This window comes from Mesocricetus auratus, unplaced genomic scaffold (assembly GCF_017639785.1).
Source record: "Mesocricetus auratus isolate SY011 unplaced genomic scaffold, BCM_Maur_2.0 Super-Scaffold_100038, whole genome shotgun sequence".
NCBI classification, from domain to species: Eukaryota; Metazoa; Chordata; class Mammalia; order Rodentia; family Cricetidae; genus Mesocricetus; species Mesocricetus auratus.
Genome location: NW_024429216.1, coordinates 11,411,759 through 11,547,747, shown reverse-complemented (window position 1 = coordinate 11,547,747; position 135,989 = coordinate 11,411,759). Strand labels below are relative to the sequence as shown.

Here is a 135,989-nt window from a genome sequence, read left to right as displayed (position 1 = left end):
GGGGGTGTGCCTCCTCTCTACTCCACAAACAGTCTGCTTGCTCCTGCCCTCCAACCTCACAGTCCCCGACCCCCCAGTCCCTGCCCAGTCCCCACAGCCACCAGCCACACAGAGGTGTCATGGACCTACCTCCCTTTGACATGTGGAAGGACTACTTTAACCTGAGCCGGGTGATACTGACAATAATCCAGGGCCGCAGCCACAGACTGGAGGATGGAGGCGCTGAGGCGTCTGCCCTCAGGAAGGAGAAGAGCGAGCTGGGGGTCTGCGGGAGCCTGGCCACCCTATGCAACTTCTGCAAACACAACGGAGAGTCTCGTCACGTCTATGCCTCGCACCAGCTGAAGACATCCGAAGGTGTGGTGGTGTGCCCCATCCTGAGGCACTACGTGTGTCCCCTGTGCGGGGCCACCGGGGACCAGGCTCACACGCTCAAGTACTGTCCACTAAACAGCAACCAGCAGTCTCTCTACCGTCGTGGTGGACGAAACTCCGCCGGACGCAAAGTCAAGCGTTAAGTAAGATCCATGAGGTCCCTGTCACCCACACTCCCAACCCCTCCTTACTTTGACCCTCCCCTCTGCTCACCCAGCCCTATGGGGGTTCCTAGATCCCACCGTTCTCTGAATCTTCAGGATCCTGAAACATTGGGGGTTGCTGGCAGCCCGGTCCACCTGTCTCAGAGATTCCTGACACTGAGAGCTGTTCTCCATGGACGGTGCATCTTGGTGGCTTCTTTTGGATTGTGACGTCCTGCTGATGGCACTAACCTAGCCTCGTTGACTTCTCAGATCCCCGGCAAAGATCCCTTGGGGGAACCCCCGGACTCTCCACCCTACAGAATCCCAGCGTGCCAGTCTTCAGAGTCCTGGGACAGTGCCAGAGACTGACCGGGACCATCACTACTAAGAACTTGACGTTCGTACCGACTGTGAGGTTGTCTGTCTTCATCTTCTTCAGCATCCACAGACTCGGCTTTCTCCATGGGACCATTCAAGCTCAGCGCTCAGTTCCTTGAACACGCCGGCCCAGCAGGAGCTGGAAGAGGGTCAGGACCCTCTTGGAAGGCGGCAGGGCCTTTGTGGCTTCAGGCTGCCTCGAGTGAGCTGAAGCCCACAGCTCCCCCTTCTTCACTACCATCCCAACTCACTTCCTCCCGCCCCAACCCCAATCATTGATGTATCCTCCCCCCAACGAGACATGTGTCTCTGCACCCCCAGTCCTGTTACTTGAGTGTTTTGCTAAATCAGTGTGAGTCCCACAGTCAAAAGAGTCTGATACCCAATAGGAACATGGTGACTGCTTAGATTTGAATTTTAGGGTCAAAGGACAACTCGCGGTAGGATTTTTAAGTTATTTAGGAGTTGGGTTTGGAGACGGGGTGCCGACGTACGGGTGGATGGGTGGAGCTCCCGTGAATAAAGAGTTTTAAGAGTTAGGTTTGAGATGCTGGCGTCTACAGTCTTTGTTGGTTGGCCCGCTTGGTGGGCTGTGCCTTTGGGTACGGGGGAGATAGGTGAAGGAAGACACTGCGCGCTGCATTCGCCTGAAACCTTGGGAACTCAGGAGGCACAGGAAAGGACCCAGAGCTGCCCCCTAGGTCCTCCAACACGGCTTGTCTGACTGGGACAGGTTCCCAAATACTTCTCAGCGTCCATCTAGACAGTGATTTCTTTTTCTTTGTTTTTAAAAACCTGTGGGGAGCTGGGTGGTGGTGGCACTCACAGACCTTGATCCCAGCACTCAGGAGGCAGAGGCAGGCGGATCTCTGTGAGTTTGAGGCCAGCCTGGTCTACAGAGCGAGTTCCAGGACAGCCAGGGCTACACAGAGAAACCCTGTCTCAAAAAAAGAAGCAAACTGGAAAGGCCAGGCAATAGTGATGCCTGCCTTTAATCCCAGCACTCAGGAGGCAGGAGCAGGTGGATCTCTGAGTTCCAGATCAGCCTGGTCTACAGAGCGAGTTCCAGGACAGCCAGGGCTATGTAGATAAGACCCTGTCTCAAACAAAACAAAAAAGAATCAGGGGGGCTGGAGAGATGGCTCAGAGGTTAAGAGCGCTGACTGCTCTTCCAGAGGTCCTGAGTTCAATTCCCAGCAACCTCGTGGTGGCTCACAACCATCTGTAATAATGCCCTCTTCTGGCCTGCATGGATACAGACAGAACACTGTATACATAACAAATAAATAAATCTTAAAAAAAAAGAATCTGCAGAGGGTGAGGACAGGGGTTACAACATCTAAGTGGTAGTAGTTAGATGATAATTCAAGGGAATTCACTCTCTCCTGCAGTGTGGGTCCTGGGGACTGAACTCAGGTCTCAAGCTTAGTGGCAAGTACCTTCTAACCACTGGGCAATCTCACCAGTCTGCTAACAGTTTTTCCTTCTGTTTTCTCTCTCCTGTTACCTGGAGATTGAATTTAGGAATCTACAGCTCTTGCCTTATTAGAACAGGGACCGCCAAGTCTGACTTTTGATAGATTTTAAACTTTGGGCTCCCGAATCCCATCACAAAACTTTTTTAAAAAGCATAAAGTAGGCCGGCGTTGGTGGCGCACGCCTTGAATCCCAGCACTCGGGAGGCAGAGGCAGGCGGATCTGTGTGAGTTCGAGACCAGCCTGGTCTACAGAGCGAGTTCCAGGACAGCCTCCAAAGCCACAGAGAAACCCTGTCTCGAAAAGCAACAACAACAACAAAAAGTATAAAGTAGCCACGTGGTCTTAACACAAGCCTTTAATTCCGGCCCTCGGAAGGCAAAGAGAGACGGATCTCACCTGTGAGTTCAAGGCCAGGCTGATGTAGTTAGCAAGTTTCAGGGCAGCCAGGGTTATTACACTGAGAAAACATGCCTCTAAAGACCAATACACGCGCACGCGCGCGCACACACACACACCAGAAGAGGGCATCAGATCCGTTGGTACCGGAGCTAAGGATGGTTATGACCCCCTCATTTGGGTACAGAAACCCAAACTCCAGTCCTCATGCGAGAGCTCTTAACTGCTAAGCTATCTCTGCAGCCCCTCCCCCGCCGCCTTTTCCTTAAGTGTGGTGGCGGCGCATACCTTGTCTTCCTAAGTATTCTAGAGGCTGCAGCGAGAGTATTACTGCAAGTTCAATGCCAGCCTGGGATACTTAGTGAGACGCCCTCAAAAACAGTTTTTGCAAGTGAACACCAAGAGGGAACAGAGTTCTGTCTTTCATACGGATAGCACCTTGAGCTATGTGGGCGCCCATAAATAACTGTCGGATAAATGAAGCACCGTTTACTCAATGACCTTGCAACTGCAGGCACTGAAAAAAAAAATCTTCACAAAGCTAAACTCTGTCATCCAGCCATTCAATTCATACAACTGGTGCTCTTGATTCATTCCTGCTCGGCGCTTTTGATTAAAATGGGCCATAGCCAGGATCGCCGTCCGCGCCCTCCAAGAAACTCCAGCCTTTCAACTCCCTTGCCGAGCGGTGACGTCAAAACGTGAACAGAGGGCCTCCCAGGCGTGATTGGGAGGTTGCTGGGTTGCTATAGTTACCACCTCCGCATGGGCGGGGAGTATCTCCAGGGTGCCCCGCCTCAATCCGTAGGCGGTAGTTCCCGAGCGAGCCAACGCTGGGGCGTGATTGGGCGTGGGCAAGGTTTCCTAACGCCCCCCATCGCCACCCACGCAGTTGTCATGGAAACTAAACTCTACTCCCTCCCCACCGCTCCCTCTTGTTTCTCTAACAAAAAAAAAGACTTTCTGCTTAACGGAAAGAGTAGGCTAGCGGACTCCCCCAAAAGAAAAACCTCTATTCTAGAGCTCTCTGCAGCATCTTTCCTTCCTCAGCTGCACCCGCACTTGGATTTAGTCCTGGGTACCCCCTCCGGGCAAGGTGCCAGCGACACGCATGCGGGCTATAGGTCTGCACATGCGCAATTGCGCAGGAGATGCCCAGGGAAACTGGCGCAATGCTAAGTGTGCGGCTGCGCAGCCGCGTCCTGCTGGAGAGGCAGAGCGATGAGCAGTTCTGCGCTTGCGCCATGCGGAGACGCTAGGCGCAGAGAACGCTGCCCTGGCTCTCGGGGCGTCTGGAGACAGCGTTCGCCCAGCGCGCATGCGCCACGGCTCTTGATGCTACTGGGGGCGGGGCCCAGAGGGGGAGGGAGAGGCGGGGGGGAGGGAAGAGGCTGCAGAAGCCGAAGCCCTGACCCACCGGCAGGCAGGGGCTGCGGCGGCGCGGGTGAGTGACCCACGGCCCAACTGGGTCCCCATCGCCTGCGCTCCATCGCTCTTCCTGGAGTCCCAGAGAGCTTCGGGGACTCCCTCCTCTTGTCTAGGACCCCCGTCACCCCCAGAGCTCCCCTTCCAGGCGTTCCCAGCACCCCCACAATCCCTGCAGACCCTCAGCCTTAATATTTCACCATTTTGCTTAGAGGCTCCCATCTCACCTCTATTCCTGAACGTTGCCTCTCAGGGACCCTAAAGCAGACCCCCCCCACACACACTGCCCTGGGAGCCCCCTAGCGCTCCCCTCCGACCTGGGTGCCCCCTTTCTGCTGCATTGCCCGGTTGGCATCACTTCAAAGTGTTCGACCCCCGGGGCATCCCTTTCCTGTTCCCTTGCGCCCCCGTTCTCCTCTGAGTCCTGCAGCGAACACCCTTCTCCCTTCCACTTTTGCTCATTTCCCTCCATCCTTCCAGACTGTCCGCCAGTACCCATCAACTCCTCCGTGAGGCTTTCGGCGGCCGTGAGAAACACAAGATGGGCACTGGGCGGGTGTCACCTACGAGCAAGCACCTGTGATTGCTCTCAGCAGCTCGCCGCTCCCACCGCGACTTTTTTTGCACAGGGGACCGGAGGAGCCCGTGTCGGGGCGACACGGGGACACCGAGCCCCCGCCAGCGCTGTTCACCCTTTGCCCGCAGAGCCGGCGCCCCCCATGCGCCAGGCAGCCGATCGGTGGCGTCTGGGGGCACCATGGCCTCGGCGACCGCGGCAGCGGCTCCGGGCGAAGCGGAGGAGACCACCCGGCTCCGCAAACCGCGGTTCTCCTTCGAGGAGAACCAGATCCTGATCCGAGAGGTGCGTGCCCACTACCCTCAGCTCTACGGCTCGCAGAACCGTCGGGTGAGCGTGGCCGAGCGGCGGCGAGTGTGGGACAGCATCGCCAGTAAGATCAATGGCATCACCAGCTGGAAGCGCACGGGCCAGGAGGTTCAAAAGCGTTGGAACGACTTCAAGCGCCGCACCAAGGAGAAGCTGGCCCGAGTGCCGCACTCCACGCAGGGCGCGGGGCCCGCCGCCGAGGACACCTTCTCCACGGAGGAGGAGACTATTTTCGCCATCCTGGGGCCGGGTGTGGCGGGGCCCGGAGCTGGCGCCGGGGCTGAGGAATGCCCGGCAGCCGCCTCTTCACAGCCGCAAGCTCCGTCCGCGGGGACACAACGGTGTGTTTTGTCGGAGGACCGAAGGCAGGATCGACGGGCAGGTGAGTCCCAAAGCCACTCCTTTAACAACTGCAAACTCTTCTAAAGCCCACTGTATGCAGTTCACGCCCAGATCCTTGGGGCGTGTTTATCACATTCTCTTAAAAACTGCGGGAGGTGGGTGTTGTCACCCGCGTTTTAGAGCTGGAGCGATAAGGTCAGAGAAAGGATATGATTTAGACTTGGTCCAGGCAGTGGGCCTGTAATTCTAGCACTCCGGAGGCAAGGTAAGAGAAAAAGGAATTCAAGGTTAGCCTGTGCCTCAGGAGACTCCGCTCAAAAGAAGGGTGAGGAGGGGCGGTCTGCGGGTGCCCAGTTGGTAGTGCCTTCCTAGCTTGCAGGGCTTCTGGGTCGGATCCCCCGGCACTGCATAGATCCGTGTGGTGGCTCCTGACTGTAATTCCAATACCTTGAAGTTGGTGACAGAAGACCAAGGTTGTCTTTGGGTGTGTAGGGAGTTAAAGGCAAATCTGAGCAGCGTGAGACCTCCCCCCCCCCCCCATCTCTCCAAAAATAATAATGATTTGAAAGACAGAGTAAAGAAAATGGCTTGTCTCGGATGTCTGGACAGCCACTCGGTAATTGTCAGAGGTAGGCATGGAAGCCACCCTAGGAGGTCTGTATCTGGGACTTGTCATCAGCCGCCAGGCAGGGTTTCAGTAGGTGGGGCCAGCCTCTCCTCCCAGTTCCCTTGGAGGCTGAGACAGGAGGATCCGGGGACCTCAGTGCCTGCAGCGTGAATTCATTAACAGTCTGGGAATCTTTCGGAGACCCTGCAGCAAAATCAAAAGCAGAAAGAGGGCAGGTTACTGCTGGAGTGCTTGGCCGGCATGCACGGGGCTCCAGAGTTCATTTCCAGCCGGGAGAATAAATGGAGGGAGAGATGGGGGTGGGGGGGGGGCGGTAAGTGGGAATCTGTCCTGGGTGCTGCCTAGAGGCAGAGTCCAGGCTGAGTGTTAATCACAGTGTTGTCACTTGAATGTGTCACTTCTGCCGGTGAAGAGTAAGTTCCCCCCTCTGAGGGTTTCTGTGAGAATTTAGTGTGGCAAAGCAGACGGATTGCTTGCTGTGGTGTCTCCGGGGGGCGTGGCCAGCTTGTGATGTAACGGTCAACAGTTGGAGGGGTCCGTACTGTAAGCCCAAGACTTGGAGAAGTGTGGTGACTTCCTCAAGGTCAAGTTGGAAGAGCTGTCCTGGGGACTGTCCCTGCTGCTGGAATCCTGTTCAGCCTTCACGCTGGACTATCTTTTTTCTCTCTCTTTCCACCTCGGGGTCGCAGGATTGAAGTCAAGCTGTCGGGTTTTGCACAGCAGGCGTCACCTCCCTGGCCCCCTCCGCTAGGTATTCATAGGATGAGTTCAGAGAGGTTCCTTTCTCTACCTGAAGTCACACAAGCAAGTAAAGACTGGGATGTGGCCGGGCGTTGGTGGCGCACGCCTTTAATCCCAGCACTCGGGAGGCAGAGGCAGGCGGATCTCTGTGAGTTCGAGACCAGCCTGGACTACCAAGTGAGTTCCAGGACAGGCTCCAAAGCCACAGAGAAACCCTGTCTTGAAAAAAAAACCAAAAAAAAAAAAAAAAGACTGGGATGTTTGACGGTATCTATGCCCGACTGCTTGTCGTGGGTAGCACAGGAGGCTTGTACGTCAAGGTCAGGACTTGTGACTCAGGTAGAGGGGACGTGGGAGCCGGGAAACCGCCAGCTCTTCCTGGGAAGTGGTCCCACCAGACCAGACGGTGACACCAAGTTTATGTGCGTTCGTGTGCTGTGTGCATGTGTGTAGGGATGCATGTATGCACGCGCATGGAGAAACCCAAAGTTGATGGCGGAGTTGTCACCCCTTTTCACTGTTGTCTGTGCGTCAGGGTCACTCAGTCAAGCCCAGAGCTCACTAATGGGGCTAGCCCAGCAGCCAGCTTGCCGTGGAGGTTTTCCCTCTGTCTGCCTTCCAACCCTGGAATTGCAGGCTTGTTACCGTGCCTGCCCTTCATGTGGACTCCAGGGCTCTGGGCTCTGGTCCTCACGTTTCCGAGGGATCACCTCATGAACTCCCCTAGTTTTTTAAAAAAGTTGTTGGAAGCCGGGCGTTGGTGGCGCACGCCTTTAATCCCAGCACTCGGGAGGCAGAGGCAGGCGGATCTCTGTGAGTTCGAGACCAGCCTGGTCTACAAAGTGAGTTCCAGGACAGCCTCCAAAGCCACAGAGAAACCCTGTCTCGAAAAACCAAAAAAAAAAAAAAAAAAAAAAAAAAAAAAGTTGTTGGAAGTCACTTCATTTGTTTTTAAATACCCGATAAATGTGCCTAAGCCTGCTTCTTGGGTCGATGCTGAGTGCATACATTAGAGGACAAGACAAATTCTTCTCCCTTCCGGAACTGGTGTAGTTGGGGGAAACGTGCCACAAACAGTCACTTAATGCCACCACATATTAATTATCCACTATCAACAAGAGAATGAAAGCAGACAGTGGTGGCGCACGCCTTTAATCCCAGCACACAGGAGGCAGAGACAGGCGGATCTCTGTGAGTTCAAAGCCAGACTGGTCTACAGAGTGAGTTCCAGGACAGCCTCCAAAGCTACAGAGAAACCCTGCCTCGAAAAACAAACAAACGAACACATAAGAGAAATGAAGTCTGTTGAGAGGATATCAAGCCAGGCAATGGCGGCTCACCCTGAAATCCCAGCACTTGGGAGTCTTTGTTTTGAGGCTAGCCTGGGCTGCATAGAGAGACTCTATGCCAAAATTACTTAGAGTGATAAAGTCAGGGAGGGCTTCCTGGAGGTGATGAGACCAACCAGAATTTTGAATTTACATATGTGTCTCCCAGTATTCAGTGGGTATCTGAGGGAAGAGGCTTTCTGCTTAACTAACTTTTTTTAAGTTTTAAAAAAATTTTTATTATGTATGCATATAGTGTTCTATGCTTGGACACCAGAAGAGGGCACTAGATGATCTCATTACAGATGGTTGTGAGCCATCATGTGGTTGCTGGGAATTGAACTCAGGTCCTCTGGAAGAGCAGCCAGTGCTCTTAACCTCTGAGCCATCTCTCAGCCCCTTAACTAACTTTTATTTGTTTGTTTTGCACAGATTCTTTCTGGGTAGCCTTGGCTGTCCTGGAACTTGCTTAGATCAGGCTGGCCCTGAACTCACAGAGATCGGAGTGCCTCTGTTCCCCAAGTGTTGGGATTAAAAGTGTGCGCCACAGCACCCAGCCTGACTAGCCTCTTCCTACTGTGTGAAAGCTACAGATCGGAAGTCTATAAAGAAGAGGGGGGTCGGACACTGAGCATCTGCATGTTTGCTGGCACTGGAAACTGAGCTGGGCAATCACACGTCTCTGACGTAGTATTTGAAGGAGAGCCTGGTGGTGGCCACACACACCCTTGTAAATCCCAGCACTCGGGAGGCAGAGGCAGGTGGATCTCTGTGAGTTCGAGGCCAGCCTGCTCTACAGAGCTAGTTCCAGGACAGCCAGGGCTACACAGACACACCCTGTTTTGGAAAACAACAACAAAAGACACCCCCCCCCAAAAAAAGAAAGGAGGGCCTGAGAAGTGGCTTAGTGGTTAAAGGTGCTTGCCACCAAGCCTGACAACCTGAGTTCAATCCCTGGGACTGACATGGTAGACAGAGAGACGCGTTGTCTTGTGACTTCTACATGCACAACATGGCATGTGTGCCTGAACCCCCATAAACACAAACAAATGGGTAAATATGCAATAATTTAAAAAAAACAACAACATGGAAAAGAGGGCTGGGCCAACAGCTCAGTGGTAAAGCCCTTGCCTAGAATTCCCCAGTGAGGGGCTGGGGTGTGGTTTAGTGGTAAAGTCCCTGCCTAGAATCCCCCAGTGAGGGGCTGGTGAGTGGTTCAGTGGTAGAGCCCCTGCCTAGAATTCCCCAGTGAGGGGCTGGGGTGTGGTTCAGTGGTAGAGCCCCTGCCTAGAATCCCCCAGTGAGGGGCTGGGGTTGTGGCTCAATGTTAGAGCCCCTGCCTAGAATCCCCCAGTGAGGGGCTGGGGGCCATGGCTCAGTGGTAGAGCCCCTGCCTAGTTGTGCAAGGCCTGGAATCCCATCCCTGGGCTGGAAAAACAGCAGCTAGCACAATGAAGCCCTTGGCTGGTGAAGCTCACCTAGAATGATTAGACAGACAACAAACATGGATTCCATGCCCAGGGGAAATGAGTGCTCAAAGAGATCACTTAGGGCTAAATGCAGAGCCAGGAAAGGACTAGCAGCCACTTTAGATAACAGCCTAGAGATGTCTCCTGGAGGAGATAACACTAGAGCCTGCAGGCCTGGAAGCCACCTCGATGGTTGCCCTAGGGCCCTAGGCAGCCGCTGATTCCCTGTCTGCATCTGTAGATGAGTACGTGGTAGACATTGCATGTACGCTGGGACACGGACGCCTTCCTGGAGCCCAGCTATGTTTGGTGGTACCCCACAAGGCTGATGGCAGAGAAGGGACTGGGGGGGTGTTGGATGAGGGCAGGGAGCCCAATAGGGAGACGATGCTGGCCGGGCGTTGGTGGCGCACGCCTTTAATCCCAGCACTTGGGAGACAGAGGCAGGCAGATCTCTGTGAGTTCGAGGCCAGCCTGGTCTACAAGAGCTAGTTCCAGGACAGCCTCCAAAGCCACAGAGAAACCCTGTCTCGAAAAACCACAAAAAAAAAAAAAAAAAAAAAAGGAGACGATGCTGGTCAGACAAGGCCACAGCTGTAGCCTCGGAAGAGTCTAGATTGGGCGTTGGGTTTAGTCAGGTTTACGTGGAATGGCGTCTGCACGGGGATAGTGTCTTGAGGAGAAAGAGCCAGGTGTGGAGGTGCGGCCTGCGATCTCAGCTGCTGAAGGAGGCTGATAGTTCGAGGCCAGCCTGGACGAGTCAGCAGAACCTTGTCTCATCGAGCAGAGGCGCTGGAGAGCGGGGCTAGGTAAGATGTCTGCCATTGACAGAGGTCACAAGCTCCGGGCCCAGCATCCATACCAGCAGGTCACAACCACGGGAACGTCAGCCTCAGGGCGTCTGCCCTCACCTGCACGCACCCACGCAGTCACACACGCATACACGGAATTACACGTCAAAAGCCTTGGCTGCAGGGAGGAGTGATGAGCAAAGGGGTCAAGACTGGGCTGGTGAAACCCACAGAAACAGCTGACCTGAACAAGGGGGAGCTCACAGACCCCAGACTGATGGCTGAGAGGCCAGCATGGGACTGATCCAGACCCCCTGAATGTGGGTGTCAGTGAGCAGGCCTAGGCAATCTATGGGGTTTTGGGTAGTAGATCGGTATTTATCCCTGGCACACAAGTGGGCTTTGGGAGCCCATCCCACATTGAGGGATGCTCTCTCAGCCTGGACTCTTGGGGGAGGGCCCGGGCCCTCCTCGGAACGAAATGACAGACTCTAGAGATCCCCAATGGAGGGCCTCACCCTACCTGGGGAATGGAGTGGGGATTGGGTGGGGGGCTGGGGGGAACGGGTGAGGAGGGGAGAGAGTGGGAGTGGGAGCTGGGACTAATTTAAATATATAATTAAAAAGTTAAAAAAAAACCTTAGCTGGGTGGTGGTGGCGCACGCCTTTATTCCCAGCACTCGGGAGGCAGTAGCAGGAGGATCTCTGTGAGTTCCAAGAGAGCATGGTCTACAGAGCGAGTTCAAGGAAAGCCAGGGCAGTTACATGGAGAAACCTTGTCTCAAAAAACCAAGAATACATAAAAAGTAAATTAAAAATCTTTTTTAAAAAATTGGGTTGAGCCAGGCAGTGGTGGGACACGCCTTTTTAAATCCCAGCACTCAGGAGGTAGAGGCAGGCAGATCTCTGAGTTTGAACTGCCAGCGTGATCTACAAAGCTACACAGAGAGACCCTGCGGGGGCGGGGGAGGGGAGGAGCAGTGCTGGAGAATGAACACAGGTGGTAATATGCTTGCTGCAGAAGTGTGAAGTTCTGAGTTCCGTCCCCAGAACCCAGGCTCATGTAAACAGATGTAGTTTACATTAGTGAAATCCCAGCACGGGAGAGGTGGAGTCAGGAGGACCCTGGGGGCCATGTTGGCCAGCCAGCCAAACCAAATCAGTGAACTCCTGGACCCGGAGAGGCTCGGTTTCAAAAACAGTTTGGATAGTCCATGTGCACATGCGCGCACCTACCTACCCCCTTACACATACATACACATGCGCACGTACACACAGAGACTATCGCTACTAAAAGGTGGCTGGTGTATGTAATTTAATGGTAGAGCACATACCTTACTTGCATGAAACTGTGGTCCAACTCCAGGAGAGGAAGAGCGGAATGGGGGAATGAAGGAGTGATTTTTGCCCCAGCCGCTGGAGAAACACGGAGCTCCTGTCTCTAACGAGACTTCGGTGAATGAGGAAGACATGTATATATAGGGTGGCGGGGATCGGGAGCTCGTGTCAGTAGCGAGTTTGGAATGTCATTAGACAGTGCACACACTGAGAGCATTGCCCCCTGGAGACACCAGAGAGGCCAAGGCTCCATCCAGCTCAGGGAAGAGGGGTTCAGGGCACCCAGGATCATAGTCCTCTTGGCAGACTGTTCAAGTCCAGGAGTGTGAATCAAGTCCCAGGTGAATATGTGTTGGGATGCCCAGGTGGGGACAGAAATCCTGTCCCTGCTGTGGTAGCTGGGGATTGTTTCCAGAAGCATGGGCGGTGTATCAGCCCTTATCTTTCCAGAGACTCCAGCTGAGAGGAGCAGGGGTGAATGTCCAGATGATTCTGAGCTTTGGGACAGCAAGACTTCTGTCCTCTGAAGCTGGTTGCCAGATTTAATGCATTGACCCCTCTGCATTCAGAGACTGGTGTCATGGGGCTCTGGCCTCTCACATGCTCTTACCTGGGTGGTCTTACTACCGTATTTCTGGGGCCTCCAGAATACAAATATTTCAAGCAAGAGCCTCAATAGCTGTCCAGCTTTTGGCATGTGTGCCTGTGTTCGTGTGTGTGTGTGTGTGTGTGTGTGTGTGTGTGTGTGTGTGTGTGTGTGTGTGTGTTTCTGAGGTGGGTGAGGTCTTGGGTGTTTTGTTGGTGATATTTATTTATTTTTATTTATGTTTTTTTTTTAAACAGGGTTTCTCTGTGTAGTGTTGGAGCCTGTCCTGGCACACACTCTGTAGACCAGGCTGGCCTGGAACTCACAGAGATCCACCTGCCTCAGCTTTCAGAGAGCTGGGATTTAAAAAGGCATGCACCACTGCCGCCAGGCTGTTGCTTTTTTTTTTTTTTTTTTTTTTTTTTTTTTTTTGTTTTTGTTTTCCGAGACAGGGTTTCTCAGTATTGTTTTGGAGGCTGTCCTGGAACTCGTTCTGTAGACCAAGCTGGCCTCGAACTCACAGAGATCCGCCTGCCTCTGCCTCCCGAGTGCTGGGATTAAAGGCATGCGCCACCAACCCCCGGCTGGGTTGTTGCTTTTTAAAGGGTGGATGTGGTCTACTATCATCCAAGCTGGGCTTAAACTGAGTCTGTAATGGATGCAGGCCTTCGAAGACCTTCTCAGTCCCCTCCCTGCTTTGGATTCCTAGTACTGGGATTTAGTCTAAAAGGCAAAGGCAAAACAGTTGTGTGTAATACCTGCACTTAGAAGTTGAAGCAAGAGGGTCGGGAGCACCGGACGCACGGAGAGCCCGTGTTTCATCGTAGGAGGAAGGGATTGAGAACCAGGAAGCTAAAACGGGAAATGAAGCCTCACAGGCTCATTATAACTTAACCCAAGGCCTCTCTCTTTACAGATACCCCAGCCCAGAGCAAAGGGGGCTCCAGCAGCCCGGAGTCCTGTTCCCGGCCCTCTTGCAATCCCCCGGAAGCCAAGGAGCGTGAGTCCCCATCCCCTGCAGCCATGCAGCCTGTCCAGCTGCCCCGCCTGGCCTTGACTCCACCGCTACCTGCCCCTCCACCTCCACCCACGCCGCTGGCGCAAGTGGCACCCTCACCCCCTAGCCCGCCTCCTCGGCCCGCCTTAGCCCCAGAACAATCCCTGGACTTTCTGCGGGCTCAGCAGGAGACTGCCAATGCCATCAGAGAGCTGGCTGGCACCCTTCGGCAGGGTCTGGCGAAACTGAGCGAGGCCCTCAGCGCCCTGTTACCCCTTCTGCCGGGAACCCCGGCTGACCTGCTGCCTCCGCCCCCACCGCCATCTCTGCCCCCACCTCCCAAGCCAGTCCTGCCCCCACCCGCCCCCAAGGTGGAGATGGCCCCAGAGCCTGTGTCCGTGGTAGCCGCTGTCGTGGATGGGGCGGTGGTGGCAGCCAGAGGGGTGATCATCTCCCCTAGGAGCGAGGAAGGGGTGCCCAAACCGCCCCCAGCCCCACCCCTTCCCCTCCACGACTCGCCACCACACAAAAGGAAGAAAGGCTTCCCCACACGGAAGAGGCGAGGCCGCTGGAAGTCTCCGTGAAATCTGCTCCCGTCCGCGCTCCTGCCTGCAAACCCCCTCCCTGCTTGGCGCAGTCGAGGAGGAAGATGCTGTTCGCCCACCCTCGCTGCGCCCTGGCTTCCTGCTCTAGGGAAGTGAGCACCCCACTTCCTGTGCTAGTTAGTGCCTGATTCTCTGGGTGGGACACCCTCAGCCCCGTTCTCTGGTACAGTGGTTGTCTGCCTGACTGCCTCCTGTAACCCCAACTTGTAAGCCATCAATTTTACGTTGTTATATTGCCCCTCGTGGGGTGGGACGGGGGACCTCCTGGCTCTGTGACTGCCCCTTTGCCTAACAGTTGCTGTCCTTGAAGAGAAGCAACGCGTGGGGGCTTCCCTACTCTACCCCAGCCCAGACTTCGGAAGGGTTGGGCGTTTGCTAGACAAATAAGAATGTAGAGGCAGAGGACTTTAGGGACAGGGAGGTGGGATTCGGACTGAGGAGGTTTAGGCGGGGTCCTCTGCCTCCGGTTGCTGCGTGGCATGTCTGACCTCCGGAGCTCGGCCCCCCCCTTCTCCTCAGTGCTGACAAGATGTCAATAAACTTATTTTCGTACAATTAACTTGAGGCTCTGAGACAGGCCTTGGAAGTACTGCATTTAGGGCTGCTCCACCCATCCCCTGGTAGGTCACACCCTCCCAGAGGCCACACCTCCTGAACTTGCCCCTCTAAGTCTGAGCTAACCCTGGTCTGGAAGCCCAGAGTGAAGGTTGTAATCCCAGCTACTCGGGTGGCTGAGAGCGAGAAATCTTGAGTTTGAGCCTGTATAAAAAAAAAAGTCTCCAACGAATATTACAAACTTCAGATGTAATTCGAGTTCACGCGGGACCGTGTTGAGAGCAGTTCAGTAAAGCAACTTGGGTGGTGACTGCGTCAAGACAGACAGACAGTTGCCTGAGGGTCAGAGTCCCAGAATTATACAGAATAAAAAACAGGCTTTTACAGGTTTTTTTTTCCCCGTGTTTTTTCCGAGACATGGTTTCTCTGTGTAACAGTCCTGACAGTCCTGGAACGCTCCTTGAAGACCAGGCTGGCCTCAAACTCACAGAGATCCTCCTGCCTCTGCTTCCCAAGTGCTGGGTTAAAATCGTGTGCCACCCGCGCACGGTGGCTTCTACACTTTAAGACCTTTTAGAAGGGGATCATGGCTCACACTTGCAATCCCAGTAATAGGGAGGCAGACATAGAAAATTGCCTTGAGTTCAGGGGCAAGCTTTGTTTTGTTTTTTTTGGCTGTCCTGGAACTCACTCTGTAGACCAGGCTAGCCTCGAACTCACAGAGATCCGCCTGCCTCAGCTTTTGGAGTACTGGGATTAAAAGCGTTCACCACCACCTCCAGGCCTTCGAAGCCTGTCTTTGAAAAAGAAAAAAAAAATTTTTGAAGCCAGGCACGGTTATGTAGTTTTGAAATATCAGCCCTCAGGAGGTTGAGGCAGAAGGATCTAAAGCTTGACAACCAGCCAGGGCTACCGTAGTAAGACCCGGCCTCAAGACGACAAAAAACACCGGCTGGTTGTGGGTCTCTGCTGCAGAACACTTAGCAGAAGGCCCTGGATCCCATCCCAGCACCAAGAAGAAGCAAGAGCATGTAAATAAACAGTAGTACACCGGACCAACGGTTGTGAACATAGTATCTCCCAGGAAACGACAAAAATAGGCGAGAGAAAAGTGTTAAACTAGGAGCGCAGGTGGTAGGTAAAATTGTGACTGAAATAAGCAGAAAGCCGGGGCTGCTGCGACGGGACCGGGGGTGAGAAAGCAGGCAGCCCCCGCTGCGTGCCAACCGGATGCTTGCAAACTGGCAAGATAACTCGGTATTCCTTGAGAGCATCGGCGGGGACCCGGGCCGAGTGAAGGAAAGAGGCTGATGTGAAATATACATCGCTTCTCCCCCATAGCCTGGGAGGTAAAAACTCGGGGTGCCCAGAGGCGGACTGGGCCCACCAGGTCATTAAAGGCACTTGAGGGGCTGGCACGGCCATCCCCCAGCAACCTCCTCTTGGCTCCCTCAATCCCGATCCCAGAACCACAAGAGTTCCCCCCCTGCCCCGCACCCCCGCCAAGAAAAGAAAAATGCCATCTAGCAAATTGGTGGGGGGGGGGGGCGTGCAACAATCGGGAAGGCCTCCCCCAACCTTCCAGGCAGAGGAAGTGCGTCACGTCGTCCGTCTCGCAGAGCATTTTGGGAAGTGTAGTGAGATTGGGGGGGCGCGGAGAAGCCGACCGAGTAACCCTTTGGAGACCAAAGCGCCCGCCGGCTGCAGCGGCATTGGAAGGCGCTCGGCGCCGCTCCCTCAACGGATGAGGGCCTGGCTCCGAAGCCTTCGGTCCTCTCTCTGCTCATCCTATGGCCTGCGAGCCTCCCTCGAGGCTGGTCCCCCGAGGAGTCTGGGGGAGGACAAGGTGGCAAGGCGACACCCCTCTCCGAGACAGTTTCCCGGCTTCCCGGTCCCTTGAAAGCATCCAATCAGAACCTCTCCGCCCCATCACAAAAGAAGGCTGCTGCCTCCCTAGCCCGTCATTGGCCCCTTCGTGGAGGGGCGGGATTCTCAGAGAGGGCAAGACTCTTCCCTGAAACGGCTCAGCAAGTCAGAGCAGAAAGGGCTTGCCGGGTTCTGGGCTGGGGGTGTCAGGACTGTAATCCCAGCACTGGGGATGCTGAAGCAGGAGGACCGCAGGGAGTCTGAAGCCAGCCTCGGTTGCAAAGGCCGGCCGTAGAAAAAGTAAAGAATAAAGCCAAAGTCTCAAAGAAGAAGCGGGGAGAGGGGGACAGAAAAAAAATGCATGCACCAGAACTTGTCCTCTTCCCCCCCAAGCATTCATGAGTGAGTCCACGACCGGTTCCCTGGACCCCTGTGTGCGAACCCCGGCTTCACGACGAAGACCTAAGGAAGGAAGCCACGCAGAGGACAGCCGGCCGCGGGCGCCTACTCTTCCCGCCGCCGCCTTCTGCCCAGTCCGTTCCCCTTTAAGAAGCATCCCCGACGGGACTACATTTCCCAGAAGGCTTTGCCCGCGCGTTATGTAACTTTCCCTGCGAAGCGGCCTCTGGGGCAGAAGAAGGAGGTGGAGGCGGCGGCGTCGGCGGCGGCGGCCGTTGCAGCGGCGTCGGCGGCGGTGCGAGCGGCGGGAGCCCGGGGCGGCGGCGCCCGAGGCCCCATCCAGAGAGCCGGAGCTGTGCATCGCGACTCACGGTGCGGACCGGACTGGGGCGCCGACGCGCGTGCTCGCGGCTTTGCCTTTTTCCACGGGAGGCGGGAGTGAGGAGTGAGGAGGAGGAAAGGAAAAAAAAAAGGCTCCGGGCCCAGGGGGCGGGGAAGGGGGGCCGGGCCTGAATCCGGCGGGGAGGCCGAGCCGAGGCCGGACTGAGCGGCTCGCGCGCCCGTCCCCGGGGCTCGGCGGAGCGGACGCGGGCGGCGGGGGCGCACCGGGCGGGGGGGGCGGCGGCGGCGCCATGGCTTCCGTGCAAGCGTCCCGCCGCCAGTGGTGCTACCTGTGCGACCTGCCCAAGATGCCGTGGGCCATGGTGTGGGACTTCAGCGAGGCCGTGTGCCGCGGGTGCGTGAATTTCGAGGGCGCCGACCGCATCGAGCTGCTCATCGACGCCGCCCGCCAGCTCAAGCGCAGCCACGTGCTCCCCGAGGGCCGCTCGCCGGGACCCCCGGCCCTCAAGCACCCGACCTCCAAGGACCTGGCCCCGGCGGGCTCCCAGGGCTCGCAGCTGCCACCCCCGCAGGCCCAGGCGCAGCCATCGGGCACGGGAGGCAGCGTCTCGGGCCCGGACCGCTATGACAGGGCCGCTTCGTCGTCGAGCCGCTTGGCGCTGCCCTCGCCGGCTTTGGAGTACACCCTGGGGTCCCGGCTGGCCAACGGGCTGGGCCGCGACGAGGCGGTGGCGGAAGGGGCGCGCAGGGCTCTGCTTGGCTCCATCCCCAGCCTGATGCCCCCCGGGCTGCTGGCAGCTGCCGTGTCCGGCCTGGGAGGCCGAGCCCTGACCCTGGCACCTGGCTTAAGCCCGGCTCGTCCACTTTTCGGCTCCGATTTCGAGAAGGAGAAGCAGCAGAGGAACGCGGACTGCTTGGCGGAACTGAACGAGGCCATGCGCGGCCGGGCGGAGGAGTGGCACGGGCGTCCCAAGGCCGTGCGGGAGCAGCTGCTGGCGCTGTCCGCCTGCGCCCCTTTCAACGTGCGCTTCAAGAAGGACCACGGGCTGGTGGGCAGGGTGTTCGCCTTCGACGCCACGGCCCGCCCCCCGGGCTACGAGTTCGAGCTGAAGCTCTTCACCGAGTACCCCTGCGGCTCCGGCAACGTGTACGCGGGGGTCCTCGCCGTGGCTCGCCAGATGTTTCACGATGCTCTTCGGGAGCCGGGCAAGGCGCTGGCCTCGTCGGGCTTCAAGTACCTGGAATACGAACGCCGCCACGGCTCAGGGGAGTGGCGCCAGTTGGGAGAGCTGCTTACGGACGGGGTCCGCAGCTTCCGAGAGCCTGCCCCCGCCGAGGCCCTGCCCCAGCAGTACCCGGAACCGACCCCAGCCGCTCTGTGTGGCCCACCGCCGCGAGCCCCATCCCGGAACCTGGCGCCCACGCCACGCCGGCGCAAGGCGTCCCCTGAGCCCGAGGGCGAGTCCGCCGGCAAGATGACCACGGAGGAGCAGCAGCAGCGGCACTGGGTGGCACCGGGTGGCCCGTACTCCGCAGACACACCTGGCGTGCCCTCACCCATTGCTGCCCTCAAGAATGTGGCCGAGGCCCTGGGCCACTCCCCCAAGGACCCGGGTGGGGGCGGAGGCCCTGTGCGCGCAGGGGGCGCCAGCCCCGCGGCTTCCTCCACGACCCAGCCGGCGACCCAGCATCGCCTGGTGGCTCGCAATGGAGAGGCGGAAGTCAGCCCCACGGCCGGGGCTGAGGCTGTCAGCGGGGGTGGCGGCGGCGGCGGCACGGGGGCGACCCCTGGAGCCCCCCTGTGCTGCACCCTGTGCCGAGAGAGGCTGGAAGACACCCACTTCGTGCAGTGTCCCTCGGTACCCGGACACAAGTTCTGCTTCCCTTGCTCCCGGGAGTTCATCAAAGCACAGGGCCCGGCTGGAGAGGTGTACTGCCCCAGCGGAGACAAGTGTCCGCTGGTGGGGTCCTCTGTCCCCTGGGCCTTCATGCAGGGCGAGATCGCTACCATCCTTGCCGGAGACATCAAGGTCAAGAAGGAAAGGGACCCCTAGGCCGCCAGCGCCACCGGGCTATTCCCCCCACCCCCCCCTTGGCCGCCCACCGCGGTGGCGGATAAATTATTCCCTGCCCCACCCAACCCAGTACCGCCCTAACCTGTGTATAGACCCTCCTCCCCTACCCGGATGGATCCCCTAGGGTAGATGCATTGTGGGTGGGGGGAGAGCTTGTGGCTCCTGTCAGAGCGGGTGTTTGGAGTTCCTGGGCCCCTCCGATTCCCTTCTCCTTTCTTGGCTTGGCTCTTCTGCTGTTGGTAGTTGGGGGACAGGTACCCCGCTTGTCCTTGAGAAGCAGCGATCTCCCGAGAACTCGCTCTTTATAAACGAAGCAAAAGCATTTTATTGCCCCCCCTCCCACCCTTTTCCTCCTTCAATAAACGGAAAGATGGGTTGGGTTTTTCCCCCCCTCCCCTTCACGGTCCCTTTAGTTGAGTGAGATGCTGCGCCCCCTTCGGGACTGGACGTGTCCTGCGAGAGAGAGGACTTCTGCTATGTGACCACGAGGTGGCGCCCTTTGCCCAGCGGGCGACTGTTTGTAGTGTACGTTTGCTGTGCTCATTAAAAGGTGTAGTCGAGGCTGGTGTTGCAGACGATGGAACTGAGGTTCTGGCAGGGCTTGGCTTCTGCTTGGCGGGGAACAGGTGTGCGCCGCAGCTGGCCGATACTCTGAATGTGGAAACCATCGGAGGAGGGAGAAGGGGTGGGAGACCTCCTAAGCCAGTTTATGTGAAGGTGTATTTCTAGGGGAACTGCCCACGGGAAAAGTTTACCTTCCCGGTAAAACGAATGCTGGAGGCAGGGTGATGGCGTCTTGCTTCAGACGGCGCCTGAGAGGGGAACACACCTGAGAAACCTATACTGGGCTCGTGTCTTTCATCTGGGGACATGGCGGCCACCCTGGACCAGCCAAGAGCTAAGTAAAAGGCTCTCAACCGCCGCGGCTGCTTCTGATGTGTGCGCGGCCTTGTCCAGCACCTGTCCTGGGTGACTGATCATTAACCAGGATTTCCTGCTCACTGACGTCATGGGGCGGGGTCAGGGGGCCCTAGGCAGGTCGTGGCAAAACAGGGGTTAAGAAGATGGGGCGGCCCCAGGAACCCTGACATGCAGACTACTGGAAGGGTTGCAGTGCCGAGCCAAAGGGACAGTAGATGCTCAGCGAGATTGTGTCCCGCCTCTGCGCGACGCTCAGCTCTGACACCCAAGGGTGCTCCTGATCTCCCTCCCCGGTGTTCCCTAACCCGAACATGAAAAACTGTCACATGCCCTTCGGTGTGCTACTTGGGTACCCCCCCCCATTCACCTGAAGACAAATGTCGCCTCCGGTATCTGCAGGATCCTGAGTTCCATTTACCCCATCCCAGTGGTGATCGCTCAAGTTCTCAGGCAACCCGGGCACTACCAGCCTGGGGCTCAGGGCAGGGCTGGGAAAACCACCCCTGATAAAATACATCAGGTGATAAGCCACGCCAGAGATGCTGCTGCTTGGTGGAGCACCCCTCTTTCGGGAGCCTTCCTGGTTGATCAGTAGTGGGGCACGCACGCTCCCCCTAAAAATCCCCAGGGATAGCGGCCCCCCCACACCTGGCCACTCCGCTCCAGGAAGGACTCACAGCTGTGGGGACACCTGGTCCTTTAAGAGCAGCTGGTAGGTGGGTGGGGGGCAGGGGAGTCACCCCCAGCCTGCCTGCTGTGTATTTTAGATAGGGGTTGGGTTAACTATTAACAGAACGGACAGGCTGACCTGTGTGGGTGTTGGGGGGGCTGGGTCAGTCCCCCTTCCCCCAGTGCCCAGGTGGGGTAAGGGTGGAGGGATTTGGGATTTGTTTTGGGGACCAGGGAGTAAGCAGAGAGAATGAGAAAAATGTTGCAGAAAGGGGGCCTGGAAAGATGTCTCAGTGGCTAAGAGCACCGGCTGTTCTCCCGGAGAACCGGAGTTCAATTCCCAGCACCCACAGGGCAGCTCACAGCTGTCTGTAACTCCAGTTCCAGGGGATCTGATACCTGCATGCACTTACAATAAAGTTAAATTATTTTTTTAAAATCCAGAAAAAAGCCGGGCGTTGGTGGCGCACGCCTTTAATCCCAGCACTCGGGAGGCAGAGGCAGGGGGATAACTGTGAGTTTGAGACCAGCCTGGACTACAGAGCGAGTTCCAGGACAGCCTCCAAAGACACAGAGAAACCCTGTCTCGAAAAACCAAAAAAAAAAAAAAAAAAAAAAAAAATCCAGAAAAAAAAATGTGGCAAACGGCAGAGGTGATGAAGAGAGGAGCAAGGGGCCGGTTAGTAAGGGCTGGGAGTGGGCCTCAAGTGGTGGGCTGCCCAGAGTCTGGCAGCGAGGGGCTGGGTGTGTGGCTCAGTGGCAGAGGGTTTGCCCGGGGTCTGTCAGTGAAGAGCTGGGCCGTGGTTCAGTGGCACCTGCCCAGAATCTCCCCGGGAGGGTCTCGGAAGCTTTTGCTCATAGATAGAGCGCGTTCCTAAGCATCTGGGAGGCCATGGCTTCCATCCCAACACCACAAAAAAAATAAGAAATTAATTCACCGAGTCAGATACATGGAGAAAAAGAATAAGAGAACCTGGAAAATGAGGCAAAAATGGAGGAAAGCATCCAGGTGGTGGTGGCGGTGGCGGCGCATGCCTTTAATTCCAATACTCGGGAGGCAGAGGCAGGCTCATCTCTGAGTTCAAGGCCAGCCTGGTCTACAGAATGAGTTCTAGGACAGCCTAGTCTATAGAGTGAGTTCCAGGACAGCTAGGGCTACACAGGAACCCTGTCTCTAAAAACCAAAAAGAAAAGAAAAAAATGAGGAAAACAAACGCTTAGAGAAATAGGTTTAATGGTGTGGGTGGGGGGGACACGAAAGTGCCAGTCACAGGTTTGGAGGCTGGGAGGATGGGTTGCAGAGGGATATCCCTAATCCCAGCAGGAGGCTGAGGCTGAAGGGTCAACACAAGTTGCAGGCCAGCCCGGGCTGCATGGGAACAGTCCACCTCAAAAAGCAAACAAAGGAGAAAAGGACAAAAAGATTTGAAACTTGTTCGAGCTAGGAAGTTTCCAGAAAGAGAAAGCGGAAGACCTCTGGGAAGAAGGACAAGGCCAGGCCTGTCCTGGGGGCTCGGTTGCCCTCCTCACACGTGGTGTAAACAGCCGGCCAGTGGCTAGTTGTTCCTTATCTGACCAGCGTACACCACTTGTCACCTCGTCCAAATGAGCCTCCCTGACTCCTAGGCTGCCTGGAAGGTCATTTCTGAGTTCACACAGTCCTCCGTACTCCCTGACCCCAGCCTTGCCCATGCTGGACCATGCTGGACTGTGAGCCCCATAAGGGGAGGCCAGGGCTGGTTACCACTATGTCCACAGCATCACCCAGGCCAGGGCTGATTTAAGGGACTCACAAATAAATGGGATCCTTGCCCTCTATAAAAATCCCAGCCACCATCGTGGGACCAGTCCCAGGTCAGACGCTGCAGCTTAGAATGGGGACTACTGTTCCCAAAATCTACCATTCACACGAGTCACAGACCCTTCAAACACGGCAGCCCTAGGAGCTCAAGTTACCAGAAAAAGACAGGCCAGGCAAAGGGATCGCAGGCTGATATTTTCAGAACAGGTTCGTTGAGAACTAAAGGAAAAGAAGGAGCGAGTCTAGAGAAATCCGCGTGCCTGACTCGTACAAAGATCCTGAGGTGGTAAGGTGCTGGGTTCCACACAGAAGCAGCCATGAGCCAGAGCAGCCACGGGCAGGCAGACTCACAGACACACGCCCCCAGTGGAGGAGGCCACCTAAGGACCTGAGTCCAGCGAGGGGCAACGGGTACAGACAGCAACGTGGAGAAGTCCTATTCTTTTCAGAGCTCTCCCTACGGGGAAAGCCTCCCAGGCCATGCAAGAAAATTCTGGGTCCCCCGACTGCCTCCCAGTGCCCTGCCCACTCACACCTCAGGCAGAGGAAGCTGGCAAGCCCCACAGGAACCTTTGTATGGGGGGTGGGAGCGGTGAAAGGGGCGGGGCAGGACCAAGGGAGAGGAGAGCCCGGCGAGCAGCGGGCAGCGGCTACACAAAGGCCCCAGTGTCTGCCCCTCCTGCCCCCATACAGATATAAATAAGATGTGCATATACCTTTTTATATATACCAGCAGGCTGGGGCAGAGGCTGGGGGCCAGGGCACAGCAGTGTCTGCCACCGTGGCCAAGACTTGAACTAAGAGAACGGGAGCGAGAAGCTTCCATGGTGAAAAGCAGCCTGAGAGCCCAGACTTGGAAAGTGACACAATAGCGGATTCTCAAGTTGGAGGCAAATCTGTGAAACAAACTCGCCTGGCAAGAAGAAAAAGGATGGAGAAAGACAGACAGAATGAAGGAAAGGGTTGTGGCAGGGAAAGTCAGAGCTGCCCGCCTCGGGAACACGGGCCAAAGGAAGTAGGTACAGAAAAAAAGCAAGAGATTAAAATACAGGAGCGCGGGTGTAGTGACCTGTAACCCCAGCCCCTGAGAGGTGAAGTTAAAAGACCTCCTGGCCTACAAACCGAGTTTGAGACCAGCCTGGACTATATATCTCAAATAAACAAAAGGACACCCCTCATACGCACACACACACTCCATTAAAAAAAGCTATGGGTTAACCCGGCGTTGGTGGCGCACGCCTTTAATCCCAGCACTCGGGAGGCAGAGGCAGGCGGATCTCTGTGAGTTTGAGGCCAGCCTGGTCTACAAAGTGAGTTCCAGGACAGCCTCCAAAGCCACAGAGAAACCCTGCCTCGAAAAACAAAATAAATAAATAAATAAATAAAATAAAAAAAGCTATGGCTTAACCGGGCATTGGTGGCACACACCTTTAATCCCAGCACTTGGGAGGCAGAGGCAGGCGGATCTCTGTGAGTTCGAGGCCAGCCTGGTCTACAGAGCAAGTTCCAGGACAGGCTCCAAAACAACACAGAGAAACCCTGTCTCGAAAAAAGCCAAAGGCTAGGGCTAGGCATGTAGGGCTTGGCAGAGTGTCTAGTGTGAGAGAAACTCTCCAACGAGATGGGCATGGTGGTTCATGCTCGGAATGTCAGCAGCAATCCCCAGCTACATGGTGAACTCCAGGCTAGCCTAAGCTACAAGCAACCCTGTGGGCGGTGACCGCTTCGGGATCAAACACCCATTTCACAGGGGTCACCCAGGAACATATGCACATCAGAATATTTACAGTTCATAACAGCAGCAACATCAGTTACGGAGTCGCAACAACAATTTTAGGATTGAGGTCACCACAACATTAGGAACTGTATTAAGGGGTCTCAGCATTAGGAAGGTTGAGAACCACACCCATCCAGAGAGAGAGAGCGACAGAGACCAGGCTGAGGCCGAAACCCGGACTGTGGTGCAGGGAGGCTGGGGGCATGTCAGTGGGCTGTGGTCCAGCTGGGCCTGGAGCAGCTCTCAGGGCAGGGAGCAGAGGCGAGGGAGGTGCCCTGGGCCTCCGGATCCTCATGTTTACCTGAGGCAGGCATGGCAAACAGGCGTCCAACCTGGACCACAGTAGCCCGGGTAGGCTGGGCCGGGCCGGGCCACAGTCCTGGCACCAATGGGCCCGGCACGCCCACCTGTGGCCTGAGTAACACACACACACTGGCACCAGGGTAGATGGTGACACATTCGTGGACAGACACGGTGACGCACAGTGACCAATATAGGCAGATCTGCAGCGACAGGTCTGGGGGACCAAGACGCAGTGTCACATATAGAGCATTTTTATGCATAGGCCCGGTGACAGACAGCAGAAGCACTCACCAATATGCTAAAAGCCACTCGACACACAACAATACAGAAGCAGCATCAAAATGACACTAAGAAATACAAAAAGGCATATGACAAACACAGCCGGAACACACACACACACACACACACACACACACACACACACACACACACACACACACACACGTGTCAAATGCCCAGACTGCTGGCTTCTGCCATACCAAGTTGCGGCTGGAAGTGGAAGGTCCCCTCTAGGACGGTGGAGGTCCAGGGCACTGAGTCCAGGCCTCATGGTCCACCTAGGACCCCAATAATTAGCTGGGTAACCTTGATCAAGAAAGACACCTATCTATCTCAGTTTTTATTTTTCCCAAAATAAGGGAGGGGGCTAGAAAAGGATTATTCAAATTACTCATTACTTGTCAAGTCGGTTTTTTGTTTTTTTTTTTTAAGAAACACAGACTCACATGCAGTCTAGGTTGGCCCCAAACCAGTAACCCTCCTGCCTCTACCTCCAGAGTACTGAGCCCACAGGCGTGAGAGCCCCTGGGCCCCGCAGCTGGGCCGTTTCTATGGTCACTGCGACATCTCAGAGTATCCCGAGTCTATAGAGCCCCGTGCCCGAGTAGGGACCGGCGCCCTAGCCTCAGTTTCCCACCCACGGGGCATTTTCTTAGACTATGTCACTTCGGCCCCACAAGGCAGCCCTCTCTAAGCCCCCACCCCCATTCCCGAGCCGTCTCGCGTCCCTGGCGTCCTCCTGTCTGTCCACGCATCCCACGTGTGGCAGCGGTACTTTTCCACGTTGGACACCAGCCGACTGTCCCCGGGGTGGGGGGTCACACCTGCCCACACCGGGCGAGGCCAGGCGAGCCGGTGGCCACCAGACACCCCGACGGACGGCCCCACCCTCCCCTAAGGACCCTACAACAACACCCCGCCTCTCGGGCCACCTGAGGTCCCCAGGGGGGCAGCCTGAGGCCCGAGCCTGGGGACAGGAAGCCCCAGGCCTGGCTGTCCTGAAAGCCTCTTTCAACCCGGGCCTCCTCCCGCCGCCACCGACTCCTCCTGCGGAATAATATTTGGGCTGTTGGCCGGGGGGCGGGGGCCAGATCCGGAGGCCGCCGGGGAGAAGCCAGAAACCGCAGGGCTTCCTGCCTCGGGCCGGAGACCCCCAGGCCCGGGGGGAGGGCCGGGGCCCGGGGAGACTGAGGGCCTTTCTCTCGGCCCCAGTTGTTTTTTCCAGGAACCGGGAGGAATTCCCCAGGACAGCCAGGCTGGTGGGACCGCTGACAGCCGGGAGCCAGCAAGGCAGGGGGCGGGGGTGACACGCAGTCCGGGCAAGGCGGGACTGCGACAGAAATAGAGGGACCCGCCTGCCTGCCAGGCGGCAGGTAGAGGCGGAAACTCTGAACCAGGAGAGGGAGGGAGGCCAGAGGAGGGTGTGTGTGTGGGGGGGGGACTCGGATGACAGGGCCAGAGTCACCCGGTGGACCTAGCTCAGGAGGCGAGTGCCTGCCCAGCCCGCTCCAGGCGCGAGGTTGTATCCCCAGCACCGAACACACCAGAATAAATCAGTATGAACCAGGTGTGCACTCCTGCGGTCCTGGCACGTGGAAGGCAGAGGCAAGATTGCCAATGAGTTTGAGCACCCAGACTACACCATGAGGTTTTTTCAAAAATAAGTTAAAAAAAATTGACACCACACCACACACATACACCAAGTCATCTTCTATCTTTTCCCTTTCTTCTTGCCCCAAATGGAATAATAGCCCATGGTTTCCATAGGTTCCGGAGCCTCAGAGCGCCAGGTAGGTGGGTAGCTAGGGGTGTGTGTGTGTGTGTGTGTGTGTGTGTGTGTGTGTGTATGTGTCTGCAAAATGGGGGTAGGGCAGTGGCCTTGGTCACTGGCAAAGCCACCTCCCCTCTGGCTCCCCGGCTGCTGCGGGGGCTGCTATCTATGAACAAACTGTCCTTGGGGTCAGGGACAACACAGAGCCAAAGGTCACATTGCTGTTTTCCCCCAGCCCTTCCCCCATAGAGGCCACCAGCTGTCTGGGATAGGAAGCCGGTCACAGGGACGCAGAATTTCGGTGTTTGAGACCCACGGGTTCCACCAAGGAAAAGAGACACTCAGAAACTGAAAAGGTGCCTTTTTAATGGTCAAACACAGCCCCTATCCCAAGTCCCAGGCAAGAACTTGACCTCAGTAAGAGCTCCCCACACCCATACCAGTCCTTTCTGACATCCAGGGGTGGCGGGATTGGGCTTCACAGAAAAAAAATCACAGGTCTCCTCATCTGCACCTCTCACCCAACCCCCACCGAGGAGATGGTGGCGACAGGCCTGTGGTGACCTTCACGGTGCATGACAGCATGCTGAGGTGTCGCCTGGCCAGTAAGATGGCCTTCCATGCATCCAGTGGGTCAAAAAAGACATCACGTGATAAGGTGGCCAACTTGGCATCTGTGGTACCGCATCTGTCGTACCAAGAAGCCAGCCAAAAAAAAAAAAAAAAAAGACTGATCCCAGGAGACCGTGGGCCAAAGAAAGAAGACATGGCTGGCACGACATGACCGTCACACACTCAAATCAATCAAGATGTCCAGCACAGCATCCGGAGGGCCAAGCAAGATGTCACCCAGCATGGGGACCCAATGGCTTCACTCAGTACGGCAGCTTTCACAGCACCCAGCATTGCTGCCTACGCGCTACCCCCACCCAAAGGCCCCCCAGGAGTCCGTGGCAGTTACCACAGCAGCCAACAGGTCACCACAGTAATAGACCAGATAAGACGCTAAGCAGAGGGACAAGCGTGACCGGAAGGACCAGAGCCCAGGGGCCTGGTGTCCGTCACAGCTCACCCCACTGCGACGTTTCCAGTTGCCCTGCTAGGACGCGTTAAGCAGAGAGCGGGAATAGAGGTTCTGGTAGTAGACCCCTGGCTCCCCACTCTCGGCCCCATAGCCCCCAAACCCCGCATCCAGTTTGGAAGGTGCGGGTGTCTGTTCTGACATCAGGTTGTTGATGGAGAAAGGATGGTTGAAGTTGTAGGGCGCATCCAACTTCAGTTCCCCGGGGAGCTCCAGGCCGGTGAAATAGGGTGCGGAGGAAGGAGGCGAGGCGCAGTCCAGACCCCCCACATCTTCCCCACCCTGGGCCTCAGGCTCAGAAGGCGTAGGCTGGGGCTGAGCCTGGGAGGTGACCGCTGTGGCGGCTGGGGTCGCGGCGGAGGTGGCAGACCCCACTGCACCGTTCCTGGTGGCAGACGCAGCGCCGTTTCCCTTCTTGGCTTTCTCCTCCAGCTTGAAGCGCTTCTGCCGGCGAAGGTAGCAGCCGTTCTCAAACATGTTCCCGGAGCTGGGATGTAGGGCCCAGTAGGAGCCTTTGCCGGGCTTGTCTGGGGAGCGTGCCACCTTGACAAAGCAGTCATTGAAGGACAGTGAGTGGCGGATGGAGTTCTGCCAACGCTGCTGGTTCTCCCGGTAGTACGGGAAGAGGTCCATGATCCATTGGTAGATCTCGCTCAGGGTCAGCATCTTGCCCGGCGCCTGCTGGATGGCCATGGTGATGAGAGAGATGTAGGAATAGGGCGGCTTGGCGTGGGCCAGTGGCCGCCGGTACCCCTTTGCCATCTCCTTTCCGTGGACCAGCCCGGGACCCGGGGTTCCGTATCCGGAAGCACCGCTTCCACCGTTGGCAGCAGCGCCCAGGCCTGGGAAGGAGGGCCCCAGGGGTGCGGTGGGGGCTGGGGGTGCCAAGGGTCCCGTAGGCAGTGGGGAGGCTTGAAGCCCTCCGGGAGGGTAGGGAGAGCTCAGAGGGTTCAAGTTCATGTAGGAGTTGAGAGGGGCCATGGTGGGCACGGGAGTCACTGGAGAGAACACCTGCAGCGAGAGAAACAGAGAAGCTACAGTGCTCTTCCCCTCTCGCTCTGCAAAGGAGCTCTGGAGTAAGGCCCCCCCTCAGGGTTTTTAGAGACAGCCTCACAGAGCCCCAACCAGCCTCGAACTCACCGCAACCAAGACTTCACTTCGAATCCCCGATGTCTCCACCTTGTAATTGCTGGGAAGCCAGCGTCATAATACCCAGCTCGCCTGCCTGTCTTGTCTCCTCCCACCCCCTTTTATTTATTTATTTGTTTTGTTTGTTTTGTTTTTCGAGACAGGATTTCTCTGTGTAACAGCCCTGGTCATCCTGGAACTGGCTCTGTAGACCAGGCTGGCCTCGAACTCACAGAGATCCGCCTGCCTCTGCCTCCCGAGTGCTGGGATTAAAGGCGAGCGCCACCACCGCCCGGCTCTGTTTTGCTTTTCTTACATTTTTGGTTGTGAGCCTAGCCTTTAACAGCTGAGCCATCTCTCCAGCCCTGTTTTGTCTCTTCCATCTTTACCTTTCTCTAGAGGTAGCTGCCTCCCCACATGCTACCCCCTTCCCTCATGGTCGTGTTTGAAGCACAGGGGGATCTGAAATACCCCCAGGGGAGTCTCTGAAACCATTTTCAGGTATCCACCAGGTCAAGGTCGTTTTCCTTTTTGTTGTTTAGAGAGAGGGTCTCAAAGTGTAGACCATGCTGGCTTTGAACTCAGAGACGTGCGCATTTTCAAAATCAGTTCTACCAAGCATGGTGGTACAGGCCTGTAATCCCAGCTGCCCGGGAGGTTAATAATCACAAATTCAGGGTCAGCCTGGGCTTCAGAGAGACTTCTAGGACAGCCTGGACAACTTACTAGGATATTTGTCTCAAACAATGAAAAGGGTAGATGTTGTGAGTCAGTGGCACAGTCCCTGCCTAGAATCCCCCAGTGAGGGGCTGGGGGCGTGGCTCAGTGGTAGACTGCTTACCTGGCATACAAGAGGGCCTAGATTCACTCTAGTAAAATCAAAAAAGAAAAATTTTGTCAACCGTTTGCACCTTCTTTCATACGAGTGCATAATGAGCTTCTCATTGATCTGTGACATCTGCCATTGCAATAGACCAAAGGTCTAGCATGTAATCTTACAACTTGCCAGCTGTGTGGTCAAAGTAGGAGATATCGTCTTCCCACTGAATTCACTTATTTGTCTTAGAAACAGGACCTTGCTGTGTGGCTAGTGCTTCTCTCAGCTCACTATCTTTTTAAACAGCATCTGAAACCCCTTAGTTATCCCTAATAATGACTGCTATTTTAAACTACATCTTTTTTTTTTTTTTTTGGTTTTTCGACACAGGGTTTCTCTGTATTGTTTTGGAGGTTAAACTAAATCTCTAAGGGCCAGTTGGTCTGGGTGGCACACAGCTTCAATTCCAGCACTCGGGAGGCAGAGGCAGGCGGATCTCTGTGAGTTCGAGACCAGCCTGGTCTACAGAGCGAGTTCCAGGACAGCCTCCAAAACCACAGAGGAACCCTGTCTCGAAAAACAAAAACAACAACAAACAAAAAACCAAATTTTTTTAATAGTGAAAGAGGTTTGAGGGCTGGCGAGATGGCTCAGTGGTTAAGAGCAGGAACTGCTCTTCCTAGGGGCAGGAACTCACTTCCCAGCACACAGACAACTGCCTGTGATTCCAGCCCCAGAGGATCTGACAGCTACCCTTCTGGAGCAGCGTTCCTCATAGGCACATAGAGAGACAGACAGACAGACAGACAGACAGACAGACAGACAGACAGACACACACACACACACACACGTTTAAAATAATCTAGCAACTTCCAGACTAGCCAAGGCTTCATACTGAGAGATCATCTTCAAATAAGAAACAAAAAAAGACGTTCCGATTACAGTAAAATTGAGACATCAATATTTGATTTGAAAATAATTGAGAAATCAATCGGAATTAGCCAAGTCAGCCGAAAAATTGATTTTTAAAACAAATCAGCAGTTTTCCATTTTCTCCATTTCTTGTTATTTTTTTAAATTTATTTTACGTATATGATTGTTTTGCCTGCCTGTATGGGTATATATCACGTGAGTGTCTTATAGCCAAGGAAGGAGTCGGATCTCTGTTTCCCGAAAGTAGTCTCTCTCCAACTGCATGTGTGCATGGGACACACAGAGACAGAGACGCGGATGCAGGCAGGCAGGAACACATGCACACATGAGCCAAGACACACATGTTCCAACACACACACTTGTACTCACATAAATAAATGAAATGAAATGTAAGGAACTTGAAAAAAGCCAGGCGGTGGTGGCGCACGCCTTTAATCCCAGCACTCAGGAGGCAGAGGCAGGTGGATCTCTGTGATTTTGAGGCCAGCCTGGTCTACAGAGCGAGTTCCAGGACAGCCTCCAAAAAACAATACAGAGAAACCCTGTCTTGAAAAAAAAAAAAAACCAGGATGGTCTGCAGATCAGGCAAACATTTTATCCACGCCCAGGTAGCTCTAAAAAAGGTTTTTTTCATTTTACGTAAGTATCTGTGTGGGGGTATGTACAAGTCACTGTGGGTGCTGGGGGAAGCCAGAAAAGGCTTTCAGATCCCCTGGATTTGGGGAGGGTTACAGGCAGGTGTGAGCTGCCTAACTTGGATGCTGGGAACCGAACTCGGGTCCCCTGCAAGAGCAGTATGGTGCTCTTAACTGAGCTCTCTCTCCAGCCCCCACAGGAGTCTCTTGCAAATAGGCAAGGATAGCCTCGGATTCCTGCCCCCACTTCCCAAATGCTGACTGCACAGGCTATTTCCAGGGCGCAGGGCTCTGCAGAGCTCTTTCTGTTGGATCTCAACCTGTTACTCCTTCTTTCCTTCCTTTCTCTCTGACGTAGGACCTTGCCACACGGCCCTGGCTGCCTCCCCCTCCCTCGTGCTGGGATTAAAGGTGTTTACCACCACCCCAGGCTCCTGCATCTGGTCATTCCTATCCCCCTGAGTGTCCTCCAGCCCCATCCCAGAACCTCTGCATCCCTCCCTCCCAGGGTCTACCCCTCCGTCCTTCTCCTCCCTCTCCCCTCCATGGCCCTCTCTCTCCCTTCCCCCACTCCCCTGGTGCGCAGCAGAGCTGGGTACCAGTGCCCTGCATATCCATCTCTCCAGGAGTCCGCTTCCTACCCTCCTCCACGCTCTGGTCCTCCCACCCAGCTAGGCTGCTTCTGCCCCTCCCCTGCAAAGGAAAAGTGATGGCCTCAGGGGGTTCCAGAGACTCCTAATCCCTTTGTACCTCACTCTGCTTCTCCAACCCTGGGTCACCAGGGCTTTCCTTTCCTGGCTCCCCACCCACCCGGAAGTCCTCCTTGAGGTCTGACCTCAAGCACTCCAGCTGCTCTAATCCACCCTAGGCTTTCCCACGCCCCACGGCTGGGATGAACCCCTGATGTCCGGGTCTGAACCGGATCTCCCCCACTCAGGGTGCGGCTGAGAGTCTGGGGAAGCCCTCAGGGGACCTGCAAACCCCACCTGGGAGGTTGCAGTCTCACCCTTTTCATTTCCTTATTGTTTCTGGAGAAGGGTGTGCTAGGCAGCCCGGGGAGAGGAAGCCCGGGGACGCTTCCAGTTCCAGACCCAAAGGGGGGACCCCAGCTCCCTGCACCGTGCCCTACTGCCCATCTCTCAAATGGGGGGAGGGGGAGCTGTTGGGACAGTTTACTCCAGGAGGGTCACTTTCCAAGAGCCAGCTAGCCGCAGAGTAGGACACACATATCAACCTTGCCCCTCCCAGCAGCAGAAGTCATTAGTGTGTGTGTGTTTGTGTGTGTGGGTCTTGTCTGTTCTTAGTCCCAGTGGAATGCAGCCCACCCACTGTTCTCAAAAGCAGAGAGATGGGCTGAGAAGCCGCCGCAGAAGGTGGGGGGACCTTCAACAGTAGCTCCCAACCATCCAAATCCCCTTATGCTGACTCTTCCAAAACTACATCTAGGCTGACCCTTACCTAAGCCCCCTGCACCCAAGGTCTCATTCCGTAGGTCAAGCTGGCCTGGAGCTTGCTGTGGGAGCTGACTTCAAACTTGTCATCCTCCTGCCTTAGCTTCCCAAGTGCTAGGTCTACAGGCACACTGGCCTGTCTCCATATACGCGGTGTCCTTAACTGGGAGGGGGGGCATTCACACACACACTACCCCCAAACTTAAGCCTCCCCAGTTCCCCCCCACCCCAGGCCACTTCTTCAGCTATGTCCCCAGAACGACCGATTTGGAGTTGACTCTTAAACCCAATGCTCCAAACTCCCAACTCCCTGAGAGCCTCCACGTACCTACCACCTTGGCCTCTGCCTTCCCCATAATCTCACCAACACCTCCAGACTCCTCCCGATCCCTTCCCTGTCAACTCTGCCCCCCCCCCACCTCCCCAGACCCAAGACAGGCCCCTCCCGGGCACCTAGCCAAATCCAAGCCCTGCAACCCCTAGGGATCCAAAAGTCCCATCCCCACAGTTTGGAAATACAGACCCTGGCCACCTCCCTCAGCTACTAAATCCCAATGCAGCCTCCTAGGTTAGGGATCTCCGGGTCCGGAGCCTCATGCCCTTTTTCTCACATCACAATATGGATCACAGGGTGCGTGAACAGAGCGCGAGCCCTTGCAGCAGGACAAACACGAGTTAGACGTGCCGAGGGACTTTCTGTTTGTCAGGGTGAAGGAATTAAGGTCAATCCAGCAGTGACTAGTTGGTGCACCGCCTGGAGGTGGGGGGGGGGGGGGGTCCCTGCTGAGGGTGGTAAGGATGTGGAAAACGACGACTCCTATCACACAGGTGTGGATGCCCATATGTCTTTGGATCGCCCAAGGCTGACGTCATCTGAGGGCTGGCTAGTCTAAGCCACCTGTTGCTTACAGTAGGTTCCCCAAAAGGACCCCCGCTTACTCCCAACCGTCCAGAGCCCCCACCCCCCGGCGCCGTTTAACCCTGAACTTTCTAGCACAGACTTTCTTACTGGGGGTTCCCGACCCGTCCTCTCTACTTCGAACCTCGTTTCTTGAGGTCCTCCAGCTCTAGTCCCTCATCCTAGACGCTCCGATGATTCCCACCTCCAATTTGTTCCTCTGAGTCAGGGTCTCCGCACCTTTCCCGTGGGACCTCCAGGCTTTCGTGCGAACTTGTTCTTCGTTGGAAAGCAAACCATCGCCCAGGACCTGCTTGTCTAACTCGCCCTCCTAAGCCTTGCCCCCCCCCGTCCCCGTCCCCGACTCTCACACCTGGAGTCTGAGCCCCCAGGTCTCTGGCTCTCACCTGGGCCCGCAGCACGGTCTCCCCCACCCGCCCCCCCGGCCCCCGGGTTTGCATTGAAGCCTGCAGCCTCACGCCCGCCCGCCGTTTCCCGCTCCGCCATCCCCGAGGACACACCTCGCCCGCCTCCGGGTAGTAGCTCCACTCGGCCAGGTCGTGGGCCTCCATCTTCACCGAGCCCAGCATCCCCCGGGCCTGCGCCCCCACACGCCCAGGCTGCGCCCCCCCCGCCCCCGCCGGGGGAACCGAGCTCCGGTCTCGCGGCAGGCACCGGCCCGAAGTGAGGCTCGCAGCCCGGGAGTCCCGCTGGCCCGGGCGCCTAGGGAGGCAGGCACTCTTTATAGCCGGGACACCCCCGCCCTGGCCCGCCCCGGGCTCCCCTCCCACCTCCCCTAGGGCGGCGCGCTCGGACTGGGGCGCCCCCTGCGGGATCGCGAGGAGACAGAGCCCTTAGGCCCCCGGGAGCCTCGGTCCTGGCTGGCACCCGGGAGCCAGCGATGGGTGAGGGGTGGAGGAGCTACCAGGCGTGGGGTGCAGGACCACACGCTGCTGATTCCAAGAGCCCTAGAGCCCCAACGCGAGGGCGGGGAAACCTTTGGGCCTGGAGGTGTTTCATCATCTCCACCTAAGAGGGAAACGCCAGAGCCCCCGCATGTCCTCCACGAAGTCAATGAGGCTGACAGGACTCCACCAGTCCCCGTACGACACGCTAAGCGGCCCGCAGAGGGTCTTGAAGCCACATTCCCATTGGATAGACGGGAAGACTGAGGCTTTCGACCACTGCAAACGCTGCAGGCTGTGTACGGGGTCAGGGCCAATGGCGGGAAGCCTCAGGGCTTCTGCTCAGACCCCCCCTCCTTCCCACCGAGGCACTAGATCTCCACCAGGACCCGGGAGCTCCGCTCACAGCACTCTGCAGCCTAACGTCGACTTGCCGTCTAAGGGAGGTGGGGGGGGGGGCCCTCCGGCCTCTGCGAACTCCATTTCCCAGAAGCCCCCGTTCCCATTTCCGTCCCGGCGCCTGCGCACCACGGACTACATTTCCCAAAAGGCATGGCGCTCGAAGGCCGGAAATGGCGGCCGCCCCGGTGGACCCCCCGGGGAGGGCGGGCGGCTGCCGACGCGGCACGCCGTAGGGGCGGGGACGGGCCGCGGTGCGGGACTCCATTTCCCGGCGGCCCTGCTAGTGCAGCGCCTGCGCTGTGTCACGGCGGCAGGCGGAAGATGGCGGCGGCGGCAGCGTCTGTGGAGAGGCGCTGCTGAGGGGGCGCGAGGGGGACGGAGGAGGCCGGAGCCGCGGTGAGCGGGCGGCGGCGTGAGGGGCCCGGGGCGAGGGGAGGAGGGGCGCCGGCGAGGCCGGGGCGCGAGCGGCGGGGGAGGGCCTCGGGCAGGGCCGGGAGCAGCGGGGGGCGCGGGCCCTCGCGTCTTCCCCGCCCCCGCTCCCGGCCCTGCCCCGGCTGCCGAGCGCGGCCCCCCGCGGAAGCCCGCCCTCGGCGTCCCCGCGCCGGCCATGTGCCTGCGGTTACCCGGCAGCCCGGCCCGCCCCGGTCAGCCTTGGGGCTGCGGGTCCGGCGCCCCGCGTCACTTCCCCCGCAGGTCCCCGTTTCCCGCCCTCCCCCCCATCCTCCCGCCCGAGGCGCCGCTCCCGTAGTCCCCGCGCCTGTCCCCGCGCGTCGCGGCGTGGGGGTCGGGCTTGTGGTTAGGGTTGCGTGTGTGCGCGTGTCTGTGTGTGTGTGTCTGTGTGTATCTGTGTGAGTGTGTGTCTGTGTGCGTGTGTCTGTCTTAGCCAGTGTGTGTGTCTGTCCCATCATGAGTCTGTGTGCGCGTGCGTGTGTCTGTGTGCGTGTGTCTCTGTCTTAGCCAGTGTGTGTGTCTGTCCCATCATGAGTCTGTGTGCGCGTGCGTGTGTCTGTGTGTCTGTCTCTGCCAGTGTGTCTGTGTATGCGTGTGTGTACGTATGCACGCGTGTGTCTGTGTGTGCGCACGTGTGTCTGTGTGTCTGTCTCAGCCAGTGTGTCTGTGTGTCTGTCTGTCTCTGCCAGTGTGTCTGTGTATGCGTGTGTGTACGTATGCACGCGTGTGTCTGTGTGTGCGCACGTGTGTCTGTGTGTCTGTCTCAGCCAGTGTGTCTGTGTGTCTGTCTCTGCCAGTGTGTCTGTGTATGCGTGTGTGTACGTATGCACACGCGTGTCTCTGTGCGCGCGCGTGCTTGTGTCTGTCTGTCTGTCTCTGCCAGTGCCGCCTTCCCAGCACAGCGCCCGTCACACGCTGGAGTTGCTCAGCTGGTGTTGGTTGAATGAATGGAAACAAAAAACCCAAACAAGCACCCACTCGGAGGACACCCACTTCTTTAGGGTAACCAGGGGAGTTGTGTGTGCTTCCTGCTGGAAGGAGTTCGCTCCTGAGGACACAGCGAGGTGGGGGACTCGGTGTTAATGTTGTTTCCGACAGCCGGACCGCAGACATCCCAGATACTCTCAGTAGGAAGCCCGCCTGAAATCAGTAATTACAACTATATAATAAAATGATTTGGCCGGGCGGTGGTGGCGCACGCCTTTAATCCCAGCACTCGGGAGGCAGAGGTAGGTGGATCTTTGTGTGTTTGAGGCCAGCCTGGTCTGCAGAGCGAGTGCCGGGACAGCCTCCAAAACAGTCCAGAGAAACCCTGTCTCAAACAAAAAATAATAATAAAAGTAAACTAAATAAAATGATTTGCAGCTGTAGAAAAAAAAGGAAGGAAAAAATAGACTGAGCTCCAGCATTTATTAAGAGAAAAACTGACATAGAAAATAACCCGAAAAGTATCCAGATAGAAAATAGAAAAGTATCCAGAAGTTCTCATGTGTGGATTCAGCCAACCATAGATTGAAATATTCAGGAAACTGCCGGGTGGTGGCGGTGCACGCCTTTAATCTTGGGAGGCACAGGCAGGCAGTCTACAGAGCGAGTTCCAGGACAGCCAGGGCTATGCAAAGAAGCCCTGTCTCCGAAAAAGAAAAATATTCAGGGAGACCGATTTTACACTGGGCATGTGCAGACTTTTTTTGTTTTTAAACTTTAGCCCCTAAACAATACAATGTAACAATCTGGAGATGATTTAAACCATGTTGACTGGCACAGCTTGGAATTCCAGCTTCTTGAGAGTTTGTGTAGTGATCACAAAGTTCTAGTCCTTGCCAGGACTACAGAATGAGTTTATTGGCAGACTGGGCAACTTGGTGAGACCCCGTCTCAAAGTTTTTAACAGTAAGAACTGGGGATGTCACTCAGTGGCAGAGCCTGGTGTGCAGGGACCCCTGGGTTCCATCTCTAGCCCACCTGGGGCAGGGGGAACGAGGAGAGAGAGAGAGAGAGAGAGAGAGAGAGAGAGAGAGAGAGAGAGAGAGAGGGTTTTAAAAGTGTGCCAGAGTGTGTGTGGATTTCATAGGAACACTGCTCTTTTGTTTGTGACAAGGTCTCCTGGTCCAGGTTGGCTTCCCAACTTAACTATGTATGGAGGTTGACCTTGAGTTTAACACCACAGGATTTATGTGGTGCCGGGGATGGAGCCTAGGGATTTGTGCATATTAAACAACAGTACCAACTGTGCTCTGTCCCCAGCCCAACAGTACACTTCCCTTTTTTTTTTTTTTTGGAGACAGAGTGACCCTAAGAAATCATCTTGCCTCTGCCCCTAGTGCTGGGACTGAAGGGGTATGTATGCCATCTTGTCTGGCCAAACAGTGCTATTTTAAATAAGGGTTTGAAAGAGAAATAGGACTATATACTCAAGACAAGACAAACCCCAGAAAATTAAAGAGTAAACCAAAGAGGAAGGAAAGTTTTGTTGGCTCTTGACGTGTCATCCAGAAAAGCGTGGGAAGTTTCTTACTTTCTGGTTCAAGGAGCGTTGTGGTGTGACATGTGTGTGCCCTTGGCTCAGCGAGCAGACATGAGGCATGGTGACGGCCAGAAGCGAGAGATGAACACATTGGGCACACACAGGGTGTGTGTGTGTGTGTGTGTGAGAGAGAGAGAGAGAGAGAGAGAGATTTGGCTGGGGGAGTCCTCACTATGGAAGAAAGGACTAGATCTCTGGGAGGCAAGAGAAGAAACACCATGCCAAAGGGGTGTGCAGGGTGGGACCAGCTGACAGAAAAATCGGTCTGCTGCTTGTCCATTTACCCGGTGTGCAGCCTGTCCTACAGAGGCGTTGCATGTGCTGTGTGAGTGCTGTCGGCCAGCTTGCAGAGCCTTCAGCATGTAGGTGTGTCTTTCGGCTGTCTCCCTGCTTCAGAACACGTGGTTGGCTTGTGCTGCTTGATGTTAAAAGTAACGCTGTGCACGGTGTCTTCTCCATGACTTTCCTGTAAGTTCCTCTCCCTCACTTTCACAGAAGGAACAGCGTGAGGATACTGTATTACATGCAATGAGTCCTCTTCTCTCTCTCTCTCTCTGCTTTTTGTTTTTTGTGTTTTTTTTTTTTTGAGACAGTATAAAGTAGCCCTGGCTGACATTTTCACCTACCTGCATCTTGAAAATGCTGAAATGAGAGAAATGCACCACCACACCTGGATATATAGATGGCCCTTCCCTCCCTCCTTCCCTCCTTCCTTTGTTCTTTTTTTTGAGATGGGTCTCACTATGCAGCCCAGGCTGACATGGAACCCTGTGGCTGTGCACACCTGTAATTCCAGCTCTTGGGAGGCACAAACAGAAGGGAGTAGGAGTTGATGGCCATCTTTGACTACCTAGTGAGTCTGAGAGCAGCCCAACCTTCACAGCACCCTGTGTTTAGAAAAGATAGCAGAAGTATTGCAGGGGAAGCGTTGTGCCTGTGACCGAGACGTCATTCTCCCCGGCATTGGATCCCTGCACGTGAACATACGCCCTGTAACCCCCCTGCAGGAGGAAGGAGACTCACTCTTTTCTCTTCCAGGGAGAACCTGACAGCAGTCATGGCAAGTGGCAGTGGGGACAGTGTCACCCGCCGGAGCGTGGCATCACAGTTTTTCACACAAGAGGAAGGGCCAGGCGTCGATGGCATGACCACTTCTGAGAGGGTGAGTATAACTGAGGGATTGGGAGTGACACAAAGTGACTCTTGCCTTGGCAGGACGCTGCCCAGACGGCAGAGCTCAAGAAGACCGTGGGGCTTGGCCTGGGCCAGTGAGACAGGCCGTGACACTTGCTTGTCCCTTCTTCCAGGTAGTAGATCTTCTGAACCAGGCAGCGCTGATCACCAATGACTCAAAGATCACAGTGCTCAAACAGGTGAGTTGGGGGGTGAGGGAGAGGGAGGGTAGGCCAGGGGCAGGAACACTCACTGAGAGAGCATCGCTGACACCTGAAGTCACAGGTGCCTGCTCTATATACACTCACACGCGCGCGCGTGCGCGCACATACACACACACACACACACGCCTGTGATACACTCACACGTGCTTGCTCTATATACTCACACATGCACGCACGCTCGCGCACACACACGCCTGTGATATACTCACACATGACTGCACATGTGCACTTGTACGTACCTGTGCCCCAGAGTGCAGTGCTTCCCCGACTCGGGGTGACGGGTGGAGGGGGCACCTGTAGTTTATGCACAGAGAAGCAGACTCTGCCAGTGGCTGGCCAAACTGGCCCTTAGATTCTGGGGTCGTCCTGGATCCTGTGCTTTCCTCTCCCGTGGTCCAGTAGGGTGAGCAGACAGTGATGACCAGAGTGGGTAGGGCTGCCAAGCAGAATCAGGAGGGGGCTCCTGGCTGGGCAGTGGTGGCGCTCACCTCTAATCCCAGCACTCTGGAGACAGAGGCAGGTGGATCTCTGTGAGTTCGAGGCCAGCCTGGTCTACAGAGTGAGTTCCAGGACAGCCTCCAAAAACAATACAGAGAAACCCTGTCTCAACACCCCCTTCACCCCCCTGCCCAAAAAAAAGCAGCCTGGCATGTAAGAGGTGTCAGGAATGGGCTCTCCTGGTCAGAATGCTTGTTGGATGCTGACATTGTGAGGCTGGAAAACTGGCAGCCAGGCAAAAGGAGGCTGAACCTCAGGAAGGCAGGAGCCCCAGGGTTTTCTTTTCCTCTCTCCTCTTCCTTGTCCTTGTGCTGGAGCCTAGAGCCTTGGCTGGCCAGGCAGCAGTCTCGTGGGGCTACATGCTTCATTCAGACTCATTCATTCTTTTATTTGGGTTTTTGTTTTATTTTATCTCATTCTGTTTTTGAGACACGGTCTCTCTATGTAGTCCTGATTGTTCTGGAACTCGCTCTGTAGACCACGCTGGTCTCGAACTCACAGAGATCCGCCTGCCTCTGCCTCCCGAGTGCTGGGATTAAAGATGTGCGCCACCACCGCCCGGCCATCCCATATTTTTATATTCTTTATTTCATGTATGCCTGCACAGTGTACGGGCGTCAGAGGGCAGCTTGCTAGAATTGGCTCTTTCTTTCTACCAAGAGGCTCCCAGAGAGTCTGTTCAGATCTCGAGGCATGGGTGGCTAGCACCTTACCCCCTAAGCCATCTTTGTGACCCTTAGTTTTAGCTTTTTAGATAGAGTTCATAGTATAGACTGCCTGGATAGCATGACAATCCTGCCTCCGCCTCCCAAGGATTATGAAGAAGAACCACTGTGCCCGGCTTTGGAGCCTGGTTCTAGGTCTGTTCCTCTTCCCCCAATCTCCTAGGTTCAGGAGCTGATCATCAACAAAGACCCCACCCTGCTCGACAACTTCTTGGATGTGAGTGGTCAGCCCGCGGGTGGGATGGAAGTGAGGTGGTGTCCCTTGGTGTGGCCTGATCGTGTCCCCTCCGACATTACAGGAGATCATCGCTTTCCAAGCAGACAAGTCCATCGAAGTGCGCAAGTTCGTCATCGGCTTCATCGAGGAAGCATGGTATGGGACCTCCTTGAGACTGCCTGGTGTCCTGGCTTGTGTTCCCTGGAGTCCCCAGCACACAGCCAATGAGTGCAGCCCTGGGCGTCACGGTCCCGGCCGGCCCTTGCACCATCGCTTCACGCTTGCTTTGCTGGCTGACGTGGCCTGTACCAGTGCTCTTTTGTTTTGTTTTGTTTTGTTTTGTTTTTGTTTTTCGAGACAGGGTTTCTCTGTGGCTTTGGAGGCTGTCCTGGAACTCGCTCTGTAGACCAGGCTGGCCTCGAACTCACAGAGATCCGCCTGCCTCTGCCTCCCGAGTGCTGGGATTAAAGGCGTGCGCCACCAACGCCCGGCTTAGCCAGTGCTCTTAAACTCGAAGCCAGCCATCTTTCCTGGTCTCCCCCCTCTCTCTCTCACACACACACACACACACACACACACACACACACTCTTTCTTTGAAGTTTCATATTTTTTGAACAATGCAGCTGGTGCTTAGAGTCAGAAAGGAACTTACGTTGTGAAAAAATCACATTACTGTGTTGTGCTCTGGGGCCTGGCCTTCTCAGATTGCTTTGTTCCTTGGCCAGGGTTACTGGAGGCCTTTGATTCTTTCTGGCAGCCAAACTGACCCTGCCAGTTCTTAGTCCTACCAAGGGTCCCTGATGTGGGAGCCTTCAGGCTTGAGTAAACAAAAGTAGGTGTTGTCCTGAGTCCTTTCATTGCGCGCTGGGTGGTTTTGGTGGCTGTTCGCACCTGTGCAGTGGGTGGTATTCAGATAGGATAAGGAACGGGCTAGGGATGTGACTCTGCAGTGCTTGCCTAGCATGCACGGAGCCTTGGGTTCCCCAGCACTTTAGGAATCTGTGTGGTACACACTTAAAAATCCTAGCACAGGCGATGTGGAGGCAGGAGGATCTGGAGCCCAAGGTCACCCTCAGCTGTTAGGTAGGTAGAGGCCAAGCTGGGGCCGAGACTCTGAAACCTCAAACACTTGTTGGCTGTCGCTTACTTAGACAGCCGGACCCTACAGAGTTGAAGGAGTGAAGGCCGCAGGGACAGCCGTGGTACAGCAGACCTGTCAGCATCCTCCTCCATACTGGGCGTGCTGACAGAGATTCTCACACCACCACCTCAGTTTCTGGATTCGTGGGCCTGAGTCCCCACCCCAAGGCCAACATTACCGGTCCCCTTTCTTCCCTCCCCAGCAAGCGGGACATTGAGCTGCTGCTAAAACTGATCGCCAACCTCAACATGCTCCTGCGGGACGAAAATGTGAACGTGGTGAAGAAGGCCATCCTCACCATGACCCAGCTCTACAAGGTGGCCCTGCAGGTGAGCAGCACAGCCGGCCTTCAGCGAGGACGGCCTTCCTTACAGCCACGCCAGGGGGTTGAGGTCACGACGCGGTCGCCCAGAGAAAGCTGCACATGCTTCCTCCCTTAGCTGGGCTATGGGCTATGTTGCCAGTCCTGGTGAGCATAAGCTTGTCATGAGTGAGAGTAGACAGCCAGGCATCTGATGTGTGGGCCCACTCATTATGCATTCCACAGACACTCCCCCAGAGTGTCCACTTTCAAGCTCTGACAGGTGGTGCCGGGACAGCCAGCACCAGACTCCAGATGCAGCCTTCACAGTGCTAGCTCAGAGGGACACAGTGCAGCCGGTGGGTTGCTCACCTGTCAGCCCAGCCTGTGGGAGGCTGGGCAGGAAGAGTTCAAGGCCACCTTGGACTGCAGAAATAATAGCAGTTTTTAAAAAGAATCACGAGTCTACAGAAATGGCCAAGCTGTTGGGAATACTTTTCTTCCAGAGGACGTCCCACCACCACATGGTCTCTCATAACCATCTGTAACTCCAATTGCTTTTCTTGTTTGTGTATTTGTTTTTGTTTTTTTGGAGACAGGGTTTCTCTGTGGCTTTGGAGGCTGTCCTGGAACTCGCTCTTGTAGATCAGGCTGGTCTCGAACTCACTCTGCCTCCCGAGTGCTGGGATTAAAAGTGTGTGCCACCACTGCCTGGCCTGTAACTCCAATTTCAGGACATCTGACACTCTCTTATGACTTCCTTGGGTACTGCATACAAGTGTTGCACAGACACACACAGACAAAACACCCATACACATACACATAAAAAGGAGGATCACAGGAGAGTTCTCAATTGTTATTTGATGACGCAGGAATGAGTTTATTGGTTAGGTCACTCATTGTTAGCAAAATGAAGCCAGTTACTCACTGCTGCCTTTTGGGTGGGAGTATTCGGGTGTTTTGCCTGCATATATGTCTGTGCAATGTGTGTGCAGTGCCTGTTGAGGCCAGAAGAGAGCATCAGGTCTTCTGGAACTGAGTAACAGACGGGGAGAGATGCCAGATGGGCTTGGGAATAAACCTGGGCCCTGTGGAAGAGCAGCCAGTGCTCTTTACCTGCCCACCTGTCTCTTCAGCCCTGCTGACCCCTCTGCGGTGACTGTTCCTGGGTTTTGAGGTCTGATGCTTCACCACGGGCTTAGCTGTGTCTTGGTCGCCCCCATCCTACCTGGCCCAGTACTGAGCGTAGCTGTTGGTTTAGGCAAGTGCTCACAGCATTCAGTCTGCAGGTGGGGCAGAGCCTGCTGGCAGTGATGTTGTCCTGGCTGTCTCTGACTTTCCTATGCCCGGCCCCTCGGCAGTGGATGGTGAAGTCTCGGGTCATCAACGACCTCCAGGAGGCCTGCTGGGACATGGTGTCCTCCATGGCTGGGGAGATCATCCTGCTGTTGGATTCCGACAATGATGGCATCCGTACACATGCAATCAAGTTTGTGGAGGGCCTCATTGTCACCCTGTCACCTCGCATGGCTGATTCAGAGGTCCCCCGACGCCAGGAGCATGACATCAGTCTGGACCGAATCCCTCGAGATCACCCCTACATCCAGTACAGTGAGTGCTGCCGAGCCCTGGGGCTGTTACACGGTGCTGTTACAGTGTGTTCTGTAGACTCACATGGAGCTTGCTTTACTCGTTTTCCTGTAGTATGAGCTCAGTGTGTTTACGTCAGAACGTAACTGTTGACTCTGGAGGACCAGACTGAGCATTGCTGCTCCAGGACTACTGGGCTGTGTGGGTGGATCGTCATCTAGTCAAGTTGATGGTGGGACCCCACTGACCGAGCCTCTCCTTCCCGTTAGATGTCCTGTGGGAGGAAGGCAAGGCAGCCTTGGAGCAGCTGCTGAAGTTCATGGTGCACCCTGCCATCTCCTCCATCAACCTGACCACAGCCCTGGGCTCCCTTGCCAACATCGCCCGCCAGAGACCCATGTTCATGTCCGAGGTGATCCAGGCCTATGAGACCCTGCATGGTAGGTTGAAGGTCCTCGCCCCGTGCCTGCTCCTGGCCAGGTTGCTGCTTCCCCGGGAGCTGTTGAGCTGTGCATACGCCACTGCTCCGTGTTAGATAGAAAGCTTTGGCTTGGGATGCTGGACCACAAGATTGTTTCTCACAACATCCCTCCATCCCTCAGAAGAGGAAGCTGGTGACATTCTCCCATGTTTGTGCCTGGGGTTGAGGCATGGTTGGATGCCTCTGAGCCGTTGCATTGGCTTTGTTTTCTAGCCGTTTCTTGAAGCACTAAAGATGGCCCTAGAGCTCTAGGCTCCCATCCTATCCACTTAGCAACAGAGGGAGAGAGCAACTCTTTCCCCATCATTCCAGCAAAAGTCAAGGCCGATGTTCATTGTTTATGATTGGCTGAGCAGAGACTGTGAGCCTACCACTGAGCCAATCACAGTGGCCAGGGAAACGCAGTGTTCTCATTGGCCCTAGTCTCCTGCACACTTGGGCAGAGGATGGAGACAGGGTGGTTCCCTCAGAAGGGAACGAGCGTGGCTCAGGCCGAGGGGCTGATGGTGGGCACTGCACAGGCCGAGTTAGAGGCTTCTTTCTCTGTGGAGCAGGGGCAGCTCGCTCCCCAAGGTGACTGAGACTGGCTGGTCATGCCTGTGGCAGGAGGACCGGCCTGAGCTGTGGCAGCTGTTGAGTCAGCAGCCTGTGGAGGAGGTGGCGGCTACAGCCGTCCGCAGGGTGGCAGTGGCTGCAGATCTGAGACCGGAACCTGAGGCCTGAGTGCAGAGAAGTAACGCGTAGGCTTCCTCACTTTAAAGGACTAATATCCTAGAGGTCTCTTGGGCTTTCGGTCTCCGCTTGAAAGGGGGAAGACTGCCAGTCCTTCTGTGAGCCCGGGAACTTCCCAGGGAATGGCAGCAAGAACTGAGAATTGAGCCTGGCAGGCCACACAGGGATCTGTTCCCAGCACCGAGCCCCCACCTCTGTCCTCACAGCCAACCTGCCCCCAACCCTGGCCAAGTCCCAGGTGAGCAGCGTGCGTAAGAACCTCAAGCTGCACTTGCTGAGCGTGCTCAAGCACCCGGCCTCCTTGGAGTTCCAGGCCCAGATCACCACCCTGCTGGTGGACCTGGGCACCCCCCAGGCAGAGATCGCCCGCAACATGCCCAGCAGCAAGGACTCCCGCAAACGGTCCCGGGATGACGCAGACTCCACGCTGAAGAAGATGAAGCTGGGTGAGTTGGGACGTAGGCCTGGCTTTGTTACACTGTGCTAAGTTGCATTAATACACAGGGTATTCCGTACCGTGATGTGGTAAATGTACCCAAGTAATTAGCTGTGGCATATAGTACATTTAGTGAGTGTGAGCTTGCGTTTCTGAGTAGGGACTTCTAGTCTAGGAGACGGGAACCTTGGTCTTTCTGCCTCCACCTCTGGACTGCTGGCATGGCGGATGTGTGGCCAGTGAGGGTTCATTTAGATGTTACGAAAAGGAAGCGAGTGCCGCGTTCTTCGTGTTTTCTTCTCCCGTTGTATATATGTGCAGAAGGCTCTTTTCCTTTACTTGATATATGTGTAATTGGATTTTTCTTGTTTTGTTTTGGTCTTTCAAGAAGGCTTTCTCCGTGTAGCCCTGGCTGTTCTGGAACTCGCTGTAGACCAGGCTGGCCTTGAACTCACAGAGACTCACCTGCCTCTGCCTCCCGAGTGCTGGAACTAAAGGCGTGCGCTGCCACCATCTGGCTCGGGGTTTTCTTTTTTAATTTTGAAAACTTTAACATTTTTGTTTTTTGTTGAGACACAGTCTTACTTCCTCTGCCTCCAGGTGTGAGGATTGTAGGTGAGGGTCACCACCCCAGCTCTGAAGTGATTTCTGGGGTACTCAACAATAGTGTTGACCATAGCAGCCTCTTAGTACCAACAGTTTTTAAAAATGTCGTGTGGGACTGGAGAGATGGCTCAGTGGTTAAGAGCACTGGCTGCTCTTCCAAAAGGACCCGGGTTCAATTCCCATTACCCATATGACAGCTAACAACTGTCTACAACTCCAAAATCCAACACCATTAAACAGGCAAAATCTCAAAATAAAAAGTGGTAACAATAAAAATGCCGTGTGTGTTTGTAGAACGTTTCTGAAATTATGTTGGGGTTTGTTTTGCTTTTGTGAAGATCTCACTGTGTAGTCCTGGCTGCCTTCAATCCACCTGCCTCTGCTTCTGAAGTGCTGGGATCACAGAGGGGGCCAGAGCACCCAGCTGGGAAGTTCTTTTTCGTATTCAAATGGAATTAATTTCATAAGGGCTGCTGTGGGGATCTAGCTACAGTTCTCCATTGCTCGGTGAGCGAGAGCAATGCTGTGCTCTCCTTTAAGCTTCTGTGGAGGAGATTCTTGGAGTCTGCTGCAATTTTTTTAAGTGGGGGAGGGGGCGCACATATGCCATGGTGCATGTATGGAGGCCAGGGTGCAACTTTGTGGGATCTGTCCTCTTCTTCTGGGTATCAAACTCAGATCTTCATTCAGGTTTGTGCGGGAAACACCTCACCCCACTGAGCCTGGCTGGCCCTTCATCTTTTCACTATTTTAACTTTTTCATTATATTAATTTTATTTCATGTGTGAGTGTCCCCCTTGTACACATATTTACCGCGTGCGTGCTTGGTGTCTCTGGAAGACTGAAGGCGGTATCACATTCCCTGGGACTGGCCTTGCAGGTGGTTGTGAGCCACGATTTGGACGTTCTTAAGTCTAAGCTGCCTCTGCCTCTGCCCTGCATCTTTTTAACGGTGGTCAAGTACTCCGTGATGTGCATGGAAACATCGACAGTTAATCTGTGGACTTTCTGTTTCTGCCCTGCTGTAGGACTGTCCTATACATCTAACCCTGAGCACTCCCAAAGGAAAATACTTAAAGGGGTCGTGCATTAAGTTTGTCTAAAATCAGTTTTATTTTCTTACTATTTTTAAAGATTTATTTGTTTTTTATTATTGTTTATTTATTTTTTAAAATAATTTGTTTAACTTTATTTTGAAGGTATCACGCCAATCACAAACTGGAGTCACAGACAGTTGTGCACTGCCATGTGGGGGCTCTGTAGACCAGGCTGGCCTTGAGCTTGAGATCTGCCTGTCTCTGCCTCCCGAGTGCTGGGATTAAATGTGGGAGCCACCACTGCCTACCCAGCTAATATTTATTTGTGTATTTTTAATGGTGTATACTCATATGGGTGTGTGTATGAGCATGAGTGCGGTTGCCCACAAAGGCGGGAAGAAGACATTGGACCCTTTGGAACTGGAGTTACAAGCATTTGTAAGCTGTGTGACGTGAGTGATGGACACCACATTTGGGTCCTCTGGATAAACAGCAGTGCTCTTGAGGTTTGAGCCATTTGTCCAGCTCCGTAGTTCTTTAAGCTTCTTTTTTTTTTTTTTTTTTTTTTTTTTTTTTGGTTTTTCAAGAAAGGGTTTCTCTGTGGCTTTGGAGTCTGGCCTGGAACTCGCTCTGCAGACCAGGCTGGCCTCGAACTCACAGAGATCCGCCTGCCTCTGCCTCCCGAGAGCTGGGATTAAAGGCGTGCGCCACCAACGCCCGGCTTTTGTTTTTTAAATATATATTTTATTTATTATGTATACAGTGTTCTGCCAGAAGAGAGAACCAGATCTCATTATAGATGGCTGTGAGCCATCATGTGGTTGCTGGGAATTGAACTCAGGTCCTCTGGAAGAGCAGCCAGTGCTCTGAACCTCTGAGCCACCTCTCCAGCCCCGAGCTTCTTGTTTTAAAGTGACTTTGCATGGACAGACAAACAGCAGGCGTGGTACTGGAGGCTTCGGTGTGCCACTTGTGGTCTTGATCACACATTGCGTTTGGCCCGTATGTGTCTGTCTCTCACTCAGCTAACACCGTGTCCATATCCACTGAGTGGTCCCTGCTGTGCAATGCCAATCTTCTGGCGACGATGGTGGTATAGCCTCTGATCCAGCACTTGGGGGTCTGAATCAGGAGTGTCATCAGTCCCAAACTAGTCTGAGCTATATAGTAAATTTAGGCCAGCCTGAGCTACATATGACAGTGTCTCAAGAAGTGGGCTGGTGATATGGCTCGGGGGTTAAGAGTGCTATCTACTCTCTCTGAGGACCCGAGTTCAGTTCCCAGTGTTGATGCGGCAGCCCATAACCATTTGTTAGTCCAGTTCCAGGGATGCGTTGCCCTCTTTTGACTGTCGCGTGCTCATACATGCATGCACGCAGGCAAATACCCACATGCATAGACCAAGTAAACCACTCCTTACAAGGTGAAGGAGACCGATGTCAGGGACAGGGACAGGAACTGTCCCTCACTGGGGCACCTACTTACCCAGTACAGGGTTCAGCATTCCATCCTCAGTGTGGACTACATTAATGGTGTTGTCATCCTGGTAATGTGATCCAGATAACACCGGAGCCCCAGGAAGAGGTGGGCGCCCGGGGCCCTGTGGCACTTTCCGGCCAGGACGAGCCGCAGCTTAGGTCCTTCCCTGCCTGCGCTGTGGCTGCTCCATGCACTGGCTGGCTAGAGGCAGGGCCCCTGGCTCCCTGACCCAGGTTTGGCTGCCGTCTAGAGAGCCAGCCCGTTGTCCCTTCCCTTCTCAGAGCCCAACTTGGGAGAAGATGATGAGGACAAAGACTTGGAGCCTGGCTCATCAGGGACTTCGAAGGCCTCAGCCCAGATCTCAGGCCAGTCAGACACGGACATCACCGCTGAGTTCTTGCAGCCTCTGCTGACGCCTGACAACGTGGCCAATCTGGTGAGGAGGCTGAGGTGGTCCCAGGGATGGGAGCCCCGATTCCAGTTCTTTTCCTGCCATGCATGCTGGCCACCTCCTGGTAGCATCAGCAGAGGGTCCCTCCCACCCTGGATGGGCCTCTCCCCTCGCCCTCCTCCTCCCAGAGGCCATTTTCCTCATTATCCCACCCCCATTTACTCACTCTGTTCTTTGGTGTGGGGGCTCTCCCAGATGGACAGCCCAGTGGTCATTGTTTTCCCAGAGAGCTGAGACAGGGAGAGCAGGCCCAGCCCCGCCTCAGTTCCCGCTGCTCTTCCCATGCTGGCTAAGGGTTCCCTTCCCCGGGCATCCCGCAGGTCCTCATCAGCATGGTGTACCTGCCCGAGACCATGCCTGCCTCCTTCCAAGCCATCTACACCCCGGTGGAGTCTGCAGGTACCGAAGCCCAGATCAAGCACCTGGCTCGGCTCATGGCCACACAGATGACAGCTGCAGGACTGGGCCCTGGTGAGTCGTGTGCTGAGCCAGGCCAGGCCTTGGCACTGGATGCTCCTTCTGGAAAAGCTGTGCAGATGAAGGTCACCGTGTTCCTCTCATGGGTCCATCAGCATGCAGAGTGCTCAGTGTCTTCAGGTCCCAGGGTTTGAAACCCAACAGACTTCACCTTGAGGCCCAGGCTGAGCCAGACCGGCTGTGTCAGTTACTGAGACTCTGAGCTTTGGAGTCCTTTCCTCGTTTCATCAATAGTTTTGTTTTGTGTGTGTGCCCTCAGGCCAGGAGAGGGCGTCAGGAGAGACAGGAATCACAAGAGGTTGTGGGTGTCAAGCAAGCTCAGGTCCTCTGCAAGAGTAGCAGTCCAGGATTTTGTCTTTTTTGTTTTGTTTTTTTGGTTTTTTGGTTTTGTTTTGTTTTGTTTTTTGAGACAGGGTTTCTCTGTATTATTTTGGAGGCTGTCCTGGAACTGGCTCTGTAGACCAGGCTGGCCTCGAACTCACAGAGATCCGCCTGCCTCTGCCTCCCGAGTGCTGGGATTAAAGGCGTGCGCCACCACCGCCCGGCGTCTTTTTTTTTTTTTAAGATTTATGTATTTATTATGTATACAGTGTTCTGTCTGCATGCATGCCTGCAGGCCAGACAGCAGCATCAGATCTCATTACAGACGGTTGTGAGCCGCCACGTGGGTGCTAGGATTTGAACCCCGGTCCTCTGGAAGAGCAGCCAGTGCTCTTAACCGCTGAGCCATCTCTGCAGTCCAGGGTTTTGTCTTATTTAGTTATTAATGTACACAGTGTTCTGCCTGCATGTCTGCCTGCAGGCCAGAAGAGGCTCATTACAGATGGTTGTGAGCCACCATGTGGGTGCTAGGATTTGAACCCCGGTCCTTTGGAAAAGGAGCCAGTGCTCTTAACCGCTGAGCTATCTCTAGCCCCCGGATCTTGTCTTCTTTAAGACCAGATGTTGTTGTGCAACCCATGCTGGCTTCTAATTTGCACCAGTCTCCCTGCCTAGTCTCCCGAGTGCTGGAATTATAGGTGTGAACCACCCTTGGCACCAGCATGTTCTTTGAAGTATAAATTATGAACAGTGACACAAGCGCAACTCCAGTGTCAATGTGGCCTTGAGCTTCACAGAGGTTTTTTTTTTTTCCACTTTATGTGGGTTCCAAAGACTGGACTCAGCTCCCCTTTACCCTCTGAGCCATTGCCCCAACCCTTGTTTCAGAACTTGGTGTCGTGAGCACAGCTGCTGTGGACAGTGGCTTGAATCTTTGGTATGCTCAGGTTTTTCCCTGACTGTGCTCCAAGGAATGGCGTGGTCGAGTCACGTGGCCTCTGCTTTTAAAGCCTGTTTTTCGTGAGGATGCCCGCGTGGCACACACCTGTCATCCCAGGAAGTGGAGGCAGGAGGATCAGAGGTCATCCTTGGATTCACAGTGAGTTTGAGGACAGCCTGGGGTGCATGAGACCCTAACTCAAACCCCAAATGGGCTGGTACGGCAGCTCGTGAGTAAAAGTATTTGCTGCCAAGCCCAGAACCTAGGAACGAGAAAACCTCACCCATGCACCGCGGCATGAGTATGTACATCCCTGTACAAATGAAGGTATTTTACCCAAAGAAGCTGGGGAGCTGGCTCAGTGGGTGCGTGCTTGCTGTGTAAGCATGAGGCTTGTGCTCCGATCCCTACCATCCACAGAAAAGCCGAGGTGGTGCGCACCTGTAACCCCAGCACTGGATGAAGGCACACGCAGGCTGGTCCTGGGGATCTTCCTAAAACAGCCAGCTCTGGGTTCTGTTGGTGACCCTGTCTTAAAAAATCAAGTTACATAGCTCAGAGGCAGAGGTGCCGGCTGCCACACCCAATGACCTGAGTTTAACCCTGGGGACTCATTTCGGGAACCAGCTCCACGGAATTGTCCTGTAGTCTCTGTATACATACACATGCACACTGCATAAATAAAAGGTAATGGTTAGAAAGAAAAGCTAGGCGGGACACACGTCTAACCTTGGCACTCAGGAGGCAGAGGCAGCAGATCTCTGCGTTTGAGGCCAGCCTGGTCTACAGAGTGAGTCCAGGCTGGCCAAGATACACAAAGAGATCCTGTCTCAATAAAAAGAGTAGAGCCAGGCAGTGGTGGCGCACGCCTTTAATCCCAGCAATTGGGAGGCAGAGGCAGGGGGATTGCTCTGAATTCAAGACCAGCCTGGTCAACAGAGGGAGGTCTAGGACAGCCAGAGCTACACACAAGGAAACCCTGTTTTCAGAAAACAACACACACACACACACACACACACACACTTCCACGTGCCTGCACAGTCGAGCACACCAACACATGTCACGCGCATACTACATAGGCGAATGTCACACAGACTTACACTAAGAGAGAGAGAGAGCTTGTGGCATATCTCGATGGCTGTGACATTGGCTGTGCCTCCAGGCATGAAGCCCTCCAGCTGAACCCCCGGGTCGTGTTGCTGGGTGGGCTACACGGAGGGCACCGTGCGTGCGTGCGGGGCAGAGCCTGGGGTGCAGGTGATGGAGCCGCGGCCGCTCGGCTGCTTCCCTTCAGGTGTGGAGCAGACGAAACAGTGCAAGGAGGAGCCCAAGGAGGAGAAGGTGGTGAAGCCCGAGAGCGTCCTGATCAAGCGGCGCCTGTCCGCGCAGGGCCAGGCCATCTCTGTGGTGGGCTCCCTGAGCGCCATGTCGCCCTTGGAGGAGGAGGTGCCCCAGGCCAAGAGGAGGCCCGAACCCATCATCCCTGTCACACAGCCCCGGTGAGTCCTCGTCTAGTCGGGACATGGGTTCCACCCTGCGAGCAGGTACAGGGCTGGGCCAGGCTCTCCCTCTGCTTCGGAGTCGGTGCAGGCAGTGCTTGTGCGAGTCTGCAGCCTCATCGCCTTTCCAGTCTTGCCTTGGGAGAGCGGTGGGCTTCCTCACAGGCGGAGGCCCTAGGTTAGAGAACTCCTGGTGCCACCAGTCATGGTGACAGTGAGGTTCCTGATGTGCAGCAGGGACTCCTGGTCACCATCACTTTACCCCAAAGTCAGTCTCCACCCCACCTGAGCATCCAGTGTATCTGCTCCCTTGCAGCCTCTCGCTCCCCTTCCCCCATTCCATCTGCCCCGCCCGCAGCGAGCCCCGCCCAGGGTCTTTGTGCTGACTCCTGTCCCGCTGAGCCCCTTCTGGTCCCTGCCTGCTGTCATAGGAAGACACCTCCTTGGCAGAAAGAGTCACCGCTCCTTCCCCTCTCTGTCTTCGTGCTGTGCTGAGCCTCACTGGGAATTCACAGCTGGAGAGGGGCTGTGTCTCTGTATGGCCCAGTCCCTGAGCTGGGCCTCCAGACAGACTGGGCTGCGGAAAGCATGCCAAGTCACTGTCCCTGTCCTTGTGTAGGCTGGCGGGAGCTGGTGGGCGCAAGAAGATCTTCCGTCTCAGTGACGTGCTGAAGCCCCTAACGGATGCCCAGGTGGAAGCCATGAAGCTGGGAGCTGTGAAGCGGATCCTGAGGGCTGAGAAGGCTGTAGCCTGCAGTGGGGCGGCCCAGGTGTGCCCGTGGTTTAGTGAACAGTCCCTGTGGCTCCGGCCCCCAGCTCCACCCAGCCACCCCTGCAGGATCAGAGCAGCAGCCTTTAGACAGTGAGGGCTTATGGGGTGGAGTGGGCAACTCTGCACGGGCTGGTCCTGCAGGGCTGGGTTTTAGTGGCCAGCTTTTAGAAATGTAATGTATTATATATGTGTTTGTCTGCATGAGTTTATGTGCGCTGTGTATGCACATGAGCCTGCAGAGGCCAGAAGAGGGCACCAGATTCCCTGCCACTGTAGTTACGGGAGTTGTGAGCTACCACGTGGGTGCTGGAAACCAAACTCAACTCCTCTGCAAGAGCAGCCAGTGTTCTTGACCATTGAACCGTATCTCCAGCCTTCATTTTTATGTTTTTGTTTGTTTTGTTGTTGTTTTTGGCTATCTTCAAACTCGCTTTGGAGACTCACAGAGATCCGCCTGCCTCTGCCTCCCAAGTGCTGGGATTAAAGGCGTGCTCCATCATGCCTGGGTTTTTCTTTCATTTTAAGAGAGAGAGAGGGAGTTGTTTGATGTGGACACTTTTGTCTCTGCACCTAGCATGAGCAAGGGCCATGACTTTCATCCCCAGCCCACAAAAGACTGTTCTGGACGATACACACACCCTGTACTCTCTTGGTTGTCACCCACATCCTGTCCATGCCTAGAGGTGACAAAAAGAATCTTTAGGTCTTATCCTGTACACTGAAGTACCTGGGTGTTACTTAGTGACTCCAGGAGCTTGGGGTGGCTTGGTGACAGTTGACAGTGTTTCTTCCTCATCCCTGCCACACAGGGTTATCCTGCCGTGTGTGCTTCATGGGCCCTCCTTGCTTGAGAGAGTGGGTGAGCGAGTGGGTGGATGGGTGAGTGAGTGAGTGGGTGAGTGATTTGGTTTTCTAGAGAAGGCCTCACTCTCCTCAGGCTGGCCTTGAACTTGAGCAGTCTGGGTGCTGGGAATGTAGATGTTAGCCGCTATCCCACATTGAATGGTGCTTACCCTGGAGGTCCCTGGACCAGGCAACAGAAGTGCAAGGCATGATTGAAGAGGGCCCCGGTGGCTGGGCCGTACTCACTGACTTGCTCACCTACCCCCAGGCGCGCATCAAGATTCTGGCCAGCCTCGTAACACAGTTCGACTCTGGACTCAAGGCGGAGGTGCTGTCCTTCATCCTGGAAGATGTCCGGGGCCGCCTGGACCTGGCTTTCGCCTGGCTCTACCAGGAGTACAATGCCTACCTAGCAGCGGGGGCTTCAGGCACTCTGGACAAGTATGAGGACTGCCTCATCCGCCTGCTCTCTGGCCTGCAGGAGAAGCCGGACCAGAAGGATGGGTGAGGGCTTGATGGAAAGCCCAGCCCCCTCCAGTGCCCACCTCCCCTTCTTCAGTGCCCCCAAACTTGCTCTCCCCACGTGCCCCTCTCCTCCCCTTCCAGTTCCTGCAGGAACCTGTGCCCACCGTGCTGTGGGGGTCTTGGGTGGTGTCCATCAGGCTCATTTCCTGCTCTGCTACTTGGTGTGGAGGACCTGCCACCCTCTGGGCTTCTGGTTCCCATCTGTACCAACAGTTCCCAGGATGGGACGGTGGCTGGGCGGTAGAGTACATCCCTAGCACACAGGGAGCCCTGGGTTCCAGCCCTGGTTGTACAAAAGGAAGAAGGCCTCAGGGAGGGAGCGTCTCCCACCGTGTGTGCCCGCCTGAGGCTCTGGAGACACTATGCCGTGGGGCCGTGGGATGCGCGTCTCCAGCGAGACCCGTGTGTGTCTTGGGCAGGGTCTTCACCAAGGTGGTTTTGGAGGCCCCGCTGATCACGGAGAGCGCCTTGGAGGTGATCCGCAAGTACTGTGAGGATGAGGTAAGTGGGCTGCAGCAGGCAGGAGGATCGGGAGGCCTGTGCTGTAGAGCGGGAGGCAGGCGGCGTGACAAGGGGGAGGCAGCGGGCCAGGCTGAGCACCGCCCTCCCCTGCAGAGCCGCGCCTACCTGGGCATGTCGACACTGGGAGACCTGATCTTCAAGCGCCCGTCCCGCCAGTTCCAGTACCTGCACGTCCTCCTGGACCTCAGCTCCCATGAGAAGGACAGGGTGAGCAGTGCCCACAGCCAGGCAGCCTGGCCTTCCTCTCCTCCAGACTGGCTTCCGTCTACCGCGGCTTGACATCACCATGGCTTCAGGGCCGCTGTCCTGACCCGGAGTGTACGCCCTCAAAGCAGGGCGGGCATGCTCACTCTCCTTCACTCCTGTTGGCGAACTGGGGCCTGGGGGCAGTAGAGGAACCCATGTGACCTCAGCTATCACAGTATACGGTACCTAGGCACCCACCTGTGTAGACAAGGCATGAGGGTCAGGAAGTTTCCTGGAGGAGGAGACGTGAAATGACCATAACACTTAGTAGCCGTGCCCTACATGAGTCCTTGCTACAGCTGAAAAGGGCCCTGGACCCACACCCCATAGCCTGTCACCAGCGCCCCCCTAGACCCAAGCCCCCGTAGCCTGTCACCAGCGCCCCCCTGGACCCACACCCCATAGCCTGTCACCAGCGCCCCCCTGGATCCATGCCCCGTAGCCTGTCACCAGCGCCCCCCTGGACCCACACCCCATAGCCTGTCACCAACGCCCCCCTGGATCCATGCCCCGTAGCCTGTCACCAGCGCCCCCCTGGACCCATGCCCCGTAGCCTGTCACCAGCGCCCCCTGGACCCATGCCCCGTAGCCTGTCACCAGCGCCCCCCTGGACCCATGCCCCGTAGCCTGTCACCAGCGCCCCTGGACCCATGCCCCGTAGCCTGTCACCAGCACCCCCTGGACCCATGCCCCGTAGCCTGTCACCAGCGCCCCCTGGACCCATGCCCCGTAGCCTGTCACCAGCGCCCCCTGGACCCATGCCCCGTAGCCTGTCACCAGCGCCCCCCTGGACCCATGCCCCGTAGCCTGTCACCAGCGCCCTCTGGACCCATGCCCCGTAGCCTGTCACCAGCGCCCCCCTGGACCCAAGCCCCCGTAGCCTGTCACCAGCGCCCCCTAATGGTAGGTGATCAGGCAGCACACATTAGCGTAGCACTTCTGGCCCTGGCCCTGTGCTATTGCAAACACGTGCTGAAGACCAGACCCTGACCTCGTGGGTGGCAGATGGTGTCTGAGTGAAGCGAGGCTTAGCCAGTGACGTGTGTTCTGGGCAGTGGGCGGCCTGACCTGCCAAAGCCGAGGTCACTGGTGAGGAATGAGGGGGCAGGGCAGGGAGCAGCGAGGTAGCTGGGACTGAGAAGTGACATGCTGGCAGCCGGAGGCGCGCGTCACTGCTGTCCTGGGCCGCGGGCTGGGCTTGTGACCGTCAGAGGAGTGCAGCTGTTTGCACGCGCCCGCTCTCCCCTCAGGTGCGCTCCCAGGCTCTGCTCTTCATTAAGCGCATGTATGAGAAGGAGCAGCTTCGAGAGTATGTGGAGAAGTTCGCCCTCAACTACCTGCAGCTCCTGGTTCACCCCAACCCGCCCTCAGTGCTCTTCGGAGCTGACAAGGACACAGGTTTGATGCAGGTTCATCTGCTTTGTGTCGGGCTCCACCCAGCCTACTAGAATGGCTGCTGGACAGTGGCGAGCAGGCCAAGACAGACAGGCGACTGCGGGTTGACAGTGAGGGCCCAGTGTGGAGAGTAGTGGGTCCCACGTGGACTGCCCCTTCAGTCCCTGACAGATGGCCAGTGTGAGGACATTGATGTTGAGGCCATAACTGTGACAGGACTTGGAGGATACAGGGCTAACTTTGCGCTAGAATGACCTTCTAGCTGCCTTTGGGCTTGGTGGGTGGAGGTGGTGGGGGCGTCCTGGTCTTTCTCCTCTTCCTCCCTCTTCCCACTGACTTCATGGAGAAGGCACGGACACTAGGGACAGGGCTTTGGGAAGAAAATATGGGCCTTTATTGATGCATGGCCTTGTCCTGTCAGAGGTGGCCGCGCCCTGGACGGAGGAGACAGTGAAGCAGTGTCTATACCTCTATCTGGCTCTCCTGCCTCAGAACCACAAGCTGATCCACGAGCTGGCGGCCGTGTACACTGAGGCCATCGCCGACATCAAGCGGACCGTGCTGAGGGTCATCGAGCAGCCGGTGAGGCTTCTGAGCCCACCCGGGCGGGACTCGTCCCCGACTCCAGCTGCTCCTCGGGTGTCTGTCTCAGTAGGCTGCAGGGGCTGTCATCTGGGTTCCTGGCTTTGGCTTGGGTGGCACTTATAGAGCCTGGAGTGGGCGCCCGGGCCTCACGCTGGGCATTTGCTCTTCACACTGCACCCTGACGTGAAGGGTGACATCAGTTCCCAGGCAGGGCCACATTAGCGTCTCAGCACCGATTACCGCGGCAGCTGGCCTTCCCCTGTGCTGTTAGCGGAAGCCCCGAGCCCCATGGCCACCTCATGAAAGCAGTTCAGATGCTAACCCTGCTCTGCTGGACTCAGAGCCCTTTGCTTTATGTCCTGGCTCTGCTCTGCTATTTGAGCACGTCTCATTTTCTAGAAACCCTCCTGCCTCAGCCTCCTGTGTGCATAGCCTGCCCTCTGACGTTTTTATCACTGTAAAACGCCAGGTAGAAATGGAGGGACAGGGCAGGGCGAGGCTCTTACCTACGGTGCCGTAGCCCAGTGCTGAGGAAAAGGAAGTGGCAGGCGGGTTCTGAGGTTGCGCGCCTCAGTGTCTTCACACCGTAGGTGAGGGTGCCCGGGGCAGCCAGCACACTCCCTGCTCTATGCTCGCTGAAGCTGCTGCCCAGGTCTAGCCTGCACCCTCTGCCAGGCTGGGATGGCGGTGGTTGCGGGAGGGTGGGCAGGGACCAGGAAAACCTCCCTAGGCATTGCCACACAGGTTGGGCATGGAAGGCTTGCGACACTTGGGTCACTGACCTGCCAGAGAAAACCCCACACATGGAGAGCTCTGAGAAACGCACAGCCCAGTGACCTTAAACACTCCAGCTTCTGCAGCCTCCCCGGATGCTCTCCATAACCTGGTCTTGCTGCCCTCACCTAGATCCGAGGGATGGGCATGAACTCGCCAGAGCTGCTACTGCTGGTGGAAAACTGCCCCAAGGGGGCGGAGACGCTGGTCACCCGCTGCCTGCACAGCCTCACGGACAAAGGTGCCTGGGCCCCGCCTTCCACCCCCCCTCCCCCCCCAAGAGCTGGAGCTAAGGCCCCCAGTGACTAACCCGTGGTGGAGAAGAGCCATGTGAGCTGCACTCAGGAAAGGAGGATGGGGATCCTGCTCTGGAATCGCACTGCCCTCCCCACGCCCACAAAACCCTCCCGTATCGTATGCCTGTCTCCTGCGTCCTCCCTGTCACTCCAACCCTGCTCTCTGTCTTCCTGAAGTGCCGCCGTCCCCAGAGCTGGTGAAGCGGGTCCGAGACCTGTACCACAAGCGGCTGCCTGATGTGCGCTTCCTCATCCCTGTGCTCAATGGGCTGGAGAAGGTAGGGCAGGGTAGGGGCGAGCCTGCTTCCCCGGTAGATGGGCCAGAGGCTTGTGAGAGCCGGGTCTCAAGGCTGTGCCCCTAGGGAGTGCTGGGGCCAGTGCAGGCGGAGATGGGGATGACACTGTCCACCAGAGGAAGGCAGCAGCTTTGGGGAGACAGACATAAGGCTTAGGGGCTTCACTGGGGTGAGTGGGTGCAGAGTGGGGGGCTCTCCAAGCCCATCATCACCCTCCTCTCCCCATCCCTTCCTCCTCAGAAAGAGGTGATCCAGGCGCTGCCCAAGCTCATCAAACTCAACCCCATCGTGGTGAAGGAGGTCTTCAACCGCTTGCTGGGTACCCAGCATGGTAGGTGCCCTCCCTCCCAGCCCCAGGTCTTACCTGATTTCTCAGGCTGAGCCAGGGGCCATTTTGTCCACTGTGGTAAGAAATAAGAAAAGTATTTGAGGGAGATCACCCGTGATGTGGATGAGTTCCTCATCCTGGTCCCTGTGGCCACAGTTTAGGACACAGTGGAAGGACATGGGACTCGATGGCGTGACTGGTCTTCCCTCCCATAGCTAACGGCCTTTTTCCCCTCTTTCCCCCGGCACAGCAGAAGGTTCGAGCCATTAGCATTTAGTGAGACCCTGCCCTGCGCTGTCCTGTAGCTGCCTGTGACCGTGGGCTGTGTCCCATCAGGACTGGGATGGCTGAGCCCAATCTTGTCTCAGGCAACACAACCCAGTGGGGACAGGGGGGCCATGGCAAGGCAGCTCTAAGAAGTGGGGGGACTTCAGACTCCTCCATCCTGTCCCCAGTCCCCATGGAGCAGAGGGTGCCTTCCTGTATCTACTGAGAGCCACCTCTTTGCTGAGGCCTCTACCCACTGCAGGTGAAGGGAACTCGGCCTTGTCCCCCCTGAATCCGGGAGAGCTGCTGATTGCACTGCACAACATTGACTCAGTGAAGTGTGACATGAAGTCCATCATCAAAGGTGAGGCACCCCGTCCCCACACGGCCCAGCCCCCATGAACTGGGACAGGGCCTCAGTCACCCGCATGGCCCCATGGGATTGAAGACTATTGCCTGCTGCTGTGCCTGCCCCGTCTTGGCCTCTGTAAGGCCCATACACAGCTGTGCCTTGGCATCAGGTGGTTCTTGGGAATGAGGGCCGTCCCTCCCACACTACCTGAGGGACTCAACGAAGCAGGGCCACGGAGCACGTCAGAGGCACCAGGGCCTCTGCTGCGTGAGTGGGGGCAGCGGAGGACCTCCATAGCAGGGACTGCCTCTGAGCAGGCTCTCTCTTCACGCCCCAAGCCCACCCCTGCCTCCCACATGGCTCTCGGTAAGTATGGTGTAGGCAGGCACAGAGTTCACACAAACCAGCCATGTAACCCAGCCTGAGCAAAGCAGACCCACACCAAGAAGGCTCTGCCCGTGAGGCTCCCTGGGAAGACACCGGCATTTCCCTCCTTTCTCCCTTCCCCAGAGACTTCGGGGCCACAGTCAGCTCCGTCCCTGGAGGGGCCCTGCCCGCTACCCTGCCTCTCTCTGTCCCTCCCTTTCCTGTTCTGGCCTGGAGTGGCTTCTTCAGGCACTGCGTTCCTGGCCTCCCTCAGCAATCCTAACGGGAGGGCCTGTGAGGATAGGCAGAGGAGTCCGCAGGCCAGGGGAGGACTCGGGCAGTCTCAAAGGTGGTCCAGGGCTGTGGGCTTTAGCCTCTCACACAGGAATGAACCCAGAGCCCCGGATGGGCTAGGCACTAGCACACCTCCCTTCTAGCTCTGTTAAATGCAATGGGAACGATCCTGTCCCCGTAGCCTGGTCCCAAGGGCTGCGTGTTCATCACATAGTTTGTGCGTAATTGGACACACACACACACACTCACACACTCACACAGCCATGTTGGATCCAGAATAGAAGTCCAGTCACAAAGGGGAGAAGGGTCCTGCCAAAAGCTACACAGGTAGCAGGCAGTTCACGACCTCCCAGCTGTCTGTCTGCTCAAGTGAAGTCCCGCCCTCCCTGGGTTCTGTGAAATCCCAACACAAGACACAGTGCTGGGTACACGGTTAGGACATTGGCAGCCCGATCTGGCCTGCCTGGGACTCGGGAAGGGCTTTCTGAAGTGGGGTCAGGGACCAGGTGACAGCTGAGCCTGCCTGGCCCGTGCTGGGACCGAGCAGAGGCTCCAGATGAGCGGAACCTGGCTTTAGCCTCGTGCAGCCCTCTGGGATGGACGACAGCTTGGGCTGCCGGATGGAGAGGGTTAGAGCCCGGTGGGAAGTCACCAAGAGGCTGGGTGGGCTCTGGCTTCAGGGCCCGTTTGGGCAGCAGTGCAGCGAGCCTTCGTAGAGGAACAGGCACCTCTTCATCTGACAGGCCTCTCTGCCCTCCAGCCTGTGCATCTACGGCAGTGTCCCCTCTCTCTTTGGGCCGCCTCCTTACAGGACCACCCTCCCCTCCGTTGGCTTCTCAGAGATTTGTGAGGGGGAGGCTTCCTTCTGGCTCAATAAAGACTTCCTGGTTGACACACTCACATGGCCAGTGGTGTTTGGGAAGGACTTCGGGGCAGCTCCTGGGCTCTCCCCTTAGCCCCGCTGGCCCTAACATTGCCACCCACTCCCGGGAGCTAGACCTCAAAGCCTGCTCCAAGCTTTCTTCAGGGTGACATCTCCGCATCCTGTAGGCACTGCTACTCCATTGGGTCCTCATCCTGGGTCGGGCCCTCACCACTACCTCTTACCCTCTCTTGCCTGTTGCTCTCCTAAGTGTCCCTTGTCATACCTGCCCTGCACCGTCACAGACCCTAATGCCTTTGGTCAGCCTTCTGGCTGTTTCTTCTGGGGATGCTAGGGTGTCAGCAGCTCCTACCACTCCCCTAAATGGGTTACAGCCACCCTTCTTAGGCCGTGACAGGCCCCAGGGCTTGGCAGCGAGCTGTCTACCCCACTCCCCAGGGCTGTCTGTCCACTGGGAAGAGGTCGGGTGTCACAGACCACAGGGTATCTATCCGGGGGTTGGGCACACCTATCTCCATCTTCCTGGGGCAGGACCGTTGAACATCCCCATAAAGGGCCGTTGTGGTAGGGGTGGAGAAGTTTGGGGGGTGGGGTTCCCACTTCCTGGGGAACATCCCGGCAGAGGGGACAGGCCACTCTCCGCCTCCTCACAGCCACCAACCTGTGCTTTGCGGAGCGGAATGTGTATACATCGGAGGTGTTAGCCGTGGTGATGCAGCAGCTGATGGAGCAAAGTCCCCTGCCCATGCTGCTCATGCGGACCGTCATCCAGTCCCTGACCATGTACCCCCGCCTGGGGGGCTTCGTCATGAACATCCTGGCCCGGCTCATCATGAAGCAGGTAACCCGCCCTGGCCCCAGGCAGTGCGCGCCTGGGGCAGATCTCGCTGCCCTGCCCTGCCGGGTGGCAGGATCCTGTCTCTGGATGGCCTCCCTGCCGAGAGCTGTGTCCCTCCACCCCTTCCTCCTGGCTACTGGGTGACCCGGGAGAAGAGTTAGGGATACCAGAGGTGTGGGTGCCTCCCATTACCCCACCCCTAGGCCCTGCGGGGCATGTAGCTCAGCTGGAAACATCTGGTCTTTGTAGGAACTGGAATGGGGGGGGTTGTGTTTTAGTGAGAGTCTTGCCACCACGTGTCCCAGGATAACCAAAAACTCAGATTTGCGGTGATTCTCCTGCCTCAGTCTTCCTCGTGGTGGGATTGCAGGCAGGCAGGCAATACCAGCTTCTAGAATACTCTATGGAAGAAGTTCCATCCTCCATCCCAAAGCTGGGTTCAGACCCCAGGCTGGCCCTGTGTAAGGTCTGCCAGAGGTCCTTGCACCTCCAGTCTGTTTGTTAGCTGGGTGGCGGTGGCTGTGAGAGCATGAGGTGGTGCTGTCCTAGCCCTTGGGGCTGTGCTGACCTAGGGGCTGGGGGCGGGGTCACGTCCTAGTCGTCTCCTGGGCAAGCCTGGAGCAAGCTCTCAAGTGGCGCCACGTGGGTGGTCATGGCAGTGTCTGCGGGGTGGAGGTGGCTGCTTGGGCCTTCACCTAACGGCCCCCTCCCGCCCCACAGGTGTGGAAGTACCCCAAGGTATGGGAGGGTTTCATTAAGTGCTGCCAGCGCACCAAGCCCCAGAGCTTCCAGGTCATCCTGCAGCTACCTCCGCAGCAGCTTGGTGCGGTCTTTGACAAGTGCCCTGAGCTCCGCGAGCCGCTGCTGGCCCATGTGCGCTCCTTCACCCCGCACCAGGTACCTGGGCAGTGAGCCGAGCCAAGGAGCAGGAGGGCTCTGGAGGGTTCGGGTTGCGGGGTGCCGAGAGGTGCCTCTGGCCAGAGCGCTCCGCAGCTCCAGCCCCCGCCTTTCCCTTCCCCTAGCAAGCACACATCCCCAACTCCATCATGACCATCCTGGAGGCCAGCGGCAAACAGGACCCCGAAGTCAAGGAAGCACCTGCAGGGCCCCTGGAAGAGGTGAGGGCAGGGTGGCCCACCTGCCTGTGTCTCTCACCCCCGAGAAGCCCGGCTGCTAAACCCGCATTCTCCCAAGATTGCATTCCCGGTGAAGGGAATCCACCCTCCCTGGGATGGAGAAGCATGCAGTGCGCCCTCCCTGCTGTCTGCAGCTCGGGGGCCCCTGTCTCCTCCGTGGGGGGGGGGGTGCGCCCTTCCTGAGCTGAGTGCCTCTCCCACCCCAGGATGACCTGGAGCCCTTGCCTTTGGCTCCGGCCCCTGCTCCTGCTCCGCGGCCCCCTCAGGACCTCATCGGCCTGCGATTGGCTCAGGAGAAGGCCCTGAAGCGGCAGCTAGAGGAGGAACAGAAGCTGAAGCCCACGGGCCTGGGAGTGCCCGCGCCCTCCGCCTCCTCCATGCCCGCGGTGGGGCCGGCAGCCCGAGCCGCTCCCGCCGCAGCCGAGGAGGCCATGGAGTACCGGGAGGAGGGCCCTGAATGCGAGACCCCGGCCATCTTCATCAGCATGGACGATGACTCGGGGCTGGCCGAAAGCACGCTCCTGGACTCCAGTCTCGAGGGTCCCCTGCTCAAGGTAGGGGACAGCTGGGGCCGCAGAGGGAGGCTGGGGCTGGGGGGCGCAGCCCGCTCCTGACCCGCCGCCCCTTGCCTTCTCCCGCCACCAGGAGGCAGCAGCAGTCGGACCCAGCTCCAAGGATGAGCGGAGTCCCCAGAGTCTCAACCACGCCGCGGAGGAAGCCTTGACGACCTCCAGCCCGGACGCCAGGGAACCCGAGAGCAAGGCCAACAGCTGACAGCTGCGGGGGCTTGGGGGGGAGGGGCGGGGTGGGCCACCTAGAGCTGTGCCTTAACATAAATAAAGGGAGTGGCACTCGGCTCGGCTGCGGTGTGGTCTCTGGGCGGCGGAGCAGACACTTGTCGAGCCGGCCGGAGCCAGTACCCGGCTGCGCATGCGCACACGCAGCTGCCGTCTGCGGGCGCCCGCGCTGGGAAAGTAACGGCAGGCGGGGTGCGGGCGCCGCCAGCCCTGGCTAGCCCTCCTCCGGCAGGTCCACGCACTGTGGAGACATGGGGGAGCCACCGCCCAACGCTGACCCCTCGTCCCAGGACCGGAGGACTTCCCAGGGCTCCGAGAGGACTCGCAGTCGACAGTACTCGCAGCCTCTGCTAGGCATCCCCGAGGATGGCGGCCACCAGCCTCCGCCCCCGCCTCCGCAGCGGGGCAGCCGGGGCAGTCAGGGCAGTCAGGGCACCGGCCTGCCGCACTGGTCTCAGAGGTCCAGCCTGATCCCAGAGGACCAGAGCGAGGAGGGCACGGACTACACCCGCTCCATGAGCTTGGGCTACCCACCCGGCTTCCCCGCGGAGCTCTCGGCGCAGGCTTACACGGACGAGGACAGAATGATGCAGCAGTTCCCTCGGGGCCTCTTGGAGCAGCTGGAGACCTCCTACCAGGACCCGGGGGCCAGCCTCCTGGGCCCGTTCAGCATGTACCCCAGCGAGGACCAGACGACGCAGCACGGGCCGTACCTGAGGGACGACCCCACCCTCCACCTCGGGCCCTCGGGCCTGGGCTTCATGCCCTTCGTGGGAGAGGTGCCTGACCCCGAGCCCCGCGAGCTGGCGGTGCAGAACGCCAAGGCCTACCTGCTGCAGACCAGCGTGAACTGCAACCTCAGCCTGTGAGCGGGGCTGGCGGGTGGCGGGAGCGGGAGCAGGCTGGGAAGGGCGCTAGCCCAGGCTGCCCCGGGTGTGGGGTCCCTGCGGGCATCTCACCTAGCCAGAGAGTTGAGGGAGGCCTGGAAAAGTGCCAGCCCACTCCAGCCTAACACGGAGTCGCGGGGGTTCACGCGGCTTCTAAGCCCGTTCCTGCAAGACACTGGATCAGAGAGGTTGGGTTGCTTATGGAAAGTCACACAGCCAAGAAGTGGTAGAGCCAGCAACGCGCAACGAGGCCGCCAGCTCCCAGGGCCCGGTTCTTGTCTGACGCCCCTGTCCGAGGGTGGTGGTCGGTCACTGAGCTGCAGTCGCGGTCCCCTCCCTCTTCCATGCGGTGCGGTACAGAGAATGAGAGATGAATGTTGGACGTGATGGAACCGACGAGAAAGGCTTAGGTGGTGGCCTAACAAGAGGAACCGTGGTCCCGGGATAGGGCACAGCCAGGCTTGGGGGGGGGCGCTGCTGTGTCTGGGACGCGGCGGGCCTGGCTGAGCCAATTCCACCCCTCCTGCGCTAAGAACGCGCCCCCTATCGACCGAAGGCGGACAGTGCACCCTGCTTGCACTCGTTACTTAGCTGTCTCGACCTCAGGCCCCGGATCCAGGCGAAGTTAACCTGTAGGTGTTCCGCCAACACGTTTCCAGTCTTGAGAGCTTCAGGGGTTCCTCCTGAAATACCCTGAGCAGTCTCGCTTCTTCTTTTTCCAAGGTTTCATCTTTATCTGTTTAACTCTGTGTGTGTGTGCGTGTGTGCGTGCGTGCGTGCGTGCGTGCGTGCGTGTGTGTGTGTGTGTGTGTGTGTGTGTGAAGCTACTTAACTCGAGTTTAGCCGTTGTGGGCTGCCTCGTGTAGTGTTGGCAACTGAACTCTGGTTCCCTGCTACAGCCATATGTCCTCTGAAGTAGAGAGCTGTCTTTCCAGCCCTTTCAAGATTTTAAAATAGTTAGGGGCTGGAGAGATGGCTCAGAGGTTAAGAGCACTGGCTGCTCTCCCAGAGGTCCTGAGTTCAATTCCCAGCAACCACATGGTGGCTCACAGACATCTGTAATGAGATCTGGTGCCCTCTTCTGGCCTGCAGGCGAAACACTAAACATAATAAATACATCTTTAAGAGCATTTATTGCTCTTGCAGAAGACTCAGGTTTGGTTCCCAGCACCCAGAGGGCAGCTCAGCTCCAGGGAATCCAACACCTTTCCAGCCCTGCAAGCATCAGGCATGCATGTGGTGTACATACATACATACATGCATGCATGCATGCATGCATATGGGCAAAGCAGTTGTACACATAAGAATACAATGAACTCTACATCGGAAAGATATTAATTTAGTGTGCTTGAGTGTTTTGCCTGCACGCATGTAAAGTGCACCACATACTTGCAGTGCCTTTGGAGGCCAGAAGAGGGCACTGGATCCTCCGAAACCGAATGGTTTTGAGCCACCATGTGGGTGCTAAGCACAGAATGGGGTGGGGGGAGCTGGCTAGAGAGGTGGCTCACAGGTTCAGAGCACTGGCTGCTCTCCCAGAGATCCTGAGTTCAATTCCCAGCACCCACATGGTGACTCACAACCATTCATAATGAGATCTGGTGCCCTCTTCTGGTGTGCAGGTGTATATGCAGGCAGAATTCTGTATACATAATAAATAAATCTTCAGAACAAAATAGAGTCAGGTCCTCTGCAAGAGCAGCCTGTGCTCTTAACCGCTGGGCCATCTCTCCGGTTCCCTCTAAATTACCTCTGTTATTTATTTTATGGCATTGGAGTTTGAACCCAGGGCCTCCTATAAGCTAGGCAAGCATTTTGCCCCTGGGCTCCCTGACCAGCCTCCTCTCTTACCTTCCTACTGCCAGAATGGGCCCTCCTCCACACTTGAGACTAGTCACAGACTGGTTTGCATTGCCGCAGAAAGGCTTGTATGAACGTTTGCATGAGACCAGCCTGGTTTCAAAGTGTGCTGAGCCAGATTTCCTAAACATTAGTTCCCTGGAAGGTTGGGTGGTATATGTGTGTGTCGGTAATGCAGCCAGGTGTTGGTGGCACACGCCTTTAGTCCCAGCACTCTGGAGGCAGAGGCAGGAGGATCTCTGTGAGTTCGAGGCCAGCCTGGTCTACAGAGCAAGTGCCAGGATAGGCTCCAAAGCAATACAAAGAAACCCTGTCTTAAAAAGCCAAAAGAAAAAAAGGAATTCAATAATGCTCTCAAATGCTCAGCCTGGTGCCTGGGCTGAGTGGATGGATGGAAGCCACCATGGGACTATGATCACTCTGGCTTCTTCTCCCTTATACTGTTTTGGTGACATTAAACTTCCATCTTCCAGTGTGCCAAGCACACACCCCCACCCCAGGATCTTCCTGCCACCCAGGCACTGTCTGTGAGCCTAAACAATTTTGTTCATTCTGTTGTCATCCATTTTCTTTTTTTTTTTTTTTTTTTTTTTTTTTTTTTGGTTTTTCGAGACAGGGTTTCTCTGTATTGTTTTGGAGGCTGTCCTGGAACTCACTCTGTAGACCAGGCTGGCCTCGAACTCACAGAGATCCACCTGCCTCTGCCTCCCGAGTGCTGGGATTAAAGGCGTGCGCCACCAACGCCCAGCTCATCCATTTTCTATTTTAATCCCTTTAAGTAAGCAGAATTTTTTTAAAGATTTATTTATTTTTTATGAATAATCCTGTCTCCATGTCTGTCTGCAAGCCAGAAGAGGGCACCAGATCTCCTTATAGATGGGTGTGAGCCACCATGTGGTTGCTGGGAACTGAACTCAGGATCTCTGGGAGAGCAGCCAGTACTCTTAACCTCTGAGCCATCTCTCCAGCCCCTAAGTGAGCAGAATTAATTAAAACTAACTCTACTGTAATCCCCTTTCCTTTTCATGCCTTACTGCATTGTCTATGGCCGCTTAATATTAAACAGAAATCTCGAGGTCAGATTGCATGTTTTGTTTTGTTTTGTTTTGTTTTGTTTTGTTGGTTTTTCCAGACAGGGTTTCTCTGTGGATTTGGAGGCTGTCCTGGAACCCGCTCGGTAGACCAGGCTGGTCTCGAACTCACAGAGATCCGCCTGCCTCTGCCTCCCGAGTGCTGGGATTAAAGGCGTGCGCCACCAACGCCTGGCCAGATTGCATGTTTAAGGGCAGCTTGGGCCACATATGAGACCCTGCTACAGAGAAGAAAGGAGGGAAGGACGCTTGGTACCCCACCCTGGCAATAGTCAGCCATCCGTGTGTCATCATCAGAATGCCAGTTCCACCAGGGCAGGGACTCCTGTGTCCTCAGCAGTAGACAGGGGACGGGGCGCTAAGCAGCAGGCTCAGGGCGCTGACCGCGTGGTGTCCTCCAACCCCCTCCGCTGCTGGGAGGCAGGTACGAGCACCTGGTAAACCTGCTGACCAAGATCCTGAACCAGCGGCCGGAGGACCCCTTGTCCATCCTGGAGACGCTGAACCGCAACACGCAGTGGGAGTGGTTCCACCCCAAGCTGGACACGCTGCGAGACGACCCCGAGATGCAGCCCACCTACGAGATGGCCGAGAAGCAAAAGGCCCTGTTCAGCAGGGGCGGAGGAGAAGGCGAGCAGGAGATGGAAGAGGAGGTGGTGAGTGAGCCGGTGTGGAGGGGGGGCGGGGGGGGCAGGGGGGGCGGGCGGGCGGGGATGCAAGAGTGGCTGGGGGACCGGCCTGTGCCACGGTCCGCGCTGGAGGTACAACAGGAGTGACTGGCCGGCAATACAGTATCGACTGCGCCTGCGGAAGGGACCTTGAGGGCGACCTGAAGCAGTATCTGGGACACCTTAACAAAAGCTTATTTTTAAAGGTCTAACCAGGGACTGGAGAGATGGCCTAGCACTTAAGAGCACCGACTGCTCTTCCAAGAGGACCTATATTTGTTTTTTTTGTTGTTGTTGTTTTTTTTTTACTATTTATTTATTGTGTATACAGTTTTCTGCCTGCATGCCAGCAGAGGGCACCAGATCTCATTCAAGGTGGTTGTGAGCCACCATGTGGTTGCTGGAAATTGAACTCAGGACCTCTAGGAAGAACAGTCAGTGCTCTTAACCGCTGAGCCATCTCTCCAGTCCTGTTTGTTTTTTTAAATTTTTTTTATTTAGAAACAATCTTATTTTACATATCAATCCCCCCCTCCCGTTCCCTCTCCCTCCCATCCTTCCATGCCACCCCCACTGATGCCCCAACTAATCTCCACCCAGGATAGTGAGGCCTTCCATGGGGGATCACCAAAGTCTGTCACATCATTTGGGGGAGGGCCTAGGCCTCCTCCGTCTATCTGGGCTGAAATAGTATGCCTCCATAGGGAATGGGCTCCCAAAGCCAGAAGGTCCTGGATAGCTGTTCTACAAACGCTAAAGGACCATGGATGCCTGCCCAGACTACTATACCCAGCTTTCAGTCACTATACATGGAGAAAACAAGATATTCTATAACAAAACCAGATTTAAGCAATAAATATCCACAAATCCAGCCACACAGAAAGTTCTAGAAGGAAAACTCCAACCCAAGGAAGTTAACTACACTCACAAAAACATAGGCAATAGATAATCCCACTTCACCAAAAGAAAAAGAGGGGGTGAAATCCACACACAATACCACCACCACCAAATCCAAAGCAAACAAGAATCAACAATGAATGGTCATTAATATCCCTGAATACCAATGGTCTTAACTCACCTATGAAAAGACACAGGCTAACAGAATAGATACAAAGACAGAATCCATGCTTCTGCTGCATACAGAAACACACCTCAACTTCAAGGACAGACGTTACCTCAGAACCAAGGGTTGGGAAAAGATTTTCCAATCAAATGGGCCCAAGAAACAAGCTGGTGTAGCTATCCTAATATCTAACAAACTAGACTTCAAACTAAGATCAATGAAAAGAGATGAAGTCTCAATTCTGAATATCTATGCCCCAAATACAAAGGCATCCACATTCGTAAAAGAAACATTAGTAAATCTCAAATCATACATAAAACCTCACACACTTATAGTGGGAGACTTCAACACCCCACTCTCAGCACTAGACAGGAATACCAGATAGAAACTAACAAAGAAACAAAGGAACTAACAGAAGTTTTGACCCAATTAGGTTTAACAGACATCTATAGAACATTCCATCCAAACACAAAAGAATATACCTTCTTCTCAGCACCACATGGAACCTTCTCTAAAATCAACCACATACTCAGCAACACAGCAAACCTCAACAGATACAAAAAATAAAAATAAAAAAATTGGAATAACCCCCTGTATCTTACCGGATCACTATGCTTTAAAGTTAGAATTCAACAACGCAAATTGCAGAAACCCTACAAACTCATGGAAATTGAACAATGCTCAATTGCACCATTCCTGGGTCAAGGAAGAAATAAAGACTTCCTAGAACTAAGTGAGAATGAAGACAAAGCATACCCTATATTTGGTTCTTAACATCTGCATGGCAGTTCCCAGACATCTGGTCAACCAGCCTGGGATACACGAGACAATGTTGGGTTTTTTCTTTGTTTTTTGTGTGTTTGTTTGTTTGTTGTTGTTGTTGTTGTTGTTTTAAGAGCAAGGGACTGGACAGGTACTTGGCTCTGCCTTCTGGAAGCTGTCCCTGGTTGTCATGCAAAGGAGCCTGGTCTCTCATCTTGACGAAATAATTCATCCTCTCTCCCCTCACAAACCTTTCCTACTGCTTCCAAGTCTCTCGACTCAGAATCCATTCCTTCCTCAGTTTCCCCATTTATAAGTTAGAGCCAGCTAAGAACTCTTCCACCCATGACCGAAGAATAGTCTCCATCCTCAGAGTACTTAAGGTCACAGTCTTTTGTTCCAGAATGCAGTGATGCACACAATTTGGGTGAGGGTCTGGGAACATGGCTCAGTTGGTAGTGTGTTTGCCCCGGCTTCCTCCCCAGAGCTGCATAAACTGGGTTTGGTAGTACACACCTGTAACCCTAGCTCTTGGGAGGTGGAACAGGAATTCAAGGTCGTCCTCAGCCACATGGTGCCTCCCAGGTTAACCAGCCTGGGATGCATGAGACCTGTTTAGTTTCTGTGGTGTGTGTTTGTTTAAAAAAGGTAGAGATCCCCAGGAGAGCTGAGGCAAGAGGCTAGCATGGGCTTCCCAGAGGGGTTTCAGGACTTCCAGGACTCAGAGTGAGATATTATCTCAAATCTTTTAAAAATTGGGTGAGCGGGGTTGGTGAGATGACTCAGTGGGTAAAGGTGTTTGACACCAAGTGTGACAACCCAAGTATGGTCCCCAGGACCCACTCACGTGCTGAGAAGAGAGAGCAAGCTTCCACAAGTTGTCCTCTGATGTGCACACAAACGAGAAAATACATTCTTAGATTGGAGCTGGAATTACCATGGCTGCTGTTAAAGGATTTAAAGCGGACTCATTCCAATTAAAAAAAAAAGAAAGTATATTTTTTTTAAGTTCTAAGTGGTTTAGTAGTTAAGAGCATAGGCTGCTCTTCCAAGAGGAACCTATATTTGTTTCCCAACACCTGCATGGCAGTTCCCATCCATCTGGTCAACCAGCTTGGGATACGTGAGACCCTGGTTGTTTGTTTGAGACGAGGTTTCTCTGTGTAGCTTTGGAGCCTATCTTGGAGTTTGTTTCGTAGACAAGTCTGACCTTGAACTCAGAGATCTGCCTGCAGGTACTCTGCCTCCCGAGTGCTGGGATTAAAGGCGTGCGCCACCACTGCCTGACTGAGACCCTGTTTTTAAGAAAAAAACTACATGGAAAAGTTCCAGGAGACCTGATGTCCTTTCTGACCTCCAAGAGCATCAGGCACATACATGGTATTCAGATACACATGTAGGCAAAACACTGATATACTTGCAAGCAAAGCATTCATACACATAAAAAAATTTTAAGACTTACTTTAAAAAGATTATTTTATAAGGGATATGCCTTAGATGGCCTTCCCCCCTTAGCTCTAGATCCCAGGAGGTCCTGCCTCAATAGAGTATCCCTTGGTTCACTTCTCCCTTCCAAGTCCTACCCTGTATGAACTTAATGTCTTGATAGGCCCTGGAAAGAAAACCAAGACTCATCTCCTTAGAACTGGAAACAGTCGTTTTCTTTATTTCTTTTTTATTTTTGAAGGGTGGGGAGGCAAGATTTGGACAAAGGGAGGGTCTGATAGTACCTGAGGCTTTGAACTTGCTATGTAGTTAGGGATGACATTGGGTATCCTCCTGCCTCTACCTCCTGAGGGCTGGGATGGCAGTCATGTGATTACAGGATTTCTGCTGTCCTTCCCATGCGTGGTGGGCTATTGTGGAATACTCCTGCACACTGTGAGAAGACACATCACTGTAATTGGTCTCATAAAAAAGCTAAACGGCCAATGGCTAGGCAGGGTTTTCAGGGCAGAGAGCACGCTGGGAAAAAGGGTGGAGTCTAAAGGAGCCATGGAGCGAGCATGGCGTGTAGGAGCTGACGTAACAAGCCACTAGCCATGTGGCAGCATGTCCATTAATAGAAATGGGTTAATTTAAGTTATAGGAGCTAGTTAGAAACAAGCCTAAGCTACCTGCTGAGCTGTCATAGTAAGTCTCTGTGTGGTGATTTGGGAGCTGGCTGGCGGGAAAGAGGTAGGCAAGTGTGATATCTGCCAGACGGTGTCCCCAGCCCCAGAGTTCTCAGCATCTAAAGAGAAAAGCTGGGTATCCGTGGCCTGTGCTTGTTTCTGGGGAGGGACAGAGCCCTGTTTGAGCATTTACATTTGCTTTCCCACCTGGCTCAGGACAGGCCCCCACTTTTTCTCATTTTGTGTGTCTTCTGCATGGCTGGCCAGCTGTAACTCTGTCAATGCCATGGTCCATCCTTCTTTACTGCCTAGAACTGTCACCTACACTACACACCACACGAACTGCAGTCTGCTTCCAGGTGACCCTCTCTGTGCCTTTCCACGAGCCTGGGGAAGGAGGATTGCCAGTTTTCCCTGGACTGGGTCGAGTGATTTCAAAACCTGCATGGGCCCCTTAAGGACAGCTCACCTTTTGTTGTTGTTTTGGTTTGGTTTTTCAAGACAGGGTTTCCCTCTGTAGCCCTGGCTGTCCTGGAACTCACTCTGTAGGCCAGGCTGCCTCTGCCTCTGCCTCCCAAGTGAGTGCTGGGATTAAAGGCATGTGCTACCTCCAACCAGCTACAGATCTCATCTTAAGCCCTCCCCTCCAAAAATCCAATCTGAGTGTATAGCTGGGTGGTAAAGCAGTTGCCTAGAATCCCCCAGTGAGGAGCTGGGGGTGTGGCTCAGTGGTAGAGCCCCTGCCTAGAATCCCCCAGTGAGGAGCTGGGGGTGTGGCTCAGTGGTAGAGCCCCTGCCTAGAATCCCCCAGTGAGGAGCTGGGGGTGTGGCTCGGTGGTAGAGCCCCTGCCTAGAATCCCCTAGTGAGGAGCTAGGGGTGTGGCTCAGTGGTAGAACCCCTGCCTAGAATCCCCCAGTGAGGGTCTGGGGGTGTGGCTCAGTGGGTAGAAAGATTGCCCGATACACAAAAGGCTGTGGGTTTGATGCCTAGCACTGAAAAAAAAGTATGGGAATATGGCAGTAGAGGGCTTAGCTAGGATGCGTGAAGGCCTGGGTCCAACGCCCAGCACCACACTGACTGTGGTTGCACATACCCGTAATCCAAGCACTTAGGACATGGATGGAGCCAGCAGGTTAGAAGTTCAAGCCCATTCTTGGCTACATGGACAAGTTTAAGGGTCACGTGGGTACAAGAGACCTTGTCTCACAGCAAAACAGAGCATGGTCTCAAATGGTAGAGATGATTTTCCTAATAGCAGAAACCAGATGAGAGAAAGAAGAACCAGGGTTTTGTTTTTCCCAGCAAGTCAAGGCTCATCTTAGCTAAGTGTCAGACCAACCTGTGCTGAAATGTAGCCACACTAGCAAATCATGTCTGGGGACCAGGTGCCTGGGTTTTTCTCTCCATCCTACCACACCAAGCAGATTACAGCTGATCTAATGTAGTGCACGCCTTCAACCCCAGCACTCGGGAGGCAGAGGCAGGCAGATTCTGTGAGTTCGAGGCCAGCCTGGTCTGCAGAGTGAGTTCCAGGACAGCCTCCAAAGTAATACAGAGAAACCCTGTCTCAAAACAACAACAAAACAAAAAAAGAAATTAGAAAGGAAATGAAAGAGGGGGCTGGAGAGATGGCTCAGAGGTTAAGAGCACTGACTGTTCTTCCAGAGGTCCTGAGTTCAATTCCCGACAACCACATGGTGGCTCACAACCACCTTGAATGAGATCTGGTGCCCTCTGCTGGCATGCAGGCAGAAGACTGAATACACACAATAAATAAATATTTTTAAAAAATAGGAATACTTCAAAAAAGAAAAGGAAATGAAAGAAATCCCTAGAGTCAAATGAAAATTCAGTCACGTCCTGTCTGAAGCCCTGGGGTGCAGCCACTGGACTCTGAAGAGGAACGCTAACCGTGATAAGCCCACCCACATGTATGAAGAAGCTGAGAGACGCTGAATAAACAACCTAATGGTGCGCCCCAGGGTCTGAAAACACAAGTGGCCAATCCCAAACACAGGGATGTGCCACCAGCCCCTGGCGATGTGAACCTTCTTAACAAAACACATGAAGGTCACACATTATGACCAGGTGGGCTCCATCCCAGAAAGGCAAGGTCAGTGTGACACGTGTACATCAGTAAGTGTGACCCACCATAAACACTCTAGGATAGTAACCACACGTGATTAATTCAGCTGACTCTGGAAAGGCATTTGACAAAGTTCAGCATGCCTTCATGATAGGAGTTCTGGAGATGTTAGGAATAGGTGGAATGGTCCTCACAATAATAAAGAGCTTTACACAGCACAACTCCAGCCAATGTTACACTAGATGGAGACAAACAGAGAGTCTTTCTCTAAAAGCAGGATCGATACGAGGATGGCCACTCTCTCCTCCCATCTGGTATGTGCTGCTCAGTCATAGCTGCAGCAGTTGGTCAAGAGAAGGACATAGGGGGATGCAAATAGGAAGGGACAGACTATCGCCTTGTGCAGATGACATGATTCTTTGCTTAGAGTTCCTATTAAGCCAACTAGAAAATTCTTGGACCATATAAACACAGTAGAGTTTCAAGATTCAAAACTGATAAGAAGAAGAAGAAGAAGAAGAAGAAGAAGAAGAAGAAGAAGAAGAAGAAGAAGAAGAAGAAGAAGAAGAAAACACAATCAGCCGGGCGTTGGTGGCGCACGCCTTTAATCCCAGCACTCAGGAGGCAGAGGCAGGTGGATCTCTGTGAGTTCGAGGCCAGCCTGGTCTACAGAGTGAGTTCCAGGACAGCCTCCAAAACAATACAGAGAAACCCTGTCTCGAAAAACAAACAAACAAAAAAACTAGTACAATTCCATCCCCAAGCCACACAAAGACACAACTAAGAAAGAGAACTTCAGACCAATATCCTTATGAACACTGATGCAAAAATACTCAATAAAATACTGGGCAAATCAGATCGAAGAACACATCAAAACAATCATTCATCACGATCAAGTAGGTTTCATCCCAGGGATGCAGGGATGGTTCAACATACGAAAATCCATCAATGTAATCCACCATATAAACAAACTGCGAAAGAAAAACCACATGATCATCTCACTAGATGCTGAAAAAGCCTTTGACAAAATCCAACACCCATTCATGATAAAGGTCTTGGAGAGATCTGGGATAACAGGGACATACTTAAACATAATAAAAGCTATATACAGTAAACCAACAGCCAACATCAAACTAAATGGACAGAAACTCAACGCAATTCCACTAAAATCAGGAACAAGACAAGGCTGTCCACTCTCTCCATACCTGTTCAACATGGTACTTGAAGTTCTAGCTATTGCCATACGACAACAAAGGGGGATCAAGGGGATACAAATTGGGAAGGAAGAGGTCAAACTTTCACTGTCTGCAGATGATATGAAAGTTTAAATAAATGACCCAAAGAACTCTACCAGGGAACTCTTACAGCTGATTAACACCTTCAGCAAAAGTGGCAGGCTACAAGATCAACTCAAGAAAATCAGTAGTCCTACTATATACAGATGATAAAAGGGCTGAGAAAGAAATCAGAGAAACATCACCCTTTACAATTGCCACGAACAACATAAAATACCTTGGGGTAACACTAACTAAACAAGTGAAAGACCTGTATCGCAAGAACTTTGAATCTTTAAAGAAAGAAATTAAAGAAGCCCTCAGAAAATGGAAAGATCTCCCATGCTCTTGGATAGGTAGGATCAATGTAGTAAAAATGGCAATCCTGCCAAAAGCAATCTACAGATTTAATGCAATCCCCCATTAAAATCCCAGCACAATTCTTCACAGACCTTGAAAGAACAATAATCAGTTTTGTATAGAAAAACAAAAGACCCAGGATAGTCAAAACAACCCAGTTCAACAAGGCAATGTCCAGAGGCATCACCATCCCTGACTTCAAGCTCTATTATAGAGCTATAGTCCTGTAAACAGCTTAGTATTGGCACAAAAATAGACAGGTAGACCAATGGAATCGAATTGAAAACCCGGATATTAACCCACACACGTATGAACATCTGATCTTTGACAAGGAAGCTACAAATATACAACGGAATAAAGAAAGCATCTTCAACAAATGGTGCTGGCATAACTGGAGGCTGGCATGTAGAAGAATGCGGATCGATCCGTGTTTATCGCCATGCACAAAACTTAAGTCCAAATGGATCAAAGACCTCAACATAAATCCAGCCACACTGAACCTCTTAGAAGAGAAAGTGGGTGGTACTCTTGAACGAATTGGTACAGGAGACAGCTTCCTGAACATAACACCACTAGCACAGACAGTGAGATCAACGATTAATAAATCGTTGATCAACGATTAATAAATAAAGCTGAAACTGAGAAGCTTCTGTAAGGCAAAGGACACAGTCAGCAAGACAAAAAGGCAGCCCACAGAATGGGAAAAAATATTCACTAACCCCACATCTGACAGAGGGTTGATCTCCAAAATTTACAAAGAACTCAAGAAGCAAATCTCCAAAACACCAAAGGATTCAATTAAAAAGTGGGCTGCAAAACTAAATAGATAATTTTCAATAGAGGAGTCTAAAATGGCTGAGAGGCACTTGAGAAAGTGCTCAACGTCCTTAGCCATGAGGGAAATGCAAATCAAAACAACTCTGAGAAACCATCTCCTGTCAGAATGGCTAAAATCAAAAACACCAATGACAATTTATGCTGGAGAGGATGTGGTGAAAGGGGGACACTCCTCCATTGCTGGTGGGAGTGCCAACTTATTCAGACACTTTGGAAATCAGTATGGAGATTGCTCAGAAAAATGGGAATAAACCTACCACAAGACCCAGCAACTCCACTCTTAGGCATATATCCAAAGAGGCAAATTCATACAACAAGGACATCTGCTCCACTATGTTCATAGCAGCATTATTTGCAATAGCCAGAACTTGGAAGCAACCTAGATGCCCCTCAACCGAAGAGTGGATAGAGAAACTGTGGTGCATTTACACAATGGAATACTATTCAGCAGAAAAAAATCAATGGAATCCTGAGATTTGCAGGCAAATGGATGACACTAGAAGAAACCATCCTGAGTGAGGTAACCCAGTCATAAAAAGAGAAACATGGCATGTACTCTCTCATATATGGATTTTAGACATAGATCTGGGGAATGCCAGGCTACAGTCCCATGGCCAGAGAGTCTGGGAAACAGAAACTTCATTCAGTGGCTGATGGAAGAAGAGGCAAACTCCCACAGCTAAGCACTGAGCTGAACTCAAGAAAGCCAGTAACAGAGAGGGAGAACTGATGACCAAAGGGGTTAAGACTGGGCTGAAACAGCTGACCTGACCAAGGTTAACTCTTGAATCCCAGGCTGATGCCTGGGAATCCAGCATGGGACTGATCAAGACCCCCTGAATGTGGGTGTCAGTGAGGAGGCCTAGGGAATCTATTCAGCCTTGGGCAGTAGATCAGTACTCATCCCGAGTATACACATGGACTTTGGACTCCCATCCAACAATGTGAGGTGCACTCTCAACCCGGACTCTTGGGGGAAGGTCTAGGCCCTGCCCTGGGTGAAATGATAGACTACGGACACCCCCATGGAGAGCCTCACCCTCCCTGGGGAAATGAGGGGATAATGGGGGGATTGGGGGGAGGACATGGGAGGAGGGGAGGGAAAGGGAGAGGGACCTGGAACTGACTTGTGAAGCAACCTTGTTTCTAATCTAAATTTAAACTTAAAAATAAATTTTAAAAAATGAAAAAAAAGTTATAGGAGGTTGAAAGGGGCCTGTGGAAAAAAAAGAAAAAGAAAAAAAAACCTAGTACAATTCCTATGAAAATCCCCACGTAAAACTTCACAGATTTAGAAAAACAAAACCATAACTCATGTGACATCAGGCATGGTGGGCTCATGCCTTTCATCCCAGCACTCTGGAAGCAGAAAGAGGTGAATTCCTGAGTTTGAGGCCAGCCTGGTTGACAGAGCAAGTTCCAGGACAGCCAGTGAAACCCTGTCTTGAAAAAAAAAAACATGAGGAGCACAGAACACACCAAGGACTAAACGTTGTCAGAGATATTACAATACTGAACCTGAGAGAGAGAGAGACAGAGAGAGAGAGAGAGGGAGGGGGGAGCATTGGTGGTGCACGCCTTTAATCCCAGCACTCGGGAGGCAGAGGCAGGCAGATCTCTGTGAGTTCGAGGCCAGCCTGGTCTACAGAGCAAGTTCCAGGACAGCCTCCAAAGCCACAGAGAAACCCTGTCTCGGAAAAAAAAAAAGCAGGACACACGCACGCACGCACGCACGCATACACGCATGCTCCCACACACGCATGCACATGTGCGCACAAGATGCCTTGTGAATCTGCAGGCAGAGACTCCAACGATGGCCAGGAACCCAGCCAGACATCTGGGACAGCTTGTTTCTCAGCTGCTGTGACTTAGTTTAGGGCGCTGCTGGTGATTTCAGTATTGCTAAACACAGGAATGTTGAGCTTTGTGGCCTGTGACCCCCCCTGTTGAGCAGATGACAGAGGCCATACTCCACAACACACATTTCACTTCTTTTTTTTTTTTTTTTTTGGTTTTTCAAGACAGGGTTTCTCTGTAGCTTTGGAGGCTGTCCTGGAGCTCACTTTGTAGACCAGGCTGGCCTCGAACTCACAGAGATCCGCCTGCCTCTGCCTCCTGAGTGCTGGGATTAAAGGCGTGTGCCACCACCGCCCGGCTTCACCCCCAGGATTCTTGTCAAGCATCATTTTTCTGGTCTTCTCTCCCTCCCTCCCTGCATTCTCCACCCCATCCCGGCCTTCATGAACCAAGAGCATGGTGGAAAGGTAGGCAGTGCGTGGGGTTGTAACTCACAGACACCATGGCTAACAGTGGCGTTGATTTTTAGACAGTCTTGGCAGCAATCTCTGGCTGGCTGGAAGTTGAGCTGCAAACCAGGCTGGCCTCGAACTCAGAGATCCATCGGGCTCTGCCTTCCCAGTGCTGGGCGCCACCGTGCCTGGCAACAGTGGCTTTTTGTCCAGTAGAACAAGAAGGCCAGGGTAGTAGAGCAAACTGTGCGCCCGAAGCCCAATTCCACCTGTCACCTCATCGCTGTCGGGGTGTAGAGTATGGCCACCCAAGCCTCGCCTGTTGGCTCCCCACGAGCTGCTGTGGCTTCGGGCTTTCTGTCCTTCATTTCTGTCAGGACAAAAAAGATCTCCTCCTGGTGTGGTTTCATCTCTCTCTCTCTCTCTCTCTCTCTCTCTCTCTCTCTCTCTCTCTCTCTCTCTCTCTGTCTCTCTCTGTCCCTCTCTGTCTCTCTGTCTCTCTGTCTCTCTCTCTCTCTCTCTCTGTCTCTGTCTCTCTCTCTCTCTCTCTCTCTCTCTCTCTCTCTCTCTCTCTCTCTCTCTCTCTCTCTCTCTCTCTCTATCTTTTGCATCAAGGGATACCCTCCTTGAGGACATTCCCCGGACTGGTGGCTTTAGCCGGGTTCTTACTCTACGGGGCTGGCTCAGGTCTTAGTGCTGAGGCTGCAGACCAGAGTACCATCCCCGGGGACCCAGGCGGTGGCGAGAGTGACAATCCGACCCCGGAGCCTTTCAGCCTTCCGCCCTCTCTCCCATCCCTGTGCAGACCGACACCCCGGTGCCCAACATCATGGAGACCGCCTTCTACTTCGAGCAAGCGGGCGTGGGGCTGAGCTCGGACGAAAGCTTCCGGATCTTCCTGGCCCTGAGGCAGCTGGTGGAGCAGCAGCCCATCCACACGTGCCGCTTCTGGGGCAAGATCCTGGGACTGAGCCGCAGCTACCTGGTGGCCGAGGTGGAGTTCCGCGAGGGCGAGGAGGAGGGCGAGGAGGAGGAGGTGGAGGAGATGGAGGGAGGCGAGGTCCTGGAGGCGCACGGCGAGGAGGAGGGCGAGGAGGACGAGGAGAAGGTGGTGGACGAGGTGCCCAAACCGCAGTGGAAGCCGCCGCCCGTCATCCCCAAGGAGGAGAGCCGCACGGGGGCCAACAAGTACCTGTACTTCGTGTGCAACGAGCCGGGCCGCCCGTGGACGCGCCTGCCGCACGTGACGCCCGCGCAGATCGTGAGCGCGCGCAAGATCAAGAAGTTCTTCACCGGCTTCCTGGACACGCCGGTCGTCAGCTACCCGCCCTTCCCGGGCAACGAGGCCAACTACCTACGCGCGCAAATTGCGCGCATCTCGGCCGCCACGCACATCAGCCCGCTGGGTTTCTACCAGTTCGGCGAGGAGGAGGGCGATGAGGAGGAGGAGGGCGGCGCGGGGCGCGACTCTTTCGAGGAGAACCCCGACTTCGAGGGCATCCCTGTTCTGGAGCTCGTGGATTCCATGGCCAACTGGGTACATCACATGCAGCACATCCTGCCGCAGGTGAGGACCGAGTGCCCCGAGCAGGACCCACCCCAACGCAGCCCAGCATCTGTGTGATAAACGCACGCGTGATGCTGACCGTGTCTCTCAGTCCATGCATCTGTGCAACCGTGCATCCATGCGTGCATCCATCCATCCATGAATTCATCCATCCAGTATTGTACTCACTCACTCATCCGTCCACACACTCGCTCATCTACCCAACCATCCAACCACACATCCATTCATCTATCCATCCATTCACACATTGGTTCATCCACCCAACATCCTCCCTTGGCTCCACCCACCCACCCAACCCATCCACCCATCCACCATCTACTTATCCATCAACCAGACAAACCCTCCACCCAGCTACCCTGCCTTCCAACCACAGATCCATTCACCCATCAATCCATTCATTAGTCTGTCCATCCCCCCACTGGTCTGTCAACTGTCCATCAATCCATATTTATCCACCGTATTCATCTACCCAACCATCTCCCTCTCTATACACTGATCAGTCTGCCCACCCACCCACCCACCCATCCACTCAACATCCATTCACTGATCCAGCCACCTGCTGTCCATCCATCATCCATCATCATCATCCATCACCCATCATCACCCATCATCATCCATCATCATCCATCATCATCCATCATCATCATCCATCATCATCCATCATCATCCATCATCCATCATCATCCATCATCATCCATCATCATCATCATCCATCATCATCCATCATCATCCATCATCATCCATCATCATCCATCATCCATCATCACCCATCATCCTCCATCATCCATCATCACCCATCATCATCCATCATCATCCATCATCATCACCCATCATCATCATCCATCATCATCCATCATCATCCATCATCATCCATCATCATCCATCATCATCCATCCATCATCATCATCATCCATCATCATCCATCATCCATCATCATCCATCATCCATCCATCATCATCCATCATCATCCATCATCATCATCCATCATCACCCATCATCATCCATCATCATCCATCACCCATCATCATCCATCATCATCCATCATCATCCATCATCATCCATCATCACCCATCATCCATCATCATCCATCATCCATCATCATCCATCATCATCCATCATCATCCATCATCATCCATCATCATCCATCATCCATCATCACCCATCATCCTCCATCATCCATCATCATCCATCATCATCCATACATACATCCATCATCCATCATCATCCATCATCATCCATCATCCATCATCATCCATCATCATCCATCATCATCCATCATCCATCCATCATCCATCATCATCATCATCATCCATCATCCATCATCCATCATCATCCATCATCATCCATCATCATCCATCATCATCCATCATCCATCATCACCCATCATCCATCATCCATCATCCATCCATCCATCCATCATCCATCATCCATCCATCCATCATCCATCATCATCCATCATCCATCCATCATCCATCATCATCATCATCATCCATCATCCATCATCATCCATCATCATCCATCATCATCCATCATCATCCATCATCCATCATCATCATCATCATCCATCATCATCATCCATCCTCCATCATCCATCATCATCCATCATCCATCATCATCCATCATCATCCATCATCATCATCCATCATCATCCATCATCATCCATCATCATCCATCATCATCCATCATCCATCATCATCATCCATCATCACCCATCATCATCCATCATCATCATCATCCATCATCATCCATCATCATCCATCATCATCCATCATCATCCATCATCATCATCCATCATCATCATCCATCATCATCCATCATCATCCATCATCCATCATCATCCATCATCATCCATCATCATCATCCATCATCATCCATCATCATCCATCATCATCCATCATCATCCATCATCATCATCATCCATCATCATCCATCATCATCATCATCCATCATCATCCATCATCATCCATCATCATCCATCATCATCCATCATCCATCATCATCCATCATCCATCATCATCCATCATCATCCACCATCATCATCATCCATCATCATCCATCATCCATCATCATCCATCATCATCATCATCATCCATCATCATCCATCATCATCCATCATCCATCATCCATCATCATCCATCATCATCCATCATCATCCATCATCATCCATCATCATCCATCATCATCATCATCCATCATCATCCATCATCATCCATCATCATCATCCATCATCATCCATCATCATCATCCATCATCCATCATCATCATCATCCATCATCATCCATCATCATCCATCATCCATCATCATCCATCATCATCCATCATCCATCATCATCCATCATCATCCATCATCATCCATCATCATCCATCATCCATCATCATCCATCATCATCCATCATCATCATCATCATCATCCATCATCATCCATCATCATCCATCATTATCCATCATCATCCATCATCATCATCCATCATCATCCATCATCATCCATCATCATCATCCATCATCATCCATCATCCATCATCCATCATCATCCATCATCATCCATCATCATCCATCATCATCCATCCATCCCTCATGCCCTGCCCTCCTTATTTCCTTGAATAGGAATTGGTTGATTACCCCCAACAGACACCTTGGGGTCAGATGGACCTTGGTCTTTTTATTTTTATTTATTTATTTATTTTTTTTGGTTTTTCGAGATAGGGTTTCTCTGTATTGTTTTGGAGGCTGTCCTGGAACTCACTATGGAGACCAGGCTGGCCTCGAACTCACAGAGATCCGCCTGCCTCTGCCTCCCGAGTGCTGGGATTAAAGGCGTGCGCCACCAATGCCCGGCGGACCTTGGTCTTAAAGAGGGACCAGGCACAGGCTCCACGCCCTAGGGCCCAGGACAGGCAAGGACAGCGCTGTAATGGGCATTTCTTCCTGAAACAGGAATGGTGTTCATCAGCTCAGGTCAGGGGCTGTAGGCTCGCTTCTGGGGAAACCGGCTGCTGTAACAGACGCCGTGACCGGCAGTGCCCTTTTCTTCAGCAGAGCGTGTTTTTAGGGTTTTTGAATGGGTACAGGTGGCGACAATGCTGGTTGTGTCAGAGTGCCTTCGGGGTCCTGACATCAGCCTTGGGTTTTAGTCCTCCCGGGAGAATTGCTCTCACCTTCCACAATGTGGGTCCTGGGAACTGAACCCAGGACGGCAGGCTTTTCCATAGACACTTTTAACCATTAAACCGTCTCACTGGCCCAGCTGGGGACATCTAATTAATTCACTAGTGAATTGATTCATTCAGTCAACTACTGTTGCTGACTTTGCAGTACTTGATTACATTCAAATAGCTCTCCTTTCTTTTCTTTTTTTCTTTTCAAGAAAGTGTTTCTCTGTGTAGCCCTGGTTGACTTGGAACTCAGAGATCCACCTGCCTCTGCCTCCTGAGCGCTGGGATTTAAGGCGTGAGCCACCAGTACACGTGTGTGTGTGTGTGTGTGTGTGTGTGTGTGTGTGAGTGTATGTGTGTGTGAGTGTGTGTGAGTGTGTCTGTGTGACTGTGTGTGTGAGTGTGTGTGTGCATGAGTGTGTCTGTGTGACTGTGTTTGTGAGTGTGTGGGTGTGTGATGATTTCTTACACAGCCCAGGACCACTGGTCCAGAGATGGCTCCGCCCACAGTGGGCTGGGCCTTCTCACATCAATCATTAATGAAGAAAATGCCCCACAGACTTGCTTCCGGGTCAATCAGATAGAGGCTTTTCCTCAGCCGAGTTTCCTTCTTCCTGGATGACTTTAGCTTGTATCAAGCTGATAAACAAACCCACACAACAGCAGCTGCAAACCGGCACAGCAGGCACAAGCTGCCATGCGTGCTTCAAAGAACTGTGACCAGGACAGGCACTGACTGACCCTGCTTCGCGGTGGGGAAATGGGAGGTGGCGCTATGCTGTGTGCCGGCCTGTACTTCTTATTCAAAAAGCGGTTAGTGATCAGACGGAGTTCAAGGTCACAGAACAAGACCCTGTGTCAAAAACAACAGAGCCGCCGGGTGTTGGTGACACACACCTTTAATCCCAGCACTCGGGAGGCAGAGGCAGGCAGATCTCTGGGTTCAAGGCCAGCCTGGTCTACAGAGCGAGTTCCAGGACAGCCAGGGCTACACAGAGAAACAGTGTCTTGAAAAACAACAAGAAAGCAAGAAAATAGCAACATCAAAATAAATGAAGCTGGGAGTGTGTAGCTCAGTGTTTGCTTGACATCAGTATCAGAGAGAGAGAGAGACAGACAGACAGACAGAGAGAGACAGAGAGAGAGAGAGAGAGAGAGAGGGAGAGAGACAGAGAGAGAGAATGCTGAGGTCTCTTTTCTCAGCAATGTGTCCCCACCCTGATGCTCACTGGGGACAGGACCAGTGTCCTCGGGTCCTGTCTGGCACCTCCGCCTTCTCCCAGAGTAGGTTGGGCTCTGTGTGTGGGTGCCAGCTGAGTCTGCCTCTGCACCCCCAGGGTCGCTGTACGTGGGTGAACCCCATGCAGAAGACAGAGGAGGAGGAGGAGCTAGGGGAGGAGGAGGAGAAGGCAGACGAGGGGTTGGAGGAGGTGGAGCAGGAGGTGGGTCCTCCACTTCTGACCCCCCTCTCCGAAGACGCGGGTGAGTCCAAGTCCTCCCCTGGGGGCAGGGGCAGTGCCGGCCTGCGAGGGGCTGGGGGTGTGGGGACCCTGGTGTCACCCAACTTCTGTGCACAAGTCTGTCACCCCAGCCTTAGGGAGGGAGAAGCAGGAGGCTCAGGAGGCATCCTCAGCTACACAAGGAGTTTGAGACCAGCCTGGGCTACTTAGAACCTGTTTTTTAAAAACAAACAAAGACCCCCTCCAAAACAACAACAACAACAAAACCATGGGTCTGAAGCCGGGTGGTGGTGGCGCACGCCTTTAATCCCTGCACTCGGGAGGCAGAGGCAGGCGGATCTCTGTGAGTTCGAGACCAGCGTGGTCTACAGAGCGAGTTCCAGGACAGCCTCCAAAGCCACAGAGAAACCCTGTCTCGAAAAACCAAAAAAAAAAAAAAAAAAAAACCATGGGTCTGGTAGAATGTGTCCCTCTTGTCACTAAGCCTCACTGGCACATAACAATCACCATGGCCTTGAAGCAGAGTCTCTTTCCTAGTTTTCTCTCTCACGGGGGGGGGGGGGCTGCCGTGGGAATCGCTGTTTAAGGCAGGTCTCACTCTGTAGCCCAGGCTGGCCGCCTCCGTGCTGGGATTACTGGCTTGTGTCCCCACACCTAACTGGGAGAAGGTCTTTTGAGCCCCTTCACCCGACCCCAGGCTTGGGGAAGAGAGAGTTTAGGAGCCCCCCCCAGGGGAGGCAGCCAAGGGTTGGATTTTGTATTCGTGGCAGGGACCCCCTAAGGCTGGGACACTTGGAGCAGAGAGGGAGGGTGGCCCCGGTCCTGTGCATGAGGCCACAGCGCCCTGGTCCTGGGAGCTCCCTGCTGGTGGCATGGCTGCCAGACCTCACTACCACCCATGGGGGGGGTGGTGACACAGGTGTCCTCATTTCCTTCCCGGAAGCAGAGGCAGGTGGTGCGGCTTCTGCACATCAGGACAGAGAGGGGCCAGAGCCCGGGCTCTCCGTGTGATTTGTAACTCCCGCCTGGGCTCCTCTGGGCCTCCTCTCCACCCATGTAGTAAGGCGGGGCTTGGGGACCCCTGACACCACTGTGCTCTTCCTCCTCCTCACGACAGAGATCATGCACCTGTCGCCCTGGACCACCCGTCTCTCCTGCAGCCTCAGCCCGCAATATTCGGTGGCCATTGTGCGCTCCAACCTCTGGCCAGGGGCCTACGCCTACGCCGTTGGCAAGTACGATTTTACCTTGACCCGAGGGATTGTCTATGGTACCTACCAGCCAGGCAGTGGTGGCGCGTGCGCCTTTAACCCCAGCGGAGGCAGGTGGATCTCTGCGAGTTTGAGGCCAGTCTGGCCTACAGAGAGAGTTCCAGGACAGCCAGGGCTACATAGAGAGACCCCAGTCTCAAAAATACATATTGACACTTCCAACCTTTTTAACCTTTAAATTGACTCTAAACCCCTAAATAAGCTCACCAACCTCCCAGTCCAGCCCAGCCTTCAGAGAGCCTGGCTGCGATACTAGATCCGTCCACCAGAGGGCAGGGCTTGTCTGCTCTGAACCCTGGATGGTCACAGCATTGTTGAGCTCTGGGCTTAGTCCTGAAGGAGTTTCACGGAAATTTGATGCTTTGACCATATTCTTTTTTAAAATTATTTATTTAAGTTAGAAACAAGCTTGTTTCACATGTCAATCACAGCTCCCTCTCCCCCCCCCTCCTTTTGACCATATTCTTGTGAATTATTTTTTTGTTTGTGCAGAATTTGGGACTAGGATTTCTCTAACCCTCTTACTCTGGCCAAACATTAACGTTTAAAAACATCTCTGAAAATCAAACTGAGTTTTACTGGCCCCTACATCCTCATGCCCATTCATCTCCACACCGGCCCTCCCTCCCGCCCTTCCCCCACTTACCCAGCATCCCCTCACCCGCCATCCGGTCCTCCATCCCTGCATCCGCCAGTTCAGTAATTCGCCCATGTATTTTTGTCTCTCTCTCTTTTTTTTTTTTTTTTTTTTTGGTTTTTCGAGACAGGGTTTCCCTGTATTGTTTTGGAGACTGTTGGTCCAGCCTGGCCTCGAACTCACAGAGATCCGCCTGCCTCTGCCTTCCGAGTGCTGGGATTAAAGGCATGCGCCACCACAAGTGCCTAAGAATTGTTTTAAATTGTGCATGTCTGTGTTCCAGCCCATGTGCGAATACATATATATGCATGTGCGTGCAAATGTGTGTGTGCATGTGTGTGCGCATTGTGTGAGCGCCTGTGTGCATGCGTGCAAAGTGTGTGTGTGTGTGTGTGTGTGTGTGTGCATTTCAGACTTCACTTGTCTGGCTTGTACCTCTGTCTCTGTAGCCCCCAAAGAACCTTATTGTTGTCCATGCAGGTTTTCACTATACAGCTCTGGCAGGCCTTGAACTCCCAATCCTCCTGCCTCCATTTCTGGAGTACTGGGATTACAGGTGCATGTCGTCATACTTGGCCCTATAAGAAACTCTTGAATCTGGGCATTGGTGTCGCACGCTCTGCAGAACAGGCTGGCTTCGAACTCACAGAGATCTACCTGCTTCTGCCTCTCCAGTGCTGGGACTAAAGGTGTGTGCCACCACCACACAGCTCCTAATTTTCATTCTTTATTTCATAACAAGTTTTCAGAATCTGGAATATATTTTCCAGTAAAATGAATTTCAGTTTGGATGTGAAGTTTTCATCACAAAGACTTGCTGGTCTGGTGGCACAGGCTCATGACTCCAGTAAGCTCAGATAATCAGGAAGCCAAGGCAGAGAGAACATGAGTTATTCCAAGGCCAGCTTTGGCTGCAGAGGGAGCTTAAGTCTAGCTGGAGCAACCTAGAATGTATTTCAAGATTAAAAAAAAAAGAACTGAGGCTACATACATACAGCTCAGTGGTAGAGCCCCTGCCTAGAATCCCTCAGTGAGGGGCTGGGGGTGTGGCTCAGTGGTAGAGCCCCTGCCTAGAATCCCTCAGTGAGGGGCTGGGGATGTGGCTCAGTGGTAGAGCCCCTGCCTAGAATCCTCCAGTGAGGGGCTGGGGGTGTGGCTCAGCAGATAAGTGCTTTCCTAAATGACAGAAGACCCTGGCTTCAACCTCCAGTACTACTAGGAGAAATAAATTAACCTTAGCCAGACTCCTAATACGTATCTGTTATCCAAGCACCAAGGAAGCTGAAGCAGGAGTTTCCAGTTTATGGCCAGTCTAGGATATGTGGTGACATACTCCCATAAAGAGAAAAAAGAAGTAACAGCAGATTCATGTACCCAAGTTGTCCCAGGACTCTTTGGAGGTTTTCCAATAGCCAAATTAAGTATGTTTTATTTTTAAAATCGAAATTAACTAAAATTAAATCGAAGTCACTGCACCCTAAAACAGCAGAACACAGTTCTTCTCTGGTGTCCACGGAAACACACCAAGACTGAATGTGAACTGACTCTTCAAACAAGGTTCAGTAGACGTAAGGCAGTCGCCATCTGTGACTCCCTGAGAATGAAATGAGAAATCAGCAAAGGGAGGCAGTGAGGGATGTTGGCAACACGAGACCAGAGACCAATAGACTCAGACATGATTAGGGATAGAAGACATCAAAGGCTGAGAAGACGGCTTAGTGGGTAAAGTATTTGCTGCCCAAACCAGTGAGGGACTGGGGGCGTGTCCCAGTGATAGAGTCCTTGCCTAGAATTCCCCAGTGAGGGGCTGGGGTGTGTCTCAGTGATAGAGCCCCGCCTAGAATCCCCCAGTGAGGGGCTGGGGCGTGGCTAAGTGGTAGAGCCCTGCCTAGAATCCCCCAGTGAGGGGCTGGGGTGTGGCTCAGTGGTGGAGCCCTGCCTAGAATCCCCCAGTGAGGGGCTGGGGTGTGGCTCAGTGGTAGAGCCCCTGCCTAGAATCTCCCCAGTGAGGGGCTGGGGATCAATGGATCCCTGGAATTGACTAGTGAGCCAGCCTGGCAGAATTAAGGAGTGCCAGACCTGGTGAAGAGACTCTGCCTCAAAATATAAGTTAAGAGCTGAGCTCGGGCAATGCCCCCTTCAGTCCCCACACTCCGAAGGCAGAAGCAGGCAGAGCTGTAGCAGTCTGAGGTCGGCCTCGTGTGCGTAAGTGTGTTCCACACCAGCCAGAGCTGTTTACAGAGAGACCGCGTCTTCAAAGTGGAGAGCTTGTACTGAGCTCAGGTTCTCAGCACCCAAATTGGGCAGCTTCGAAGCCATCTGCAACTCCAACCCCTGGGGCCTGGTGCCCTCTTCTGGCCTTTGCAGGCACTGCACGCATGTGCACAAACCAGCACAGGTGATATACAGACAGACACACAGACACACACACACTCAGCCCTCCAGTCCCCTTGCCAATTGTCGGTGGCATGGCCACTTTAGACCTGGTGAACGCAGACCGGGACGGACAGACGGACCGAGAAGCTCCCCGTGTGTTCCTCCCACCTGCCCATGGTGACTGCAGCGCCGCTCCGCCGCTGCACCGAGTGCCGCCCTCAAAGGGAATGTCTGCCTGTCTCCCTAGGAAGTTTGAGAACCTGTACATTGGCTGGGGTCACAAGTACAGCCCTGAGAACTTCAACCCCTCCCTGCCGGCTCCGATTCAGCAGGAGTACCCCAGCGGCCCCGAGATCATGGAGATGAGCGACCCCACCGTGGAGGAGGAGCAGGCCCTGAAGGCTGCTCAGGAGCAGGCCCTGGCGGCCGCCGAGGAGGAGGAAGAGGACGAGGAGGAGGAGGAGGACGAAGACCTAGAGGACTGAGTCCCACGGCCTTGCCCCCATTTGTAGTTACAGATCGTATTTTTCCAGTTTCTCCCCAGCCCTTGCAGGACACGGGCAGGAATCACCCAGGGCTCCCAATAAACCCCGCCCCCACGGCACAGCCGCTAAGTCATTCATTCATTCATCATACCCGGCAGTTGGCTCATTCATTCCTTCTTCACGTTTGCGTGCACTGATTTACTTCTTTGTTTTTGGTTTCTCAAGACAGGATTTCTCCATGTAGCCCTGGCTGTCCTGGAGCTCACTCTGTAGACCAGGCTGGCCTCGAACTCACAGAGATCCGCCTGCCTCTGCCTCCCGAGTGCTGGGATTAAAGGCGTGTGCCACCAACGCCCAGAAGCTAGCTTGCTTTTAAAGATTTTCATTTATGTGTATGTGGGTGTCTGTGTATGTGTGTGAAGATGCCTTCAGAGGCCAGAAGAAGGAGCCAGGTCCCATGTTGCCTTACTAACATAACAGGCATTTGTGAGTCCCCCTGATATGGGGACTGGGAACTGAACTTGGGCCCTCCAACCCCATTCAGTTTTTAAATCTTTTTTTTTTTTTTTTTTTTTTTTTTTTGGTTTTTCGAGACAGGGTTTCTCTGTGGCTTTGGAGGCTGTCCTGGAACTGGCTTGGTAGTCCAGGCTGGTCTCGAACTTACAGAGATCCGCCTGCCTCTGTCTCCTGAGTGCTGGGATTAAAGGCGTGTGCCACCAACGCCAGGCCAGTTTTTAAATCTTTGCTGGGGGTGGGGGTAGCTAGAGAGATGGTTCAGTGTTTAAGAACATTGGCTGCTCTTCCAAAAGTCCCGAGTTCAAGTCCCAGCGCCCACATGGCAGTTCACAACCAGTCAGTGGCGTGCTTGCCCAGCAGCGCAAAGTCCTGGGTTCTATCCTCACCACCACACAAATGGTGTCATGTCCATCTGGAAGAGGTAGAAGCAGGAATTCCTGGAGTTCATGGTTTTCTTCAGCTACAAAGTAAGGAGGAACTCAGCCTGAGCCGGGGACATTGTCTCCCTAAATAAATAAATAAATAAATAAATAGGTGGCAAGGCAGAGCTAGCTTTTCTTCTGCCGATGTGATAAAATATAAAATACCAGCCAGGAGTCTGGTCTACAGAGTGAGTTCTAGGAGAGCCTCCAAAGCCACAGAGAAACCCTGTCTCAAAAAGCCAAAAAAGAAAAAGAAATATAAAATACCTTGACATGGGGCAACTCTGGGGGGAAAAACCCCGCTATTTCAGCTTGCATTCCCAGGACACAGCCTATCACAGCAGGGAAGTCAAGGCCGGAATGTCCCCAGTCAATAGTGGAGAGGAGTGCAAGTCTCCACTCTTACAAAGTTCAGGACCCCCTGCCTAGGGCATGGTGCCTCCCATTGTGGACTGGCTCTTCCCGCATCACTAAGACAGTTAGCCCCAGACATGCCTACAGACAGTGTTGAAGCTCGGATGGAAATGTATCCTAGCAGTCAGGAGCCAAGGAAAAATACCACAACGTCTCTGTAAGTGTAGGAGCTCACAGCTCTGCCCAGGGGACAGTTTCCCCAACGCTGGTGTAACAGCTCTGTTCTGGAGTGTTTCCCAACCAAGTTGTTACATCTGTGCTCAGGCCCAGCGGCGGTGTTACAGCCCGCTCTGCAAAGGGAGGGAAAGTGTTCCAGTCCTCTCTGCGGCGAAAGTGTCACATCACACAACAAACCCCACTCAAGAGATTTATTGGTGAGGAAACATCCAAGAGTGTGGCTGCCTCCAGGGTGAGAAGCAGCAGCGGCACCACTCAACAGGGTGAGAAGCAGCAGCGGCAAACTCAACAGGGCACAGAGCTTCCATAGGAGGCGATGGTGGTGGTGGTGGGCAGCAGTTTCCCAGGGCGTCTTGCGATTGGTGGGTTTTGCAGCCTGATTCTGGGGCAAGCCCAGGGATTGGTGGGATTTTGTGCTCCGGGATTGGTGGGATTTTGCAGCCTGACACTGGGATTTCCAGCTCTGGTCAGGTCAGGCAGGGGCAGGGTGCTATTTTACCCTACAGATTGGAGTCCCCCACTGCGATTGTCTTCCCTGTGATTCTAGGTGATGTCAAATGGACAAAGCCGACCATCGTCAGGAAAACAAAGCCCAAAGGGGCGGGCAGACTCAGACAGGCACGCAGGGCTTCACCACGACAGCAGCAGGGGACCCACAGGTGACACGACAGGGCAGAGAGGAAGAATGAAACAGGGAGCTGGGTGCGGTGTCTCGCGTCTGGAGGCCGAGGCAGAAGCATTGGGTCGAGTTCGAGGACAGCCTGGGTTACAAGTGTGAGGCCGAACAGAGGTCAGGGAGATAGATGGCTCCGTGGGGGATGGCGTGGGGACCTGATTCCGATCCCTAGGACCCACGACTCCCTCTGACCCCGCCATCGTCCTTGTCCAACGCGAAAGCACACAAAAAATAAACACATGCAGTCTTTTATTTTTAATTTAAAAAAGAATGCAAGAATCGCCTGGAGTCAGCTGTAAAAACACGAGGAATCGGAGGTTCCTCCGTTGCTAGGCAAACGGCTCCCCGGGCGCCGTCGTTAGGGCCGCGGGCGTCCCCATCGGGGCCACGCCCCGCAGCCGGCCACTGCCCGGCGTCTGTCGCGTTGACCACGCCCCCATACGCCGCAGCCCCGCCCACGCCGCAGCCCCGCCCACGGCCCCAGGACCGTTACCTCAGCAACTGTCCCCGGCTCCTCCCGCCTCCGGCTCCGGGTGCCAATCGCAGAGGCGTCGCCCGGACGACGGACCCTCCCCCTTCCGGCGCTAGGTCGGCAACTTCCGGCTGGGGGTCCGGCGGCGGCGGGCGGGCTGCGGCGGGGGCCCCGGTGGGCGGCCAAGATGGCGGCGGGCGGCGCGGAGGGCGGAGCGGGGCCCGGCGCCGCCATGGGCGACTGCGCCGAGATCAAGTCGCAGTTCCGCACCCGCGAGGGCTTCTACAAGCTGCTTCCCGGCGACGCGGCACGCAGGCCGGGCCCGGCCTCCGCCCAGACCCCGGCGGCGCCGCCCCAGCAGCCGCCCCAGCCGCCGCCCGGCCCCGCGGCCGCCCCAGGCCCCGGCCCCGCGGGCCCCGCGTCGTCCCCGCCGCCCGCCGGTCCCGGCCCCGGCCCGGGGCCCGCGCTGCCCGCCGTCCGCCTCAGCCTGGTGCGCCTCGGCGAGCCCGACGGCGCCGGGGAGCCGCCCTCCACGCCCTCGGGGCTGGGCTCGGGAGGAGACCGCGTCTGCTTCAACCTGGGCCGCGAGCTTTACTTCTACCCCGGCTGCTGCCGCCGCGGGAGCCAACGGGTGAGCGAGCGAGCGAGCGAGCGAGCGCGCATCCGGGGCCCGAGAGTGGCAGAGGAAGGCATCGGAGCCCGGGCATCCCGGGGCGGGGCCCGGCTCCCGGAGCTAATGCGGTCTCCGAGGCTCCGGGCGAATCTTCTCGCGGGGGCGGGGGTTCGTGGAGGTGGAGGTGGAGGTGGGGGTTCTGGGCGTGATGGGGCTCCTGAGAGGAGACGGGGCGGGAGGTCACGGCTTCCGAGGGGACAGGAGTCCGGGAGAGGGTGCGGGCCCCGGGGAGACGGCGAGCAGGGCAGAAATCAGTCCCGCGTCCTGGGCGTGCTGGAGGGAGTCAGGAGACTTGACCAGACCCAGGAGTACAGTGTCGAGGGCAGGGAGGACGGGGGGTGTTGGCGTAGGGGTCGGCGATGGAAGCGACAGGTGGGTGGGTGGGATCCGAGGAGGAACTCGGTGACTCAGGACTGAGGCTCCGGAGGAAACGAGCGGAGTTTGCAGGAGCTGATGGGGATTCTGAGTCGATGGAGTCTCTGGCAGGGGACAACCCCCCCCCAGGTGTGGCAGACGACTCTAAAGCGATTGAGTCCTACAAGGGGACCGAGGGGGTCCTGAGAGTCCAGGGGCGGCCGTGCAGTGCACCTAAAACACGAGGGAGCGTGATGATGGATGGGTGTCCCGACTATGGCAGATGTCCTGAAGTTTAGGGACTCCAGGCGGAAAGAAATGACACTGGGTGGAATGTGTGCTTTGAACGCGTGGACACCTGGGTCTGGATCCCCGTAGTACCCCATGTAAAAGGGAGCAGCAGTGTGAGTCTGCAACCCCAGTGCAGGCAGCAGAGGCAGAGTCCCCGAGAGACCCGACGTCAAATGTCAGACGGAAAACCACGGGGGAAGACGCTAAATGTTGACCTCTGACCTCTCATGCACGTGCATAATGCACAAAGGCATGTACTATTACATGTGCTTAAATAAATGAAGGAACAGACCTTTGGGCTCTCTGGACCCGGGGCTGCCAGCCGCAGCGTAGGTGAGCCTGTGTGTGCCGTCCTGGGTTTGAATCCCCTTCCGGTCTGCGGTGCCCCCCCCCACCTCGCCACTTCCCTCGAGGTTAACCCTGCTTCCTGTTGGTGGTTTCCCCCGGCCTCAGCTTCCTCTTCCTTCCTCCCCGTGCCCTAACCCGCGAACTCTTTCCCCATGGCTGCAGTCCATCGACCTCAACAAGCCGCTGGACAAGCGGATCTACAAGGGGACCCAGCCCACCTGCCACGACTTCAACCAGTTCACGGCCGCCACAGAGACCATTTCCTTGCTGGTGGGCTTCTCTGCCGGCCAGGTGCAGTACCTGGACCTCATCAAGAAGGACACCAGCAAGCTATTCAATGAAGAGGTGACCGAGGGCACGGCGCCCCTTTTCCCTACCCACCCCTGGGAAGAGTCGGCCTCAGAGGGGCGGGGTGTCCTGGTCCCCTGCTGTGTTAGCCTTCTGCTGAGAGAAGGCATTGCTCGTAACGGTCTCAGCCACGGATGGGTATGGTGCCCGTCTCACAGGGGAAGACGAGACGTACAGGCCGTTGGGACGTTGTTGATGTTTTTGTTGACTTCAAATTCTGGGCTCTTTCGGCTTTGGATTCTTGTCCCTGCTGTGTCGTTGGCTACTGAGTGGTTTTGAGAATTGATTCGTTCCCCGAGCCGTAGTTGTCTTCTGCAGAGCGGGGTTTGAATCCCCTTCTCACAGGGCTGTCTAAACTCATGCACAGGCACGCCTAGGTTGGACTAACGTGCCTTAAAGGAAATGCCAGGAGATGACTTTAGCCAGCTGGCAGGGAGGTCCTTGCTCTTGTCATACTGTCCCTGGTCCAGGGAGGTGGCCCACAGATGTTCTCGAGGGAGAAAGGAAGGCACTCCCCCACCCCCGGACCGCGATCATCCCCTCCTGTGCAGGTCTCTGTCCAGGAACAGCTCAGAGCAGGTGGACAGCTGCCCTGGCCACGCTGTCAGGCTGGAGAGGGCTGACCCCCAGGGAAGGACATTTAAGCAGACAGAATGGGCTGGGCCTCTTAGTGCGGGCTTCTTAGCACGGAAGGGTCGAAAGTTCAAGACCTGCCTGGGCTGGAGAGTAGAAGGAGCAATTAGACACACACCCAGACAGGACAGCTGGCGGCCAGGGGAGCAGCCGAGGGGGAGAGGACGAAGGTGCTTGCTGAGAAAGGGGAGGCGCTGGCCGGCCTGGAAAGCCCTCCCTCATCAACAGAGCAGAGGAGTGACCCCACATTCCCTCCTGCATCCCAGCCATGGGGCCAAGGTGACGGGGGCTGGTGGCTTTCTCCGCCCGGCTGCCTCAAGCTGTGGGGACTCAGGCAGGGCAGTGCTAAGGGCTGGCTTGGACTTACTGATCTCCAACCACCAGAAGAGGCTCTTGGGAAGGCATTGTAGGAAGTGGGACCGGCGCGCTTGGGGTGGGAGTTGAGAGACTGGTTTCTGGGCACGCTGGGCTTTTGTGGGAAGAGGAGACTTCATTGTGGGGGTACCTGGAGGGGGCTGACAGTGCAGCTGGAAGGGGGTGAGTTCGTGCAGGGGCGTCGTCTGGGTGCTGCTCTGACAGCTGGGACTCGTGATGGGGACCCTCTCTCGGGAACCTGGCTTTATGGGATTGAAGGTCTCGTCTTTATGTCATGCTGGAGGATAATCCTGTGACAGACAGGGCTGTTCCTTGATCAGAAGTGGGACACGGAGGGGCTCCGTGGAGCTGCTTCAGACCTCCCTTCCTCCCCGTGTTCCTGTGGGGTCCAGTCAGAGGGGAGCTGGGGTCCAGGGCATAACAGGGTCCCTGAGGTAGTCACACCGCCCCCCTCCTCCCTGCCCCGCCCTCTGCAGCGGCTGATTGACAAGACCAAGGTGACGTACCTGAAGTGGCTGCCCCAGTCAGAGAGCCTGTTCCTGGCCTCCCACGCCAGCGGCCACCTGTACCTGTACAACGTCAGCCACCCCTGCGCCTCCACCCCACCCCAGTACAGCCTGCTGAAGCAGGGCGAGGGCTTCGCCGTCTACGCAGCCAAGAGCAAGGCTCCCCGCAACCCGCTGGCCAAGTGGGCGGTGGGCGAGGGGCCCCTCAACGAGTTCGCCTTCTCGCCGGACGGCAGGCACCTGGCGTGCGTCAGCCAGGACGGCTGCCTGCGCGTCTTTCACTTTGACAGCATGCTCCTGCGGGGACTCATGAAGAGCTACTTCGGGGGTCTGCTGTGTGTGTGCTGGAGCCCCGACGGCCGCTATGTGGTGACGGGAGGGGAGGATGACCTGGTCACCGTGTGGTCCTTCACGGAGGGTCGCGTGGTGGCTCGGGGCCACGGCCACAAGTCCTGGGTCAATGCTGTGGCCTTTGATCCCTACACCACACGGGCAGAGGAGGCCACGTCAGCCAGTGCTGATGGAGATGCCGGTGGTGAGGAGGAGGAGCCGGAGGCCAGCAGCTCCGACACAGGAACCCCACTGTCCCCTCTGCCCAAGGCTGGCTCCATCACCTACCGCTTTGGCTCAGCTGGCCAGGACACACAGTTCTGCCTGTGGGACCTCACGGAGGACGTGCTCTCCCCTCACCCCTCCCTGGCCCGCACCCGCACCCTCCCAGGCACACCCGGGGCCACCCCGCCAGCCTCGGGTAGCTCTCGGGCCGGAGAGGCAGGCCCAGGCCCCCTGCCCCGCTCCCTGTCACGGTCCAACAGCCTCCCCCACCCAGCTGGTGGTGGCAAGGCCGGTGCGCCGGGCGCAGCGATGGAGCCGGGCACACCATTCAGCATCGGCCGCTTCGCCACGCTGACCCTGCAGGAGCGGCGGGACCGAGGGGCCGAGAAGGAGCATAAGCGCTACCACAGCCTGGGGAACATCAGCCGCGGGGGCGGCGGGGGCGGCGGCAGCAGCAGCGACAAGCTCAGTGGCCCCGCTCCCCGCAGCCGCCTGGACCCAGCCAAAGTGCTGGGCACGGCCCTGTGCCCTCGCATCCACGAGGTCCCGCTGCTGGAGCCGCTGGTGTGCAAGAAGATCGCTCAGGAGCGCCTGACCGTGCTGCTCTTCCTGGAGGACTGCATCATCACTGCCTGCCAAGAGGGCCTCATCTGCACCTGGGCGCGGCCCGGCAAGGGGGTGAGTCCACCCACCCTGTCAGGGCACCCTGCTCTTCCCACCTCAGCTCTGAGGGACCCGGATACCAGGCTTCAGTTAGCAGAGACGGCAGGCGGAGGAGACAGGAGGGTGGGACCCATCCAAAGGGCCTCTGCTGGCCTGGGTGACCCACCCGAGCACTTGACCTCTCGGCAGACCTACGTTTATGGGAAATCTGCATTTTCACTGGTGAGGTTTGCTTTGGGGCTGACACTCCACAGGGCCTAACTTGTGGCTGCCTCTCAGACGCTCCGTTTCTGAGCCAGCTGCTAAAGGCCCGGATGGGACTCACCAGGGCCCAGGCCTGCACTGCTGCTTGGTGTGTGGTCCTGATCACTGTGCCCTGCTGACGGGCTGTGTGGTGGCCGCGGTGTCAGTCACTGAGGTGACGCCCTGCCACTGGTCAGGTCAGGTCAGGGCTGTCGCGGTTCTTAGCATGTGGGCTCAGCGTCTGGGATCCCACACTGCCTCCGGTCCCTCAGATCCTTGCTGTGGGAGGTTCGAGTCCAGAAAGAACTCAGGGCGAAGGCAGGATGATAGGGCTTGGGATGTGTGAGCTCTGAAAGACACCCTCTGTCTCCCTAGTTTACAGACGAGGAGAACGAGGCCCAGGCGGGGGAGGCACGTTGGCCCAGGTCACCCGGCAAGTCAGTGGTAGAGGTAGGACCAACCTCCAGGCCAGACGTGGGCCCCGGTTCTCCTTCCCCTCAGCCGTCCCCATCTGTCTGCCCAGGATCGCCAGGGCCATTAGTTGCTGTGGGAGTGCCACCCTGGGGCAGGGAAGGCTGCTGAGCTGTTTGTTCCTAGCCAGGACAGCAGCTTTAGGACTGGGGGCCCCCTCCCAACCCCAGCCCTGGCAGAAGCCCAGGCCTTGTCTAATCCAGCCTCCCTCTCATCCTCCTCAGGGTGCCCCCTCCCAGCCAGGCAACTCCCCCAGTGGCACTGTGGTGTGAAGCCGAGATGGCCCCTGCCCCCAGCCTCCTAGACGCAGCCCTCCCTGCAGACCTCAAGGATCACTAGTAACAAGACTAACGAGGAAGGGTTGCTCCGGCCCCGCCCTGCACAGACTGGCCCAGCCATGGGGATGTGGTGGCCCGTGTGGCCTCAGCCCTGGCCTCCACCCACTGCCAAGTGCAGCGACCTGTCCTCCGGAATATCAGTGTTAACCCACATCCCTGTCCCAGCATGTGACTGGTCACTCCTGGGAGACTCCGCCCACAACAGCCCAGCTCCACAGTGCCCCTGGGTGAGAGGGACCAGCAGGGGGTACCCCCTCCCTCCCAGCCCACACCCCACCCCTTGCTATGGTCTGTGCTTTTGAAGAGTGTTAAATTATGGAGACCCAGGGCCTCCTTGTCCCCCTGAACCTCTTATTTATACTAAAGTCCTTGTTTGCACAGCGTCTCTGTTCCCTGGGGCGTGTGTGTGGGGGGGGCTGTGTTCTCTCCATAGGAAGGCCAGTCAATCCCTGCACCCACCCCCAGCCCTGAGTAGAGCCCCCTGGACCCTCAGAGTCAAGAGCCTGAGGTGGCCCCTTCCTGCTAGGTCCTTGGGGTGGGGGGTTGAACTGTTTTAGAGCATCGGGACTACCCAGCCGCGCTCTTCTGGGAGGAGGGGGCTGCTGGGAGCTGAGCCGTGCCTCTCCTGACCCATGCAGTGCCGGCTGGAGGCCCTGGTCTCCTCCCCAGAGAACTGGCCACCCTAGAAAGATGCTAACATGGCTCCGCCCCCAACCCCCAAAATGTTTCTGTCTCTAATCCTAGCCCAGGCAGGAATGTGGCTGCCCCGGCCTGTGGCCAAGAAGCTATTTCGGGGTCTCTCTCACTGGGGGAGGGCCTAGCTCCACCGCTTGCCTCCCCCCAGGCCGGGCCAGCAGGTCACCCCTGGCCCTGGTGGCTGGATAAATCCCTCCTGATCTCCCACCTCCTGCCAAAAAAGGGGGGGCGTGTAATTCAGCAGGCATGGGGACTAAATTTAACTGTCCCAAAGTCGGAATCCACTGCTGAGTCACGAAGAAGCTGCCCCTGGCCTCTGTCCCTTCCCACCCTTCCCAGCTCTGAGCCGAGACAGGCTCACCCGAGCACCGACCTCACCCGACTCCCGTGCCCACCCTCTCATGGGTGGGGGCGTCGGGTGTCTCTGCAGCGCTACTCAGCCCCTTGACACTGGGCACGGAAGAGTTTGGGGGCCCTGGAAGCAGAGAGTTGGGGTGTTGGCTCAGGAGGGGTTAAAGCTGGGAGGCGGGAGGGGGGGCTGGGCCAAGGGGTGGGGAAAAGAGGAGGAGGCCTCAGCCTTAGAACTGGCCAGAGGGACCCAAGGGATAGTCAGGGACAGGCGGACATGCAGCCAGGGTTCTGGGGCCTGGACAGGGGCGGCCAGGCCCCGTGACGGGAAGACCCCGAGCTGCGGCCCGGGGAGGGGCCATGGTGCTGCCTGCCCAGCATGTCAGCCGAGGTGCGGCTGAGGCAGCTGCAGCAGCTGGCGCTGGACCCCAGCTTCCTGGGGCTGGAGCCCCTGCTCGACCTTCTCCTGGGCGTCCACCAGGAGCTGGGCGCCTCCCACCTAGCCCAAGACAAGTATGTGGCCGACTTCTTGCAGTGGGGTGAGTATGGGCAGGAGGCCTGGGGTGGAGGAAGGCAGCGGTGGCTCTTCGGGGCAGGGGGGCCTGGAGAGGTCTTCCTGTGGGGACCCGGGCAGAGGTGAGGCCTTGACGCCAGGTTCTCCTGGTGGGGCAGACTGGGGTCGGTGGAGGCCAGCCATGACTCAGGGTGTGCAGGCCGGGGTGGGCGCAGCACCCACATAGGGGCCTGGCGGGTTCCCTAAGGACCCTCCCCCCCCAAGTGAGCTCTGCGGCCCTCCCTGGCTCCCCAGAGCGGGCAGGGGCACGTGGGGCAGCTGCTAGGGTGCGGCCTGTAGGCAGGTGTTGGGTCTGGCTCCCAGCTGCCCTGACAGGTGTCCACGGGCTAGGAGGGCACCGGGACTCCCAGAGGCCCTGGGGGAGAGCCAGCCGGGCAGACAGGCGCCACCCAGCTCCCCTCTGTCCCCCAAGTTAAAGAGGAACAACTCCAGCCCATCCCTGCTATCGTGGTCCCTCCTAGACCGTGTGGCCCAGATTTAGGGATCCCGTTTGGCGTCTCTCCTGCTTTCGCGGTTCTAGCTCAAGGCCTCTCGCTCCCCTGCTGAGTTAAATGCCCTTCTGCAGAGGTCTTCTGAGGCCTAGTGGGTGGGCCTGGACCTCATCTGCCCCTGGCCCCAACTTCCCTAGAAATAACACTTTGGTTGCTCTGTGCCTGTCATTAAGGGTCCTGGTCCTGGTCCTTGGTCTCTGTGCCCAGGTCACCCTCCCCTTTCTCCCCATTTCACAGATGGAAAGGTGGAGGCCATGGGCTAGGCCTTTCAGTTTGTGGGGGACCTTTCTCCTCTGCAGCCCTCAGTGGCTCCTTCAACCTTCCCTTTGCAGAGGACAGGGCTGGGCTGGCAGGGTAAACTGAGAGCTGGGGTGGGGGTGGGGGTCTGTTCCTCTGGGAAGGAGCAGTCCTTTTGTGGCCTGAGCAGCATCCCGGGGCCCCTCCCCCGCCAGGCCTGGGCGGGGGAGGGGGCCTGGGTTCCCGCTGCCTTAAAAGGGCTCAATGCTTTGACGCTCTCCTCCCAACCCCCCAGCCTTGGCCCTGGCTGTGTCTTCTCCTCTCGGGCGGCCCATTCTGTCTCCTCCAGGTCCCACCGGCCCTGTCCTCCCCTCCTCACTCCCTCTCCTGACCGTCACCCAAGGGAGCCTGGCCGCGCTCTGCTCTGCCCCCGGCCTCTGACCTGGCCGCGCTCTCCTGCTGGAGCGGCCGAGCGCGCGCGGGCAGGGCTCAGGCCCTGGGGCGGCTTAGGAAGGCTCTCCTGCCCCCCTGGAGGCCAGGCTTGCCCCAGGAGTGTCCAGGGTGCCGGTGGCTGGGCCCCACCCCCGCAGGGTCCGCGCCCAGTTCTCCCCAAGAGCAGTCAGCTGGCCGTGCTGGGCACCGCTGACTGACGCCGTGACTCAGACGTTAGATGAGACCCGGGGGCCCGACTGAGCACCCAGATCTTCACATGGAGTGGGGATGGAGGGACTGGGTTCCGGCTTCTACCGCACCCCTCCCTCTGCCTCCCTTTGGGGCGAGCAGCCCCGTGGAAACAGCTCTGGGTCCCCAGCCATCCAGAGGCTTTGGAAGCAGGATGCTAAAATCAGGCTGAGGGCATAGGGGAGGCTGAGGGGCCACCCTGGCTCGAGCGCTGTGGTAACCTTTGGTCCCCGCTCGCTCCCCAGTGGAGCCCATTGCAGCACGGCTTAAGGAGGTCCGGCTGCGGAGGGACGACTTTGAGATTCTGAAGGTGATTGGCCGCGGGGCATTCAGTGAGGTGAGTCTCAGTGCAGCTCTGCTTGGGGTGGGAGGGGCATAGCAGCCGGGGCGGAGCCTTAAAATTGATGAATGAGCTTCAACCCCAGGCGGGGGCGGGGCTTGGGGGGGTCAGCGGGTGCTGTGTGAGCAGGGGGTGTGGCTAAGGCTGGGTGGAGCCCCGTCCGGGTGAGCCTGGCGGGTTTCCCCGTGAACCCGCTTCCGCCTTCAGGTAGCGGTGGTGAAGATGAAGCAGACGGGCCAGGTGTATGCCATGAAGATCATGAATAAGTGGGACATGCTGAAGAGAGGCGAGGTGCGGGGCGGGGGCGGGGCCGGGGCGGGGCCGTCACCCCCGCAGCTCAGCTCTGCAGCCGCTCAGCTCTGCAGCCGTCCCCCCTCTCAGGTGTCGTGCTTCCGGGAAGAAAGGGACGTCTTGGTGAAAGGGGACCGGCGCTGGGTCACGCAGCTGCACTTCGCCTTCCAGGATGAGAACTACCTGGTGAGCCCGGGGCGGGGTGACAGGAAGGAGTGACAGACACACCCCCTCGAGTCTAGGAAGCCCGAGCAGGGAGGTGCAGCCTGGGGGGCGGGCGGGCGACACCGTGTGGCAGGCAGAGGCGGAACCGGCCTTGGGAACAGAGGTGCTGTCGGTTTGGCCTTGTCTCTGGGGCGCTCTCCCACACTGGAGGGCTCTGTGCTTGGGGACGGGGTGTCTTCGGGAGCCTCGGGGGCTACCGACCCCCTGTGACGCGCCCGCCCCCAGTACCTGGTCATGGAATACTACGTGGGCGGGGACCTGCTAACGCTGCTGAGCAAGTTTGGGGAGCGGATCCCCGCCGAGATGGCGCGCTTCTACCTGGCCGAGATTGTCATGGCCATAGACTCGGTGCACCGGCTGGGCTACGTGCACAGGTGGGCGTGGCGGGGCCCCGGAAGGGGTGGCAGAGTCTGTGCGGGAAGGGAGGGTGCCTTGAGTTTGGACCCCGCTGGGGGCAGGAGTGGGGTCCCTGCGGGGCTGGAACGGCACCGAGCCCGGTGGGACCCGGGAGGTCAGTCTTTCAAGCACCCTCCCTCTTCTCCGTGTACAGGGACATCAAGCCAGACAACATCCTGCTGGACCGCTGTGGGCACATCCGCCTGGCGGACTTCGGCTCCTGCCTCAAGCTACAGCCGGATGGGATGGTACGGTGGGTGGGAAGGGCCTGGCGAAACTCCCCCACCGCTCAGGGGGCGGACGGTGCAGGGGCGGACGGTGCAGGAGGGGGCGGGGCGGGGCGGGGAACGGAGCGTGGGTCGGGCAGGCTGGATGCCGTGCTAGAGAGGAGCTTGGCCGGGGATGTCCTGAGCTCCAGGTTGGGCAGTCAGGGGCAGGGCCTAAGCATCCAGGTCTGGTTGCACAGGTGAGGTCGCTGGTGGCTGTGGGCACCCCGGACTACCTGTCTCCTGAGATTCTGCAGGCTGTGGGCGGAGGGGCAGGCAGCTACGGGCCCGAGTGTGACTGGTGGGCGCTGGGCGTGTTCGCCTATGAGATGTTCTACGGGCAGACTCCCTTCTACGCTGACTCCACAGCCGAGACGTACGCCAAGATTGTGCATTACAAGGTGAGCATAGGCGCAGCCGCGCAAGGTGCCTGGTTTGGTGGCACATGCTCCCAGGCTGGCCTTTTCTTTTGAAGGTATTTTATACGTGTGTATACGTGTTTTAGCTGCATGTATGTGTGCCCATGAAAGTCAGAGGGCATGCCACCCCCTGGAAATGGGGACACACACTCTTGTGAGCCGCCGCGTGGGTGCTGGGAATTGAACCCGGGTCCTCTGCAGGAGCAGCCAGTGCTCTTAACCGCTGAGCCAGCTCCCAGCCCAGAGCTGACGCTTGCTTTTCTCTGCTTTCTGAGCAGGAGCACTTGTCTCTGCCCCTAGCAGCCGCCGGCGTCCCTGAGGAAGCTCAGGATCTCATTCGGGGACTGCTGTGCCCCGCTGAGATACGGCTGGGCCGAGGCGGGGCAGGCGATTTCCGGAAGCATCCGTTCTTCTGTGGCCTCGATTGGGAGGGCCTGCGAGACAGTGTACCCCCCTTTGCACCAGACTTCGAGGGGGCCACGGACACGTGCAACTTCGATGTGGTGGAAGACCGGCTCACTGCCATGGTGAGCGGGGGCGGGGTACGTACCTGCGGCTCCTGAGCGGCTGAGGGGACCCCGCCCCGCCCATAAAAACTGGGGTGATTGGCTACGTGCGATGGTACACATCCAGTCCCGGGGCTGCAGAGGCAGGTGGACTCGGGTGGGTAAAGGCCAACCTGGTCTACACAGTGAGTTCCAGGCCAGTCAGGGCTACACAGAACCCTGTCTTAAAAAACCATTTAAAACAGAAAGAAAAATGGAAAAAAAAAATGGAGTGATGACCTTGGATCCAAAAGTATTATCCTAGAGCGCTGCTATGTGCCCACTCAGGCTTGAGGACACGGTGACAGTTCTCAAGGACCGGTCTCACTGTCGGCACGGCTCAAAGAGACCGAGCCCCTGGAAGGTGCCGGAGCGTTCTTGGAGGAGACTGAGCTGAGGCCGGAAGGGTGCAGGGCGAGGCAGGAGCTCCTCTCTCAGGCCAGGGCTCTCTTTAACGAGCACTGGGTCCTGCCTTGGCCCAATGCAGTACAGAAAATGTGTGGGCAGAGTCCCAACCAGAAGCAACAGGATACAAGAGAAAGTGAGGGAGGGGACACCGTAGCTCGTGGGTTGGCTTAGTGGGGACAGTTACACTGTGATCATCCCTGAAAACTGCTGACCACGCCCGCATCTCTTCCGTAGGAGACCCTGTCGGACATGCAGAAAGACATGCCACTTGGGGTCCACCTGCCTTTCGTGGGTTACTCCTACTCCTGTGTGGCCCTCAGGTAGGCGTGAGTGCCCACTGGCTGCTGTGTGTATGCAGGCCACCTCAGCCAGCACCTCAAAGGGTTATTCTTGGTGCCAGGGCCTCCTAGGAACTGCCTCAGTTACGGTTTCTGTTGCTGTGATGAAACGCCATGAGCCGGTTGGGGAGGAAAGGGTTTATTTGGCTCGCACGTCCATATCATTCATAGTCCATCACTGACGGACATCAGGGCAGGAACTGAAACAGGGCAGGAACCTGGAGGCGGGAGCTGATGCAGCGGCCATGGAGGGATGCTGACCGGCCTGCTCCTCACGACTCACTCAGCCCAGTGACAGCTCCACCAACAATGGGCTCGGCCTCCCATCAAACACTAATTTAAAAATGCTCTATAGGCTTGTCTGAAGCTTAGTGCTTTCAGTTTGTTGGGTTTGGCTTTGTTTTGTTGAGACAGGGTTTCTCTGCATAGCCCTGGCTGCCCTGGAACTCACTCTGTAGACCAGGCTGGCCTCACTGACAGATCTGACCGTCCCTGCCCCCCCCCAGTGCTGGGATTAAAGGTGTGCGCCAGCATCTCCAGGCTTGGGGGTGTTCTCTTTGTTAACTCCAGCTTGTATGGGGCTGACAGGACTAGCCTGCACAGGAATGCACACGCACTTTCCTTGGTTTGTTTGGCTTTTTTGAGACTGGGTCTTTCTCTTATGTAGTTGTATAACCCAAGAATCTTACACTCAGCCTACCAGACTCTCCCAGCTCTTGACTTTCATTCTAGGACATGTCATAGGACCCAGGCTCTTAGGAAACAGGCCCGGAATCTGACAGCTTATTTTAAGAACATGAACTCATTGGAGCACATTAACAATAAAACAACTTTTAGTTTTGTAAAAGTTTTTTGTCTTGTTTTCTGAGGCAGGATCGCTTTCACAGCCTTAGAGTGCTGTGATTATGGGCTTGTACCACCATGCCCCGTCAGTAAAGCCTTTTGAAAGTATCCATTATGCTGGGTGTGGTGGCACAAACCTGTAATCCCAGCTCTTAGAGGGTAGAGGCAGGAGAATCAGAAGTTCAAGACCATCCTGGGCTATACAGTGAGTCTAAGACCAACCTGAGCTACAAGATACTCTGTCTCAAGAAACAGAAGAGAGACAGCATCCACTATTGCTAGGCAGGATGGCTACCCTGTAACCCCACCATAAGGAGGCCAGCCCAGGCTACAGAGTGAGAACTTGCCTCAGAACACCAAAAATAATTAAATTCCTTATTGGTCAGGCAAGTGTGGGACACACCTGCAGCCCCAGTACTGGGGGAGTGGAGACAGGAGGGTCACAAGTTCAAGGCCTGCCTGGGGTACACAGTAAGACCTTGGTCTCAAAAAAAAAAAAAAGAAGAAGAAGAAAGAGAAGAAATAAGACAGTGCTTCAAAGAGAAGAAGAAAATAAGTCAGTGCTTCCTGGGCTGCGAGTGTGGCCTTAGTGCTGGGGCTGCGCTCAGTCCGTAGAGCCCTTGCTGGCACGCAGAGGGTTCTGGGCTCTGCTTGGCCTCAGCACTGTGTGATGTATACATGGTGACTCACACCTGTCATCCCAGCACCGGGGACCTGATGACAGGAAGATCAAAAATGCACAGTCGTCATTAGCTATAGCAAGTTCCAGGCCAGCCTACATGAATTCTTGTCTCAAAGGAAAGACAAGGATTTAAAGTACTAAAGACAATAATAAACCTTAAAAAAAAATCCTAACCTGGCATGTCGCACGCCTTTAATCCCAATACTCGGGGAGGCAGAGCCGGGCAGTCTCTGAGTTCAAGGCTAGCCTGGTCTACAGAGTAAGTTCCGGGACGGCCAGGGCTATGCAGAGAAAGCCTGTCAACAACTGAGGGAACTGACTATCATGTGTGAGGTCCTCGGCTGAACCTCCATTGCCCAAGTTACCTGGGAAGCAGGGAACGCTTAGAGGAAGCTTGCACAGGTGCTCACCGCCAGGCATGTCCCAGACCAGAAAGTTAAACGTCAGGACGCACATCCCCTGCTAGTTAGGACAGGATGGGGTACAGCCCTCCCTCTGGAGAGCCAGCCGGTAACAGCCCTGGCAGCGGGGCTTTGCTAGGCACGAGAGGGGCTGTCGACAGTCTGCTCTCTCCACTCTGCTCCTCCTTGAGCCCCAGATGCCTGATGGTAGCCTCTTCCTCTTCTCAGAGACACTGAGGTCCCGGACCCCACCCCTATGGAACTGGAGGCCCTGCAGTTGCCCGAGGCAGACTTGCAAGTGCTTAGCTTGGAGCCTCCAGTGTCGCCCCCGGATCCAGTGGTGAGTGGGCAGAGGAGGGGACCGACCAGAGCCTGCTGGGGGGGTGCACCTGCCATGCCAAGGCCAGCGCTTTGCAGGACATTGCCCTACAGGGCTAGGCTGCTGCTTGGGTGAGACCCAGCAGCATGTCCTGCGGTCCTGGCTACTCATGAACAACAGGCAGAAGGAGCCCAGAGGCAAGGCTTGCTTGGCTTACGAAATGAGACCCTGTGTGCCAGCAAAAGATACCAAAGAGAAGTAGGGAACACAGCTTGGAGGGGAGGTAGATGCTCTCCTGGCATGGGCGTGGGGTCCAAAAGCAACACCAGTCAGCTGCTGACCACCCCGAGGAGGCTGAGTTGGGGGTCCTTGTCAGTTGGAGAGCAAGGTCAGAGCCCATCAGCTGGGGTGCTGGTTCCTTAAAAAGCTACGGGTTGGGTGGGTACTTGGAAGGAGGAGGGGCGGCTGTGGGTAAAGCCACAGGTTAGCCTGAAGCACTGTGGAATCTGGGGGGACACACTCGAGTTCCGATGCCAGCCGCTCAGTTCCTGTGCTGCCTGTCCCAGAAGCTGCTGGGGTACCAGAGCCGAGGCCAGGGGAAGGGTGTGTGGGACAGGGCCCAGTGGTGGTCCCGAACTCCATCCCCACTACAGGCCCAAGTGGCGGAGCCAGCTGCTGTCCCCGCAGCTGAGGCAGAGACCGTGGTGACGCTGCGGGAGCTCCAGGAAGCCCTGGAGGAGGAGGTTCTCACCCGGCAGAGCCTGAGCCGCGAGCTGGAGGCCATCCGCACTGCCAACCAGAGCTTCTCCAGGTCGGGGTCGGTGCGGGGTGGCAGCGAGCTCAGTCCCTCGGCCTGCGGGCTGGCTCACCTTGTTGTCTTCCTGCAGCCAACTGCAGGAGGCCGAGGTCCGGAACCGGGACCTGGAGGCTCACGTCCGTCAGCTGCAGGAGCGGATGGAGATGCTGCAGGCTCCGGGAGCCCCAGGCGAGTCCCTCACCCGGCCCAGGCCAGGAGGGCACTGGGTGAAGATGGGGCTGTGCCGGGGGTGTGGACACTTGGGACAGGGGAGGGGCCCAGGCTGGGGCACGCCGAGCCACCGCCCGCCTCCGCCCTCCACGCGCCATCCACCTCTCTTCTCCTTGCAGCTGTCATGGGGGTCCCCGGTCCCTGGGCCACGGATCCACCTTCCCATGTAAGACCCCTGTCTTCCCCATGCCCACTCAGATCTGCTACCCACAGCCCATGTCCCCGGCCACGGGTAGGGCTCGCCCTCCTTGTGGGCTCCAGGAGGAGGACGCCCTTCTCTCAGCCTGAGGCTGTCCACCAGTAATGCCGCACTCAGGCCCTTGGCCGCATCCTCCCCAGAGGAACTTGTAGATTCCCGTTCTGGCCCTGACTCCCCGTACTGCCTCTTGCCCTGCTGCTGAGGGCGGCGGGGCCGAGCTGGGCTCCGATCGGGTCACCTATCCCTTCTCTCTCCAGCTAGATGGCCCCCCGGCCGTGGCTCTGGGCCAGTGCCCGCTGGTGGGGCCAGGCCCCATGCACCGCCGTCACCTGCTGCTCCCTGCCAGGGTATGTCCCCAGCCCTCCCGGCACTGTCACTCCCGGGCTTCCGCCTCGCTCCGCCCACCGAGTGTCACCACCGCTTCGCTGAGCCTCTGCGGAGCTCGGCGCACCGCAGGGAGGGGGGGTGACCGGGCGGCCAGTCGACACTGGCCGCCACGAGGTGGCCAATGGATCCTCGGCCCATCTCCGGGCCCAGGCTGGGCGGCCCCCTGCAGCCCGACGCTGAGCTCGCCCTCTTGCCTGCAGGTCCTTAGGCCTGGCCTATCCGAGGCGCGTTGCCTGCTCCTGTTCGCCGCTGCTCTGGCTGCTGCCGCCACACTGGGCTGCACTGGGCTGGTGGCCTGTGTCCCAGTCTGGTGTTTCCCGGGAGCCACCTTCGCCCCCTGAGCCCTGAGACTCCAGCCACCTTTCATCTAGACGCCCGCGGACAGCCGGCTGACTTGGGACCGGCCCAGAGCGTCTCTGCGCCCAAATCTCCCCTCCAGCCACCCCCTCCACGCCTCTGCGAGCTTGGGTCCCCACCCGGCTCCTCTCCCGTGATCCGGGCCCGCCCCCTGGCGGCCGGGGAGGGAGGAGCAGGACCCGTGCGCAGGAACCCGGTTCCTGCAGGGCTGGCGGCTTCGACGCGGGGACATTCGCCGACCACTCTTCTTCGCTCAGCCCCGACGTGGATAGGCAAACTGCTCAGGCCGTCCGATGTCACGCTTCCCGCCTCCAGCCACTGGTCACAAACCGTAAACGCTTGCGCACCAGCCCCTGACCTCGGGGACGTCCCGTTCCCACAGCAGACGATCAGCACGACCTCGGCCAGCTCCCTCGGGAGCCTTCGGCTTCGGGCAGCTCCGCCTCTAGGGGTTGCTACGACCCCTTCCTCACAAGCGCCGCCGTCGGAGTCACGGCTGCACGCACACGTCCCCCAAAGCAGTGTGGGTATTTATTGACCTTGTCCTCCGGCTCACTGGCAGACTCCGGGACCCACGTTTTGGATGCACTGAGACTCGACATTCCTCGGTATTTATTTTGTCCCCACCCCCGAGCCTGGCGAATAAAGTACTTTCCGGTCTGCCCGAAGCTGCTCCGAGTCTCTGTGGTGGGGAGGAAGCCCCGCTAGGTCAACCGAGAGCCCAGGGGACACGACCAATGGCCTGGCCGGGAGCGAGAGGCGGCCGAGCGGACGAATCGGGAGGAAGGGCGGGGCGTAGGCCGCCAGCCAGTAGGAGCGTAGCAGCCGGCCACGGGCGCCGCCAGCCCCCGCCCAGCTGTGACCCAGCTGTGCTGCTCCAGCTTGGAAGAGCAGGGGGCTGGGCCGGCGGGGCGCCCGCTGCCGTCCTCCCACCACGCCTGCGCGAGCCACGCGCATCCGCTGCCCGGGCCGAGGCTTCGGCAAAGTTGCCGCAAACTTTCTAGCGCGTCTCCCCCGCCCTCCTCCCTGCCAGACCCACCCCCTCCCCGCGGGGCCGGGAATTCCGAGGGGCGGAGCGCGGCGCGGGGATGGGGAAGGAGGGGGGGGCCGTGAAGGGACCCGGGAGATCGAAACGGCTTCGCGCCCTTAACCTGCCGGGACGGCCCACTCCCTTCTCCGTTGCCCCGATGGGGAAACTGAGGCCCTGAGCCCGAGGCACACGCAGGGGGGAGGCCGAGAGCGCGGCCAGAGGCGGAGGGCAAAACAAAGCCTCCCGACAGCCGGGGAGGGGGGCGGACACACAGACCCGGGGACAGACCCGAGCGCGGAGCTGAGTCGAGCCTTTGCGCCGGGAGGGGGCCAGAAGACCGCGAGGGGGACGCGGGGGAGCGAGGGGGGCTGGGCGGGGGAGGGGGGCTGGGGAAGCCCGCGGGAGGCGGCCGAGGAGGGAGGAACTTCCCAAAGTTGCCAAACATGGCTACCTCGCCTGCCGAGCCGAGCGCGGGGCCGGCGGCTGGGGGGGAGGCTGCGGCGGCGACCGAGGAGGAGGAGGAGGAAGCGCGCCGGCTGCTGCAGACTCTGCAGGCGGCCGAGGGGGAGGCGGCGGCGGCGGCGGCCGGGGCGGGGGAGGCGGCGGCGGCGGAATCAGGGTCCCCGGGCGGCCCGGGGTCTCCCCCCGAGCCCGCGGCCGAGGCGCCCACGGGCCTGCGCTTCTCGCCCGAGCAGGTGGCGTGCGTGTGCGAGGCGCTGCTGCAAGCCGGCCACGCCGGCCGCTTGAGCCGCTTCCTGGGCGCTCTGCCCCCGGCCGAGCGCCTACGTGGCAGCGATCCGGTGCTGCGCGCGAGGGCCCTGGTGGCCTTCCAGCGCGGCGACTACGCCGAGCTCTACCGGCTCCTCGAGAGCCGCCCTTTCCCCGCCGCCCACCACGCCTTCCTGCAGGACCTCTACCTGCGTGCGCGCTACCACGAGGCCGAGAGGGCCCGCGGCCGCGCGCTGGGCGCCGTGGACAAATACCGGCTGCGCAAGAAGTTCCCCCTGCCCAAGACCATCTGGGACGGCGAGGAGACCGTCTACTGCTTCAAGGAGCGCTCGCGCGCGGCGCTCAAGGCCTGCTACCGCGGCAACCGCTATCCCACGCCCGACGAGAAGCGCCGCCTGGCCACGCTCACCGGCCTCTCGCTCACGCAGGTCAGCAACTGGTTCAAGAACCGGCGACAGCGCGACCGGACTGGCACCGGCGGCGGAGCGCCCTGCAAAAAGGTGAGGGGACCGGCCCTCCCTCCCTCCGCCTCGGTGCCCGCTGGAGTCTGCGCGCCTGACCCTGTGTGCCCCCGGCGTTGGCGAGCGCACGGGCTGAGCGCGGAGACCCGGCACGCCCCGGGTCCTGTGGGCACCGCTGCCCCACGGGCAGAGGTTCTGGCCGCTGTGCCCGGATTGGGGGGGCAGTGACAAAGGGGGGTGGCCTTGGAGGGGCAGCGGCTTTGTCTAAGGCCCCCAGGGTGGGGACCCGTGCGGCCTGGCCCCCGGTGGCCGTCGCTTACGCCCACCCCCACGCCTCCTCCGGCCCAAACAGCGTGGTGTGTTGGCTGTCTTTGTTGTGAAACGTGAACCTTCCCCGGCTCCGGTTTCCCTTGTAACCCTAACCCTTCCCCTCCCACCCCAGCGCCTGGCCTCCAGCGCTGGTCCCCGACGCCCCGGGGGCGGGAAGGGGGGAAGAACTGGAGTAAAGGCTGCCGCCTCACTGCGGCCACGCGCCTGCTGACCCCGGGGACTCGGGGCAGCCTGGGTGCTCGGCTGCAGGCCGAGGCGACGGGAAGCGTCCCTTCGGTTAGCCTCCCCGCCGTGCTGCGGAGGTTCTGGGGTCCGTGCGGGATTCTCCAGCGCTCAGACAGTGGAGCGGAGCCCGGGTCGCCTGTGCCGCTGCGGCGGGGCAGTCTTGAGCCCTGAGACTCGGCCCTTTCCCCGCCAGCGAGTCCGAAGGGAACCCCGCTACTGAAGACGAGTCCAGCCGAAGCCCGGAGGACCTGGAGAGGGGCGTGGCCCCCGCGGCGGCCGAGGCCCCCACCCAGAGCCCCGTCTTCCTCGCGGGGGCCACCCCTCCCTCGACGTGCGCCGCCTCCTCGTCCATCCTAGTGAACGGGAGCTTCCTGGCCGCCGGCAGCCCCCCGGCCGTGCTCCTCAACGGCGGCCCAGTCATCATCAACAGCCTGGCCCTCGGGGACGCCTCCAGCCTGGGGCCCCTGCTGCTCACAGGGGGCGGCGGCGCGCCTGCACCGCAGCCCAGCGCCCAGGGAGCCAGCGACGCCCGGGCTTCCCTGGTCCTGGACCCTCAGACCGGAGAGGTTCGGCTGGAGGAGACTCCGCCCGAGGCTCCCGAGACCAAGGGGGCTCAGGGGGCTGTTCCCGGGGCCACCGGGGAGGAAGTCCCGGGGGCCCTGCCCCAGGTAGTCCCGGGCCCCCCGCCCGCCCCCACCTTCTCTCTGCCCCCGGGAGCTGTGCCCTCCGCGGCCGCCCCTCAGGTGGTGCCAGTGTCCCCGTCTGCTGGGTACCCCGCGGGCCTGAGCCCCACCTCGGCCCTGCTGAGCCTGCCCCAGGTGGTGCCCACCTCGCAGGTGGTGACGCTGCCGCAGGCCGTGGGGCCGCTGCAGCTGCTGGCGGCCGCGCCCGGCAGCCCCGTGAAGGTGGCCGCTGCGGCGGGGTCTGCCAACGTGCACCTGATAAACTCGGGTGTGGGAGTGACCGCACTGCAGCTTCCGCCGGCCGCCGCCCCAGGTACCCGCTCCACTCGGGCTGCTGGGCTGGGGCGGGTGGCTGCCCCGCACTCCTGTGGCACCTCTGCCTGGCCCCCGGCATCTCGCCCTCGGTCTTCTCTCCACAGGGAACTTCCTCCTGGCCAACCCTGTGTCCGGCAGCCCCATAGTCACAGGGGTGGCTGTGCAGCAGGGCAAGATCATCCTCACCGCCACCTTCCCCACCAGCATGCTCGTCTCCCAGGTCCTGCCGCCCGCCCCCAGCCTCGCCCTGCCCCTGAAGCCAGAGCCGGCCATCCCGGTGCCCGAAGGAGGCCTCCCAGTGACCCCCAGCCCCGCCCTCCCGGAGGGTCACTCTCTGGGGCCGCTCCCTGCTCAGCCCCTGCCAGCCGCTCCTGCTGTCACCTCCGCCACCAGCCTGCCTTTCTCCGCGGACTCCCCCGGCCTACTGCCCGGCTTCCCGGCGCCCGCGCCTGAGGGTCTGATGCTGTCGCCTGCGGCTGTGCCAGTGTGGCCAGCGGGGCTGGAACTGAGCACTGGGGTAGAGGGGCTGGGCACGCAGGCCGCCCACACCGTGCTGAGACTGCCGGACCCTGACCCCCAGGGGCTGCTCCTGGGGGCCACAGCGGGGACCGAGGTTGATGAGGGGCTGGAGGCTGAGGCCAAGGTCCTGACGCAGCTGCAGTCAGTGCCTGTGGAGGAGCCCTTGGAACTGTGACCGCCTGGACCCACCGCGTCCCCTGACCATGGTGCTCAAGGTGCTAGGGCGGAAGGCGCAGCCCAGTGCAGTGGTGCTGTCTGAGGTCCACAGAGCGACCCTGACCCGGATCAGCTGCCGCCCGCCCGCCCGCCCGTCAGGGCTGGTCCCCTTCCTGTTACAGCCCTGCCTGCCCCCTGCACGGGCACGGCGCCCTCCTCTACCCGGTACTAGCGGAGGAAGGCCTTGCCTGGCGGCTGGCTTCCAGCCAGTACCCTCACCATAACACTACTTAGGCCCAGTGTCCCCAGAACTGCCTGAGCCCCGGGGAGGACAGGCCAGAGTGCGGCCCAGAGAGCCCTTCCTGCTGGGGACAGTGTGATGGATGCCCTTCCCCAACCTCCCTGGACGAGAGCCCCAGGATCCAGCCCCAGACCAAAGAGTTCCCTGTCCCTTGGGGCAATCCTGGCCCCTTCGTCTAGTTTGTATCGTAAATCTTTATTTTTCTAGGACATGTTATGCCTCCATTTCAATTAAAGTCAAGTTAACAGACAGCAGAGCCATTGGGGTAAGGGTCACAGCCCGAGAGAGAACTAGACAACGCCCAGCCTGAGGCTGTGGCTTGCGTTTTGTTTGGGTTCTTTTTGAGGTGGGGTTGGGTTCTATAGCCCAGGCTGGCCTACAAATCCCACTTCCTGCCTCGGCCTCCTGAATGGTAGAATGATGAACATGGGTCACCGCATGCCAAGACTGGATTTCAGAGGTAAGGGGTTGAATTCATGCCTGTGGGCTCTCGGAAGCAAAGGGCTCCCAGGTTTGATGTGTGGAAAGCCCACCCAGGGCCAAGGGATCCCGGACACAGCACTCCTGTCCCCCTCGCGTAAAAAGGGTCCACTTCATTTTAAGACAGCAGGGAAGGATGCAGAGAGAGCAAACTGGGTTGAAACAGGATTCTGGGAGCTCTGCATCCCATCTGGGACACCCACCCTGTAAGAACAGGTGGGAAGGGCTCCTCGCGGCAAGCTCAGTAGATATACTTCCTCTCTGGGGCTGAGGGCGGGGCGGGGGACCTTTCGGGGTGGCTGCTGAGGCCCAGGGGGGCCTGGGGCTGCCCCTCTCACTGGCAGTGAGGGCCGGGCAGTGAAGCCAGGCCCAAACATACTTGGGCCTTCTCAGCCAGCAGCTGGTAGAAGGGTTTGGGGGTCTCCACGTCGTCCTCCTCACTGCTGGAGCTCTCCCGCTTCACAATGCGGTTGTGCTGGCGACTGAACCTGCGTGCCTTAGTGCTGGGGACAGAGGGACGGACTTCCTTACACTTGGCTCCCAGCTTCCCCACTAGTCTCTCTCGGGGGCTCCAGGTTCTGATATCTGGATTGGACCTGCGGGGTGCGCGTCACAGACGGAGGGTCGGCCAGTCTGGAAATGGGCCAGGGGGACCCTGAAGTTGGTGGAAGGGACAGAACTGGGGAAGAGAGGGAAGCTGCCAAGTGACATGCTCTATGGGGCAGAGCAGAAATGGAGGCAGCAGGTCCAAGACCTTCCCGCTGCAGGTGATACTCTGTCACCCTGCAGGTCAACTTGCAGGTCATAAAACTTGTGACCCCGAGTGACCCCGAGGCCGGAGACACTCAGTGAATAAGCACTTGCTCTGGGCCATGAGTTTGAGTCACCAGAGTTCATAAAGAGCTGAACTTGAGCCTGGCGATAGTGGCGCACGCCTTTAATCCCAGCCCTCGGGAGGCAGAGGCAGGCGGATCTCTGTGAGTTCGAGGCCAGCCTGGTCTACAGAGGGAGTTCCAAGACAGCCTCCAAAACAATACAGAGAAACCCTGTCTCGGAAAACCAAAAAAAAAAAAAAAAAAAAAAAAAGAGCTGAAGCTGGCCGTGTGTGCCAGGGTGAGCGCATTGACAGGCAGATCCCAAGTGCTTGCTGGAAAGGTCAGTCCCCATCCGGGGAGGCCCTGCCTCAAGGCAAGAAGGCAAGAAGCGAGAGGGGCATCTGACGTCCTGTTCTGGCCTCTGCATGCACTCGCGTGTGCACACATACCGCACACGCATGCGCATGCACCACATGCACAAAGAGAAGGAATTTGTCTCACCAGTCCTCAGCCTGTTAGGAAAGTCACGAGGCTCTAAGTGAGGATGGGGTCACAGGTTGGGGCCCACGGCTCCCCCCACGCCCTCTGGAAGATCCTTCTCACCAGTATGGTCTCCTTTCCTCCAGAGTCATTCCTCGCCATAGCTGAGCCAGCTCCTTGGTGGCAGCTGTGGATGCAGTCCCGGGACAGGCTCTGGGACAGGAAGGAGGAGGTCACGGCGACTACTACATCATGGTCATGGTTTCCCACCACTCTTCCAGTGCCCCATTGCACCCTCTAGCGACACAGATGTCCCCAAAGCCGCCATTCACGGGCTCTCCCCACCACCCACGAACCGCTCTTCCATGAAGGCAATGTCTCTTCTTGCTGGTGCTCAGCCAACAGTGGTAGGTCCAGGGCTGGCACCTGGCCTACGTCACCCCCAGGGTGTTTAGAGATGAAACTTCTAGGGCGTCCAGCAGTACTGAGCCTGAACCTCCTGAGGACAACTGCCGCCAGTGTGGCCCAGCTCAGGAGAGAGGGACAGGACTGATTCAGCCCAGAAGCAAGTGGAGGTGACAGAGGCAATGGATTTCCTTTTCTCTGGTGCCTCAAGCTCGAGCTTGGGTCTTGCACAGGACGGGAAGGCAAAGCAGTAGGGGTCACATGGTCTGGGGGTACACATGGGAATGGTAACCTCTTTATACTTTTAAAAACCCAGGTGCCCTCACCCACCGGATGTACTGCTTCCGGTTCATCCTGCAGAACATGATGAAGCCATTAACACACTTTTTCTTCAGCTGGCCAGAGCAGGCTTTCCTGTTGTCCTTGGGCTTCACAGGGCCCTGGCTTGCCTGCACCTTCTTGGTCTTTTTGCCAGCTGCCAGCAGGCCAGAAGACTGGCAGGTAGGAGTCCATGTGTAGTCTCTGTCCTCGTCACTGGGGATCTGTAAGCCCACAGGGTTGGCCTGCTGCCGGACAGGAGACTGAGCGAGGAAGAAGACCCCTGTCCTCCCTGGGTGGGTGCCTCCCTCTCACCTCCTGTCCCCACAGGGACTCCGTGTCTGTGGACTCAGAGCTGGAGCTGCTGCTGGACAGCACCTGGGTGTTCTGTCTCTGCGGCAGGTAGCAGTGGTCCAGTGACACTGAGGACTGCAAGTTCTGTGGGGCTGCAGGGCCCTCGGGGGGAGTGTCCTGAATCAGATGAGGAAGACGCTGACTACAGGGTGTGCAGGTTACAGACAGCACAGGTCAAACACCCTAGTCTGTCTCCACACCCCAGGAAACTCAGGAGCCTTCATTCAAAGGCCCCAACCAGGGGCCCCGTGGCATCAATTCACACGAGGAACTTGGACTAGAACAGGGACACAGACGTCTCAGCTGGAGGACACGTGTGTGGCCTTAGCACCAGTGCCTGCTGGCTGGTTCTCCCTCCCTCCTGCTCCCTCCTGTGGCTGAGCTGGAGGCAAAGACAAAACCAGATGACACCAACGGGGCTTTTCTTCATGAGCTCCAGACACCATGAGGCCTGACTACCCACTGAGTAAACTCCATGTTCAGAGAATTGAGACTATTTGGCCAGATAAATTGGTACACTCCTGTAGTCCAAGCTCTCTGAAGGCTATGGCAAGAGGATTGATTTTCAGGGCAGTCTGGGATCCAATAGCCCCCGTGCCAAACACACAGACACACTAAACATGCATGTACTCAGGGGCGTGGCTCCGCCATGAGTGGTAAGTCACTGAAGGTCTCCACCCTGCTTGGGACGTAGCTGTAATCTTAGGCAGGCCTTCCCCAGGCCCCTCACAGGCAGTGGGAAGCTCAAAGGTGCGTGGTGAGGACAAACTTGGTCACTCAGAAGGATGGAGGTGTGGGACGTTCAGTGAGGGGGTCAGGCCAGGAGGATGGAGCTTACCTTCTCTTGGGGGCCCTCCAGTTCACAGGCAGCAGGCGAACACTCCAGGAGACCTGTGAGCAGAGGGCTGGCAGGATAGGCCCCCTCTTCACAGCACCCCGGCTAGCCCCAGTTCCCACATCTGACTCTCTCCCCTTTGGGATTTCCTAACTTATGTCAAAGTCTCACTGACAGACCAGCTGTGAGTATGGCAGCTTTCTGGAACCTTCCCTTCGCTACATGACTTAGTGGCCCCGGTGCCGGGAGGAACTATGGGCCCCTCAAGGCCCTCTGGGCATCCATTAGGCCCAGTTCAGGCCCAAGTACTTGGTGGTTAGGGGTCCCCATGGTTTATGAATGAATGAAGCTCCTCCCACTTTGGCAGCCCACCTTCAGTCAAAAAGTAGCTGCCGTCCTCCAGGACATGATCTGGCAGGATTTTGCTTGGGGTGCTGAAGAGGGAAGAGCTGAACCCTAAGATCTCACTCAGGTAGTTGGTCACATGCCAGTTACTCATCTGGGAAGATCCTGAGGCCAGTGGGCTTCCTGAAAGGATCATGACACTCAGGAGTGTGGCCAACCCTAGTGCAGCGGCAGCTCAAGGGTTAACGTCAGACACTGGGGGAAAGGACACTGTCATTCAGAGTCCTGGTGGTTGAGGACATTAATTGCACATTGCCTGGCAATACATCAACAAAAAGGAAAGATCATCATTACGGTGTGCCAGGGCCAGCAGACGGAATGCCGTGACTCACAGCTTCTGTGTTTACAAGGCTCTGCAGTGGCTGGCTCATGAAAACAGGGATTGATTAGCAATGTCTGGTATAGCAATCAGGGCAGAGTGATGATAGGCAGAGTATGTTTGCCATCCCTGTGCTTAGCAGATCCCCAACCCTCCTCTGGAGAGGAAGGCTCACAGGGCTCAGAGCCTACAAGAAGAGGAGCTGTAATCACCATTGGGGCTGTCCTCTGAGGTCCACGCAGGAAGCCAGGGGTCAATGTCTGAAGCTTCTTTGTCTCTCTCACTGGAAGTGCACAAGAATAGCTTCTGCCTATGAGAGTTGGAGTCAGAGGAAGACAGAGCCCTGGGCTGAGCTCAGCTGTGACTTGTGGAGCTCACATGGCCAACTCTACACAACCCCAAGAAACTTAGTCGGCTGGGGTTCTTCTATTCTTAAGGAGTCTCAACATCTTGTGAGGAAAACCAAGCTGGCAAGCAGACGCTGACAACAGAGGGGACCCGTGGTGGAGTGTTCCAGAAGACCAGAGGGCTCATAGGAGAGGGTGCTTTCCCAGGCGAATCAGAGAGGCAGATGCTCCAAGTGGAGGGCCCAGAGCCCCAAGCTTGGAGCAGGCAGTGCGGGGACAGCCACACTGAAATAGAGACGCTCCTGCTGGGTGAGAGCAGGCTGGGAGGGGCAGAGGCAAGGGGAGCAAGGGTGACAGCGCAGACCTGCATGGGAGCCTGCAGCAGCTCTGAGGGCAGAGGATGCAAAGACACCTCATCCCCAGCCACCCACACCCTGGGTTCCTTACCTTAGACAGGGCTGTGCCCTGGTCAGGAGATAGGACCTCTGAACCCTGCTCTGAGCCTTCACGTCAGTGTCGGGCTCACCATCCGGGGCCCCTGCACCATGATCACCTGGAGGGGGGTGTCAGAGTAAGGTGACTATGACTGTATGTGAGCCACATTCCAGGGCCCCAAGACAGGGAGCGATAGGAGCCAGACTCTGCCACCAGCCTTCCTCCTCCCATACCAACCAGACCCCGAGGCTGTGGTGCCCGAGTCACCACACACTGCCTCACACTCTTCCGGGAGCTGCACTGAAGATTCTATCTTTACCATGGAGTAAAAATGCAGGACAGCAGTGGTGGCACAGAGGTGCGCTGGCCCTGTCCCCCTGCAGGTCTTTCCTGAAGTACAACGCATTGGGCCAATAGTTACTCCGTCACTGCTATGTGAGTGGCAGGTGGAGCCCACGTCATATAGCCAGCAGGAAGGGACGCTCCCCCTGAGACCAGGGCATTCTAGCGCCCAGTCTGGGTGGCCTGGGAAACACGGGGAGTCCATCACTGCACTGAGAACTTGGTCACTACCGTGCTATGGCCTACAGAAGGGACATGAACAACAGGAGCATGATGGAGAGCTGGGCACTCGGCACTCAGAGCTAGTGCAAGGCCAAGGCCACACTCCTGTCTGCTCTCCCATCCTTTTTAGGTGTTTCCACCCCTTCTCCACTCTGTCCGGCTTCCTCAGAGAAGCCCAGGAGGCATGCGTTCCTCCAGCCCCAGAGTGAGGCCTGAAGCTTACACTCAAGGATGACCTGACCGTGTCTCCCTTACAGAGCCCTACACAAGAAAGGAAAGCTATGGGTGAATGCCCCATGGCGAGAGAGGTGGAGTCATCCCATTCGGTGCTGCATGCCTTGTTGCTGGGACTGTGAAAGAGCACACACATGCACACGGGCGTGTACACACACGACGGGACCGACACGGAACCATGCACATAGAACAGAAAGTCCCTGCTGAGGAAAGGCACCAACTTGGGATGTCGTAGGCCACCACGTTCTGAGCCACGTCCAGGAACACCAGCTGGGCCCCTCCTCCATCACCTTCCGACAGGGACAGTGCAGTTGTGGGGTGGGTGCCAGGGCTGAGGTCTCTTGGGTAGGTGGCACTTTCCCCATTTTCTTCCTTCTGACCTGGATGCTCAGTGGCCACATTTTCAGGCTGGTCCAGCGCCAGAGAGCGGCGAGGCTTCTGAGGCCAGGTGGGGCGCTCTGAGAGAACAGAGACCGAGTCAGGGGCTTTGTGGGGACACAGGGGTGCCTCAGAATTTGGTTCATGGAGGGAACTCGTGTGCTGTGTGTTGTCCCATCCCAGAGAATTGCCTGGCCTGAGCGCTCGCCAGCACATCAGGTGTGCCCAGCTCCTCCTGAGCCAAGTGAGTCAACATGCCTCAGCTCCGACAGGGCATGCACTGTGAGGGGACACTGCACACCAGGCCAACGGCGCCAGCGTTCTGGGGACACGGCACACACAGGAAGTTTCTAAGCACTTCCAACGTGCAGCTGTGTTGGCGTTTCTTGTCCCGCCAGGTGCAGGGCACCCGCATCATGCAGCCATGACTAGAAACAAGTGATCAGGTCGGCCATAGTGCCATTCCACGGGCTTTTGACACGGAGGGCCTTAAGGGGAGGGAGTGAGGGGATGGCGAGGCTGGGCTAGAGCCAGGACTCCTGGCCTCTGCGCTTGGGTCTTCCTCCCAGCCCACCTCCCCTGGGCACTAGGTCAAGGACAGTAAATGATGACAGCAGCATCCTTTCCTGGGCCCTGCAGAGCTTCTGATAGGAGCACTGCTTGGCAGTGTCTGCTCAGGCTTTTCTGTAACCTTGAGAGGGCCTGGACTGGTGCCTGTCCCAATGAGGAGGGAATGAAGGCCACCCTATGCCTCAGAGCCCCCTGGGAAGCCTGGGAGTGGACTCAGGCAAAAACTGGAGGACTTAGCCCAGTGAGTCCCTACAGGAGGAGCCTACTCCGCAACAGCACCACCCTGTCCTGCCTCCAGAGGCCACATGTACCTGACACTCGGGTGAACTTCTTCTTTCGGGGTCTCGAGCAGGTGCCCCAAAGGCATGACTTCTGAGAGCTGGGGGGGGTGGAGTGTCTCCGCCGGGTTGGGCCAGCAGATGGGTTCTGACCCAGTCCTGGGAGTGGAGAAGGGAGCAGATCAGAGCCCACTCTCGGTCCTGCACACTCTCCTCCTCCCAGACAATGCTTTCCGACCCTGGAGGTGGGAAGGTCTTCAGGCAGACTTTACAAACAAGGAAACTGAGGTCTATGGCTGCACAGCCGAGAGGTCAAAGGATAGGGCAGGAAGGCATAAGAACATACATGTGTCATCCCAGCACTTCGGAGGCTGAGGCAGGGTTACTGCACGATTGAGGCCAGTCTGGGCTATACAGCAATAGTCTGTCTCAAAAACAAAACAAGACAAACGAAACAACAACAAAAACCAAAGGAAAAATAAAAACGAAAGCAAACTAATCTGAGCACGATGTTCCCTGGTCCAATCTTCTAAGACTGCTCTGCTCTCCCTTCAGACCTCACCCCCTGCTCACCCAGCCTGTCCTGAACATTCCCTGTTTCCTCATGCCCACACGCTCTTGGTCAGAGTGGTTCTGCAGTTGGCAGGGTTTCCTTGTGCTGTCCTTGAAGATCAAGCTCTCAGGATTCCTCCTCCAAACTCCAAAACACAGTATCCATGTTTTGCTTTGTTTCCTTGAGACTGGGTCTTGCTCTGTAGCCCAGGCTGGCCTCTGGGTGCTGGAGTAGCAGGTGTGAGCCGTCACAGCTGGCTCTCCTACAGCACCTTGCTCACCTCGCTGACGGCGATTGGTTTCCCTGACACTTGGGAAGACATGCGGCACAGAGGCACTGGGAGTGAGCTGCTCACCCACAGACCCACCTTTGCTGTTGCTGCCGTGCAGTCTGAGCAGAGCCTTGGCCGAGTCGATGCTTCTCTGGAGGTACTGGATGTAGTGCAGGACTCGCAGCAGGATCTCCTTCTGCAGAGACAGGGTTGTTCGTGGGCACACTGCCCATCTGCCCCCTGGGCTCCACGAGAGGCAGAGGTGGCAGGACCATGATTTGAAGCCAGCTTAGGATGCCTTCTGTAAGACCCTGACTTGTACAAGATCAGGCTCAGGACAGTGTGAGTGACTCCTGGGGAACAGAGACAGGGAGTACCTCACAGCTCACTCTCCACGCATACCCCAGCAGCCTTATTGGCAGAGCTTCACCCATTCTGCTGTCTAGCCCCTAGCTTGTCCTAGAGAGCCAGCTGAAGACAAGGAAACAGAGTGGCAGAGCTGGAATCTGAGGGAGCAGCCTGCTGCCTGGTCCCCGTTATTGGCGTGCATGCTGGGTTCTGGCAGCAGGCCCTCTGCTCACGCTTACTTCCCGATCTGGTCTTCTCACTCCTCTCCCCACAGGCGCTCTCACCTGCCTCCTCTCAACTGCAGCACAGTCCCCTCCCCTTCCGACCATCTTGCCCAGGCCGGGTCAGCTTCCCACACCCCAGCACTCTATCAGCCTGGCCTTCTGTCCACCTCCATATCAGCCCACTGCTTTCTGTTGTCTGTTTCATGTTCTTCGTCCCTTTGACCTTGAGCTAGCTGAGGCAGGGCATTCGCTAACTCATCTCTGTATCCCAAAGGTAGAGAATGGAGGGGGCTCAGCCGGGGGCTTTTAAAGCAGCGGATTTCTCACAGCACCCAGCAGGGTGCTTCTGGTCAGTGGGCAGACACTGCCTGCCCACCACTGCCACGAAATACCCCCTGAGCTGCTACAGGAGATACAAAACTAAAAGCCAACACAAAAATCATTTCAAATTATCAGCCAGACATGCTAGAACACTCCTGTAGTCCCAGTACTTAGGAGGTTAAGGCAGGAGGATTGAGAATTCCAGGACAATACAGGCTACATAGCAAGACTCCATAGAAAGAGAGAGAGGCAAGAAAAGGACTGAGAGAAAGAACCCTCCTGCCACCCTCCCAGATACACACACACACACACACACACACACACACACGCACACACACGCACACACACACTCACGCACACCATACACACTCACACACACCATACCACACACACACTCACTCACACACACCATACCACACACACTCACTCACACACACCATACCACACACACTCACTCACACACACACACTCACACACACCATACCACACACACTCACACACACCATACCACACACACACTCACACACACACTCACACACACCATACCACACACACTCACACACACCATACCACACACACACTCACTCACACACACTCACACACACCATACCACACACACACACACCATACCACACACACACTCACTCACACCATACCACACACACACACCATACCACACACACACAATTTTAAAAAGGCCTTAGTCAGTGCTTGAATGAGATTACCTTCAAAGATTATCTTCAAGGGATTGAAAGAGAAAAGAGTGCACCTGGAAGGCAGATCTCTGAGTTCGAGGCCAACCTGGTCTACAGAGCAAGTTCCAGGACAAGACAGCCAGGGCTACACAGTGAAACCCTATTAAAAAAGGAGGAGGAGGAGGAGAAAGAAGAAGGAGGAGGAAGAGGAGGAGGAGCAGGAGGAGGAGGAGCAGGAGGAGGAGAGAGAGGAGGAGGGAGAGGAGGAGGAGGAGGAACAAGCAAAGGTGGTTGGACTCCAGCCCTGACTTCAGATAGAAAGCCGTTTCTGGTTTGTTTTTGAGGCAGGCTCTCACTATGTACCTCAGGCTGGCCTCGAACTGACCCTCCTGCTTCAGCCTCCCAGGTGTTGGAATTATAGGCATGGCCTCCATACCCAGCTAGAAGGCTCAGTCTTGGTGCTTTAGGAACATGATCTGGCAGCTACAACTAGAAGGTGAAGCCTCAGAGACCATCTCCAGTTACAACAGAATTAATCAACAAACATCTGCTGAACCCTGAGTGACTGAATGACTGGGCACAGGCCTTTAGAGTGATGTGTCCTCATTCTCTTTCACTGCACCCCCACCTCCCCTCTTCTTTTTTAAACACATAGGTTTTTGTGGCTGGTCTGTTTTATTTTCTTTATTTTTTGTTTCGTTTTATTATTTTTTGAGACAGGGTTTCTCTGTGTAGCCCTGACTGTCCTGGAACTCACTCCATAGACCAGGCTGGCCTCGAACTCACAGAGATCCACCTGCCTCTGCTTCTTGAGTGCTGGGACTAAAGGCGTGCGTCACCACCGCCAGGCCTATTTTGTTTCTCCCTCTATAGCTCTAGCTGTCTATGTAGACCAGGCTCGTCTTGAGCTCACAGAGATCCCCCTGCCTCTGCCTTCGAGTGCTGGGATTAAAGGCGTGAACCACCATGCCCAGCCTTCTTCATGAATTTCTTAAACCAAAGGGTGAGCATTTCCAGGGGCTAGAGAGTTGGTTCAGCAGTTAAGAGCATTTGCTGCTCTTGCAGAGGACGTGGGTTTGGATCCCAGCCATGTCATGGAAGGCTCACAGCTCCCTGTAACTCTTATTCCAGGTGATCTGACACACTCTTCTGACCTTCACACACACGGTGCACATACATACATTCAGGGAAAACATTCATACATATAAAATAGAGTAAATAGACATAAGAAACTTTTTTAAGTGAGCATGCTGCCCGGTATGGAGGCTCACACCTTTAATCTCAGCACTCAGGTGGATCTCTGAGTTCGAGGCCAGCTAAGTCTACACAGCCAAGTCCAGGACAGCCAGGGCTATAAAAAGAAACACTGTCCCAACACCCACCCCCCAAAAGTGAGCATGTCCATATATCTCTCACAGCCTTGCCAGGAGTGGTGGCACAGGCCTATAGTCACAACACCAGAAGCTGAAGATTGCCATTAGTTTGAGGCCACTCTGGGCTATAAAGCAAGTACCAAGCCAAGCACAACTATGTAGAAAGACTGTCTCAAAGTGAAAAAAGAAGGTAGGCCTGTGAGATGGCTTGTCAGGGAAGGACACTAAATCTGACATCCTGTGTTCACTCCCTAGAGCCCACATGAGAGAACTGACTCCCTCTCAATTTGTCCTCTGACTCTGCAACTGTGTCATGACACTTGCACCAAATAAACAATTTAAAACTAGTTTTTAAAGGAGGTGTATTTAAAATACTCCACATTTGGGGTCTGATTCCAGGAATTCACAGTAAATTGGGAGCAACAGTTATTAATCATATCTGCTCTAGGCTGGATGCTAGGAAGTCATCCTTTGGAGTCCTTGCCCTGGTAGAACTCTCCACCCAAAGGGCATCAGAAATGAGGAAACTCGGCTAGCAAGATAGCTCATTGGGGCCAGGCGTTTGTGGTGCACGCCTTTAATCCCAGAACTCAGAAGGCAGAGGCAGGAGGATCTAAGTTTGAGGCCAGCCTGGTCTACAAAGTGAGTTCCAGGTCAGTCAGGACTATACAGAAAAACCCTGTCATAAAAAAACCAAGACAACACAAAGAAAAGTAGAAGGAAACCAGGCCTGGGGATACAGACCCAGAATCCCAGCCACTCAGGAGGTAGAGGTAAAGGACTCCAAGTTTAGGCAGTTTAGTGAGGCCTATTCTCAGGAACAAGTATAGTTCAGTGAAGAGTGTGTATCTAGTATACACAAGGCCCTGGGTTCAATGCTTGGTACTACAAACACATTAATTATTGAAGAAGAAAAAGGTGGGGAACTAGAGCAGGAGAGTTGGGTCATCAGATGATAGCTCTAGCTGATCTTCTGGAGGACCCAGGCTCTCTTCCAAGAACCCATGGGTGGCTCACAACCACCTCCCGGAGATCCAACACCCTCTTCTGTAATAGTCACACATTCGGGAAATACCTATGCACATAAAAAAATTTAAAAAATAACTTAAAGATAAAAAAAAAGACAGCCCTAGAGATAATTCCAAAGGAGGTGGACATCTCGTCAGTCGTAGACTATCAGACTCATTCCTTGAGGGCAGGAAATGTGTCTCATCCATGGCTTCCCGGGCTCCTGTGACAGGACCTGTACACACCAAATATGCAAATGCTTGACGACACAGGAAAATTCCCCCATTGTCACATCCCAGTCCCAAAGGCAGCCACATCCTAGTCCCATGCCTGTGAATAGGCTGCCTTATAGAGCAAGGGGACTTACAGATGTCACTGAGTTAAAGATCTGGAGATGGAGAGATTACTTGAGATTACCCACATGAGCCCAAGACAGCCATGAGGATCTTTGTAAGAGGGAGGCAGGAAGGTCAATGGTGGGGAGACCATTTAAGAACAGAGGAGCCCTGAAAAGACTTTGTTGATGGCTTGCTGGGTGTGAGGCCTTTGTAAGTTGCCAAAGGAAAAGATAATGCACTCTCCCCTGAGTCTCTCTCTGAACTCAGGGCCTTGTGTGCCCAAGGCAAGCCTCTACCTCTGAGCTACCTCCCCAGTCCTCTGCTTACATTTGTATTTTGAAACGAGGGCTCGCTAAGCTGCCCATGCTGTAGACCAGACAGACCTTGAACTTGCAATTCTCCTGCCTCAGCCTCCCATGTGCTAGAATGAAAGGCCACAGCTTTCTTCCGTCTGTACTTCACCCCCAAACCAAGGATGAAATCTAGAACCTTGCACATGATAGGCAAGAGCTCTGCTGATAAACTGCAGGCCAAGACATTATTTTTGTCTTGCAGTATTGCTCAGTAATCGAAATGATCTTTCCTCTTTTTATTTTGTTTTGGTTTTTCGAGACAGGGTTTCTCTGTGTAGCTCTGGCTGTCCTGGAACTCACTCTGTAGAGCAGGCTGGCCTCTTACTCACAGAGATCGCCTGCCTCTGCCTGCTGAGCATTGGAATTAAAATCGTGGGCCACTAGGCCGGCTTATTCTTTCCTTGTAACAACTGAGAAGCTGGGGCTGAGAGACGGAGGAGCCTCAGGCAGCAGCTGTGAGGCTGCAGGGCTCTGCTCTGCTTGTGACCTCTGCCTCCACGTGTCCACTCCCAGTCCCTTTGCCTCTGTCTCTGTGTGTGTGTGTGTGTGTGTGCGCGTGTGTGTGTGCACGTTCATGTGGGGGCCAGTGTGCACACACATGTCGGGTCAGAGGTCATCTTCAGTGTCATTCCTCAGGGGCTGTCCACTGTGGTGTTTTCCCTCTCTCTCTCTCTCTCTCTCTCTCTCTCTCTCTCTCTCTCTCTCTCTCTCTCTGTCTCTGTCTCTCTCTCTCTCAGAAACAGAGTCTCTCAACGTGACCTGAGCTCACTGGCTGATTAGGCTAGGTTGGCTGACCCACTACAAGCGTGCAGTAAGACATTTCATGATACGTAGCTTTCTGTGGGTTCTGTCATGGAGCTCAAGCTCTCATGCCTGAGGAACAGTGCTGACTGAGCTGTCTCCGGCCCCTGCTCCACCCGCCCCACCTCTTACCCTGAAAGAACCCACAGGGCTGGGAGTATGGCTCGGTGGAGCAGTGCCTGTTGACTGGGTGAGGACCTGGCTTCTAAAGAAAAGAACCCCGGTGGATCATGAACTCCCAGAAACTCCTGCTCAGAGCAAGACCGCCCCCTGCTTGCCACCCATCACTGAGAGGGCCTGCGTGGATTTCCTAGGAGGGCCCCACTTACTGCTCTGGACACCCTTCCTCCCACCCGCCTCCTCTCCTTCAGGCCCCACACCTTGGTGTGCTTCTTGTTTCTGCTCTTCATGGTCACAGGGATCAGCAAGGCCAGCTCCCGAAGCTTGTTTGTGTGGTTCTTCTTATCCTTCCTGTTTGGGATGAGAGCCAATTTTGGTTAAGTGTAGCTTTTGGAGACAAGGTGATGTGATCCTCCTGCCTCAGCCTCTTGAGTGCAACATGACAGGCGTGAGCCACCACATACAGCTTTAAAGGTCTGCTACCTGCTCCCAAACCTTCAGTCTCATGTCAAGGCTGTCCTCAACCCCACTCTGGGACACCCAAGACAGAGTCTCGGGCATCGTCAGAATGTATTCTTTTCCTCTATCTCTTAGACAAATAGGTCCCCAAATCTTGCCCACCCCCACCCCCCAACTGCTTGCTAACCCCTAATCTTTGCATGGCCATCTTCAAATCCTCACAGGACTCCCAGCCTCCCATCTGGCCTCCTGCATCTATAGTTTCTGAGGCAGCAGGAGCTTTTCTAAACACAAATCTGACTGTCACCCCTTGCTAAGGAGCAATTTGGGCTGTTTTTTTTTAAAGATAGGGTCTCGTTATGCAGCCCAGAAAGGACTCACTCAGCAGTCCCCCTGCTGTAGTCTCCCAAGCCCTGGGCTTACAAGTGTGCACGACAAGCCTCTGTGTGTCTCACAGCGTCCTCTCCTCTCTGGCCCCGCTGGTCTCTGTCTTAGTGTTCCCTTGCCTCTTTCACACTGACGACTCTCACCACACAAGGTGGGTGAGCAGTGTCCCTGCAGCTCATCACTGTCACTGTGTCCCTGGCACAGGCACTGGGCTCTGACACTCTGGAAACTTAGTGTGTGTTTGCTAAAGGCAACTTCCAGGGCCTGATCCCCAATTGCATAATTCATGAGGTACCCATGCTAGCGTGTGTGCGCGCACACACACACACACACACACACACACGCACACAGAACACCACTGAGTGGAGCCATAAAGATGAGGGCTTCCTCTCCCAAGTTACACAGCACCCACGGCTCACAGGGCACCTGTCACCAGTTCTCCTCACACCTTCCTCTTGTCCCCGCCCCCCCCCAAATGGCTGTGCCCTGTCCACAACAAAGCAACCCTTCAGTCACAGGTGCAGGGTGAGCTGCGATTGGCCGTAATGCACTGTTCCCCCGGGCTTGGCGCTGAGCCTCACATGGAGAGGGAGAGTTTCTCTAGGCTCTTCCTGTGGGGAGACCGGACTCTGTGTGGGGGGGTATACTCATCTTTCTGGGCTGAGAGTGTGACTCAGGGGTCTTAGAATTCACCAGTGGAAGCTGGGCATGCTGGCAGGGCCTGTTATCCCAGCATTGGGAGGTGGCAGCAGGAGACTCAGGAGTTTAGAGTCATCCTAAATTACACAGTGGTTTTTACAGTTAGCTGGGACACATGAGACCCTGTCTCAAAAGTGAAAACAAAAGGGAAAACCCAAACCAAAAAAAAAAAAAAAGGCCCCCAAAACAAAAACAAAACAAGGGTAAAGAATTAGCAGTGAGAGAGGCAAGGGGTGTGGCTCACTTGCCTAGTCGGCCTGAGACACCTGATCCCACCCCAGACACTGAAGAAGAAGAAAAAAGAAGAAAGGAGCAATGAAAGTGGGGTGGGGGGGGTGGGGCAGACAGAGGCCTGAATGAGCTCCCTGTGTGCGGGCGCCCGTGGGCAGGCCTGGCGGCCCGGGCTCCGTCTCTGGAACCTGCGTGGTGGAGGGAAAGATCTGAGCCCTGCAAGTTGTCATCTGATTTCCACACGTAGTGCCACACCCCTCCCTTTCCATAGAACAAGTCGGTGAATGTCACAAACGTCTCTCACCCACTCATTCAGCAGTAGTTAGCAAGCACCTACTGTGTGTCAGGAGTTGTGAGGGACAAGGACAAGAGCCTAAAGGGCAAGCAGTTCTTCTGGAGCTGAGGGTCCAGTCAGAAACAAGGAGCTCAACCACGGTGACACACGAGACAGCAACTCGGATCAGAGGGAGCCATGTGAAGTGTGAGGGGACACTATCAATGAAAATGCGGGTGCCTTGCTTAATAAGAGCCTCAAGGTAGAGAAAGCAAAGCATGAAACTCATCATTTAGGCCTCTTTATCATCACCCCGCCCCCCATGTGTGTGTGCACGTGTGTGTGTGTGTGTGTGTGTGTGTGTGTGTGTGTGTGTGGTGTAGAGGCCTGAGGTCCAAATTTAGTGTCTTTCTGAGTCACTCCCAACCTTACGTTATGAACAGTCTCTTTCTCAACCTGGAGCTCACAGATTCAGCCAGACTCAGAAGGGCTAAGAACCCCTCCCACCCCCCACCCCACCCCCGTCCCCACCTTCCCTGAGCACACGGGCATGCGCTGTTGCACCTGCTTTCCCATGTGGGTGTCAGGGGACCAAACTCACACCCTTGTGATTTGCCTGGCAAGCAAGCACTTTGTCCACCAAGCCATCTTCCAGATCTTATTCATCTATGTCCTTGCATGGCTTGCACCTATAATTCCAGCCCTTGAGCATGTACGGCAGAAGGACTGTTACGAATTTAAGGCCAACCCAGAATAGAACTAAACCTTGTCTCAGAGAAGCTGAAAAAAGAGGGTACAGTCATTTCTCAAAATTATTTAGGACTTAGGGGTGATAACTTATGAGGCACACAGATTACTGAATGACCTGTTGATAATTGCTGTTTTTGCTTAACCAACATCCCATTCCCCCTCTCTGGTAGCAAGCAGTTCCTCAACTGTCCTTTGGGCAGCCTCTCCTCTCCCTCTGTTTGTGTTGTTCAGAGAGGCTGAGCCTATTTCTCCCACTGAAAGGGACGGTGGAACCAAGGTTCACCTAAGAAGTTACCATGACTAACTCAGTAAGTCTTGAAAAGAGGTTGGGGTGGGGGTGATCAAGCAGGCAGGATATGGACTTGAGCAGCTAGGAGTCATCCTGCCTTCCTAGGGAGAGTCGGCTTGAAGCAACCTCTGTCACTGAGCTGGGGATATAGCTCAGTGGTAAAGCGTTGCCTGTCTATCATGCATGTGGCCCTGAGGGCTGTTTTAGCATTCCCTCTCACCCCCAGCACCCAAAAGATTCCGAACATTTTATAAGTGATGATGGGTGAGTGAGTAAGGTGTGAATAAAAGAAAGAACATTCAAGAACTTCAGAATTAGAGGGGCTGGAGAGATGGTTCAGCAACTAAGAGCACTTGCTGCTCTGACAGGGGGGCCCAGGTTGCAATCCCAGCACCCCCAAAATGGCTCACAACTCTTTGTACAGCAATTCTAGAGAGATCTTGTGCCCTCTCCTGACCTCCACAGGCATTGCACGCACAAAACAAAGCAGAAAATTAAAAGAAAAAGGAAAGAACATCAGACTGGGAGTATACTGATTTAAAAAAAAAGTTCCTTAACACCTCACACCATAAGGACCTGGGTTCACATCCAGCACTGGAAACAAACAAACAAACAAACAAACAAACAGAAAAACCCAAGAACATCAAACCCTGAAATCACCTCAGAACCCTCTCTGGAAAATGGCGGGAATATTCCCTTCTGCTTCTTTGTCAGGTGGCTTAAATGGTTACTAGATACAATCAAAGGACTAAATAAACAATCTGGAAACGTTAAGTATCTCGTAACATTGTGTTGTTACTATTATTCTGTTCAGAGAGGCTAAAACCACACTGGGGGTGGGGGTGTGGTGTGGTGGGGGGGTGAGGACCATTACCTGTCAGTAGGACTCAAAGGACTAGCTCTCAGCTCCTCAGGGAAACACATGTAGCTGCCGGAACCCAACATCTGCACAGAGAGAAACAAATTGTTAGTGACCTTCGGGACTCCAGAATGAATGGGACAAAAATCGCACACCCCTCCCCACCCCCACGGTGCATCTTTAAAAGCACTCAGAGATCCTAAAATAGGTCATAACTATGGGCACAGGGATCTAAATTAAAACCCTAAACTCTAAATACAGGACCACGAATCCCAAATGGCAAATTTAAGCTCCCAAAATTTGGACCTAAAACTAAAATGAGCAAATTCCCAGACATTGATCTCAGAATTCAGGCATCGATAATGGGATACCGAAGGCTGAAATACAAACTCTCTGGACTGAAAACTATGGCTTGAGACCCCTAGAAAGGGTGGGGGGGTTGAGACAAGGTCTATCTATGTAGCTCGTGCTGTCCTAGAATTCCCTATGTAGATCAGGCTGCTCTTGAACTCACAGAGATTCACCTGGCTCTATCCCTCCCGGCTAGATGGTGTTACTAACAGATGAAAACTGACTTTTAAATCCCAGAGCGAGAGCTAGATAAATAGTTCTGTGGTTAAGAGCACAGACTGCTTTTCCAGGGGACTTGGATTTGATTCCTAGCACCCACATGGTGGCTCACAGCTGTCTCTAACTCAAGTTCCATGGGATCTGATACCTTTTTCTGACCTACTCCAGTTACACACACACAAAAATAGAATAAATAAATAAATAATTAACCCTAAAGTGAGCCAGGCTTAGTGGTCACCCCTTTAATCTACATAGTGAGACACACTCTCAAAAAAACAATAACAAACAAAAAGACAAAAAAAAAAACACCACGAAACCACCAATAAGTAAATAAAATCCCAAAGTAAGGGCCAAATTCCCCAAAGGTGCTTCCAAACCCTGAAAATCCTGGATGTGCGAAATTTGACTATTGACCCTCAAATAGGACCTTAATCCTAACACCAAGATCACAAACCACACTTCTTTCTTTCTTTCTTTCTTTCTTTCTTTCTTTCTTCTTATTTTTTTTTTCTGACAGGGTCTCAGCAGACTTAGTTCAGGCTTATGTAGTCCAGGCTGGACTCCAGCTCATGAAATATCCTATGTGTGAATCACCACACCCAGCTCAAACCACAAGCCGTAATGCCGAAAAGCCCAAAATCATAATAGGAAGACTATCCAGGGTCCTCCGTAACAAAACTCACCCCCTTCACAGAAAAAAAAAAAAAGCGTCTCATGTCCTACAATAAATGTCTGCAGACTCCAAAACCGTCCCTACAGCTCCTTAAACTGCGATCTCCTTAGCAAACGTAGATCTCCCGAGTGCGTCCGTCCCAGTGGGACCTAGGACTGTGAAGTCGACGCCCGGGTACCATCAGTGGGGGCAACTCGAGGCCTCCAAGTTAATTCTCAGAGCCGGCCCGCAGACCCCCGACTTTCGGACCCCAACAGTCTCTCCAGGGACGGACGCCGGCAAAGCCCCGACCCGTCCAGTCAGGTCTCCGCCCCTCCGCATGCTAACTCTGGAACCCCCGGGTCACCCGACTTCAGATTCCAAAAGCCGAGCCTCAAAGAGCAGGCTCCGCGTCTCCAACGCCACTGGGAAAGAACTTTCCAGAAATCCAGCTTCAGCCTGCGCGGCGCCGCCTCCCCGCCCGCCATGCGCCCCCTGCCACACACACACACACACACACACACACACACACACACACACACGACCCAGGCCTGGCCTCAAAGCTGCCTCAGGCTCGGGGGTCCTGCTCCACCCCTGGAGCCCCCGAGGAGGCGGCCGCCCTCGCCAGTGCCACCCCGGGGTCTCCAAGCTCCCCGCCCCGCCCCACACCCCGCGGGGCCACCAGCACCCGCCTCAAGACTTGCAAAGTGGCGAGAAGGCTCGGCTTCTGGCTTGACGCCCGGGCCCATGCCTGGGCCGCCCAGCGGGCGAGGACAGCGGCTCCCGCGCGCCCCGGGGATGCCGTGGGGACCGCCCCGAGCCAGCGAGCGAGGGAATGGCAGGGCGCGAGGCGACTTCGCCGGAGCGCCTGACGCGAGGCCACGCCCCCTCCACGTTCCCGCCACGCGGTGCCGGGGCCCCGCCCCCCGCCAGCCGAGGAGGCGTTGAAAAGGGGCGGGGCGGCGCGCGCGCGCACGCGCGCTCGGCAGCTGGCGGCTCTGACAGGCGCTCCTCCTCCCCGCTCCCGAGCGCCGGCCAATCAGCTCTCGTTCCACCACCCGCCTTTTCCTGAGGCCCCGCCCCCTTGGCCTCGGCCCGACCCCTGGCCTCGCCCCGCCCCCTGGCCCATTGCCCTTGGATACTAGCAGGACTCGCCCGCCCCGGGGTCTCGGGAGGGAGAGTGAGGTGTCGTCGGCACTCCCGCTGTGAACAGTCAGGGGCGAGGCGGGGTCCCCACCGCCCTTTTACAATAAGCAGGCCATCTTTCCCATCTGTGCCCCCAAATTGCCAGAGGATCCCCCCGCCGCAGTGCGTGGTTTCTGTCTAAGCCGGCTCGCACGTAGATGGAGCAGAGCTGTCCCTCATGTGCTCACACACGTCCTGTGCCCGAGACAGCCTGGTTCCCGACACCCAAGGGCAGACAAGCCCGTCGGGAACAAACAACAACGAAATCCACAGGGTTGTTTCATTTCCATCCCGTGGGGCGGGACTCGCAGGGCGCGAGCAGCCTCTCGCCCCTCGCGGAGGGAAGAGGCCACGACGACCCACCTTGGAAATGTAGCGGTCCTTGTTGACAGGCTTGGGCGTCGTCGTCTTGCCCTTGCCGCTCTTGGGGACCTCGGTCCACATCTCCTTCACGTTCTCCAGCACCATGTTGCAATGCCTGGTGGGGCAGAGGGCGGGAAAAGGCATTCTGAGTGCCCACCGCCCTGTTGCCCGGCCCTGGCCGATCCCTGCAGCAGCAGGCAGGGAGAAAGCTTCGTGCTCCTCCGGGACGGGGACGGGCAGGCTGCCAGTGCCATCTCAGCCCAGCCCTTTTGGTTTTTTCTTGTTTTTTGTTTACGAGACAGGGTTTCTCTGTAGCTTTGGAGCCTGCCCTGGAACTCACTTTGTAGACCAGGCTTATTTGTTCATCTTTGTTTTTTTGACTTGGGGGACGCTCACAGCCTTGAACTCAGTATGTAGGTAGACCAGGCTGGCCTCAAACTCACGAAGACACGCCGGTCTCTGTCTCCCGAGTGGTGGGATTAAAGGTGTGGACACCACGGCCATCCCAGACTGTGCATTTTTAAAGGCTCTCTGGGGCTGGTAAGGTGACTCCGTGGATAAACGCCCCTGCTGCCTCCCGCCCTGCGCTCCGTCCCTGGGACTCGTAGTGGGAGGGGGGAAATCAACGACTTCCCACATCCGCTCACGTAAATGACATCAATGAAAACACATTCTCACGTACACCGATATGGGAGGTGTGAGTGTGAGTGTGCATGAGTGTGTGTGTGTGTGAGTGCGCGTGCATATGTTCAGACACTTTTTTAGACACCTAGCTATGGCAAGTGCCTCGGGGTAACTGCTCAGAGTTACGATGTGGACCGAGAGGCTTAATCTATGTTCACCTTCACCTTCCCTTCTAGAAACGTGGGCTAGTTCTTGCTAGGGTAGTCCAAAGTAGTCAAAGAGCATGAACTCAATACTGTTCTAGCTGCTGTAGGGAAAAGGGACCAGTCAAAGAAACACACCCTGAGCAGAGCCAAAGAAACACACTTGGGCCCTGCAACCACAACCAAAGAAATGTACCCTGACCCTGAAACCAGTGCCAAAGGAACACACTTTGCCCCTGGAATCGGAGTCAGTGAAAGAAATGCACCCTGGCCCTAAAATTGGAGCCAAAAGGCTAAAAAGGACCAGAGAAAGAAACACACTTTGACCCTGAAACCAGAGCCAAATCTGACCCTAATCCTGTGCAGAAAACCAACCAATCCCTGAGCAGAGCTCTAGCCAATCTGAGATCAGCATTGAAATCTGACCAATCCCCACCCTGGAAGCCCTATATAAACCCTGTGTCTGTTCAGCTTGTGGCTGTTGGTGCTACCTGGCTGTCCCCTGCCACTCTCCTAGATTCTTCCCTCCCAATAAACCCCTTCAATGAGCTTTGGGTGAAGATCTTGTTTTGCAGCGGCAGAGCAGAGGAGACCCTGGGCAGAGCAGAGCCAGCAGCGCCGTAACACTTCCCCGGGAAACCTCCCTTGGCAGAGCAGAGTTGTTACACTCTGCTCCCGGCTCCCGCTCTCCGCTCTCCAGGAGCAGAGCTGAACTGTAGCAACTTCCCCTGAGAAACCTCCTGCGAGCAAAACTGCTACACTGGGCGAACATCCCCAGCTGGAAGACACTGTCCTGCCGGAGTGGAGCTGATACACCGGAGAAGCCTTTCTCTGAGGCTGGGCTGTAAGCTGCCAAGCTTACTGCAACCTGTGGTGGTCCTTGGCTCCCGAGCTCCAGGATGCCTTTCCACCTGAGTTGTGTAACACTCAGTATCCTCGGCTTCCGAGCTCCAGGATACCTTTCTACCTGAGCTGTGTAACACTCAGTATTCTGTGGCTTCCGAGTGCCAGGATACCTGACCCACTCCTGTTCCATCCCCATCCTCCTGAAGTGCCAACAGCTGCCTAACCAGGGTACTTTCTGGACGCTCTGCTCTACCTGGTATATAAACATAGTGCCTGGAATTTCCTCACTCCAATATCTTGTTCTTCTTATTTGTGTATTAGGAGGTAGCGGCAGGCCAAAGTG

The 135,989-nt window shown here is 55.9% G+C and overlaps 10 protein-coding genes across 19 annotated transcripts; 8 read left to right on the top strand and 2 right to left on the bottom strand.

Moving 5' to 3' along the window:
• Positions 1-7: 7 nt before the first annotated feature.
• On the top strand, positions 8-591 carry Nanos2 (nanos C2HC-type zinc finger 2). The gene has a single exon (XM_005086284.2). The coding sequence runs from the start codon at positions 120-122 to the stop codon at positions 516-518; it is 399 nt and encodes a 132-aa protein (XP_005086341.1). The 5' UTR covers positions 8-119; the 3' UTR covers positions 519-591.
• A 3,549-nt stretch (positions 592-4,140) lies between these two features.
• Positions 4,141-14,469, top strand: LOC101831190 (Myb related transcription factor, partner of profilin). Its single transcript, XM_005086285.4, has 3 exons — positions 4,141-4,218; positions 4,680-5,467; positions 13,225-14,469. Exons 2-3 carry the CDS (start codon positions 4,957-4,959, stop codon positions 13,887-13,889), a joined length of 1,176 nt encoding a protein of 391 aa, XP_005086342.1. The 5' UTR covers positions 4,141-4,218; positions 4,680-4,956; the 3' UTR covers positions 13,890-14,469.
• A 2,504-nt stretch (positions 14,470-16,973) lies between these two features.
• On the top strand, positions 16,974-19,707 carry Irf2bp1 (interferon regulatory factor 2 binding protein 1). Its single transcript, XM_005086286.4, has one exon. It carries the CDS (start codon positions 17,363-17,365, stop codon positions 19,124-19,126), a length of 1,764 nt encoding a protein of 587 aa, XP_005086343.1. The 5' UTR covers positions 16,974-17,362; the 3' UTR covers positions 19,127-19,707.
• Positions 19,708-27,014: 7,307 nt separating this feature from the next.
• Positions 27,015-34,267, bottom strand: Foxa3 (forkhead box A3). Its single transcript, XM_005086287.4, has 2 exons — positions 34,133-34,267; positions 27,015-28,760 (listed from the first exon to the last, which is right to left on the bottom strand). Exons 1-2 carry the CDS (start codon positions 34,199-34,201, stop codon positions 27,768-27,770), a joined length of 1,062 nt encoding a protein of 353 aa, XP_005086344.1. The 5' UTR covers positions 34,202-34,267; the 3' UTR covers positions 27,015-27,767.
• An 891-nt stretch (positions 34,268-35,158) lies between these two features.
• Positions 35,159-63,798, top strand: Sympk (symplekin). 3 transcript variants are annotated; one of them, XM_005086288.4, is made up of 27 exons: positions 35,159-35,314; positions 38,934-39,057; positions 39,203-39,268; positions 40,679-40,732; positions 40,815-40,888; positions 42,077-42,203; positions 43,537-43,786; positions 44,035-44,205; positions 45,185-45,424; positions 48,818-48,972; positions 49,308-49,458; positions 52,020-52,224; positions 52,844-52,994; positions 54,108-54,343; positions 54,784-54,865; positions 54,980-55,093; positions 56,383-56,530; positions 56,949-57,109; positions 58,019-58,127; positions 58,360-58,460; positions 58,719-58,809; positions 59,336-59,437; positions 61,622-61,809; positions 62,527-62,703; positions 62,829-62,924; positions 63,149-63,496; positions 63,588-63,798. In XM_005086288.4, exons 2-27 carry the CDS (start codon positions 38,953-38,955, stop codon positions 63,714-63,716), a joined length of 3,831 nt encoding a protein of 1,276 aa, XP_005086345.1. In that variant the 5' UTR covers positions 35,159-35,314; positions 38,934-38,952; the 3' UTR covers positions 63,717-63,798. The 3 variants fall into 3 exon arrangements, with proteins under 3 accessions (XP_005086345.1, XP_040590226.1, XP_040590227.1); XM_040734292.1 differs by lacking the exons at positions 61,622-61,809; positions 62,527-62,703; positions 62,829-62,924; positions 63,149-63,496; positions 63,588-63,798 and adding an exon at positions 60,829-60,985 and having other exon boundaries at positions 35,199-35,314; XM_040734293.1 differs by lacking the exons at positions 61,622-61,809; positions 62,527-62,703; positions 62,829-62,924; positions 63,149-63,496; positions 63,588-63,798 and adding an exon at positions 59,595-60,985 and having other exon boundaries at positions 35,199-35,314.
• Positions 63,799-63,898: 100 nt separating this feature from the next.
• On the top strand, positions 63,899-90,087 carry Rsph6a (radial spoke head 6 homolog A). Of its 2 annotated transcripts, none has more exons than XM_040734294.1 (6): positions 63,899-64,604; positions 68,002-68,233; positions 79,797-80,558; positions 85,048-85,192; positions 86,288-86,401; positions 89,702-89,940. In XM_040734294.1, the coding sequence occupies exons 1-6, from the start codon at positions 63,991-63,993 to the stop codon at positions 89,818-89,820; spliced, it is 1,986 nt and encodes a 661-aa protein (XP_040590228.1). In that variant the 5' UTR covers positions 63,899-63,990; the 3' UTR covers positions 89,821-89,940. The 2 variants fall into 2 exon arrangements, with proteins under 2 accessions (XP_040590228.1, XP_005086346.1); XM_005086289.4 differs by having other exon boundaries at positions 63,901-64,604; positions 86,288-86,405; positions 89,702-90,087.
• Positions 90,088-92,639: 2,552 nt separating this feature from the next.
• Dmwd (DM1 locus, WD repeat containing) lies at positions 92,640-98,792 on the top strand. Of its 2 annotated transcripts, XM_021223202.2 has the most exons (5): positions 92,648-93,247; positions 94,445-94,627; positions 96,115-97,377; positions 97,981-98,055; positions 98,301-98,792. In XM_021223202.2, exons 1-5 carry the CDS (start codon positions 92,804-92,806, stop codon positions 98,346-98,348), a joined length of 2,013 nt encoding a protein of 670 aa, XP_021078861.2. In that variant the 5' UTR covers positions 92,648-92,803; the 3' UTR covers positions 98,349-98,792. The 2 variants fall into 2 exon arrangements, with proteins under 2 accessions (XP_040590620.1, XP_021078861.2); XM_040734686.1 differs by lacking the exon at positions 97,981-98,055 and having other exon boundaries at positions 92,640-93,247.
• An 884-nt stretch (positions 98,793-99,676) lies between these two features.
• On the top strand, positions 99,677-109,552 carry Dmpk (DM1 protein kinase). Of its 6 annotated transcripts, none has more exons than XM_005086292.4 (15): positions 99,677-99,997; positions 101,687-101,778; positions 101,989-102,072; positions 102,163-102,258; positions 102,523-102,671; positions 102,848-102,941; positions 103,160-103,360; positions 103,657-103,905; positions 104,566-104,651; positions 106,824-106,935; positions 107,568-107,725; positions 107,802-107,899; positions 108,061-108,107; positions 108,402-108,487; positions 108,728-109,552. In XM_005086292.4, exons 1-15 carry the CDS (start codon positions 99,838-99,840, stop codon positions 108,873-108,875), a joined length of 1,860 nt encoding a protein of 619 aa, XP_005086349.1. In that variant the 5' UTR covers positions 99,677-99,837; the 3' UTR covers positions 108,876-109,552. The 6 variants fall into 6 exon arrangements, with proteins under 6 accessions (XP_005086349.1, XP_012980912.1, XP_021078862.1 ...); XM_013125458.3 differs by having other exon boundaries at positions 108,398-108,487; XM_021223203.2 differs by having other exon boundaries at positions 103,657-103,920.
• A 758-nt stretch (positions 109,553-110,310) lies between these two features.
• On the top strand, positions 110,311-113,884 carry Six5 (SIX homeobox 5). The gene is made up of 3 exons (XM_040734682.1): positions 110,311-111,140; positions 111,851-112,655; positions 112,762-113,884. The coding sequence occupies exons 1-3, from the start codon at positions 110,358-110,360 to the stop codon at positions 113,349-113,351; spliced, it is 2,178 nt and encodes a 725-aa protein (XP_040590616.1). The 5' UTR covers positions 110,311-110,357; the 3' UTR covers positions 113,352-113,884.
• Meiosin (meiosis initiator) lies at positions 113,808-134,126 on the bottom strand. Its single transcript, XM_040734683.1, is given in 14 exon segments — positions 113,808-114,616; positions 115,532-115,621; positions 116,144-116,437; positions 116,439-116,602; positions 117,324-117,376; positions 117,693-117,848; positions 118,257-118,354; positions 118,839-118,944; positions 119,846-120,082; positions 120,884-121,009; positions 121,771-121,870; positions 127,516-127,606; positions 131,219-131,289; positions 133,974-134,126. Coding segments are annotated over 14 exon segments (1,899 nt in total). The 5' UTR covers positions 134,118-134,126; the 3' UTR covers positions 113,808-114,447.
• Between the last annotated feature and the right edge of the window lie 1,863 nt (positions 134,127-135,989).

Excerpts from the sequence above, each read along its gene's own strand:
- Nanos2 (XM_005086284.2), top strand. The coding sequence starts at position 120 with ATGGACCTACCTCCCTTTGACATGTGGAAGGACTACTTTAACCTGAGC.
- LOC101831190 (XM_005086285.4), top strand. The coding sequence starts at position 4,957 with ATGGCCTCGGCGACCGCGGCAGCGGCTCCGGGCGAAGCGGAGGAGACC. Across the intron at positions 5,468-13,224 it reads AAGGCAGGATCGACGGGCAG|ATACCCCAGCCCAGAGCAAA; the intron begins GTGAGTCCCAAA and ends CTCTCTTTACAG.
- Irf2bp1 (XM_005086286.4), top strand. The coding sequence starts at position 17,363 with ATGGCTTCCGTGCAAGCGTCCCGCCGCCAGTGGTGCTACCTGTGCGAC.
- Foxa3 (XM_005086287.4), bottom strand. The coding sequence starts at position 34,201 with ATGCTGGGCTCGGTGAAGATGGAGGCCCACGACCTGGCCGAGTGGAGC. Across the intron at positions 28,761-34,132 it reads ACTACCCGGAGGCGGGCGAG|GTGTTCTCTCCAGTGACTCC; the intron begins GTGTGTCCTCGG and ends CTCTCGCTGCAG.
- Sympk (XM_005086288.4), top strand. The coding sequence starts at position 38,953 with ATGGCAAGTGGCAGTGGGGACAGTGTCACCCGCCGGAGCGTGGCATCA. Across the intron at positions 40,733-40,814 it reads TGCTCGACAACTTCTTGGAT|GAGATCATCGCTTTCCAAGC; the intron begins GTGAGTGGTCAG and ends CCGACATTACAG. Across the intron at positions 62,925-63,148 it reads CTGCAGGGCCCCTGGAAGAG|GATGACCTGGAGCCCTTGCC; the intron begins GTGAGGGCAGGG and ends CTCCCACCCCAG.
- Rsph6a (XM_005086289.4), top strand. The coding sequence starts at position 63,991 with ATGGGGGAGCCACCGCCCAACGCTGACCCCTCGTCCCAGGACCGGAGG. Across the intron at positions 64,605-68,001 it reads GTGAACTGCAACCTCAGCCT|GTACGAGCACCTGGTAAACC; the intron begins GTGAGCGGGGCT and ends GCTGGGAGGCAG. Across the intron at positions 80,559-85,047 it reads TGCAGCACATCCTGCCGCAG|GGTCGCTGTACGTGGGTGAA; the intron begins GTGAGGACCGAG and ends CTGCACCCCCAG.
- Dmwd (XM_021223202.2), top strand. The coding sequence starts at position 92,804 with ATGGCGGCGGGCGGCGCGGAGGGCGGAGCGGGGCCCGGCGCCGCCATG. Across the intron at positions 97,378-97,980 it reads GGGCGCGGCCCGGCAAGGGG|TTTACAGACGAGGAGAACGA; the intron begins GTGAGTCCACCC and ends CTGTCTCCCTAG. Across the intron at positions 98,056-98,300 it reads CCGGCAAGTCAGTGGTAGAG|GGTGCCCCCTCCCAGCCAGG; the intron begins GTAGGACCAACC and ends CATCCTCCTCAG.
- Dmpk (XM_021223203.2), top strand. The coding sequence starts at position 99,838 with ATGTCAGCCGAGGTGCGGCTGAGGCAGCTGCAGCAGCTGGCGCTGGAC. Across the intron at positions 102,672-102,847 it reads CGGCTGGGCTACGTGCACAG|GGACATCAAGCCAGACAACA; the intron begins GTGGGCGTGGCG and ends CTCCGTGTACAG. Across the intron at positions 107,900-108,060 it reads GCAGGCTCCGGGAGCCCCAG|CTGTCATGGGGGTCCCCGGT; the intron begins GCGAGTCCCTCA and ends TTCTCCTTGCAG.
- Six5 (XM_040734682.1), top strand. The coding sequence starts at position 110,358 with ATGGCTACCTCGCCTGCCGAGCCGAGCGCGGGGCCGGCGGCTGGGGGG. Across the intron at positions 111,141-111,850 it reads GCGGCGGAGCGCCCTGCAAA|AGCGAGTCCGAAGGGAACCC; the intron begins AAGGTGAGGGGA and ends CCTTTCCCCGCC. Across the intron at positions 112,656-112,761 it reads TCCGCCGGCCGCCGCCCCAG|GGAACTTCCTCCTGGCCAAC; the intron begins GTACCCGCTCCA and ends TTCTCTCCACAG.